This window comes from Fringilla coelebs (assembly GCF_963513975.1).
Source record: "Fringilla coelebs genome assembly, chromosome: 8".
Lineage (NCBI taxonomy): Eukaryota > Metazoa > Chordata > Aves > Passeriformes > Fringillidae > Fringilla > Fringilla coelebs.
The window spans coordinates 20,387,452-20,501,145 of NC_140066.1; the positions used below are offsets into that span (position 1 = coordinate 20,387,452).

Sequence of the window (113,694 nt, forward strand, 5' to 3'; positions counted from 1 at the left end):
CATACCTAAAATAAAATCCAGAGACAATATGTCTTTCTCTGGGATTTAGACACCATAAAAATTGAGAAGAGAGGGGATTTTCAGTGATTTGCTCATTATAAACCGGGCAATCAGAAGAGAGGGAGGAGCCAGAAAGGAAAAATCAGCCCTGTGAGCAGAACCAGCGAGAGCACAACTGGCACATGGCCAGACACAGGAAGGGGTCACAGGCAGTATTGACATACCCATGCATAAAATTAGCACTATGAAAAATCAAATTTTGAAAGCACTGTATTTCTTCTGCATGGATTTGCAGCCATAGACTCTTCATGTTTTATTAAAAAATTCTCACATAGTGGGAGAATTTTCATGCATTGGATAAACAAAAATATCTTGGTAACTGTTCTGATTAGAAGTATAAAAACAGTCTGCCAAATTCTCCATTCTTATCCCTTGGTTCAAAATATTTTCTATGTTTGCCAAGAAAATATACTACTACTCAAACACCTGATAAGTAAATCATTCCCTGACCCACTTTGAAAATAAATATGTATGTATATGTACTGCCTGATGATAATTTAAGGTTTCAATAGCTGTTCAGACTGCTCACGTGTGCTTTTACAGTAGTTTTACAAATAATGCAGGATTAAAAACTGCTAGATCAGTGCTGTCTGCAAGGAAGTTTATAAAGAAGATTACTGTGTTCTCAGGGATGGTACCATCAGGTATATGCAGAGGGAATAAAAAATGTATAAAATATGTTAATGCTATGGGGCAGCAAAAAAACCTGAATTTATACTGTGCCTTTTATTATGTGCTAAAAATAGAATTTTTGTAAATACATGCATGCTGTGTCATCCTAAGTATTTGGTAGTGGACAGGTTGATCTTTGTAGACTAGAAAAGCTCCCTCTTACATAGAAACTCTTCAATTCATCAGTGCTCTATTGTGTCTTGTCTGCTTATTTTTAAAGAAATTCAAGGAAGATCTCTGAACTGTGGAATGGATTTGTCACACAAATCTTTCTCTTCCCTCTTCTCTGTGTACTGTTGCATCCCATTGTAAAGAAAAATCTCCAGCATCCATAGCTCTAGTCACCTACATCCAGACCTCAACCACATTGCCCCAAATATATAAACCCCTTAAAAATTGTTTTCAACAACTAGAGACTAGACTGAAAAGAAATACTGTGTAAGAGGAACTTTTTTTTCCTCTCTACCTTTTGAAAATCTTTACTCGTACATTCTAGTTGACGTGTAAATAAAAACTTAGAAAAAAACTTTAAAACTTAAAACACCTTTAAGTACAAAGGCGTTCAGATGCCCCAGCAAGGACTGTGACAAAGTACACCACATGAAACACTTGTCACCTAAAGGACTCTGAATTCTAATTTAGAAATTGGTGTAATACAAGAACTTGACTGGGTTATAATTTATTCTATTTGTTCAAGTTGCCAGCAAGAACCACTGCAGGTGTTTTAGTTGAAACACTAGAAACTTGGAAAAACTCTGAATTCTAGGGATCTTTTAAAAAAAGAAGTGTCATCTTCCTTTCTTTCACTTCAACAGTGGCTCAAATCAACATTAACAAAAGGAAATAGATTGAATTCAGGAAATATTTTCCTTAAGGATGATCGATAAATGATTACATGGTAGGGTATACATAGAATCTAAATTTAGATATCTAGGTTCACCTCCTCCTCATGAGCAGCTACCTTTCTAAATTGCCTTGTGAGCTGTTCTGCACACCACAGGCAGGGGTAGTGCAGAAGACTAGTCATGTCATCATCTATAAACAAAGAGCAAAAGTCTCCCTGGAGACTTTGCTATTCCATCCTGCTTTCCTGCATTCATTCCATTTGGCAGTGTAAAAGTGATTGTCTAGTGTGTTCTCTGGGCTGTGAAAAGACACCATTCAGTAATTATGCTCTCAATTCCTTGGTAAGGGATTGTTTCCTTACTGGCAGGAGGGAAACTTTCTCAGAAAGAGCTGCTGTGATTACTGAGCACAGGTATCAGCCTTGTCCTGCCACCCCTCTCAAATAGTGTTAGTGGTTAGTCTGTTAAAACCTTGTAATTGTGAGCAGAACTCCTTACTGTGAAACAGAGCTCATTACTCTGAGACCACCTCTCTGTGCCCTCCTTTATTTCGGAGGAAGATTGACCGTAGTCAGTGACAGATGTTTTAGCCTGCCTGTGAAATGATATCTTGTAATAGTTTCTTATATAGTGTAATTATACCTTAGTTCATATTCCGTAAAAGGATGAACATCAAACTGGGAAACACCTTTCTCCGATATTACAACCAGAATGCTTCATAATAATACTCTATAATACAATGTAGAGCATGGTTGAGTTAAAAAGTAGTGAAATGGAAGGAAGTAGAGAAAGTTTCTGGAATAGCGCAACTGGAGATGAGAGATGACCTGCCTGAAAGCACAGGAGCAGGTCGGTGGAGACTCCTGATGTCTTTGCAGGAGTAGAGAACTCCCTGCTGAGGGTCTCACCCTGATGTTGCTGTAGCTGTGCTCCAACACTGAAGTTATTTTTCTTTTATGTGCATATTTATAATGCACCAAGAAATGATTAAATGTGCTGTTTACCCAAGGATCTCAACAGCCTCTGTCATGAGGAGAAAGTAAACTCTTAGATTTTCTTGTGGTAGGCTCTATACCAACTTTGTAAATTGGTAAATTTACTGTAATATCTTTGTAAAGCTATTCCAGCTGACAGTAGATATCTGGAAATTCTTACTCCTGCTGGAGCTGAAGCCAGGCTGAGCAGGTGTTTTACAGCTCTTCCCCTCTGCAACTGAAAGAAAACCCCTAGTCTAGTCCAAAGGTAAGAGAGCACTCTCTTCTGCTTCATAATTCATATGTCAGGGGGTTTCATTATTTATAGAATAGAAATAAAACCATGCTCAAGTTGAAAATATCCACCAAAAAGCAGATTCACAATTTAGTCTCCCTGTTGGTATGAGATATGCTGTAATTATAGAAACACTAAGCTGTGCTCAGTAAAACCCAAGAGTGCCTTTTGCTGACCAGTAAACAATTGATAACCTTGCTTGGAGAGCAAGTTAATTAGTAACACAAACAGAATGAAAAATCATAGTGTAAAATGGTATTTAAAATAGCATCATGACTCTAAATAGGGAGTTACGAGTGATACCCTCTTTTCAAATGGAAGTAGTTTTAGAGTGCCCTAGTACTCTGCTAAAGTAGTCAAATTCTGGATGAAAGGGAGAGAGGAATTTATCACTCACTGGCAAGAAGTCATAAGAAAGCTGCATAATTAATGCTAGACATTTTAAAGCCATAATTTTCAATTTCTATGTAATCTTTGAAAAAGGAAAAATGTAACTTGGCAATATTTCTGAGAAGGTAGGGAGGGCACCCACTGAGACTTATGTATATTAGGTCAGAAATCAAGAGCCAGGGGTCCTAAAGATCCCTGATATACCAAAAGGTTGTGGCTTGCCCTTCACTGGAAATTTTGTGAGCTTATTTGACAGGCAAAATCTACTAATGAATTGAAAGTTAACCCACAGCCTACATGTAGCAACTGCTGAAAACCAATTAAACAAATATAATTTTGCTTATTTTTAGTTTTAGAAAATATTTCTCGACCACATATTTTACACTTGAGTACAATTTTCATGCCAGTTCTCCAAAGATGCATTAGCAGAAGAGGAGTTCCAGATGTGGCTGTTGCTCTAATCCCAATTAACTGACAGCTTATAAAAGCCATCATCTTAAGGGAACATCTACATTTTACAAAGCTTGGGATCAAGAAGGAAGCCCCAGGGAGCAGTTTAAGGCTTCTCACTCTACTAGAAATAAAATCAGCAGAGGAAGTGAAAGAAAGATAATTAGAGAACTGAGTCTTGAACCAGGCAAACCATTTTCTCCTGTATGCCAAATCTACCATGAAACTGCAAAATCTGTTTACACTGAAAATTCAGTATCGTGTAAGATATAAAATAAAAATAGAATCTATAGTTCAGGTTTTCACAGCCACTTCATGGCCTTAGACCTTTACATTGCTACATGCAAAATTAGTAGTGCCAACTCCTGTGCTTCAATTATTAGTCTCTCGCTATTTGGTGTCTCCTAGGAGCCAAGAAAACAAGTGAGAAGTTGATAAACTTTCATCTAAACTTACAGTTACATATGTATATACTTATATTTAAACAGATGGCCCTCTTGGCTGTGAAGAAACCCTTGAAAAGGGAAATCTGTATCTATCATTTAGGTAGACTCAGAACATTTGGTGAGAGAACTGTCAGTACTGATGTTTGGCATTGGGGGCTTTATGTGCCTTCCTTGCTCTCTTGATAAAGAAAGTTAATCTGCTCTGAGCTCTGTCCTGCCATGTCTAGACAATCACTGGTAGCTGTATTTCCACCTTGTAACAATACTTTGAATAATTTTATCTTCTGGTATGTTTTTTTCTGTGTCTTTAGTGTCAGCATCAGTTGTTCCAGTAAAATCAATGAGTGCTCAAGTACTTTGATGTACAGGAAGGAATTTGTTCTCTTTCTGACCTTTCTTTTCAGATAAAGAACTACTGTCTCTCTCTGAAACTGTTCTTTCATGATTCAGAATGTCTCTTTTTTTTTTTTTAACAAATAAAAACTTATAATCGAACCCCCCAAAACAAAACCCTACAAAAGTCCCCAAAACTTTTAATGATAGGAACCAGGTTTCAGTTTTCAGTGAGCTTGATGTGATAGTCTGAAGAATAGACAGTCTAGTTTCTTTTCAGTGAAGATTCTTTTCATCTCTAAAAATACTCTACAGTATGTGACACCCATTGACTATAAACTCTATGGAGTTCAATGCATTGCTCTGATAAAACCAATCTGGCTTATTATCAAAAATACAATTATAACCAACAGCTGACCTGACAGTCAAGATCAACACTAGTCTGACCTGGAAAGTCTCAAAACATGTACTTACTGACAGGGTTCACTGCTGTCTAAATAAATGTGGTATAGTGACCTGATTCAGACGATGTTAAAGAATCTTTAATTCAGATATCCTGGTAATTTTTCCCAGGAATGATTAAAAGGGAGAAGTTCTAAATAAGGACGCACAAGAGAACTCTTCTCTAAATATTTTTTAATGCAATGCTACTTGGAAAGCAGCATGGATATATTAAAATTAATCTTTCAAAACTGCACTCCTGCTTTTCATCTAAGAATGAAAGTTAAGGTCAGGAAAGCTGCTAACTTGCAGGTGAATGCTCAGGTCTAAGTTATTAGCAGCAGTCCTGACTGCCGGCTGACCACTCTAGTGCTTGCAAGGAAATGGTTCTAGCCAGGGCCCTTATCCCAAACTTTGTGCAAGAGGCAACATGGAACAGCTTACAGGGACTATTGATTCTGTTATCAGTATGAGGAAGTTGAGTGCTTTACCATCTAATGCCAGGAAAACTTGATTGAGAAGCTTACTCATCTGAAAATGAGTCAGGGAAGTTCCCGTGGCGCAATACTGAGAGCGCATAGTGGGGATTCCTATTGCAAAGAGCTCTCATGGCTTATATTTTGTTATTATATTTATTGTCATTTGCTGACTGTGGGGTGGGAGTAAAAGGAGCATTAAGGAGCTGCTTATTTAGAAATAATGAGTATATGAGTAATGTCATAGAATTGTGTTATGTCCTGATTATTTCCTTGGTTTAAAACTGTTTATTTCAATGGAATTTACCCAAGGATATGAGTCGCACCCACCCCAGCAGAAATAAATCAAGGAGACCCATTGCTGGGATGGCCTTTTGCCTAACCCGAGGGAACAGCGCGGTGTTTCTGAGCAGCTGCTGCCCACACGCAGCAGCTCTCGCTGCCTGCGGCTCTTCGCTCCGCACCGAGGCGCGGACACCGCGTGCTGCCCAAACTTTGAAGTTTTCAGGATGGGATGCGCTAAGAGCAGGTGAAGGACAAGGGTTTGACTGGTGCTCTGCTCTTGCCCGTCCCCGGGCTGGGGCCGCACCTGTCCGGGGAAGGGGCAGAAGAGGGCAGCGGCCGCTGCCGCTACTCCAGAAACGCAGCCACGGGAGCACCGAGCAGCAGCCCCTCCTCCCGAGACGCTACCGCTGACAGGGGCGGTGGCGCGGGGCCGCCAGAGACACCCCCGGTTACATAACCAGCGCCCGTGGGGGCAGCTCCGCCGGTCCCGCCCCCGCCCTGCCGGAGGACAACGCGGAGCGCCCCGGCCGCGGTCCCGCTGGCACCGACCGGGCAGCGCCTCCGCGCCGGCCCCTCCGCCTCAGCGGGCACGCGCAGGACGCATGCGCATCCCGGGCCCGCCGCCGCGCCGGGCATGCGCGGGGGCGGCGGCCGGGCAGCGTCCGAGGGCGGGCGGGCGGCGGGTGCCGGCGGAGCCCGCGGGGCACCGGCGGCCCCGAGCCCCGCAGCCCGGCGGGGGCTCCACCGGCGGCCGAGAGGCGCCGGGGGGCCCTGGGGCGGCAGCGCCCGAGCCGGGCTGTGCCCCAGTTTGTGTCCAATCAGAGAGTGCAGCGCCTGCACCGGGCGGGCGGCAATGCGTAAACAAGCCCCGGGAACTCCTCCGCCCCCCGCGCTCCCCTCCGCGCCGCTCCCCGCGCCGCCCCGCAGCCGCCCCCGCCCGCTGACAAGTCCGGCGAGGCGCGTTCCCGCCGCTCCGCCGCCCTCCCCTCCCCCGCCCGCCCGCCCAGCCGGCGCCGCCCGCGCTGCCACACGCACCCACTCCCGCACACGCCCGCGGGTGCCCGTGGCCTCTGCAGGGGAAGGTAAGGGGCCCGCCGGGGGCCGCCGGGCAGGCGGCGGCGAGGTGCGGATCCGTGCGGGGGGGATCATGTGTCATAACAAGTTGTTGAACGTGACATTGCTCTTGAACTGCGGCGGCGGCGGACGCCGGGCCGCCGCCGAGTAACTTTCTCCTCCAATTCGGCGCTGAGGAGGGAGCCGGCGGCGGCCGGGCGGGGCGGCGGGGCTGGAGCCGGCGGGGCTGGGAGCGCGGAACGCGCTCGGGAGAGGCTGATGCCGTTCGCGATGCTGGCGGCTTCCTGGGGAGACGGCGCGCAGCGCGGCGGGGGACGAGCGAGAGCTCCGCGTCTGGCGCCTGCTGCGGGAGCCGCTGCCGCCCCGGCGAGGATTTTTCTAGCAAGGCGCCAGGGCGGGCAGTGAGCGAGGAGCGGGTGCCGGTACGAGCATCTCCTCTCGCGGGTAGCTATCCCCGCTGATGCTCCGTGGCGGTTTGGCTCGCTTCCGGCGTGATTAGCTTGGCTTATTATGTAAGATGTCATCGGAGGAGGAGAGGCACAAGCTCTCGGTGTGGCGGAGGGGGGGAACGTACCGGTCCGCCGCGCCTTGCCCGCTCCAGGTACCGGAGCAGAGCGAGCAGCCCCGGCCGGGAGGGGACGGGAGCTCCCCTCCCCTCGCAGTCCGCCGCTGGAATACGGCTGCTCGGTTTACACGTGGGTTGGGTGTGTTCCCCAAACCTTGCCTTTGAGCAGAAACGTAACCTGTCCTGGTTCGTCTCCCATGTTTAATTGCTTCTATTCTCTCTCAAAGAAAAAAATAAACGTGTGAGCATAAAAAAGTTTAAGAACTTGATTTGTGCTTCCTTTACGTGCATATTTAGTAGATTAATATGATCTGGAGACGATTGAATGAATCATCAGTTCCCTGAAATAAAAGCAAGTGAATCATCTCACATACACAACTGGGAGGGAGCATAGTTGGTACCGTAGATAGTGAAAGGTTGGTGTCAGTTTCTGACGCGCAATGGGATGTCAGAGGTACAGACAATGCTCAGAAACCCAGCAGCTTCCTGCGGTTGGTTTGCGAACTCTGAAAGTTTTGCGCCATTCAATTGCAGTTTTTCTGGCTCAGTGGTTAAGTGGTAGCCTCTTTCAGTTAGCAACTTGTTGCCCATAATTTTAGCCAAATAGTTAAAAGGGGGGGTGTAAATGGTAAGAATTAAGTAACTGTGTTATTCAAAGTGTATTAATTTAAAATAAAATGTAAACAATAGTACCTAAAAGTAGCATCACACTATGTCCGTACCCTGAAGCCAGACGCAGATCCCAGATGCTTTTAATCTGGGTTTTGTTTTGCTCAGTTTTTTTAAGCAGAAATAGTCTCTGTTGAAGTAAAAAAAAAAACGTAAATCTGTATTTTTAAAAGCCAAGCCAGTTGATTTAATAAACATGTTGGAGTTGTACCTAGATAGACTTCTGTTCCTGGTCCTTTTGCCTGTTGGTGTTTAAAATGGGATAGAGTCTGGATCCTATATATAGTTGTCCTTTCAACTGCAGCTTGCTTCCAAAGTGGATTTTTCATCCTCCACAGTTTTGGGACGCATTCTTCTCTTCCTGTACAGAGGCAGAACTATGAATTTTACAAGATTAATTTTTCTTTTTTTTTCTCGGCATACCTGCCACTGTGAAGAAGCAAAGTCACCGTTTCTATCGGGGAGGTAGTGCTTCACACATCCAACCATGTGGATTTACAGTATAAAGTATGTGAAGGTCTTTGTATGTCCTGCTAGTAAACGATTCTGTTTCCTGTGGCATCAGGTGTCCCTTATCACACTGCCTGTGTTTTGTACCTCTCACCATTCTCCGCTTGGGAACAGAAAGGATTGCTTTGGGTGTTTGTCACTGCTGGGGCAAAAGGACATATTACCATTTTTGTTTGTCTAGAACTATGCACTGCCACCTCATAGTATTAATTAGAGGATTAGAGCAGTAAAGTGTGGGAAAATTGTATTACTTCGGGGTTCATTGCATGGATATCAGAAATTCTGAAGTGTTAACCCAGTGAAGACTGCACATGACAGTGAAAGCACTGTAACAGAGAATCTCTTAGGTATGCTGGGTGGTCAAGTTAACAAACAGGAAAAATACTGTTTTAGTTGTGCATTTCATTCAGCAATCAAATAGCATTCATCCTTATTTATTCAATTTCTTTAAAAAGAAGATAAAAACATACAGTGTGTGTGGCATTCTATGTGCCCAGACCTCAGCTGAAAGCAGTAAAGGAGATAATACTGAAAGTGGACTTACCACTCTGCTCTAGCTCGTTTTCCCTGCTCTATGAACAGTCTAGGATTTAAAGTGGAAATGAAAAATTCTAGGTTTCACTTCTAAGCCTGCAGAATATGCAAAATAAAGTGAGATTAAAATGTATTGGTTTCAAATTGCTCCTGTGCAGCTCCATTTTTAGACTGATAAGCAAGTTACTGTGGAATGCACAGAAGAAGAGAAAAGTGGAGAGCAGTGCAGATAAAGTGAACTGTCTGAACTTTGCATCTTGATTTTTGCCAAGTTGGGGATACACAGGAATTATTCTTATCATGACCTATTGATGTGTGTGTGTGTGTGTGTGTGTATGTGTGTATGTGTATATAAATTTACACTACCTTTTTTAGAAAAAGATATCAAGTTATAAAGATATCAAGTTATAATCTTTCTGTACTTTGAAAGACTGGTGCCAACAGCATCTTCATATGTTCTTCCAGCTATCTGAATTAGAACATCCCAGTGAGGAAAAAAAAACAACCCAAGAGATTAGTTCCTTTTTGCAGTTTTGGCTGTAAAGACCCTTTTTAAACCAGTACAATAGTCCCAGGCAAAGTTTTGATCATTTCCCTGGTGTTGAAAAGGGGAATCCTTTCTTCAACTGTTGAAAACTTTGCACCAAGTGCACCTTAGCTTGGGGTTGTTTGGTCCCCAAATCCTCAGTTAAAAAACATTTGTTGCAGTTGTCTGGGAAAAAGTTTTATTTCTATTATTAGACTAAATATTTAAAAGATTAAGAAACAAAGTTGATTCTGTATCAGTGTTGTAGCTATCTCTTTTAAGTGATGGTGGGTCGTACCTTTAACACTTCTTACAAGGAAGCTTATTTTCCTAATTATTGTGGTTTTATCTTGAAACTTTTCCAGTACATGTAGTGCCATGAAAAGGAACAGCTTGACAGGCTTTGAGACTGAAGCCTGTAATGAGCAGAGCAGGTGTAGCACTGGCAGCCAGTTCCATCAGGCTGTGACAAGACAGTGTCTGTCTCAATGTGTGCCCATGGGAAATATAAGTGTGCTGTCCTTATCTGGATTATTGCTTATAAACCAAAAATTGTTCACTGTCAAGTGTGGGCCACTTCTGGAATAAAAGATATGTAGTGTTACTTGAGCACTACGGTCTCAATAGCTGTCACTATTAGTTCTTACTTGTGAAACAAGTAATTTTGACTGGTTACCTAAAACTGAAACCATTTATTAATTATTAATAGTGAAATTCATGCATAGCTTTCCTAACAGCTAACCAAATTGTTCATTTACTGCTGTGCATTGGTCATTTTTTCCTTGTAATAAAATAATTTTGTTGGCCATTGGTGTATGTATGTTTTGAGATTTGAAAGGATTTAAGAAAGTAGCCTGCTGATTTGCCATAATACTCCTATTTTCATGAAAGATCTAACCGGAAAAAGACAAGTAAACTTACTTTCTCAGAAGAGGTCAAAGATGAGAATAACAGTTATTGGGAGGATCTTCACTTCCTTGAGATACTGTTGTGTCAGTGACTGGTGCATCACAGAGAGCTTCAAGTTGCTGCAGTCTGTAGTAGTTCAAGAGCTGCCTTCCCACACCGAGTCTTCACTGGCACTTGAGTTGTGCTCATTGTTTTAGAGAGGGCACACATGGAGATGGAGCAATGAGTGCTGGAGAACAGGTATCCACACTGCAAACAGGGGATGCCTTTGGTGGCTCCTTTGCTCAGCTTCAGCACAGGTTCTTCTACAAGGAGGAAAACCACTTAATGGCAATTCTTATCAGAAAGAACCCTTCTCACACACAACATACCAGTGGAGATGTAGCAATGAACAGCAGTGAGACCTAAATGGTGAGCAGTGATATTTTCCTGATTCAAGGCTATGATTTTCATTACATGCATGAAGTTGATGGCAGTGTTACAGAATTACTTTCTGTCAGCTGAATCTGTAAGTACAATCTGATAGCAGCAGGCAGAGTCCTAGTTCATAATTGCTGTAAAATGGCTCACATCTGGTTCGTTATTCCCATCTTTCAAACTCCACCCTACACACTTGTTTTGCTCACCTGTTGTTGCAGCTTAGTTTTTGAAATACAAGCTCTTGGGGAACCCCTTGTAATTCAGTCTGACTTTTTGCATTGTGTTATATCTATTAAAGTCTTTGTGTATAAACAAAGTACCTTAAAGTTGGGGAATCCACATTTTAAGTATTCTGGAGATACATTTCAGTGCCGGTTACTACTAATCAGAGCAGACAGAGAAATTCTCTATGCGACAAAAAAAGTAGTAAATCTTGAGATAAAAGTCTTGAGTGATTTTTAGAGAAGTGTCAACACTAATTAAAGCAAATGTAATTATATTTATTTCCTTCCTTAAGAAGAAGAATGGAATATGCAAGAAACCAGACTCTTGATTAATTTCATAATGAAAGCACAGTTCTTCTTTCAGATGAAAGATCATCTCTTAAATAGCCAATATGTGTATTGAATGAAGTTAAAGATGTTTCTTTCTTTCATGGTTTTATAAATTGTTGTTTACTTTTTTGAAGAATCATCAGTACTAGCGGCAGAGACAAAAGAGCCTTTATATGATATAAATGATATTTTGAGTAAGTATTCTTGGTTGATTCTGGCTGTAGAATTTCCCTGCATACAAAGTGATTTTGAAGAGCTGCTTAATCAAACCAATATTTTTCAGCTTTCCATCTTAACTCTTTTGATATATCATAGATAAAGTCAATTTTAATGCTTTCATCCCAAATACATATTTACTAAAAGTACAAGTGGGGGTTTTTTTGTGTGGATAGTGATCAGAGAATGCAAATAGATTTATTTGAAATGATGTACTCAGTGACATTTGGTGCCTTACACAGGCTAGTGTGTAAAATCTACTATTGATGTGTAACTCTTGCATATTTATTGCTGAAAATTTAAAATGTAAATTTACATAGGATTAATGTCCAATTGGAAATTACCATTAATTGCAGAGAAGCTCTTTCAGTTTATTTATTGTGAAGCTGAGTGAAACCAGTGAGACTTGTAACAGAGGAGCTTTACTTTAACATCTGGCTTCTCCAGGTGTAACAGCTTTAGGGATATCCACTAGTACAATAGGGAAAACCACACAAACTCTTGGGCATACAAGCCCTTCTTCAGATTTTGAGCAATAGGAGCAAACAATGAACTAGGGCTTCAGTTCCAGAAGACATCTACAGCCAATGCTTAGAGCAAGGGAAGTGCTGCTGCTAAGGCTTATGCACCCTGAGCTCTGGCAGTCATTAAACCCCCAAATAAATTAGGTTTAACTAAACCACCAGGAAACTAGGGAAAAGTTTTCTGCTGCTCTAGAGTATTAAATGGACTTACAGACGGATCAACAAGCTCCAGAGTGTTGCTTCCCTTGTTTTTGGTACAGCTGGTTGGTTAGATCAGCTGTGCTGTTCATCTAACCATAGGTTTAGGCCAAATTTCGAACAGTTGCTGTAAGTTTCTTTCAGTTGTGGCAATGAAATAGCTCATTTGATGAAAAGTGTGGTTATCACCTATATAAAAAAGGTGATATTAGTGTGGTTAGAAATTCTGAGGTAGTGCTCTGTCCTGGGCAGAAAGAAAACAGATCATTCTCACCAGAACACTGAAGGCCTTAGCTGGAGTGTCACCACACACTAGAGACAGTATCTCCAGTTAAGTTTATTATTTTTGATATCTAGAAGATCTGTGAACTCTCATTTCCACATTTGACTTGGTGATCAGGACTAAGAAGTTTCATTCTGCCACCAGAAGTCTTTGCTAATATGTGTGTGACATTGAGAGAATAGCATAAATAGAACAGCATACATGAAGAAAACAGCTCTCTAATATTTACTGAGGGTAATGTCTTGTCTTCCTTTCTTGGATGCTTGCTAGGCTGCTGCACTAGCTGTGTGTTTGGGTCACATGGACCAGAGCTGCTGGAGCAAGTTTGGTGTTTTGTGGTTCTGGACTATGAGATACAAACTCTGTATCTGACTTCTTTCTTGGCAGAAGAGAACCCTCCCCACTCCTCCCATCCAGCTGTTTTACACCTAGATTTCTCAAGCATATCTGATAAATAAAGAACATTTGCAAACATCTGCCAAACATTGGACTTTTGGATTTACAGTTTCCATCTTTTGGAGTGGGTGGGTAATACGAGAGAACACGGGCAGGTAATATGGTGACTGAAATTTCTTACAAGGGATGACAGTTACTTACCATGTGATTTTTACTGGATGTTTTCAATGGAAGTGTCTCGACTCCCATGAATCAAAGGAGAAATCCATAAAAACACAAATAGTTTGAAACATTACCTTTAGCTGATGGAAACTGCTGTAACTCTAGCTTCAATTTATCCACTTGACTTTATGCCAGTACTGAATATGCCTGTAGACAGAGTAACCACAAGTACTGCTTGTACTTACTTTAGTTAAGTTACCATAGACCTTGCCTCAAATTGCTTATAAAATTGTCAGTTATTAAGTAATTCCAAGAACAAGATTAGGGAGTAGTGGTCATTTTGCCGAGTGTAAAAATGGTTTTGGTAACCTTGTCGTTAAGCCAGGACCTCAAATTTGATTTAATTATTGTCCTTGTATTATAAATGTATTTTTTCCTGTTCTTGTGAAAATAGAAGTGTTTGATCTAAGCATAAGCCTTTGAAAAAAATAATCTGTGTTTATAAATGTTCTTAGATGAGGTTGGTGGGAGTTTACCCATGACATTTTCCAAAGACAGTATCTGCAGCCAAGTCATTGAGTAGAACTTTCCCTTTCTTTGTTCCTCCTAGAACAGCAGAGAGAACAAGCAAAGAACCTCTCTTCACTTCAGTGCTTTCTGGCTTGGTATTGATTCTGTTTATTCACAAAGGTGAAGTCTGTTTGACAGGTGCAGAAGTCAAACAGCTGACATGGAGCCATAGTAACTCAGCAGGAGAATTCCTGTATTTTGGGAATGATTAAGTATAACAATTAAACTGTCCTAATATAGCTAAAGGGCCAAAATGTTAGGATATTTCTTATTTTAGGTTGTTGGTGTGACTGTAATTTATCCATTGTAGTGCTTCTCACTTCTGTTCTTAAAGGGCTTTTTCCCCAGCTCCCCCTTCTCACCTGCAGGCGAGTGTAGAATGAGCACAAGAGGAATGTTGCAGGATGACAAAGGATAGTCAGCTCAGGGAAGTTGAATACTGCCTTGGAGGACTAGTATTTGCCTGTCTTGGATACTAAATTACTATTTTTTGCTGGGTGGGTAATATAGGTCAGGGGTTCACAGATGGCCTTTCATTTTTAACAGCTGTGAGACACATGCAGCCAAATTTGCCCTTGTTTCAACATCACCAGTACAATCAAAGTTGTGTGAAACAGAGCTATACTCAGTCCTGAGTGTCATGAAAAGTTGAACCTTGGAACATCAGGTGTATGGAAATAAAGAGTACTTGAAACAGTTTGGACCTAGACTTCTATGTCTCCCTTTTCTGTACCTGTAAATTACGGCTTACAGAGTTGTCTTGTTGAATAGGCTGTGGAGAAGATGCTTTTATTACTATTTGGGGAGCACTGAAATACTGGAGGAATGAGTGGGTATAACTGTGTGTGATATCAAACACTAGGGAGTAAAATACTAAAGAGGGGCATAACTGTCTTTTATTTGTTTGGTAGTAAATATAGTATTAAAAGCAATGCTGCAGTTCACATATGTGCAAAGGCACAGATTTTTTTTCTCTGCAATTCTTTTGAAATCTGTAATTTTTACTGAAGTTATAATGATCTCAGTGGGCCAATTTAGGCATGGAATTCTGTTGAGTTCGGCCTCGTGGATGTATATAAGAGATTGGTTTTGTCTAAATGTTGAGTATTTAAACAAAGAAATATAATGGCCAAATTGAGTTCTGGGAGAGACATTAGTCATTCAGGTTTTCTGAATTTTTTTTCTGTATATTTTTCTGAATATTTTTCTGTAACATGCTTGGGTGTGCTGCTTGGAAGTACAAAGGTGCTATTTTATTTCTTAAAGGAATTATGCATTGAGGTGCATCTGTGTAATTTTTAAACATATGTAAGCTCCTGCTGCCTGAGCTTGAAGAAACTGAGAAGATATCCACTTATGTTTAGTGTAATATAAAGACAGAGTATATTAGCTGTGGCTCAGTGCTATGGTAACACCATTAGGTTTTACCCTGAACAGAACCCTGACTAGAAGATGGTTTCTAGTCAGCTTCCAGCACAGATGCATCTTGCTGCTGGCAGAACCATCTTGCGACTTTTCTTGTCTTTAAAACAAACAAGATTCATTAAAAATACTTTATTAAAGAAAGCGTTGCTTTGGTAGGGATCCTGTGGATGAGTTCTGAATATGGAATTTGCCTGAAGAAAGGCAGAGTTTAGGGAAGAACTAGTGTAAGTTTAGGACAATAGAAAGAAGCCCACAGTACTTGAACCTGGACAATGAAGAGCCTTCTCTTATGCATCAGTGAGTGTGATGTTATTGATTGTGCTTATTGGAGTAGGTGAAATTTATTTTGTTCACAGCAATAAACCCTCACATTCCTTGAAAGTTGCAATTGACAGTTAAGTGTTGATTCCTGTACTTTTCTGCCAGTAAGAAAAGCATAAACATTGCTGGCATCCTGTACTGAGTGAAGCCTCAGAAGTTGGTTTTGCAGGAGCTCTTTGTAGGTTAGAATAGATCTGACAGCTCAGTGTGGTGTTGCTGTTAGCGTGGTAGAACATTGTCATTACTCACTGCGACCATTATTTCTGATACTGGACAGTGGTGTTGCATGAAGTGTATCTCAGAAGCTAATTGAACTGCTAAACTACAGTCACTTCTTTCTGACCACTTTTTTTCTAAGTATTTTGTGGGCCGCACAGGTTTTAAATAGTGACTAAAAAACTTGATGCTCCATTGTTGTTCATTTTATCATGGTACCATGAGCAACATTCCCTTGGAAGTCACCAGCTCTGCAGGCCTCAGTCTCTGGACCTACACCAAGTACAAGGAAAGCAGTGATTCCATTTAAGTTAAACAGGGCATGGAAATCCAACTGCTGACTGTGCAGTTGCTGCTCTTGTCCTATGTACCAAAATTAATCAGTGTAATATGACCAGGAACTCCAGAGCTTTTTTGAGTGGTACTAACACAGGAAAAAAACCTTTGAAAAAAATCTCTTTTACAACTTGTGCTTTTATTTGTTCAGAACATGCATAGGTGGAGGAGGAGATGTTTAGGCTGTATTCCTTCTCTAGAGGAAAGGCAGTCGATCAGATCTTTGCAGTACCTTCATAGTTAGGATGTCCCTGCAGGTGTGAACTGCATTGCAATTACCTGCACCAGACATTACTGGACTTATTAAGAGTCTTCTTCAGAGTTGTATTCCTGTAAGCAAGTAGGTGCTAAATACTTTCATTTGAGGGGGGGAAGGTGGGCAGGGCTGGAGTTGCTGTCTATGTAAGCAAATGCTTAGAGTCATTTGTTTTTTGGGTCTCATGCTTGTGCTTTGCTCTGCAACACTTCTGAGTTAGCAAGGCTTCATATTCAGAGGTGTGTTTTTTCATTGTCTTTTTTTTCTTTTCTTTGCATGTTCCTTCTTGTTTCACAAACACAAGGAACTGATCAAAATCCAAGTAGAAGACAAATTTTGGAATAAGAAGAAACCTGTGTATGCTGAAATCACTGAAGGATTGTTGAGAAGAATCTAGAGTTCAAGTTCTGGTATGAAATTCTAAATATTTTCCTTGGAATTCAGGTCACTGTCTGCTCTGCAAGACAAACCTCGCTTAGCATAGATTATAGCATGTAAAATAGTTCATTGAGCTAGCAAAGATCACTTTTTACTAGAAAAATTATGTTTAAATGGATTCTGACTAGCATAGCTCTTACTCTGTTGTACGTGGTATCCACTAAGATATGTTTCATCCTTTAACCAAATTAAGTATCTTATATGTAAGGAAACTTTTTTTAAAAGGAAACTAGCCAAAAAGTCAGGTCAACTGTCTCGTGCTAGATTTTTTGCCACTATTAAAATTGTTTTGAGTATGATTTTTTTTCGTCCTTAAGATGTAGGAAGGAAAACCATTTTTAAATACTACTTGAGATGCATTCTTCAATCTCCCCGATATAAAATCAAAAGACAATTCATTTTAACACTGAAAATTTTGAAATATTGCACACATTTAAATAAAGCTGTATCATTATTCACCTAGAAAATACCTTGGTCTATTTCTGACTCTGTTTTCACTGAAGGCACTAGCAAGCATTCCTGCTAATTTAAGGGCCCACAATTTGAATCTGTTATACTTATTGCAGAACTGCTAAATTTAAATCTGCAAATTTGCACAAAGCAAGAAAAAGGGTCTTTCATTTAAAATCAGATGGGTAAAACCCAATACATTTTATTTAAATTTAGAAAACCTTAATTGCTCTTTTTTCACTTCCACTAAAATTACATAATTTTTTTACTTTTAATTATTTCCAGAATTGTGCTGTGTAAAGACTTGTCAGACCAAAAGTTTACTGAGTTCAATCAGTCACCTAATCCCAGAGAAATGGCTAGATTATTTTTAATCTTATGTAGATGAACTTTCTGGTACAATTTCAAAACCTTTGTCTTTGAAATTGCGAGACAGAAGACTGGAAGGTCTCTGTGTATGTTTTCCAGGGCTATATCCTAGGTGCTCTTTCATAAAAAACACCTGTTCAGTATCCACTGCGCTGCAATTCAAGCCATGATCTCACTGTTTCTAAGCGGTGTAAAGTGCTGCTACCAGAAGTTTGTTGGTTCTGTGTTCAGTGCAGCCAGAAAAAAGAACAGCAAGCAGGGAGAGGAAAAAGCTCATGAAAAACTTAGTTTAACAAGATGACACAGACCCTTGAGTAATGAACCGTGCTTTAGTAAAAATGAAATGGAGACGTAATGTGGCACTTTTCTTGCAATAATATAATCATGATTTCTCTACAACAGACATTTGATTCAAATGTTAGAGTCAGCTTAATTATGAATCAAAAAAGCATCATAAAGGAGGTGGAAGCAAAACAATGAGAATAGGGAAGGCTAAGCATTCATGTCCCACCAGCTCCTTCCACACTTAAAACTGCAGAAATAAGTCTGCAGTGTTCAGTTTTTCATGAGGGAAACAGAAGAAAATATCACAAGGGAGTAATTCTAAAATTGATATATTCCATATAAATGTAATTAAGCTCCCTGACATCAGATGGGTTCAAATAGAAGTCTGAGAGACTTCCATGTGCATATTCCAGAGCTAAGATCTAAGAGAATAAAATAGAAGAATAGGACAGATAGCAAAAGAGAAATCACTATGTAGAAACTATTTGTAGGCTCTGTTTACAGAGTGCCTCATTCTTCCCTCACAAAGCACAGACTTCTAAAGGAGTTTTGAAGGGTCATGGTATAATCAGCTGCCAGTGTCAAGGGGACACAAAAGAATGAAGGTAGTCTTAGATGAATGGACAAGGGGAATATCAAGCAGTTGTTGAATTACATTGATTCAGTGGTTTTTAATGCTGTGATCATCACTCATTCTGAACTTGATTCTGGCAATTGCACATCAAGAAGGATGCAGAAATCTTGAAAGTTGTATGGAGAAAGCCTAAAATAATGATAGAGTTCTTGGCGCACATGCTTTATCATGGATGGCTGGGGGCACAGCTTAGTAAAAGTAAAGCTAAGGTGGCACTTCCAGACAGTAATCAAGCCATCTCTTGATATTATCTTGCATAAACTAAATGAAAACATTTGAGATAAAGTAAGTTGTATTCAAAACCAGATTATTCAGTCTAGCTGATTAAAAGAAAATCAAACTACTGTATATTAGCAAATGAGGTAATAAAAACCAGAGTAATTCAGACTACTATTAAGTATTTTTAATTTTTTTTGACATTTGAAACTAGTAATGACTTCTGTAAATCACTCTTTATAATATAAAATTAAGAAGGATGCTTTAATCAAAATAATCTGTTGAACTTCAGGAGAAAATTAATATTTTTAGTGCAACTCAGATTAGATGATTTGCCTTTTTTTACTTGATACGTATTACAGTAAAGGTTCTGCAGTCAGTCTTTGCTGTAACTTTTGGAAGTTTAATTGCACACAGTCCTGGCAGAGAGTTCTTTGTACAATTACCTGAAATTGTCCAGAATTCAGATTGCTATTTCAGAAAAAGCAGAACAGAGACATCTCTAACAGAAAGACAGCAGGATGACATTAATCAGGTGAGACATTTTCAAAGTGCAACACATCCAGTGTGATTTGTCAGCACTTTATAAAGGCATGATAGGGTCCCTTGTAAAATACCTGACTACCTAAGTTTTAAATGGTCTTTTATCTTCTTTTTCAATGAGTAGTATTCAAAAAGTATGTGGAAAGTAAAGCAACAGCTGGTCTGCAAAAGATAGCCCTAGGATACAAGGGAGAGCTGTGTACTGTATTTGCATAACATGTTGGTCTCAAAGTAGGTTAGACATCTGCTTAGCCATGAAGTTCTCTGTGAAAATACTGTTCCTTGTTTGTTCTGTATTAAATCCTTCTCCATTTATATTTTTATGCTATTTAAAAATAAACCTAGAAAAGATGTGTTGTTTTAACCATTAATAAAAACAAACCAGCTAAGGTGCAGAATGGTCCAAGATCAGCGTTCCAGATTCTTTCAGAAAGAAGAAAATCAGACTTAATTGAATGGCTCATATTTATTTTTAAAATAAGGTTAGAGGAAATAAATATTGTATGGAATTGTATGCCCAGCTTCCCTAAAGTAACACAGGGGTGTATGTTGTGTAAATAAAACTAGCATATGCTTAGGAACCATAAGAAGTCAGGATTCCTATCTTTAAGACTCCTTCTCTTCATTGTGGAAAATTTTTTCAGATCACTGACAGAAAATAAATATTTTGTTAGGATCAATAAATATCCCTGTTAATAAGAACATTCTTTAAGCCATCTTTTTACAGTATTTCAGTGGTATGCAAGATAGAGCTTTACTTCAGGTGTAGAGTAATCTTTAAGCCCCTTTAGGAGATTCTCAGTGTGCTCCAAGAAGTAGATTAAACTATTTCTTCACTATTCATAATATTTTTCATATGTGACGGTAATGCAGTGTGTATTTTAAGAGTCAAAAGCCACAGGTTCAAATCCCTTTCAAATCAATAGGGAAAATTGCTTGCAATGACTTCTAACTTAGACTCTACATTTGATTTCTATTTTACCCATAAAATTTATGTATGAAAATTTAATGCAAAGTGGTTTTTATTTTTGATGTAATACATCGTTTTAGGGCTCAATGAGAGGACACTAAGAATATTCAGTAATACAAATGGTACCTTTCTATGAATTGCAGTAAAAGCAACAAGTATTTAGTGGGATGACACCCAAAAATACTATCATTTGAATCTAGCATATTCCCAGTCTTAAAAATATTTAATAACTTGATATAAATATATGTCTGAGATTATGCCATAAATCTGTATGGCTTCTTGTAAAACATTTATTACCATAGAAATGAAACATCTTCCTGCAGCATAGTAAACAATGTCCCTAACATCTGTCACAACCTTTTCACACATCCTCTCCCCTGGGTGAGAAGCATGTGCAGTTCATGGCTGTGTTTTGGTAGAATTTTTGTGTTTAGTTTGGGGCAAGTCCGTTGACAGCATTTATGTTGACAACTCATAATCAATGTATAGTGTTACACAAAATTATTCTGATTATGTTAATTGACCTATAGGCAAACTAGAAACTGAGCTGGATGCTGCCTAGGTAAGTATTTCATCTGGCACCCAGCCCACTCCTGCATTCTTCCCATCCCTCAGAGATGTTGGTCATGTCATACCATGCCCATCTGCAGTTACTGTCCACATCCTGCTGAGCAGCCAGTTCCAAGGACAGCTAACATCCCTAAGACCCCTGTTATTCATGACTGAATGTGGTGTTACATGGCATGGAATATCTCCTTGCTTAGTTCAGATCATCTGGTCGTATCCTCTACCAATGTATTGCACCCCCACAGTCTTCCCTGTGGTGGGAGTGAGAAAGGGACAAGGCCTGGGTGCTGGCCAAGCACTGCTCAGCAATAGGTAGAACCTTAGTGTGCTGTCAGCACTGTTTTGGGCAGGTAACTAAAAGACCATATGAGCTGCTGGGAAGAAAGTTAATTCTGTCCTAGCCAGGCCCAGTACAGTTATTTAGCAGGAGGACTTAGGAAGCATTTGAGACTTAAGCTATAAAAAGCCATAGAGAGCATCTGAATAACAAAACATTTTTCAGGAAGGAGGGACACAGTGTTTATAGATAAAACCTTAGTGCTTTTGAACACATTTCATAGGCCACATGGTGCAGGAGATGAATATTTCTAACGCAGACTGAGAAGGAAATCAGCACATAAAAGATATTCAAGGTACATATTGTGTTCCATCCCATGGAAGTTGCTCAAGAGTTGAAAAATAAGAATTTATGTTTGTCTTGGACAAAAGTTTGTATTTAGGTCAGTAGGTACTTTGTTTCATTCCTCTCACTGCAGAAAACAGACTACTTATGCAGCTGTGTGCATTACATAATCCTCACCTTTCTCTACTAGAGTATCAATTTGCTTGTGCAGGAGCCTTTTGGATGTTTTGACTAAATGTCTTATGTTTGTGCCTACTCCTGTCTAACGTTAATGCATCCCTTTTTTTGAGAAATGAGATCTGAAAGATCATATTTGGCATTAGTCTGGTGGAACTGAATTTTTTGCTGGAATCTACCGAGTTTTGCAGGTTTACTCTCAGTGCTGTTTTGGGAATAGAGAGAAAAAAAGGTACTGTTATTTTTGTTGACACAGAGTCCGTAGGGAGGTAAGCAGTCTGGTGTTCCTCATGTGAGTAGTTTTCTTTACGTAACAATGATTGAATATTGTGTGAAAATTTTATTCTTTATTCTTTCCTGATCTCTGCTCACATGCTAGTGAAGTGAGTCCCTGACTCCATTGTGAAGTAGAGAGTTTGCTTGAGGGCTTATGAAGTATTGGAAGTACTTTCGACAGAATAGAAGATACTTACAGTGTCTAACCATCCAGAGTTTGGGAGGTCTGAGGAAGGGACTAGAAAAAGAACACAAATTTGGCAGTCTCAAATGAGCAGTTTCTGCTTGTGCAGTGGTCACAACCTAAGCAAACATAACAAAATACCCTTGGGACTATAATGGCATCTTTGTGGCTTTAGGACTGAGAAGTGCAACAGAGCAGTAGACCAGAGGACCACTTTAATTCTGAATAGTCCACAGGCTTCCAGCACACTTGTATTAGATAATGCCCTGGAATTTTCTCACATAAGAATGACAGGAGTTAGAAGGAGTGACACTTTGTTCTCCCAGTTATCATGCACTGAGGGCACTGGTGGTATCCTTTATTTGATGTCTTCACCCCTGGTTATTGGGAGATTGTGGTACTGGTGTGTGTGTGGAATGGGAATAAGTTACAAGCACATTTCTAACCACACTGCAAACAGTGCAATGATGGAGATATTATATTTAAACCTCACTGCAGAGTGAGTCTGTAACAGTACTCTTCTATTTCCAACCAAAAATATTTTCAGTTAATTACAAACATAAAATGAGACATTATTTCTGTTTCAGTAATTATTGATATTAACTGCTGCTTTGTAAATGAGTGTAACTGTGCATTTTTATTTCCTTTTTAGTAAGTCATGTATAGCTGTAAAACACTCTATCAGCTCTAGATGTGTATTAACAAACAATCTCTTCATCACAGCAGAGGTAAAAGTACATTTAAATTCATCATAGACACATAAAGAAAAGTTGTTTCAGGAACTCATGATAGTATTTGTGGGATTAGGCTGTGTAAATAGCAATATTCATGTTCATGAGATGTTTGTTAATAGGAAAAAGATGAGTTGGGTCTGAATCTTAGCCATCTTAAGTGATCATTTGCTCTTGCTTAAAACCAAATTCAAAAATGCAATTAAAACATAAAGTTCTGTTTCAGTCATAAGTATATAAAATTTTGTATCTATAAATACACAGACACACACTATATAAGGCATGAAGTTCTGAAGAATCCAGCTTTTTATCTTCAAATATTGCATCTTGCAAAATGTTTTACTTGCCTCCATATGCTGAAAATTTGAGACTTAACTCTTAATTTTTTACCAATCCTGTTCTAAAACTATCTGCCAATATCTTGACTATTTTCAGGAGCTGCTATCAATAGCAGTATGAGGGAAAATGTAGGCTCCATGTTCACTATGGCTATTTTTTTAAATAAAATATCTCACCTCAGAGATTAGCTGTCTGGTTTAAAGGCATGTCAAATTAACATTCAGATGAAGACTAATGTTGTGATTAACACATTGTATTGGAATTTGAGAGGTGGAGGTTTAATTCCTAGGCAGTCATGTCTTCCTGTGTTGCTGACATCAAAAATTTATTAGGAAACAGCTAGAAATTTTAGTCTTTATGTAAAACAGTCTCAGTAATGCATCCTTTTCTTAACACAATTTATATTGTAGACATTTTTGAGCAGATGGACTCTCAAAAGGTTATGTTTCCACTGTAGCTGAAGGTATTAGCTAAATGGCTATATTTGGATATATTTGCCCTAAATGTAATCTGGCCAGTTTTGTTAAATACCAATAAAAATACTGTCAGGTGTTTCAGTAAATGGGACCCAGCTTGCCCTGGAGCTTGTGTGACTAGATTATGATGGTATTTCTGTTCACTTCTGTTATTAATGGAGTTAGTTAGTTCAAAGAATGGATCTGCTTTTCCCTTTCAAAAAACAAATTGTTTTCTTTTTAACAGCTTTTGTCTCACTCCTTTACTAAATACTGCTGACAAGCTTTAGATCTTCTTCTGATTCATCTGATTTATTTTCTTGTAGAGGCAAAAATTTTCCTCTGTCTTCCCTTGGTCCTCTCTGTCCCCAAATACACAGGCTCTTCCTTTGTGCTCAGAAGACCAAAAGGCACACACACCTCTGTGGCTCTTTTGCTCAACAGAGCTCTTACTGGGGACTACTAGTTGACAGTTGCCCCAGAATTCCCAAGGTGTCTGATTTCCTTGCTTTCAGTAAAGCAGAAAACAGACCTAATTAAAGCTTGAGTCCATGGAGTTTTGCCCAGATTTCCCTAGAGCTGGATTGTGATAATACATAGCCTGGACCCTAAATTTGGCTACTCTCATTCTCATCCTGAACCACACCTTACAGAGAGCCCATTTCCAGCCTGAATTACTCACTTCTGGAATGGCAGTCTCCTCTAGGACAGTTGGGTTGTAGGTGTTCTAAAGTCAAGTAGTGACCTGAATATGAAACTTGGTTGTTTGAGTAGAATTCTGTGCTGTGAAAGGACATCTTCTGCAATTTGAGATTATTGAGTTTTCCTCTTCAGGAATTTAGACTCCTGTTACATACATAACATGGAATAACATCTCTACCCCAAAGCTATACTATTTTGAAAGCACAATTATTTCTCAGGAACCTACATTTGTTCATCAGATTTTGAGTTAAAATTTAGTGCCTCTAAGAAATGGAGCAACCCACAGAAGCAGGAGAATGCAGAAAGGAGATGAGAAATAGAAAAACTTGATGAAGGGAAAAAAGAGGGAAGTTGAGCCATGCAAAGTAGCCATTAACCCAGTTTAACAGGACTGTGTATTTGCTGCTATGCACTATTCCAGGAAGCTTACTGTAATGGTAGTTTTGTCCTTAAATTAGTAGCTTTTTCATAATTAAAATTTTTAGACATGGCATGGAGCAAATGGGAATGGACACAAAGCTGCTGTGCAATCTGATGCCAATTTGTACTGATCTTCAGGAGAACCCAGTGGGTTTGTTTAGCTGACATTATGATGCTCAGCATAGTGGATGCCAATGGGTAATGTAGACAAGGAGGTGACAGAGCCAGTGCAGGCTTGGGTGTGTCCCAGGTAACCACTGGTCTCAGGAGAGACCAATGCCATGGTGTGAGACCAGATCCCAGCACTCACCATGGCATTCACCTCTGATACAGGTCAGACTCAGCTGGGGTCACTAACACCTTATACACTTCATATCTGCAGGTGGCCTGAAACTGCATGAAGTGAACATATTCCGGACCTATTGAGTAATTCTGGTTAGTATTTCACAGAATCTCTGAATCACTGAGGTTGGAAAGGATCTCTGGAGCTCATCTGTTACACATCCCCCACTGAAAGTGGGATCAACAGATGAGATTGCTCATGACCTTATCCAGTTTGGTTTTGAAATTTTTCAGTGGTGGAGGCTCCACTTACCTTTAATGTTTCCCACAGTTACAAGTTTATTGTTCTTTGGCCCCTAAATGCCATTTAACTTGGCTCCTGTGTACATCAGTGACAGTGGTTTGGAAAATAACGCTATTGAGAAGTCATGTTCATAGCAAGGATGTTTGCTCTAACAAACATAGTAAAATTGACTTTTTTACTGAATAAAAATTGTATGTAAAGATTTGGACAGGTGTTCCTAAAATCCAGACAAACTATGGAGTAACTTTTTCCATCTTTAAAAAAGTGACTGGATGCAATCTGTCTTCAACAAACCAGTATGCTTTCCATTTCTCTTTGTTATGGCTATCTTTGTTTGGTGGTTTTGTTAGCACCACATTAATTTCACCAAAAGCATTAGTTTTCAAGAGTATTTTTGAGTCTCTCTACTGAAATTCATTAGCATTTCCTTATTGACTGAGGGACATTAACATAAAATAGGATTATAAAAAAGCAGTTTCAGTACCTCAGCTTACAGTTTTCAACTGTTCCTGAGTGTTTTATGCTATTAACTGATATGTAAAGAAAAAGGCAGGGTAAAGGTATTGCCTCACTGGTACAAATGTTAAGAAAAACAGATGCAATTAAGAAAATTGTACAATAGATTTTAAATATATCAGGTAAAACTGTGAATTGTTATTCTATATTTGAAATTATCTGTTTTGTAACAATGGCTTCTGTTGGGAATTTGGTAAGTTGATGCATAATAGAAGATATAGCCCCCAAATGCATATTTTAGTTCCTGATTGATAGAGGGTTATGATGGTACCAGTGTTTCTGACAAGTTTAAAAGACACAGGATAAAACATCAGACAGAATTCCATATTTCTCAGCAGGAAAAATGTAAATCGCCTTAATTTTATTCCTACTGAGCTGTGGCAACTGAGGTCTTGTATTTAACTGTGAATTATTAAATAGACAGCATGATGATGATAGGAGCAGACTATGTGTTACATGTATCAACAAGTTCTCATAAGCCAAATTCCTTGTCAAAATTTCATATTCCCATCTATGCATTTGTGATAAAGGGAAATAATTTTAAGAGTATTACGCCTTTTACTCTTAAAAGCTTCCCAAGGATATTAGATGGGGGAATGGAGTGAGATTTGCCATATAAATTGAAGGTAAAACCTTCTAGCTTCATGCCTCTAGAACCTAAAGTTCTTATAGCACTGGAGAAAATAGTCACATCTAAAAAAACTCAGTAAAATGCATACAGATTGTAGTAATGTAAAAAGGTCAAAAATTGGATATCTTTAGCATAGTTTGTCATTTGCTTTGGAAGACCATTCTTGAAATGTATTTAACATTTATGGGAGCTCAGTTCATTACAAAATGTGAAAAATTTTGCAAGTAAAAATGTTTAGGGTATGTTTGTGCTTTTTCAAGTGTGTTGATACAGTGAAAAGTCAGCTGGCAATCTGAAGATGAGCTGTTATATCTGTGATAAATCTCATCTCAGAATCTCTTCATGTTTGACAGTCACTATAGAATTTGGACCTCTTGCAATGCAGATTAGAAATAGCAGTGAGGTATGAAACAAAAGAATGATGCATTCTCTCTCCTGACTTGCACACCTTTTTAAAATTTTAGGAGGTGACTGTTACATATATCTGTACATGCCTGCATGAACTTCCAGACTAAAGCTTAATGAAACCTGATAGTCACGATTTTAATGAGCACTGTAGGCTTGCATGGACTCTGGACATGCATAGTGAAGCAAGATAGCAATGTTTATACAATCCAGGCCTAAAGATGTAACATAAATATAGTTAACCTGCCATGTAAGTATAGATATCCCTGCAGGGGAATTTAGTGATTTCAGTAAGATTGTGATTCTTTGTGAGGAGGAAATTAGGATCTGTTTCTCTATATACAAAACAAGATTCTAAATACAATGATGCAATTTGTACATTTGTTAGATGTTTTCATTAAGTGCCATTATATATTTAAGGACCAAAACAGGTATTACTTTGTTGTATTCAAACATCTTGATTTCTAGAAGGGCTTTGCCTGTACTGGTATGCATTTTAGACTCAAAAGCATGTGATCTCCTGAAGTATTAGCTACATTTCTCATCAACATTTTGTTTCTTCAGAATTTTGTAGCAAAGTAGTCCACAATCATGTCTAGTTGATGAGACTGGACAAGTTCAAAATGTGAGAATGAGCGTCTACAATTTTATAAAAGGATCATGTATATTCTTTGTATTCTGAGAAAGACTCAGCCCTGCTCTGTCAAGAACCCTAAAAACAGGGAGTCCAAACTGCCACAGCCTAGTCAGCTAAAAGCCATATGATCTCATTAGCACTGCACTAAATCCAGACTTCCAAGTACTACAAGAGGAAGTTCAAGATGCAGGGATGGTAAACGTGGTCTCACAGTTTTTGGTTGATTTTGTGTTCATTCTAATTAAATGCATATTTACCAAGAATATGCTGTTTCCATGCAGGCATGCAGAATCTGAAGGCCAGGATTTTGTAATTGCAAAAACAGTATCAAGCATATTTTGCATACTTGAGAATTGTTTTATACATCTTTTCTTTAGAAAACTCCCTTATGATAATGTCACATGCTGACACCATTTATACAAACTTCTTTAATTTCTTGCAGTCATGGAACTAAGGTTGGGCAAACCAGCAGTCAACTTCCTAAGCAAATGTCACTGAAGAACTGGCAAATGATGCCAAGTTATGGGTTGATTGCTCACTTGAGAATAGGTTCTGGCTAGAATCCTGAGTTTGTCTCTCCTCAAATCGAGCACATTATTCACATGAAGAATCAACTACATGTATCACTTTTACTTAATTGTTACCATTAGTATAGAGGATAAAAATTATTAGAATTTCAAGATTATGCTTTCTGTGAAATATTACCTGCAGTGACTCTCATTTGTTAATGCAAACTGTTAAAAACATCTAAAATACCTAAAGAGCTTTTATTTTTGCTTTTTCTTATGGAAGGTTTTTTATCTAACTCAGTAGGCCAAATTCCACAGTGACTTTAGTCATATGATTAGATGGACAGGATCACATGAAACATGTTGCTGCGCAGTCCTTGACTCTCTATATACATATATATGTTAAATTCCTGTCAAAAAAGATCGTAGGAGGATGTGAAACTTGGTATCTTGGTCTGCTCTCTATTTTCTCTTAGTTTATCCAGAAGAAGCATTCTCTGTTTTACAATTTAAATGCACAGGTGTCTGTGTTAGGTTTTCTCGGACAATGCTGACTGTTTCAATGGGCTGACAAAGTGGCAGTTCCTATGAATGAGTCCCATGCAGTTCAAATGAAATGGAGTCCACCCAGCATTGTGTTACTAATTTAAAGGTTTTATTCTTGAGAGAGCTGCAAACAGAACTCCTGTTGAAAATCAATTGACATAGAGTAAACTCCCTAAGACATTGTGAATATCCTTAATTTGTCTTGTAAAAGATGAAGCAATTTGGTTGCTACTTTTCTATCTCCCTTCAAGCCTGTTTGTTTTCTGGTTCTGCCATCATAAGAGTCATGAGTATATTTTGTTGAGCATTGCTTTTGCTGAGCTTATTGACGTTTTAAATTTGTTTTGACTTAAGATCTAGTAGTAAGTCTTGTTTTTAATTTGCAGTGCAAGTTGATTGCATAATTGTGAAGCTGTTTGACACGTGTGATACAATTTGATTTGCATTCCTGCCAGTTTTCAACTGTAAGAAACAAAATCTGTTAGTAACAGTTTTAGTAGGAGTCACTGGAGGCTTCTTACAGTTTGCTTTCATTGTTTTCATTTGTCTTTAAATTTCATGGAAATTGAGAGATGAAACTCTATAAAACTATTTGAAAACTTCAGGTTATTGTTTAGCTGAGCTGTGTTGATGTAAGTGACTTTGATAATTTGAGAGGAAAAAAAAGATACCTATTATCTCTAATAGGTATTTTTATATAATATATGTGTACAATTTGGTATAGAATGAAAGAGGATATATATTACTTACAGAAACAATGATTTTTTAAAAAGTAATAGAATTATAGCAAGCAGCTGTTAGGATGTCCTGTGAAAAAGCATAGACTATGTTGTGACTTCATGAGCAAACTTGAAACCTATGTTCATACTGTTATAGAAATACATTTCCCCTGGAAGGATGCATATCTCAAACTGGCAAAGTGTTTGCTCTGTGACCTACAGATCCTGGAAGTCTATGGAGGAGACATAGTCTTGCCCATGCAGACAACAGCTGTATCAGGCTGCTCTGTGCATGAGTACACCACTGGAATTTTTCTGATAATGTAGCTCTGAGTATCACTGATTGATTTATTTTTTTCCATTGTGGAGTAGCAGGGAGACTTGAAGTAGCATTAATTGCAGAGCAGATTTTTTCTGGAGAAGCCTCAGAATAAGCAGGTGATACTATTGTAGGGAGGAGCATAAAAGGAAACTGAACTGGCAGAAGTAAATAATCAGATAGCAATAGGTAAAGTAGTTAAGAAGTATTGGAGATTATATAATAATAGAAATGGCAACACAAGTGGGATTTCCATTAATTCAGAGACAGTCTAATAAACTCTTCAGTAGAAGTGAAGTAAATGGCTGGAGACCAAAAATGTGATTCTGATGATGCAAGATGTTCATGGTGCAAGGACAACACCTGATTAAGAACCAAGGTAATTGTTTCAAATTACCTTGGTTCTTGATCTTCTTTAAGATGTTACCAGAACACACCACCATTACTTGCTCTACTTACACAGACTTGCTAGATTCTGTGCTTATACAGAACTGCTAGAAATTTATATAAAGCATAGGACTGTAAAAGACTGCTTTGGTCATGCCCTGTGGGTCTCCACAATCAGGCAACCCTGAAATAATGCCTGCTCTATTGCAGCCTACAGAACATGCTATGAACCACAAAACATTTGCTTCCAATACCCTATAAAAAGTGAAGGAGATGTAGGACAGCAGAGCGAAGTGCATGGAAGTTAGCATGCCATGAGATAAATCCAGGAGAGGTTGAGGATTCCACCAGTATTTTAGTTGCACAGAGATCCTAACTCCACCACAGATCACTGGTTTTTAACCAAGCGCATAGACAAATGGAGGCACAGAAGCATCTTGGTTTTTTTGTAAAACTCCTGAAACTGTAGCACCCCCTGTGAGCAGTCTCTGATGCTTCAAAGGCTAACCCCACTTCACCAAAAGTCAATTACCTATGGGAAAAAAAGAACCCCAAACCAATGTGCCACTTGTGTTGTGGCACAATACGACGATTTATACTATAACAAAGAATTTTTGCCTTTAAAGCCAAAATAGTGTCAGTTAGGTGACTTGCACATGAAGAATCATCTTGGCTATACCATCTATACCTGCACTGTGCTTTAAAATACCCAAACAAACCAGAAAGCAACAGCTGATCACAGTTCACACATTGGACACTGGGGTAACTGAACAGACCATTTGGTCTTTAAAATATTTTAAGTTTGTCTCACTTCCTATGGGAAGTTTCTGAATATGTTTGTATCTGATACATGTAATCATGTCTATTCAAAATATTCTTCAAAATAAAAATCGAGAATAGTGACAAAATAATCAAGGAAACAGAAGGAAAATAAATACCTTTTTAAAATATGCCCATCACACTTAAATCTACAGCTGCTTTTAGCTGGAAAGTTTGGATTCTGCTGAGATAGATTGTTGTTTTTATACTTGCAATACCTCTGAAGACTATAATCACAGTTCTTGAATTTGCTGTTTCCAGGGAGGTATGTAAAACTGGTCACAAGATCTCCCCTCAATATGTTTAATGGTCAGCTAATAATATGTTCTAAACCAGATATTTTTTCCCTTCAACCTCTGCATACAAGTGACTGAAGTTAAATTGTCTCCTTCATGCTTGTGACAATTTCTAGTCAATTTTTGTTTCAGAGTTATGATTTTGTGTCCTTGCACTGGCAATCTCCCTCCCCCACTGCTACGACCTTGTTTCTTGTTTTCTGGTTCCCTAGCTGGGAAGAGACAGTGTGTGTGCATTGGCTGACCAGTATTTCAGTGTGCTAAGGAGATGTTTAACAATACAAATCTGCTCATCTTTCCCTTGCTGGAGTCACTCGTTTGATTCACTCTTCTTTACTAGGAGCCAGTTATTATGAAGTCTGTAGTAACTTATTTTACAATTTCTCTTACTTTTTAAAAGTTCCTGGAATTTAGTTCAACACAATTGGAACACTGCATGACACTATTTTACCTTTCACTTGAAGTATTTCTTGAATGCATTTTTCTTGTTTATGTATTTGTCAATGGCCTAATAATACAGATGTTGGCATTTTGCAACCTGCTTTGCTACTTTACTTCAGGCTATAAAAGAAGAGTAAGCATTAAGAAATGCTATATATATCCCAGAAGTGCTATTATGTGCTAATATATGGCTTCTTATAGAGAGCTTAGTGAGGATGAAGAAGAACCCTATTGGTAGAAATGCAAAACCTCATTGCTGATCATTTTCATGAGTTACTGATGGGGATGAGTAGCCTGATTCCTATTGTTTCCTTTCAAATCAAAGGCAGTTTTCGCACTGAACATACTAGTATTTTTATATTATAAACAATGTTACTACTCTTTGCCTAAAAAGCAAAGAAATGGGTCACATCATCCCAAGATTATGGCAAAGACTTGGATAATGGCAGTAAGAGTTACTTGCTGCTAGTAAATTACTCATATATATGAGAAAGTATACAAGAGGGAGCAAAATTCCAACTGGACCTAAATAAATTAATTTACAATGAGGATAGTCAGGGGTTGAGACAAGTTGCCTAGAGAGGTTGTATAATTGCCATCCTTACATATACTCAGACTTTTTTTGGATGAAGCTGTTAGCAATCTGAATTAACTTTAACATTAGACCTGGTTTGAGCAAAGGCATTAGACCAGATAATGTCCAAAGGTCCTGCCAAACCCATTTAGAGTTCTATTCTACATAGTGTTCTGCATGATTGGGAATTTAACACTGGAAATAAGAGATCCCAGGTGGTTATATGTGAACTCTTCTTCCTACCTGAGTAAGTATGCAGTAATTTTAAGTAGGTTGCCTGGAGTTTGAGGGAGGCTGATTTTCCTGTCTGTGGTGCTGAATGACACTGATGAAGTGACATGAGGAGTGCTGTGTCCAGTTCTTAGAACAAGAAGAACATGCAGAAAGTCTCAGAGCCCCAAAGGGCCCACAGGGCTCCAAAGATTGTTTAAGGTATTGGGCACTGTTCATATAAGGAGAGGTGGAGAGTTTGGGTAACTCAGCTGGGGGGAAAAACTCTCAAGGGGATCTTTTCAGCATATATAATTCCTTGATGGGAGGGAATAAAGATGAAGAAGTCAAACTGTCCTCAGTAGTGCCCACTGGAAAAGAGGTAATAGGTACAAATTGAAACTGATTAAATTCTATCTGAAAACAAGAAAACATTCTTTTTCCGCTGTGAAGTTGATCAAAACTGGGACAAATTGCCCAGAGAGTGTGTACAGCCCCATCTATAGACATAGTCAAAACCCAGCTTGATACAGTCCTGGACAACCTGCTGTAGCTGGCCCTGCTTGAGCAGATAGGTTGGATTAGATGATCTCAAGAGGTGTCTTCCAACCTAAGGAATTCTGTGGTTTCAAATTTTTAGGAGCTGTAGAATGGCATTTCCATCAGATGTCTAGAGAATCAGTATCCAGTGGATGTGAATGTTGTGGTTCTCTCTAAATGCCATTCAGATTGCTTCACAATTTCTATCAAGAAAACTAAGGCATTTTTGTTTTGTTAGTTTCCTAGTTCAGATGGATTTCAGTAATTCTTTATCTACAAAATACAAGTAACTCTTAGGATAACTGGAGAGTAGTTGGAGACTTGCCTAGAAACAGACTCCAGAGTAGCTTGATAAGGATGTAACATTGTACCAATGTGGATCTTCTTGCAAAGTTAGAATTATTCACTCATTTCAAATTTAGCTGAGAATTTGGCTTTATTGATCAATGTTTATTTTGTCTCTGAAATTAATTTGGGAGCTGACATTGAACATGGGTATATTTCAAAAAGTATTAGAACTGCTTTAATGGAATGCTTGGAGTTCACAAGTTCTTGTGTGTCCTGGCTGTTCCTTTCAAAAGATACATTTTATTGATATTAAATGTTAGTAATTCTGTTTCACATCAGGATGATACAGTAGTTCTTTAGGGATTTCAAGAAACTACTCAAGGATGCTAATGCTTAGAAAGCAGCATTTATTTCTATGTGTTAGGAAAGTCATAAGCCAGGTCACAAAAGGACCTGGCTTTTTAAAAAAAGTAAGCACTGTGTTAGAGAACACTGAGGACTGCTGAGTGAAAGTCAGTTGATGAGAAAGTCAAAAGTTGAAGAAACACAGAAAAATGAGAGCAGCTATATTTTCATCACTCATTTGAGGGCTATAGTTACCAGCTCTGTCATACCATGTGTCCTAGGGTGACTTTATGATACTGTATTGTATCTCCCACCATCTGCTGATGCTGGATGTTGAGTTCTGTGCCTTAAGACTAGATCCAAGAGCCAAGGGAGGGAGAAGCAGCGGCGTGCAGTTTTGTCTGCAGAAGCTTCACTTCCTCCCCCAGATGCCTTTTGCTTGGTGTGTTTTCTGCTGCACAGATAGAGGGAGGGCAGCTTTCCTTTGCTTTTTAAGCTGGTTTCTCATCTGTGAGCTGAGTCAAGAAAGTTTTTCCTGGGACAGTGTCTTTTTGCTGGAAATGCTCAGCTTTTCTCAGGTCTGGAACACCAGGACAATTGCTCAGCCCCCCCCAAGTGGCCCTGCAGCTGCTCAGCTTTTCTCAGGTCTGGAACACCAGGACAATTGCTCAGCCCCCCCCCCCCCAAGTGGCCCTGCAGGCTGGACGCCAGGCCTGAGCCCAGGAGAGACTGAGCAAGGGCCAAGCCACACGCACAGAGGACCCTCTGAACCACAGAAGGACTCTCTGAATTTGCCATCCCTTCAGAACAGCAAGAAGTTTTATTGTTTAACATTATCCATTTTTCCAGGCTTGTGAATACTTTGCTTGTTAAAGAAATAGCTTTTTTCCATTTTCTTCAAGGAGATTTTCTCCTGGACTGGTTGTAAGAAGGGCTGCTGGGATCTGCCTTTTCAGAGGAGACACCACTTGGGTGTTTCCTCCCAAATTTGTCTCAAACCAGGACAAATATTTTGGCACCTAATGTGGGGCTTGAGGAAGTAGAAAAAAAATAGTTCTGACTGCATTTTGGTTTTACTTACCCTGTATTGGGATAAATCAGTCAGTAGCCATGCTGCTTGAATGTATAAGGTCTCTCTGGCTTGAGGCACTGATGTCTTTCTGGTCCCTAGGCCTGTTTTCTTACCCACAGATAGCTCCAGTACTGTCCCTAACACGTAGCTTTTACTGAAGAAGGGCACTGATTAGCATTGCTATTTTGCCGGGTGTGATGATTATGATTTATGGAGAGTTAACAAAAGTACTGGGGTTTGTCCAAAATATGTATGGTCTGTTGTTTATTTGTCCTAGCTTCTGTAGGCTGTTTTGGGGATTTATTGCTAACTGCACCCAGTTTGCTAGAGGAGTAGAGGATGAGCTTTCCCAGCCCTTCCTCTTCTTCTTCTCCTTTAAATCTGTTATGTCACCTTTTGAGAACATTTACTTTCCCCTGAATGTGAAAATACCACTTTCCTGGTATTTTATCTGGTAAGCTTCCTCTATACAGTCTGCAGCTTGTCTAGAGTGAGGGCTGAGATGTCCAGAGGGGTTGAGGAGGCACCTGACCCAGGCATGGAAAATCCTGAGTGGTGTGAGGAATGGGAGAAAATGGGCCAGACCCTGAAGGAATTTTCTGATCAATAGCCTGGGACTTTCCCTGTGAACAAATTCAGAACCCAGATGAGCTGGGGAAATATTTGCAAGAGAACCAAGTTTCCTGTCACTAATGACACATATCTACTCTGATGAGCTCAGTTCATTTCTTAATTCTGTTTCTTTCATAATATGAAATAGATACCTTGTTCGATTCAAACACTGTTGTTACCTTTGAACTGCTATAAGTAGATCAAAATGCTCACATCACATATATGGACCTGTATGTTTAAATAAACCTGTTGCATGCAGTGCTAAGAGTTAGCTATCTTTGAATTTATAATTAATTCATAAGCATTTATTAACATAATTTGCTTCCTGGTGATATAAAGCATTTAAGTATATATATAGTATTTAAGGATCTACTTTGCTCTGATAATGAAATGAGAGCTTCTTCTGTGCTGCTTCTCATTTGCTCTTCATGTTGTGGTCTGAAAAGGTGCTGAAAGCCTCAGCTTTCATCACCTTCAGTCAGCATCAACTTGGTACCAACAAGACTGAGTTCCTGCAGTGTGGAGAGGTGAGGCAAGAATTTGTCATGTAATCTATCACGTACCTGGCAGGGGACTGCTTGTCCTTAAAAGAGGAACTTCAGCATGACTTATGGGGATCAATACCAGTTATATACGTCCACAAGTATCCCAACTGCTGTGTGAGCATTACTGCATGGCCTACACAGTATAATGAATGACATAACTGAGTTTTTAATGTGCTTGAATAGAATACTGTGCATCCATTAACGTGTAAACATGAGCCCAGCTGATAAATTCATTTAGAAAATGTTGGGTTCTTTATTTTTTCAAATGGGACACTTGATAAGCTATGCTATGAAATCTCACTTAGAATATAGTTTAGTTTAAAAAAAAGTCTTACCAGATGGAGTGGTTTGGAAACAGCCAGGATAGCATCGGCAGCTGCATGTTTTAAATGCATGTATATAAGTTTAATAATGCTGTATCAAACTACATTTGAGCAGGGCCACTCTTATGCACATTCTGAAATAAGTCAAATTCTATTCAACCAACTGAATGTGACTAATGAAAACATTCCCATGATATCTATATAGTTTTGTTGTCTCTTTCTCTATTTAGTGTTCTTCAGCCTGTGACTTGTCAGTGTGTGTTTTGTGTTATAAAACTAAAAATAACAGTTAACAGTAGAAGGGTTAAACACAACACTGTTAAGCTACACTGAATCCTGGGGTGCATCAGGCACAGCATCACCTGCCAGTCTGGGCAGGTGGCTAGCCCCTTCTCCTCTGCACTGGTGCAGCCTCCCCTTGAGTGCTGGGGCACTTTGGGCCACCTCAATGTAAGAAAGATCTAAAGCTGCTAGCGAGTGCCCGAGGAGGGCTGGGAAGTTGGTGGGGGGCCTAGAGGGGAAACCTTGTGAGGAGCAGGTGGCTCAGCTCACTTGGCTTGTTCTGCCTGGGGGAAGCAGGGGGGCAGACACTGATCTCTCCTCTGTGGTGACCGGTGACAGGACCCGAGGAAATGGCCTGAAGCTGAGTCAGGGGAGGTTTAGGATGGATATTAGGAAAAGGTTCTTCACCCAAGAGGGTGTTTGGGCACTGCAACAGGGTCGGTCCCCAGGGAAGTGGTTACAGCACGAAGCCTGACAGAGTTGAAGGAGCAGTTAGACAATGCTTTCTGGCACATGGTGTGGCTCAGGGATGTTCCTGTGCACGAACAGGAGTTGGACTTCGATGATCCTTGTGGGTTCCTTCCAACTCAGGATGATCTGTGATTCTATGCTGCTTCAAAAGATTTTTAGCTACATAAACCTCATACAAGATGAACATTTTACCAGGAAAAATCATTCAGATTCTGTTGAATTGCTCTGTCTCGTTTATCATGCATTTATCATTGCATTGTAACTTTATTTGTAACAGTTTTTGATGCACCTGATTCAGACTAGCCATTGAATTGATGCTAATGGAGATCTATTGCCTGGTAAATATTAGAGCAGTAGGACTGGATGGCAGAAACAGGCCAAAGTTATTAAAGCCTTCAGCTGTTGCAGCACTTACGCAAGGATGAAAGGGAAGAGTGCACTGGAGGGCCACTGCAAAATGAGCATTTATTTCAAAACGCAGAACAGAAGAACAAAAACCTAAAACAGTTGCAGGTAATGTGGTGGCATTGTGGCTGACACAGGAAATGTCTCCTTATGTTTCTGTCATTATTGTTGAATGCAGTATAAAAGAAATTTTCTAGAAACAGTACCATTGGAAAATTAAGGCATCATTAGTTTTATGGGTAATTAACTGGTAATATGATGGATTTCTGTGACCAGGGGGGGGCAAAAGCAGATGCACTGAACCACGGAGACAGCTTTTACTCGTGCTAAGCCCTTGGCTAGTTGCTCCCGCTTCGAGGAAAGCACACGTATGTTCTCGGGATTCGAGCTAACTTAGTGCAGTGTTTAGTGTTAGCGTTAGCGGGCCGGAGAAATGGGTCTAACTTCCACCTTTCCACGGGCAGAAGCTGAAGTTATTTTTAAGAAACGGCGCCGGTGCCCCGGCGGCTGTGTGCCGAGCGGAGGGCGCGGGCCGGCGCCGCCGCCGCGCTTACCTGGGGCCGGCAGCGCCGCCGCCCCGCTGCCGTCCGGGCGCCGTGCGCGGGCAGCCCGCCGCGCTCCGGCCGCCGCCGCCCCGAGCGGCGCTGCGGGCTGTGGCGCAGCGGGGCTCGGCCGGGAGCAGCGCCTGCGCGCCCGTCCCGCCCGCCCCGGGACCGGCCGCGGCAGCCCGGCGGGGAGGAGGGAGCGCTCCGAGCGGGGGAGGCGCGCGGCGTTTCCCTTTCTCTTTCGCCGGGCGCCCGCCCGAGGCCGCGGGGCTGCGCCAGGTACGGCCGGGGCCGCGGCGGGGGCGGGAGGCGCCGCAGGTGCGGGAGGGGAGGGACGGGCGAGCGGGGCAGAGCCGGGCGGCCGCCGCCCTCTCCGGCCGCGGTCCCGCGGGGCCGGGGCGGAGGGGGAGCCGCTCCCCGCGGGCCCGGCGCGGCCTGCGGGCCCGGCCCGGCGAGGCGGAGCGGAGCGGGGCGGGCTGTGCCGGGCGGGCTGTGCCGGCGGGGCGGCCGCGGCCCCTGCACCTGTCACCGCGGGCCCCGGCCCGTCCCGCCGGCGGCCGGAGCGCGGCGGGGCGGGGGCACGGCCTCGGACATCGGCTGCCGGCGCACGGCGGCTGCTGTTATGTAAATTACAGCCCCGGCCGCTGCCAAGTTCATGGCGACATTGGCCCGCCGGGGGCATCGCCGCTGTCCGGCCCGGTTCACGTCGCTCTCTTTTTCCACGTGTGTTACAGGTAGGAAAATGACTCGCCCGGCGCAGGAGCGGGAGTTATGAGCCATGTCTCAGTGAGAGCTGCGGAGTTAAGATCAAATGCCTGGAGAAGTCCAGCTGCACAGAGCAGCGCCGCAGCTCTTGTGAACTGTGGACATCAGCGCCTCTCAGACTTGCTTCTCTGGCCCCAAGCACTCTGCCAGTGTTTCCTGCTCCACGAATGGCTACTCAGAGGAAGCACTTGGTGAAAGATTTCAATCCTCATATCACCTGCTACATCTGTAAAGGCTATCTCATCAAGCCAACTACAGTAACGGAGTGCCTCCATACCTGTAAGTAATACTTTGCAAAATAGTCCCTCCTTTATAAGTTTGTTGGGTTTTTTTAAGTGTTAATGTGTTTAATATGGCCACTGTGCTTGTTTTTGTTTACTGAATTTTTACGTTAATATTTTTAATTAATCCAGTCTCTTCTGAAGTTTCCTAAACACTGGTCTGCAGTCTGGGTTATCTTCAACTGTGTGCAGCTCTGTGCTCCACAGTACAAGAAAGATATGGAGCTCCTGGAGCAGGTCCAGCAGAGAGTAGTAAGGTGATCAAGGATCTGGAGTGTCTTACAAGGAAAGGCTGAGGGAGCTGGGCCTGTTCAGGCTCAGGAAGAGGTGACTGAGAGGGGGGCCTCATTAAGATGTGTAAATATCTGTGGTGGACATCCAGAGGATGGAGCCAGGCTCTGCTTGGTAGTGCCAACAATAGAACAAAAGACAATGGGCAGAAAGTTCCACCTGAACATGAGGAAGAGCTTCTTTACTGTATGGGTGGCCAAGCGCTGGAACAGATTGCCCAGAGAGGGTGTGGAGGCTCCGTCATTGGAGGTATTCAAGAGCAGTCTGGATGCAATTCTGTGCCATGTGCTCTGGGATGACCCTGCTTGAGCAGAGAGGTTGGACCAGATGACCCAGTGGGCTCCCTTCCAACCTGACCCATTCTGTGAGGCTATGTCAGCTCTGCTGGACCTGGCAGAGTACAGAGATCCTTTTGTTTGCCTTACGCTAGTAGTGATAGTGCTGGCTCTAACACCTAACATCACTGTGGCCTGTCTGATCACAGGTGAGATCATTAGGTCAGGTGTGCTCTTTTGGTGGTATAACCATGCCTGAGGCTTAAACTAATGTATCTGTTAGCAGTATGTGTGATGGATACGCTAGTTTGGTCAGTAGTGGCCCACATCTCTCTAATGTGTTCTGTGGCACAATGCAGAGAAACATTTGAAGGTGGCAAAATATTTACTTAGGGAATAGATCTCTTTCAATGAAACTGTCTCAGGAAAAGTTGTTTAGGTTGTCTTCTGCTCCTACTATATCATCATACATTGTCGTGTATGAATTATATTAAACGTATGAATGGTCCTGTCAAACTCTCTCATCTTACTTTCACAAGCTTATTTACATGCTTGCTTTTTTTCCATTTATTTCTGAATAGCCAGTAGTTTCACTGGACCTCCTTTAGAATTTGACATCATTCCTAATAGCATTTGAACTATTCTAAGAGAAGAGTTAGGGGAATTGTATGTCTTTTGGTAGATTTCCCATTTTTAAACCTTTAATAAATATCAGTTAAAAGTCTTGTTTTGGCATTTCCTGTAGTTGCTGTGCAGTGTTTTTTTGCAGTTGTTAATGTCTTCACTGTTAATTTTTACAATTTGGTGTTGCATCTCTACTGTATGAAACACACAGAGGATTAAAACAATGGAAGCCACTGTTCAGCAGGAAAATTACAGCACAGGGGCCATCACAGAAACATGGCAGGATAACTCACACAACTGGAGGGATGCAGTGGATGGCTATAAACCTCTCCAGAAGGGACAGGCAAGGAAGGAGACCTGGTGGGGTAGCACAGTGTGTTAGGGAGTGTTTTGAGTGTCTAGAATTCAGTGATGGTGATGATAGAGTGTTCATGGGTAAGAGCTGGGGGAATGGCCAACAAGGCAGGTACCACAGTGGGAGTCTGTTTGGAATCACTAACCAGAATGAAGAGGTAGATGAAACATTTGAGAAGCAGCTGAGGGAAGTCTCACAGTCACTAGCACTTGTTCTAGAGGAATGCTTCAGTTTAACAGATGCCTACTGGAAATAGCAGAGAGAACACAGTCTAGGAGGTTCCTGGAGTGGGTGGAGGATAACTTCTTGACATAGTTGGTGAGGGAGGCCCTGCTGGACCTGCTGTTTGTGAACAGAGAGGAACTGGTGGGTGATGTGAAAGTTGGAGGATGTCTTTGGGCACAGCAATCACAAAAAGATAGTTTTCAATTCTTGGAAAAGTAAGGAGGGCATTTAGCAGAACCACTTCCCTGAACTTCTGGAGGGCAGATTTTGTAGCCTGGTTGATGGAGTCCCTTGAGAGGCAGTCCTGAAAGGCAGAAGAGTGCAGGAGGGCTGTATGTGCTTTAAGAAGGAAATGCTAAAGGCACCAGGAGCAGCTTGTCCCCCTGTGCAGAAAGATGAGCTGGCAGGGAAGGTGACCAGCCTGGCTGTACAGAAAGTGTTCTCTGGATCTTAGTAAGAAAAGTAGAGTCTCTGAGTTTGGAAGAAGGGGCAGTCAACCCAGAAGGACTGCATGGACACCATGAAGTTATGAAGAGAGAAAATTAGAAGGGCCAAAGTCCAACCAGAATTTAATCTGGCTACTGCCATAATGGACAATTAAAAATGCTTATATAAATACATTATCAAGAAAAGGAGTGCTAAGGAAGATCTTCATCCCTTATTGGGTACAGGGGGAAAATAGTGACATAGAATCAGGAAAAGACTGAGGTACTTAACAGAGGTAAATTTATTAGAGACAGATAAATACCTTATTAAATTCTCTTTCCCTTTAAAGAAACTGGAAAAATTCCAGTATTAGCTACTTTTTATGGTTGAAGTTTAATGAACATTGACAACTTATAAAAGGTTGGGGTTAGGGGAAAATGGTTACATCAGAAATCAGATTTAAGAAAAAAATGTTCTTATTGTGCTATCTTTTTGTTTACATAATTCATTTTTTATTTACATTTTGTCCTGTTACAAAACAATAATGGCAGAAGGAGCATTCTCTTCTCAGCAGCATCTGCTTCTTTTGCTCTTTTGTAGTTTGTGAGCTCTTCACTGAGCCAGCTCTGTCACTGCCTAGTTCCCAGGCCAGAGCACATGAATTTTACTGAGCTGCCATATAGTTACACAGGTCTTCTCACCACAAAACTGCCCCAAATTTGGGTCCTTAAGTAGAAATGCAGGAAAGAAGGAGGTGTTTCTTTAAAGCAAAGTCTAGTTTCAGTTACCAAAATAGAAAGATTACAGTGATGGAAAGGAAAATTTAAAACTTAAAAACAGTGGTGATATGCAAATCTTATGTCTGCAAAGGAAAAGGTGATGGAAGAATTCAGGGAGGTACTCTGCTAAGTTATCTTGTAGAAAATATTTATTATTTTTAATTTTATTTTATATACAGGCATGGTACCATACAGTTATGATTCTTAAGTATTGTCCAAATAGATACCACAGTATATACAGTGATTTTAAATGTCCTTTGGTATTTACTAATTGCCATGATTGAAAGCAGTGTTGTACAAATTATCAAAATCTGCAGATATTAATGATTGAAGAAGCAGTGTAAATTCATTAGATACTGGGAGTACAGTGTATGACTTTGGACAAGATGAAAGGCATATATTGACATAGATGTTCTCCAGTGATCATAGGGGAACTAATGTGATCACTAGTAACCACAGCAGGGAATTAGCAGTTGATTTGCATATTCTGTATTTCTGGAAAATATTAAGTCCTGCTCTGAGAAATTAGTGTCTTTTCAATTAGAGATGTTTCTGCTGGGGATTTTGAAAATGTTGGACAGAAAACTCCACTATTTGCTGGGAAACCTAAGTGAAACTTGGGTACCAGAAGTGGAAGCTTTCCTATCTCTGTTGGAAAGGAAACAGTTGTGTTAATGCAAAATTACTTATTCTGCAAACTCAGTACTTCATTTCTTTTTTGCTACTTTCAACAGAATGGTTTTGTCTTATGGACTGAAACCTTTTTTTCTAGTCTGTTACACAGTTGTCAAGGATGTTTAAGAACCACTGATGGAAGCAGTCTGGATGTGAGCTAAAGGGCATGTCCCATCATCTGTCTCCTGAGTCACTCCATTGTTTAGTACAGTGTGCACTTACAAAATTGGAAAATAAACTTTCCTTGAGAACATTCTTTAGTATCTTAAAAAATAACAGACTGTTTACACAATCGTAGAAATGTTGGTTGAAAACATCAACAAACATCTGGAGGTTGTCTATGCTAACTTCATGCAGGAGGCAGGTTAGTTGCCAGCACTCTACCAGGTCAAGCCATGTCTTTGGGTAGTTGACATTTGAATTTCTAAGTGTGGAGCCTCCACAGCTTCTCCTAATAACCATTTCCAGTGCTACACTCTTTATCTAGTTTTTCTGAATGTCCTGCCAAATGTCAACATGTGAGCATTGCTCCTTGTGATAGTATTTGCCACTCCCCAGAAGATGGGCTCTGTCACTCCTGTAACTGCTGTTCAGATGGTACAAGATATTAGTACATCACCTGCCAGCCTACAGCATGATTTGCTTTTGGCAAATGGCTGCTTCCACTTTCTGATTACATTTTTGTCCCTCACATAGCTGGAAATTGACCCCGAGGGACATGATGTAATCTGCCATCTTCCCAGTGAGCTAGAGGAGGCTGTTTAGCTGTACTTGCCTGGGCCATCCTTCCCCTCTTTATTACAGGTGACCATAACACACCACTCTTTTCTAGTCATCAGGTACTTCTCATAATCACCCTGATTATGGTGATGAGCTTTCATCTTAGTGAATCCTACCTGGCCTGTAGATTTAAGTACATCCAGTCTTTCTCAGTAAGCTTTAACCTGCTGCTCCTTGGTGTTGGTCATCCCTCTCCTTCCCAAATCAAGCTGGTATGCAGGGAGGATCAAGCACTGCCTGTGAAGACCAAGACAAAAAGATGCTGAAGACTTAAAACTTTTCTGTAGAAGCTATTCCTGAGTTGTTTCCCTCATTCATTAACAGGCATATTTTGTCTAAGCTTCCTTCAGCTACTGCCATACTTACACCATTCCCTTATTCTCTCATCAGTTTTAGCTATGGCTGGGCCTTGGCTTTCTTGCCTTTGTCTCTAAGTGCCAGAGTAGTGATTTTATATCCTTTTGTTTCCCATTCTTGTTTCCACTTCTAATATGATCTAATTTTTGCATATTAATTAGGAAGAATGTACACTAAGCAATTCTTGTGCACTAGGCAGTTCTTCTGACATAATTCCCTGTACAGTGGACTGTATAGCTTAGCCAGCTCTCTCAAGTCTCTTTCCAATGATAGTCTCCTTGGGAAATCTGATGAGCAGCTGATTAAACAAGCTGAAGTCCCATCTCCTGAAGTTCAGAGTCCTAAATGTGCTGTTTAAGTGTGTATCCTTTCCAAGATCCTCAACTCACCTCAAGGCAAGCTGCTCTCTGTGGCTGTATTCATCACCAACTTTTCCCTGTTTATGAACAGAAGATCAAAAGGTGCTTTACTCCTAGTTGGTCTCTCTAATATTTGTGTTAAGAAGTTGCCAACCAAGACAGTCTAGGAACTTTCAGAAATGTCCTTCCCTGCAGGAAATTTACCAGAGATATAATTTTCAATATCAAATAATCTTTCAACCAGAGTGGTTTTCAGGTTTTGCTAAAAACCTATGCTGTCAACACAAGATCCCAAAAAAACTTCACTGCAGCAAAATTTCTCACCCTCAGACAAGCAAGCTAAGCTGCCTTCAGACTCCTTCTCCTGCAGAAACTTTAGTCAATGGCATGTAGCAGGGCCTAAATGTTATTTTTAAATAGCTTTCAACACAAAAAGTCTTTCTTGGTTATCACATACTGAAAATCTCTCTCCCTTGTAACAAAAGAAAATCTCATGTGACTGTGTCTGGTAGTAGTAATTAAAAGAGGAGTAGTCCCACTTGTATAGTTTCTGAAAAGAGTGGTTAAGTGACGTTTTCTGTCTTGTTTTTAAGCAAACACCTTCCCTAAAAGTAAGTGCTTTTAAAGCAGGCTTAAGGCAGATAATTAAATACTTCAGTAAACATACCAAATGCCTTGTTGCACCTCTGTGCCGTCTGTGAGATGGGTTTGATGTTCCACTAGCTGTGCCCATACTGTGCCTTTCCTTTGCTCACTGAATCAGAGTGATCAACTTTGAGAGAGGAGATCCTTGGAAGAATTCAAAGGATGAGTTCTGACAAAGAATTTGTACCACAATTAACTAATTACATGTTATCTTGTAGAATACTTTATTTTAAAAATGCAATATGAAGTTTTATTTAGGTACCTCATTAATCAACATTTAAACAGTAACCTGGATGGATACATATGTATGTAGATATTCATAAGATATATCCTTTTTTTGTTTGTTTGTGACATACAGCACAGTCTTGGCACTTGTATCTGTGTTTTTCATCTGATTATGAATATCTGAAAGAATGTGTGAACCAGATATCTCTGTATTGGAAAACAGCATTGTTATGCAGCCAACCAATTAGCATATGTCATACAAATACTTTTATCAGCCATAGAAAGTCATCTTACATGAGTTTAACTTTTATTGGGTCTCATCTGAAATGTCATTGTACGACTATGCAATTGAAGTTCTCATTTCACTGACATGTGTAGCCTATACCTCAAAATTCTGCAAACGGTACATTTAGGTTAAGCAGTTTTCTTTTGCCTGTTTGCTGCCCTACCATGATCTAAAGCAAATGAAAAAGCAAAATGAAACCATGTTATTTTGCTCATTTGTACTGGAAGGGTTTTGGTTAAAGAGTTAAGGGTTTTGGTTCGTAGTTTGGTTTTTGCCCTAAGGTGGTGAATTAACGATATTTGTCAGTTACTTGTGTTCCAAGGATTCCCTTTTTGCCTACCTTTTTCAGTCAATATTTAGATTTCATCCCATTTTCTGAAACTGCAAAGAGATAGGCTTTGAAAAATGTTCAGTGTTTTATATTGAGAATAATAGAGGACAATTATGCCTAGGAAAATATTTGGTTGATGATCCCACTAGGAGTGTCATGCATCAGTTCATTATTCTTCCATGCTAGAATTTATATGCATTTTCTACCCTTATATTCCTGTTGGTAAATCACATTTAGCTGTGGTCAGCAAATCCTCATAGCACCATAGCTCTACATGAGAAAAGGCAAAAGTCAGTTTAGATTACTTCAGTACTGATTTACAGTTTCAAGGGGGTTTTATGGTATTGAGCTGGCTGTACAAATGCATGATCCAGATCTGTGTGTTTATTGGCATAGGGAAACATCCATATAGGACTGGAATAAGGTTCTTGGTTCCTTATGATGTTGTCTCTGTATATGTTCTGCCTTTCCTACACTGGAAAGGAAGCTCTTCATTAATCATTAGGTCCTTTCTTCAACCATGCATGCCTTCCAAGGGTATCTCCTCTGAAAAACAAAAGGTATAAAGAGAGCACAAAAATATATTCAGACTGAGGAATTCAGTTTCTTTCCATAGATTGGTTTATATTATAAATATTTCTTCCAGTTACATTATTGAGTTATCTTTAAGCTCAGTTTCTATGAAGTTAAGTCAGAAGAGGTCTAGAGTAAGCCAAACTCTTCTGTTACTTACCTCAGTGACTTTTAGCTGAATTTCCAGATGACAGTAATTTACGCCTGTGTTGGACTTCACAATTTCATCATCATACTTGCTCCTCAGCCCTTTTCCCCCACACTTCAAACTGAGGTTTCCAGCTAATGGCATTTCTGAGACAGCTGGTGACTCTTAACCTCACTGGTATTGTCCTTACCCACCACTAACCCATACACCTCCTGAATTCAGCACAATATAGATACCAGGGTTAGGAGCTATCAGGTGCTGCAGCTGAAAAGCTTAAGTGACAGAAGAGTTATTTTACAATTCCTTGACAATCTTGGGCTGTGAAGTTAATGTCTTTAAGTTAGTGATTTAAAGCAGTTGGAAGAAACACCTACATGGAGGTTTACTGTGTGTGCATTGTCAGCATCAGCTGATTTGATATAACTCTTCTGAGCATTCTAAGGCAAAGACAAATACAGGCTTTGTTTGTTAAAGAAAGTTCAAGATTCCTAGAGTTGTCTTATAATTAGGATTTACCAACTTGTTTAGAGATGTTCATATTTCTTTAAGTAATTGATGTAAAAATTACATTGTTTCAGCAGAAAGCATATTGCAGTCAGAGCAGTCCATTTATTTTTTCAGTCATTTACTGATGAATTTGCAGTTCTTATTTCAGTGTAGGTGAATTAATAATAAGAAGAGGCTAGAGTTTATCTCCGTCCAAAACATTGTTGTGCAGTAATAATAGCAGGTATATTTGTTCTCATCAACTTGGCTTCCATAATTAATGACATTAAAATCTACAGTCTGTAATTGATCATTTAGAAGCAACAGTGGTGTAGCACCTTGTTTAGTTTACTTTCAGTTGATTGGTTTTTAAATTCACATTGTTGTTGGTGTGGTTTTATTGATACTTACCATTGTCCTGATCCTGATTTTTCAGTATAAAGTTCAAATATTAAATGTTGAGTGTACATTCTGTCATTGCTTTGGAAAGACCTGTGTCAAAAAGGAAACACTTTGAACCTGTGTACAATTTCAGTGACCTTTTCTCTTACAATAAGTATTTAAACCAGTATTTTCAGCTGCAAGCAGCACCATTGAGTAAGTTATATTGAGTGTAAGTTATTTCCCATCAGCTGAGGTGATGGTGGGCTGTGCTGGCTGAAGTTCCCCAGCACCCACCTGAGAGCCTGTTCTTTAAGGTGGTACAGGCTATGGGCTCCGTGTGTTATGATGCTGGGAGAATTCCAAGAAGCAGAAATATCTCATCATTTGAAGTGCTTGTCCAGCCTGTGCTGCTGACCTTGGTGTCCCAGCAGAGCAGAACTAACTATGGTTTTGAGGAGCAAGAAGGGGAAAAGATACATTGTAATTGTTTACTTTAAGACAATACTCTTTTATTTCTGATGTGTGAGGTAGCTCCCAGGTCAAATCATTAGGTCATACTTGAGCAATATTATTTAGATTTTTTCTAAGTGGGTTTTTTTCTTTTTTTTTTTCCTTCTCTTAGTTTGTAAGACTTGTATTGTTCAACACTTTGAAGACAGCAATGACTGTCCCAGGTGTGGCAACCAAGTGCATGAGACCAATCCACTAGAAATGTTAAGGTAAGAATCTATTTCACAGCATTTGATGAAATGGAAGAAGAAGAACAACAAAAAAATCTTAATGTTTTTATCCTAAAAGGGCAATAATTGTTTTGGTTATTTGTATGATGCACACATTAACTGTTCTAAGCCATACAGGTTTTCATTTTCTCAGCTCCCACTACATTCTAAATTGAATTTTTCAGCTATAGTAAAAGGAGGAAACATAAGGGAAAGACACAGAAATAGTGCTTCTGTTGTACAAGTTTTTAAAAAAAAATAGTATCTCTATTAAACAAATAAATGAACCAAATATTTTTTATTCTTTACATGAAATTAAATTCTAGAGGGTTGCTTTTTCAATTATTTAGGGCATTCCAAACCTCATGGCAACTTTTTCTTTTTAGAGCAACATATAGAAAGTGAATCATGTTAAAAGCAATGCTTTTCAGGGCATAAGTCCACCAATATGAATTGAAATCTGTTGTAAGATTAATGAAAAGACACCCATGAAAAGATGCTTTTACATCAAAAATACCCTTTTTTGAGATTTTTTATATTGTATTAACACACCTTTTTAAAAAATTATTTTTCATAAAATTCTGTATTCATTTTTAGTGATGTTATGTTGAAAAAAAGATGATAGGCATCCAGTAAGATAGAAAAATTTGCAAATGTCATCATAAGTGGAAGAGTTTCATGTTTTCTTGGAGTGATGAAGGCACTCTGTGCCCTCACTCCCAACACTATCTCCACCCCATCCCCCACTATTACTGTTTTGTAATGCTGTTGTGAACTTAGAAGGACTTATTCTTACATTAATGTAAAAATAAAAATTTACATCTGGAATTTACTAGGCTTGGTATAATTTTCTGATGTCATTGGTTTTGTTACAATTTGTCATACATTGCTTTGATTTCTGACTGATCCATGTGTGCACAAGCATTCCCAGTTATGTACAAGAGCATAACTGAGAGAGGTTGAATTCAGCAACTGTAAAGGGTGTTATTGTCCTAAGATTTTTTCATCTGAATAGTTTTGGAAGGGTGGGGCTGACCAGGTTCATGTAGATTATTTTTCTGATTTCCTGTCAGTTTCTGAGGTGCTGTGTGAGTCATAACAGAATATGCTGTAGGCAAATAATAAGCTGAAAACAAAGGCATTTAGAAATATTTCTTTTATTTTGATAGGACCACTTCAAATGAGATGAAAAATGCATTTTCTGAAACATATAGTAGATGTTTAGTAAACAAATATTGTCCTTTGAGCAGGAAATTATAGATGGGTGAGGAAAGTTGAGAGCACAAGCCAGAAATGTGGGAAGATCTATTTTCTCTGCAATTACTTACTGAAATTCCTTTTAGAGTCATTTGGTCTCTTTGCCAAGAACCTGCATATAGTTAGTAGTTTCCTGGTTGTATTTTATGAACCAGCTTTAAACATTTGCTAAACTAATAATCAGAAGAGCACACGAGCCATGCAATGGAATTATCTTTCCTGGATGTTGCCTGCATAACTTAATACAAGAGTTAGACTCTGACCATGGAGATCAGCCCTATCATTGCTAAAGAATGCAGTCATTTTCTGAGAAATGGTGTTGAACACCACTTTAACTAAGATCTCTCAGATAAGCTTTATAAACTACTTCTAAACTCAGTTCTGAGTAACTTCATAACTATGTGAATTTTTTACATGTATCTCTTAGTTGGCAGCACTTAGGGTCTCTTGTAACTACAAGACCAAATCTGAAATTCAACATTGAGCTCTAAAATGAAAATGTAGGAAGAGTGTTAAATTTCAAGAATTCCCTTTACTGATTTAGCAGAATTCTGCATCATCAGTATCAATAGGGTCTGTGTTGATAATGCCATGAGGGCAGACTTCTTTTTTCTCTTGCTGCCATACTCCTGTGTATGCAAGTTTCCCTGAGCAATAGTCTTAGTTTGGTTCACTTTTGCTGATGATTATCAGAGAGTGTTGATCTTCTAACTCATTCCGCATTATAGAAGAGGTGAAAAAAGGAGCTGTACTAAACTGGCAGAAATGCTTGGTTCTACTTTCTATATATTCTGGTTTGGAGATTTGGAAGATGTGGGATGGAAAGAGGTGTCTCTGAAATATCAATGTTCTTTTTTCAGCATTAACAGGAAGGATCATAGTAAATGACTGAGACCATCTCTTTCAAGTATTTTCGTTTTGGAATGAGTTTGATGTGAGACACAAAAATACAAATCTTTATGTCAGAGTGCTTACATGTGTGGATTATGGGAACACTGAAAGATGCATCTGAAATTGAGAATCTTGTAATAATTCATGTTTCCCTTCATTTAAAGATCAGATTGGACTTTTTTTCCTGCTCCTTGTCAGAGTATTGATTACTATTTATCTTCTGTAAAGAAAGAAGATTTTTTTGCTTAGTTTTTGTAAAAAAAAATAAGTTATTGACTAGAGTGGGAAGCCACTTCTTGCTTCTAGCGTTGTGGATTTGCAAAGAATACTGGATTTTTTTGCTATTTAAGCATTACCGGTGACTTTTGTTTTGAGCCATTGAAAGTAAATTAGAAAGTGCTAAATGGGAATTTTCAAAAATAAATGAAAGAAGACCAGCATGTATTATACTATCCTCAAGAACAGAGGGATTTTTAATTAAGGTACTGGTGTTCTCTTTTGAAGTCTTTATTTCATTTCTTTTAATGAGTAAATTATGAAGGTTGGAGCTTTCTTACAGTGTGAAATGAATTCCATTTCTAAAGCATGTTCCCAAGTTCCCAGTGCTCTGCTGTGGGTACCTCACAGACAGCAGCACCATGCAGTTCCCTCAGATACTGACAGAGGAGGCTGCGAGTTACACCACCTGGGAAGGCAGACCTACATTGTCATCTATCAGAAATCCAGCACTCAGACATCCTACAATTTTTATTTCCTTCTTATCTGTGAGAAAGTGCTCTCTCTGTGCTGCTTTGTTTTATGGGAAGGATGTTTCACTTGCTGAATTTTTGTTGGTTTTGTCCCCTTAAGAAGAAGCAATTAAAAATGGATTGTGGTTGTAGCTGAAACATGAATACTTCTATGGTATGACTGAATCTACTGATGGATACCACAGGGATCTAGTCTCAGAACTTGATGGTTGGGTAATGGGTCTGATTGTAAAGCACAAGTTCAAATTCTGTAAGGAGAACCTTGAATACTCATGTATTTATTTTAAGATAGTTGTTATCAATTTATATGGATTGTAGACTTTCCTCAACAATAAAAACATTCATTCTTACTCCTACTTTGCAACTGTTGGTGAGCAAATGCCAGAACAGCCAAACACACTATGTTTTTTTTACAGGCCTATAGTGTATTATTAATACCATGTATGCAGGTGTATTTGCAAATATGTATATATAAAAAAATATATTGTTATTGAGATGAAAAAATAAGGCAATTTAAAATATGCCAGATTCTGACTGAATGTCAAGATACTTAATTCCTCTGCATTATTTAGTGTTTTATTTTGTCATGAGTTTTTGTTTAGGCTGTGGGCAATGGGAGTTTCTGTTGACAAGAGAGAACATAAAGGGCAAAACAGAGGAAGGAAAAGGAAAGAGAATGAAAGCCAGAGGAAATTGAAGGATAAGAGACCAGGAGAGGAAGTAGAACTAGAAAGCAGATGATAAACTAAATGGATAGAAGAGTTGGTTAAATTCAGAGAAAAGGAAAGAAAAGTATTTTAGCTTCAGCAACAAGGGTAACTGCAGTGTGTACACTGGAAGGGACTCTAACTAGTTTTGGCACTGATATCAGGGTATCAGAGGACATGCCTGTGCTGTGTACTCTCTTCTGGTGTACAACACATGGCAGATTTAAATAGTTCAAATTAACTGTGCTGGATACTGAGAACTATCAAGTCAAAGCAGCATGGATGCACTGTGGTCTCTTTATGCTGCCAAGACTGCTTTGCTGTGGCGTGGTAAGTAGGGAATAGTCTATTCAGGTTTTTGTAACAGGCTTATTACCAAAGCTCTTCAACACTTAGTATGATAATGGAGTTTATCATTTTCATGCTTACTACTCATGAGTTGGACCTTAAAATTGGATACTACTTTTCCAGTCTGTTCCTTCTAGTAAAACTACTGTCTGCATGTAATACAAATTCAAAAATTAAAATTTCAGAGTATAATGTTTTTATCTTTTGCTTCATTCTTATCTTTATACATTAAAAAAGTAATTCCTTAGTTATTTCTGAGATACCATTTAGGAGATGGTTGAGATAAGCTTTAATGCATGTTGTCTCTCAAACTAAAATCAGTTGGCTTTGACAGGATTTGTTATTTACCAGAAAAATGCAACTCATTATTCAAAAGCTTTTGTTATTTAAACACTAAAAATACTTAAAATGCTAGTATCCATTTAATGTGAAATGTATTTTTTCCCTCTGAAAGGCTGGATAACACCTTAGAGGAAATTATATTTAAGTTGGTGCCTGGACTTCGAGAACGTAAGTTTCTCATTTGGTTTTGGGAACTGTTTGGGTTGGTGGGGGAATATGGCTCTTTCTAATACCTGGTATTGATTTAAAAATTCACATTACTGTTCTTTTATGTTAACTAGAGGAACTGCAGCGAGAGATCGAATTTTGGAAGAAAAACAAACCTCAAGAAAATGGACAAGGTGATGATTTTTTCCCTCTCATCTGTGTGTTAAGTAACACTGCTTATTAAGACTAGTTTCTTCACTGACACAACTTCATTTTCTGTTTTTCCTCAATTCAAAGATACTACAGAAATTTGTAGTCAATCTGTGCAGATGTATGGGCCTTCACATACTACTGCTTATCTATCAACCAGTTGGTTAACAAACTCTTGCTGTTTTACCATTATTTTCATTTGCATTACCCTAGGCACTCACTTGCAACACTCTCACAATTGTCCAGCTGAATTCTTAATTTTCTTAATAGAGCAAGACAGGATTTTTTAGAGTTTTTACAAATTATTTTCTGTTACCAAATTTCACCATCTGTTAAGTAGGAGGTTGTCAAGAATTAGTTATGACAAGCAGTAAAACAGTTTTCCACACATGCCAAATAATTGTTTTCTATAGATCCCACAATGCTTTTTTGGTTGGGTTTTTTGAGGTTTTTTTTTTTGCTTTGTTTCATTTCATTTTTTTGTAGTTGACCCGTGAACTTTGAAACTCAGTACTGAGGTGCTAAGCAAGGACTGGATCCAGCTGATTTTATGCCCCTTTAATTTGACATCAAGTTTTTAATACCATAGCCTATTTGATTTGACTTTAGAGAACTCTTGAAAGACTCTGCTAAGTTAAAAAATGGCTATTTTCAGTAAAGGGTAACTGTCAAGTAAAGATTCTTCTGCATTCATTTCTTTATAATGTCGTCTTTTCAACTTTGTAATATTTAATTTTCTTTCTCACAAGTTTTGTTGACTTGGATTTGGCCTCCATTGTGAGGGACAATATTACTTTCTCTATTATATAAATAAATTATGAACTGAAGAACAGTTTAGATGAAATTATCTTAGTTTACTACAGTATACTATGTAGTGTATACCTGTTCAGTTTTAAAAAAAATTAGAAAATATTTTTGTGATAGAGACATTTCTTGACTGTTTGGAAAATGCTCTTCTGCTATATACATAGAAAGAATCAACAGATAATTTGCAGATTTCTAGAATGTGACTTACTTTTGACCAACTACTTCTTCTGGTTCTTATCTTCCTCTCCTAATTTAGTGCTAAACCCAATGGAGATGAGTTAGTAAGTGTAGTGAGAGCTTGGATTGTTTTTGTGAATGAGAGGAAGGCTCTAACTGGCAAATTATACTTTTGAGTACCTATAGATGTATCCAGATCTTTTAGAGACTGTAGCCTGGGGCTATGGAACTTTGTCTCTGCAAAGTATTTGAAAGCCATGACAACTCATTGATACAAATTTTGAGCACTTAAGCTATTTTCTGCCACAAAGAAGCATTTACAATCTTGCCTGGGAAGAAATTATTTGCTGAGGATAATTTCATTTAGAAGAGACTGTTTCCGTTGTCAATACCATGCCCTGCAATCAGATTGTCACTGTAGTTTAAGAGTCTGTCAGTTATGTCCTGTGCCACAGGTTGTAGCACAGTTCCTAACCTAAGCATCTAAGAGCTGTTAAAAAATCCCAGGACTTAAAATTTTCACATATCAGAAGGAAAAAACCCCAAACAATAAAGCATATCTCAGCCATTTGTGACTCCTGTAGGAGAGTGGTTACCAGAAAGAATTGATGAATGATGAAAGACTGTGGTACAGAGAGAAAATATTCATTGGTACTGTCCAGCCTGAAGTGAGCAAATGCTTGTGACAGGTGGACTGCACCTACTCAATTGATAGAGTTTGTTTCCTGGACTTTCCGAGAAAAAGGAAAAAAATCTGTAGTTTGATACAGTAAATTCTGCTCATGGAGGATGATAGGAACAAAATGTGTGTATTATACACATTCAACTAAATGTGTCAGTTGCTAATAGGGACTTGGGGATGAATCTTGCATAATTAGTGAAAACTTAATTCTGAGAGAAAAGTAATGAATATAGCTTAAAGCTCATCTTGGATATGGAAATTGAACAAAGGCAACTAATTACTCTGTCAAGAAACTTGGTCATGGCTTGGTGTTTATTAAAGTTTGCATTCCATTTTCTCATCTGAACTCTTCTAAACTCCTTTAGAATCTGGCAAGTGTAGGAAAGCAGAACTTGATCTGAAAGGTTTTTCAAAAACATGAAAGCAGCTTATTCAAGTTAATTGTGATAATGTTTTATTCCAATAGAGAGCAGCCTTTGTTTTAAATCAAAATAAGTAAGTTGGGGATACAGAAAAAAATCCAAATGTATACAATAAGATGATAGTATACTATACTCTAAATCTGTAAAACTTACTCCAAGATGTACTTGCTAGTCTTAGCATTTGAGTGCTCAACTTTGTTAAACCTTTCTAAACTATACAAGATGGTACTTTTCCAAAGAGTTAGAATTTTAACCAGGAACCAATAGAACATGTTAACAGCAGAGGGAACAACATTTGCTATGCAATTACATAGTTTGTATAAGCTCTGCGAAAAGATACACAGACCTTTCCTCTTTTCTTTTATTTTTTCTTTTTAAAAGAGAGTAAGTAAATATATGGCTATTTAGTTGTAAAATCCTTCTGGAGAGAAACACCTGGAGTTCTTACAGTGACCTATTTAGATTTGGTCAGAAGTGGATGAAGTCTAAGGTTTAGTTTACCTTGTGATTGCATTACAGGGACTTGTGTTCACTGGATTATTGTGACAGTTAATATGACTTGATTAGCTGTGTTACTTTGATATAAAAGTGTTGGGATTAGTCATTCTATTGTTTATTTAAAATCATTATTTTTGTCGCTGAACTGCCACAGTATACAGTAGGTTTACATGTCTGAGTGATTGTGATGCATGCATAGTTGCAGGGTTTTAATTATTGAACATATCAGAAGTAGACAGCCATACCCAATCTAGTCCATCAACTAATTATTTTCTGTTCCATAGAAATCTCTTTGCATATTGCATTAAAATTTCAATAGTAAAAATGTGCTTCCAGAGATCTTAAAGTTGGTCAGTTTAAGAATGCACTGAGTTAAAACTGTGTGAAGTTAACGTGAAGAAAAATTATGGCTCATAAAAATGCCTTATTTCCTCAAATATATGATTCTTAATTACTTTATACTTAAATAATATGATCTTCATATTTTACAGATGAAAGTCCAAAAGCTGATAAACCTAAAGTCGATGAGGAGTGTGATGAAGATCAAGAAGATAAAGACTATCACAGGAGTGACCCACAGATTGCCATCTGCCTTGACTGTTTACGCAACAATGGGCAGTCAGGAGATAATGTTGTCAAAGTGAGTAGCAAACAAGCTGTGCTGCATTTATTGATGACAGAACAGCATCTTATAGGAACCAAATCATTTTATAACCACTAAAAATAAACCTCAATGTAGTGACCTGTTCCCATTTCCACACTTCTTTAGTCCTTCCCTTTAAGGCATTTCAGCACATCTTTGGAATTTTGTGAAAAATACTGTTCTGTACAGAAAGCCATCTGTGACAGTGGAATTTTTGTTTGTGTGTGGATTATAGTTTTGTGGTCTACAGCCTTTATGGTATATAACTGCACTACACCACAGATTACAGCACACCACAGAGGTATTTATACAGCTAGCTGTAGGTGAGCTGCCTTGTACCTTCAGGATTACTGTCTTAACATGCCAGAAGGCACCTGCTTATCAAATATGTGGTGCCCTGAATGACTGGGATCAGAGCTGTAAACCTGATTCTGACCCTGATGTGTTGTCTGTGGCCTTGGGGAGATCACTTCAGTCTGCAAAATGTGTGGAGTAATACATGCCAATTGCTGTTTTAAGAATTAGGGATATTTGGTTTCTATTCCTGAAGGGGATTACCTAACGCTGAGTCCAGAAGTCTTTAGAAATCACCTTAGATTTTAACAATGTTTTATTAAATTAAAAATAGAAGAATAAAAGGAAAAATATATTTAAGAACTTTTCTAATAAAACTGCTTGTATTTTCTGAGTGTTATCTTACATGTGTAACTTTGGAGGTTCTTGACATTTCTAAGAAATGCAACATTTGTTTGACCCCCAGTGTTCTGATTATTTAAGTTCTTCTGGGGGTTTTGATGGGTTTGGTGGTAGCTGGGCTTTGGTTTTTTTCTTTCCTCCCTTCTGTATCTATTAGAAATATCTTTAGAACCAGAGATGGGTCAAATGAAGTTGTCTGTCATCTTTTAAATTTTGAAAACAAATGAACAAAACTGAACCTATGGTGTCATTATGAATTAGAAGAGAATTGATTACTGGTTGAAAAGATTATCAGTTAAAGGTGTTCTTGCACTAAAGATTGCTCACATGTTTTTAAATTTTTAAATTTCTAACATGTTTTTTCTGATTTGTTGCTGTTGCTTTAGGGCTTAATGAAGAAATTTATCCGCTGTTCTACTCGAGTGACCGTGGGAACTATCAAAAAGTTTCTCAGCTTAAAATTAAAACTTCCGAGTTCCTATGAGGTACATTTGAAAGAAAGGTGTTTGTATTTTTGTTTCCCTGCAGCATAATATATTTCTATGAAATTTAATCATGTTTGAACCCGCTTTCCCTCTTTCCAGGGATACAGGAATTTAGACTGAAGGACAGACTATTTCTTCAGCCAGTTCTTGTACAGGAGCCAAAGGCTCCATGCGGGGCAGGCTGTCTTTAGCACCAGCAGCAGCCTCCCAGCTTTGGTCAGGGTGGGGCTGAGTTAGGTTTGGTGCTATAGGTTATAACTGTACACAGGAGTTTGTCATGGTGTCATGACATGTTGACCAGCCTTTTTGGTGTCATTTGGTTTTTAATCTGTCTGGTACCTTCATGGCTTGTGTTACTAAGAATCTGCTGACTTCAAATTTTTGCCTTTTTAGAAAATATTATAGGTCTAAAAATGAAAATACTGTCAAACATTTGCAGTGGCAGACAGCACTAAGATGCTATAATACAGTTTAAAGTAGACATTTTTCATACTTGAGATCATTGTTTTTCTTTGTCTTTTGCTTTCAGTTAAGGAATGTCTGTGTACTTTGAAGTGCATTTTTCTTATAATTTATAGTTATTTTTAAACTAATTTTTTAAAGTTTCTTTACAATCTACTTTTTAAATGAAAATTACTGTACTTCTGGTTTATGTCTTTGGGTTTGAAAGAGTACAGGCATGCCAAGGTGGCCTTCAAAATACAGCACAAGGCTTTCTCTTCAAATGGATACTGTGCAGTGTAACTAAATATAGGGAATGTTTGTCTACTGGTGATTTCATACCTTGGTAGCAGACTTCCTTCTGTCCACACTTCTAATAAAAACACTAAAGTGAATACCAGGGTACAAAATAACATATTGTCTGCATGCTGTATTCATCCAGCTTTGATATACATGTCTGATGGAATTGTTGTATAATGATAGGATTGGAAGGATTAACTCTGGAGATTGACTTAGCAGTTAATTTAGACATAAAATTTCTGCATCCCTTTGTCTTATTGTTTGTTCTGTTGTATTTTAAGCTGGATGTACTATGCAACGGAGAAATCATGGGGAAGGATCACACTATGGAATTCATCTATATGACAAGATGGAGACTAAGAGGCGAAAACGTAAATGCTGTTACATTATTGATAAATGATGTTTTGGTATATTTATTAGAGAGACCATACATACTTTCACATCTTAGGCCTGAATATAATCTATGACCCTTCAAAAAAACCCTATTTAAAAATGCCTTCTGCATGTTTTCTTAATTTCTTATGTAAAACCCTATGGGTGAAACCCTTCAGCACATATATTGTATAGATTCTGAAACTTCAGAATAGTGGATGTATGATATATGTACATGCAAGTTCTGCTCAGAGTTTTAAGTCAAGTAACTGAAAACCCAAGCCCTTGTTCTTTTTCAGCAAATTTGCTTTTGGTGACCTTTTGAGTTAGAATAGCTGGGGAATTTGCATTGAACAGTTCTTCAGGAAGAACCTGTTTTATTCAGTCAATAAACTGAAAGTGACACTAGTGAAATCTAATTATTTTATTACTGTTTCTGTTAATACTACATCTATTCTTTTTGGCTATGCTGTATAATAACATTCAGATAACAGCCAGATGGGTTTTCCTTGCTGCATGTGTATGTTTTAGAATTGCAGTATTCAACTTTTTAAAAGAACTTTTTTTCAGAAATGATATTCAGTTTGGTTTAGTATTGCCTTGTATATTTTTTTAATTAGAAGTTATATCCCCTTTTCTTCTCTTTCTTTTATGCATTTGTTTGTGTGTGCCTGTTGATTGGTCTTCACTCTTTATTGCTTTGTAGTACATGCAAGTTTGTCTGTCATTGCTAGTGGAGGCTAAATTGGAGTGCAGCTAAGGTTAAGTAGTTAACATACCTTAATATACTGATCTGAAGAAAATTCCATACTTCTTCTATTCTTTTTTTTGTTTTAAGCTTCCTAGTGCTTAGAGTAATGAGTGCTGGGACACGGACAGAGAAGACAGAGGATTAACTCACTGTAAAGTTAGCAATTCACAAGTCTCCTAAAGTTTTACCTTAATCTGAAGCTGGAGGGGGAACGATAGATTTTGATAGGAATTAGGGAGATCAATGTATTTAGGCAAGTATTTGATAAATTTGAAAGTAATATTGCATTGAAATTTGTGGATTGCTGAAACCCCCAAGAGAGCTTTAACCAGAATTTTTTCCAATACTGCCTTGAAACCAGTGGATGTCTGTTCAGTTTGCTGTCTTGTATTTTTGTTAGCATTGGCTGTCCTATTAGGAAGTGTTGAGGCAACAATTTCAGTGATGATGGAATTTTTTCATGGCATTTTATCCTGCAGCCCTTGCCTACTGCATGAAATTGGAGGCAACAGTAGCTATCATCTTGCTAAAAAAAATTTACACTAAAAATTTTCAAAAATCTCAGAACTATAGTTTTTAACATTAAGTGAATGCAAGAGTTCACAACTCCTGGTTAAGTTTGTAAGTGTATTTATATACACACAGCATAGCCAGGTATGTGTGTTCATCTTTTCTTTCATGTAGTTTTAAATCACTGCTGTGAAGTCAAAGATGATTAACACCTCTAAAAATTTAATTTTGCTGGTAATAAATCTAGTAATATTTAGGCTTCTATGATTTTGTTTTCCTCAATGAAGTTGCAATGGTAATTAATTAACAGTATCTTCTTCTGAATTAAGATCAAATGAATCCATTTTCCTTGTCTCTGGTACTATTGACCATGAGCTTTTACTGCATAGCTGTGGACCTTTCATGAGCTAGACAAGAAAAGGGAAAAATATCCATTTATTCATTAAACAATTCTTTCCTGTTTTAAAATGAGTAAATTGATTGTAACCTTTACATTTAAATTTTTTTTTAAAAATCAATAAATGGTAAATGTGTATGTCCAGCTGTGGATGCCTCTTATCTGATCAGAAAATCATCTCCTCCGCAGTTTCGGTGTCAGAACTGCTCATCTTCGCACGTCTGCTCACAGGATGGCACTTTCTATCAGGTAAGAGGCACTCAGGACTGTACATACTACAGTCATTAAGGTCCTGTCAGCACTCCATTGTAATTCAGCTTGTGGAGTTTTTATAATTCCTCACTATAAAGTGCTAAAACTCTGTGAGCAAGGTCTGAGCATTTTCATTCCTGCAGCACAAACTTTATTCAAAGGATTTAGGAGTTTGTCTTCTGTGTCGTAGGCCAGTTTTTGTTTGTGATTTTTTTGAGAGATACCATTCTATAGGTTGATATCCATAGCAGCCTCAAAGGATTATCTACCTCTTGCTATCTCATTCCTCTAACTAAGCAGCATTGGGCAGTCACTGGCAAGGGATCAAAAATTAAGTGTGAATTAAGAGACTACACTGGTTTCATCTCCTTGTGAGAATTCATATGTCCTTTTTGATGGAGTAAAAAACTGTTAGATTTTTCTAAACTCCTTTTCACATTTTTAAAATTAGAAACTGAATAATCTCTAGAAGCCAAACCTCCAGAACCTGCAAACTGAAGCTGATTTCTAAATTTCAGTGACCGGTCTGGTTTCCAACACTATTTGAAACAGTATTTCAGTTTCCTCATTGAGAATTTTGATTTGAACTGATTTCTAAAAGTTACTTTGGAACTTTGGAATACTATTTTTGTCTTGAGGAAAAATTAGAGCTAGTGGTAGAGGGTCACTCCCCACTAGTGATGGAAGTGAACTATTGCACTCATGCCTCCTTCAATAATTAGAATTGTCCCAGCATAGTGCATTTGATTTGTACAGTTTTGTGACTTTGTTTGCTAAAACACCGAGCCTCACTGGTTTACTTGGCAATTTCAGTGTGGTGATTGTTCTGTCTCTGCCTGTGTGCACTTCCAATTAGACCTGCACACTTTTAGAGGCAATTTATATACTCAAAGTCAAAATGTAAAACAGCATTTAAATGAAATGGTATTCATGTCCTGTGTAAAGAAAAAATTAATCAGAGACCAAGTAATTTATGATACCACAGATACATGTTAGTTAATTGCTCATGCAGTCTACACGTGGTGCTTCCTGTCTTCTCTTCTAAATACTCCTGGTACTGTTAATACCTCTGGATTTACCTTGTGATTTCTCTGAATTGCAGTTTGTAAATCCCCTGCAAGTGTGATCACATTTAGTTCTGGTGATATTTCACTACCATGCCATGGAAAGTTTATTAACCCTGTAGGTCTCTGGAGCTATATCTTTGTTTCTTCATCTCTGTTGCATTTGAAGGATGAAACAAAATGTTTCTGGTTTTAATGATAGCTTCTGTAATAATTCTTTTTTTTTTTCCCAAATTTGGAATTTAAAAAAAACTTATATTAGCTTTATTTCTGTTGTATAGCAGAGAGGTTTTTAAGGCCATACAGCTGCTGAGACAATGAGATTTGCCAGGGTTTTATGCTATACAAATATCCAGTCTGCTAATGAAGTTAAGAGGAAAACTTGAGACAAATGAAATGCTGGCAGGCTGAAAACTAAGAGGAGCAGCAAGTGCCCAGATGTTCTAGAGCCCTTTTGGGAAACCCATCCACTCTTGCCTTCCATTCCACAAGTTCTATCCACTTTAGGGACCCAAGAACCTGATTTGCTTTTTTTTTTTTTTTTTTGTTTGGTTTGTTGTTTTTTTTTCAGTAGGAATCAAGAAAAACTTATCACTAGATCTGAGGTTAAGGAGTTTGGTTTTGGGGAGAAGGTCATCTCTCAGAAAACCAGCTGACAGCAATTTGACTTATTTTTAAAATTTAGCTATGGAACCTCTGTATATAAATTTCCAAGTACATCACCTGTAAATATGCTTTGTTTTAGAAAGTATAAAATGTCAAGATTGGCTTTTATCAAACACAGCAATGCAGAAATAAGATTTGTTTGAGCACTCCCAAGTATAAATGTAATACAATATAAATATTGAAATATATAAAAGCAGATACAGAAACTGTATATCAGTGACAAATAGCTAATAGATTTGAAGTACAGGGATGGATTTAACATCGTCATATACATCTGTCTTAGAGATAAGATCTGGCTATTCTAAAGGTAGTCTTTAATTGCATTTTCTTTGTATTGTTTATGAATCATGTCTTCATGCTTTCTTGTCTGTTTTTGTTGTTGTTTTTCCCTTGCTTGTTTTCAGTCTTACCCTATGGTACTTCAGTATCGACCTAGAATTGACTTCGGTTAGACCAAAGGGCCAGATCCCACTGAGATGAATCCTGCACTATTTGTTTACCCATCGACAGATTGCACAATGAATGGATGTGCCTGGATTGGGGGGACACAGCCAGAATTTCAGCATGCAAATAAGGACATTGTCTTTCTTAAAATTGTCAGTTGCATCTCTGTTGTTTCTATTAGAGCAAGCCAAGTGCCATTCTGCTACTGAAATGTGCATAAGATATTTGTGTATCTTAAGAGTGTGCTGCAAATCATAGCCAAAATCATGAAGTGTACAGTCAAGACTCCAAACCTATGGAATATTTTTGCTTGCGTGTTAGAAAATTTTTCTGGTCCTAATATTGATTACACTAGCAAAATGGCAGAGTGCTCATTCATGTGGTGTTGCAGTTTCACACACTTACTACTTTACTGAATATTGTTGTTTAAATCATAGAGTACTGTAAAAATAACTAAGGATTATACCTTGACAATATTTTGTATAGAAAATATATTTAGAAAAGTGGTGATTAGGCCACTACCTTTTCCTTGATAAGGTTCTCATGGGTCCAGGTATAGCTCACTCATGAGTGTGCAACAGTCCTTTTGCAGTGAATGAAGATTAATTACACTGAACAAGAGATGTAGAACATTATCATTCAAAATAGTAATTTTAAATCTTAAAATTGCTAATATTGCTTGAAAGCATTGTAGCCTTTGTGATTGCACTTTCCATGGTTTCCCTGAAGTTTAGAATTTGGGATACTAGCTATTTTTGGAAAAATGGCTTCTGGTCAGATTACATTTCTTCTAATAACGCCTCCATAAAATGAAGGTAAAATAATACAAATGTCTATGGAACAACTAAATTCCGCTACAAAATTATGACCAAGGCAAAATTTTTCATAATTATTACTTTTCATAATAAATATTTCCTTTTAAGATTGAATAGAGGTCTATAATATACTAAGACAAAAAAATATATAGCTTTAATTACATACTGTATCTCTTGTGACTATCTGGAGTTTAGAATTCATTACAGAAATTTTCATTAGTTAAAGTCACATCATAAAACTATTTCCATAAAATTAGAAGTGATGCAATAGTGAAGATTAGCAGTCTGACCAAAATAATTCTTCAGGTCATCTTTTTTTCCTAAGACCTGGTTGTGCTGGATAAAAAGTGATTGTTGCCTTAGGTATTATGAGCATAAAGGTTCTAGTATGGGATGTTCCTTGGGGTTTTTGTTAATGTTGCAGGGAGCATAGCAATGTGTATGTTTTCTGTCTTCCGTTGTCTTTGCTTAAAAGTCAGTTGAGTTTTTCTGATCAGATTCTCTGGAGATACTTATAGTTCAGTCATGTTATGTAATTTCTACTTAGTACATGCCTGCTAGTGTTGTAGATAGCTATTTACTTTCTTTATGCCTTTTGCATACAGCAAAAAGGAACCAAATCAATTTTTCACAAACTACTGTAGAGTGAACTGATCATTCTTAGATAGACAAAGTGAAAAATCTTTCTTGGGATCAAATACAAAAGATAGATGTAAGGCTGTAATTCCTTTGTAAGAATGTTCATGTACAGTAGTATGTTCTTTAGGAGAAATAACCATGTTGTGGAATAGGTCTGGCCCCTTTAATGTTTTTAAGCATTCTAACATAGGTGACTCGAGGAATCCTATGAAGTTGGGTTGAATCCTAGCACTGCACTCCAAAGCCCATATGACATGCAGAAATCAAAATGCTGTCAATAGCAGTCTGTTAAGGAATGCTGCCATTACAGGTCAAGGTTGCACATATTGTGGAATGCCAGTGGAACTGGGGAAGGAAAATGGCTAAGAAGAAGCTGCTGCCCCTTTCTGCAGTGTGCTGGCCAGCACAGGCACTGCTTTGCCCAGAAACAGGCAGGGGGGACACGCTGGCTGCAGGGAGCAGACATCCTGCTCCCCACCCAGTCTGTGATGCACTACTTGACAGAAAGAAGATGCTCCTTGTAGGGAGGGTCCTTCTCTGCAGAGTCTCTAGGGAAAAATAGATTCTTCTTGTACATAGAAGTCCACATCATGGAGCAGCTTGGAAGAGCAGAGCATGCTTTCTGAGTGAAAATCATTCTTCTCTTTAGTATATACAGTTGTTTTACAGTTGATGTACAGTAGAAATAGGATATTATTTGTAAATATTTACATGCACATACCAATTACACCTTACAATTTTTATATCTTTCGTGTCTTTTTATACCAGAATTTTCACTGTAAATTTGCTTGTCATAAAACACCTGTTTCAGTTTATCACAAAACTAATGCTAGGATGCTTAAGCATAATTTCTTGGTTGGTTCGCAGCACAATTTTTTCTCAACAATTGCATTTGCTGTTTTGAAAAAATTTGAACAGACTTGTTTTAAAAAGACAGGAACATACAAGTTTTAATCCATCCGCCTAACAGGACCTTTGGAATAGCACTATTTTGCCTTGGCTTTGGAATGGCAACTAATAGAAGCTTTTTTTGACTGTTTGATAACTTCCTGTATTCATAATTCAGAGAACCATGAATTTTCTCAATCAGAGATGGACATTGGTTTTGATTCCTGGTATTTTCTTGATGCAAGTTAAAGCCAGATTACAGAAGGCAAATCTTCATTTTAAGCATGGCAAATACTGACAGATCTGAACCGACGTTCCCAGCTGCGAATGGCGGCATTAAATGCATATGAACTAACCACCTACACTTTCTGCATTTCTGGTTTGATGGCATGGTGCCTGAGTGCTGCTATAGTTTAATCGTTTCTGTAAAAGTAAAGTGCCAGTGAAATACATATCTTAACTGGGCAGCTTGTGCAACAGAGGCACTGCCTTCTTTACAGGAAATTTTCACTCATATAGTACATATGTGCCATGTCTCTACAGATACACTGCTTTAATTCATTTGTGCCAATTAAGAGTATCTGAGCACCATAGGAATATGGGAATGCTTGTGCAGATTCCTGTGTGCCAAAGATGGGGTAAAGTGAATTGAGTACCTAGGCATTCCCTTTAGACTGCACCATATGCCGTGCTAGAACTGATGCCGGAATAAAGTCACACTTTCTGAGCATTTCCATGACAAGGTGTCACCACTGCATCCTTGTAAAACATAGGAATATAAAATAAGTGTTGCTGCCGCTGTGTTTCTATGACTTTTCCATATTATCAGTATCTAACTGCAGAGGGACCTAAAAAATTCTGCACTACTACCTAACCTTGTTGTCCCTTCTTTAGCACATTTGGTGCTGCTTGGATTTTTTCCCTGGAAGTGAAAAACTCATTAATGAAAATCATGAACAACTTTTTTTTTTAGCATAGCTGGTTGCTGCGTTTATCTAGTAACAAGCCGTCAGCTAGAATTTAGAAACAAGATCCTGTAATATCTCAAACAATATGGAATTACGTGATTAATCAAGAAATGTATCTTCCATGAGGCATTACTACACTCCTGGTAGCTAAGGGCCTAGTCCTGTGAAGGAATTTTTTCATGAAATACCAAATAAGATTGCTACAATAACTGAAGTGACTCATCACTATAGTTGGTATTGTTCACATGAAAGCTTTGGGGATTTGGGTCCTAGGAGTCTGCAGTGCAAGAAGTATATTGTGCATACTCAGCTAGCTTGCAGTTATGTAAAAAAAAGTTACACAAGTATTATCTTGGCTTTACTGAAAATGGTACACAAAGTGAAGTGCCTGATTACTAATACAGAATACCTTTTAAGACCATTATTTTCATTTGACAGGGTAATATTTGCTTCTGAAATTTATCTATGGTCTTAATATTTTCAGCAAGAATATATCATAAGCATACTGTATTGAGATGCTTTCATGGGAAAAAGGGTAAAAAGAAATGTGTTCTTTTAGATAGCTTAAATTAAAACCAGCCTATCTCAATAGAAATTATATTAAAATAAGTACTTTTATGTTGAAAATATTCCATTTTCTGCATGAGGAACCCTTTCATTCTGGATCTTGGTCTTTTTGTCTCCGTAGGTTTCAGCAGCTTGACTTGACTTTCTGCTCTTATCACAAACAGTTCTAGTGTATCTGCAGGAGAAAAGAGACTGATCCCATCCCATTCCATATAGATATAAGCTAGGCCCTTACTTCAGACAAAATATTGGTCCAGAGTTCCATCTCATCTCATCTCTCCCATGAATAACTGGTGTGCATGACTTAGTGAGAGAAGTAAGCAATTTTTTCTTCTCTGCTGTTTAAAAAAAATAGGCCATGGCTTAGTCCTTTAATTGAACCAATCACTGAGTTGTGTTGTTTGTTGTTTTTTTACTTTTTTCATATAACTGCAGACAAGAGGTTTTATTCACTCCCCAGAAAAAAATCATTCTTGAGAGGACTTGCAAAAAAAGGCATAGCATCCAGCTCAGCCAGATCCTATGTCTGGTAGAAAGACTAGAGAACAGGTCTCAAAATAAATAGAGTGAGTCTTGTGTATAGAGGGGCTACATAAAATACTGGTTAATAGCATTCACTGATCAAACTCATTTTTGTCCTGCAAAAGTGCAAAGGCAGTTAAGACTTACATCCTTATCCAAGAGTTTGGTCCAGTTACTTCACTTAATCTGGCAGATTGAAGGCATCTCTTTTCTTTGCTTCCTACAAAAATGCATATATCATGCTGCATATTCTCTTCTCATTTTACTTCATGCTTTGTTGACTTATTATTTTTCTCAGTTAAAATGTATAAACAGGCACCCTCTCTCCAGTAATTCTAGGTTCTTACACATCTTTTGGCCATTCCCATGCTGCATCCCATTTCCTACCCAAAAGTCAAAATGTTAAGGACTTATAAAGGTGAAATTGCACATGAGGTGTCAGCTCACAGGTTGCATTTATCAGGCAGCTCTCATGAATTTCAGCAAAGCTTTCACAGCTCTGCATTTTCAATCCTTCTCAGTCAATTTGAGCAAGGTCATGCTTCCATGCAGGTTTCAGCTAGAGACACCTCTTTGAGGAGGGATTGTAGCCTAGTGGAGTGTGCTCCAGGATGAGTTCCAAACCACGAGGGGATTGATTCACCTGAAGGAAATGTGAAAACTTCCAACTGCACATTTACCTCTAATTTTGTCACATAGGGCTTGTCTGACCTTCAGACCTCAGCTGCATCATCCCTTGCAGGAATGTCCTTCAAAAGATGATCTTGCAAATTTTATCTTTTTTTTCATAAAGAGATCTACCTATTGATCTTCTTTTCTACCTTCTGTCTGCGCTGTCTGTAGGTCAGATTAAAACCTTAGGTTCCAGAATAGGAAATTAATTAATTCATGAATTCCCAACAGATCCTTCCATCCAAGGTATGTGCCATAAATCTTTTGCATTCAGGTACCTTTTTTAACTTAGGTCTCTGTGGTCCTGGAGTGGGGCAGTGAAGCAGAGGAGCTCTGTACAGGGGTAGGGATGTCCAGGCTATCTTTTGTATTTGCAGAAGGAGACAAAGTTTGCTAAGCTCAGGATGGAGGAGAAATTCTGGAATGAGAGATGTCTGTAGAGAGTAGTTTTTGCTGTTACATTAATTTTAACCAAAGATAGGCATTGGTTTGACTTTGCTTGCTTTTCTGAACCATTAGGTCCTCTTCTTTGAAGTAACTTGTACATGTATTTTTAGGACATGCTTCTAACATGGCTGACAGTTGACAGGATGAGGTGAACAGAAGTAGCTACTGTGCATTTTCCTTTTTCCTTATGACAGTCAATGTAAAGCAAAGAGTTGAGAGAAGGTTACTCTACAATATAAAAAATGGCTGCACAGTAAAATGATTTTGCTGCTAGCTACATGCTGAGGGTCTTATTGTAATGAAGATGGTTATTGTCAAAGTGCAAGGCACATATTTTATAATGGTATTCTACTCTTAAAATTCAGTTTTGTATTATATTGAGTATGGTAGATATTGTTCTTGTTGTCTCCTGAATTTTGTTGTGGTAAAATGAAACATGCTCCATTTTTACTGAAAAAATATCACCTACCTATTGATTTAAAATTAGTCTTTGTTGTCAGATACTTAGTTTGTTCTTAAAAACTAGGGTTTTTAAAAAATAAACTATTTTTATGGATAATCTGATTGCCTGATAGTTTTAAGGGACCTATTTAATACCAAAGGTAATGCCACCCAGAAATGAACTTGGAATATGACATTGACACTTTCCTGGAGTGCCTGAATGGTCAAGAGGTACCTGGAGTCAATCAAGCAGAACTGAACCAGTGGTACTTGTCTGTGTCACCAAGCTGAAGGGTTAGGCACACCTAGCAGTTTCCAAACCAAATTAGAAAAGGAAAGGAAAGAAACAACAGGAATAGCATTAAGGTTTAGTCAACAGACGTAGAGTAGCTCTAAATCCTAGCTCATATTCCTGAAGAAAAGCACAAAGGCTTGCATTTACTGATGTGTCTGCTATACCTGGCCTGTGAACTAACAAAAAACTCAGTGTGCTGTCAATCCTGTAAACCTTCCAAAGCACAAAATAGTCACCAAGCTACTTTTGGCGTTTCTAGTCATAGTTCAGTGATATTTTGGAGGGTGGAAAGGACAGATCTGGAGGATAATGAGAAGATATTAAGTATGTTTTACAGATTTTTATAGCTATTTTTTTAGCAAATGGCATTGCTGTCCTTGATGTGAGACCATTGATTAGTAAGAAGTGATCATTTTACTTGTGAAGTATAAAACAGAGAGAATAAAAAAATCCAAATTATCTTGATTTCCCTTTCCAGGATAGTGGCTAACTAAACTGGAAAGTAATAGGTCAATATAATTATTTAGCTGGCTGAAAGAATTCATTCTTATACTTACTGATCATAATTTTTTCTCAAACAGAAGCTTCTTAGCACAAACATGAAGCAATGCATCATTTTTCCCTTATTGCAGACTTAACTATTGAAAGGAAAGTATTTTGCATTTTTTAAAAATTAATGCAAAGCCTGAATTGTTGGATGTTCCAGGCTACTGAATAGATGATATAGAGTTACTCTCAATGGATTTTTTGGGGGTGGGGGCCTAAGTGTCCTTATATAAGCTGTGATCCAAGTTAAAAGAAAGGAGCCTATGGTGAGCAGTAATAATGTTCTAATGCTTCCTTGCATTTGATCAGTAGTTACCAGTTTTTAATAAAGCAGCCCTCACAGTACTTAGGAGCTCATAGAACATATTGTGATCTTACGTTGCTAATTTGTTTTAAAATATAAAATGTTTTAAGCTTTTTGTCAAAAGTGATAACATCCTATTACAAATAAACCTTTTTGTGGTTGTAAAATCTAGCTTATAAATCATTCAAATTGAAGTGAAAAAAACACAGGTCATTGTTAATGACAGTCTATCCTACTCTTACGAATATATGTATTTTTGTAAAGGAAAAGCACTTGTAGATATTTAATCAGTCCAATATCTATCTATGTTAATGTTTTGGAAAAAAAAAAGAAAACAAAATGCTGCTTAGAGAATCACTTACATATTTTTTATTTTTTGTGCTCAAATGCAATTTCTGTTGATTTATGGAATGTTTATTCTGTGTGAAGCTGTATAGTTAGTACAGCTGGGCTAAATGCATTTCTCACATTAATCAATTGTATCTGACTATGATAATATATTGTGTCCAATCAGAAAGCAATTGCAAAACACAGGCTTGTGGTGCTGTTTTTCATCTTTGATATTAGCTTCATCCTGCCTTATAACTTTTCTACTCCATAATAAGTATAAAAAATGCTAACCATTTTTTGTGCTGCATGTGTTTCAATGGACATTTCAGGGTATATCTGGTTTTTTAGTTGAATCTTACTATGTCACTAACATTTTTATAAGATGGCAGAATTTTACATACAGTATTTAATAAACAGTCCCCTGGATGAAAAAGTGTGCAAGATTCATCAAATTTCATACTTACCTTCCTTCAAAGGAAACTACTGCTGGGTACATGCAGGGAATGTGAGTGCATCGCTAAAGATCCTGAGAATTTGGGCTAAGACTATTTTTTTAAATTCAGAATAATTCACTTCTTGTAATATTTTGCAGCTATTTGAAACCTCGCTTTCAACTGTGTTTTCATTCATCATAATGCATTAACACAGTTTCAGGGCAGAAAAAATACAGTAAAGAATTTTTTTAAGTATAGTAAAGACTGGCAACCGTAATTGTTTGTGTACATATTAGTGTACAATCCAAAATCTCTTTACTTATTTCAGTGGGATTCTACAGGGGTCTGCTTCATGGGTCTGATGCTCAGTTAAGTTCTTCAGCTTGACCTCAGTGGAGTGACTTTCTATAATTATCCTTGTAGCTGAGACTTGAAATGAGCCAGGCTTCCCACTTCCTCACCTAATTTCCTTTCATGGGTGACTAATATTGCTTAAATTTACTCTTATTATATTAACCTTCTCATGAGTAAGTTTTGCAATAATGAGTGTGTACACTAGCAGTAGAATTCATTGGTAGGAACTCATCTGAGTAAATACTTGTGTCCTTGACAAACTGGGGGAGAATTTGACTCAGATTATAAACATTTGAAATGGCATTTTCTCATTTATGTTCATGCTTTGCAAAGATCTGCAGTTGATCAGGATTGGATATGTTTTATTGTATGAACATTGCCCATCTTGTAATTTTTGTTAAGAGCTAATTCTGTAGTAATTCATTAGGGTCAACATCTCAGGGTCCACAAAGTAGCAGTTTAAAATCCATTTGATGTGAGTGCAATACCAGTACTGCAAGCTTGTATCTTTTGAAGAACCAAATATGTTGTGTTTTGAAGTACTTTTAAAAAGCACTGTAAATTTCACCCAGTTCTACCAAAGGAATGTGAGGAGTTTTTTTAATCTGGAATCTGAGTGTGGCCCTGGAAAAAGTGAGACACTTATAACTGAGTCAGCACTAGTGATCAATTTTCCATTTAGGGACAGGAAGTGCTGCTCTTGGGGGTTTTTGGCAAAACCTCGTGGTCATGCCTCTTGATGCAGAGTGAAACCTGTTCAAATCTGCGTCAACATTTGTAAGCAAGATTTATTTTGAAACAACAGCTTATGCAAAGCCTGTGAGTAGGCCTCTAGGACTTGTGTATAAATGTATCAGATGTGTAATGATATTTCTAATAGTGAACTACCTGTATGGCTCAGTACTGGTGATGTTCAATTGTGTGTTCCATGCTAATGTCAAGAAGGTTTACAGCACCTTTATAATGGTTGATAACAAATGACAATTTGGCCTGACCTGTATGCTGCAAGATGCCTCTAGCCCAGTTGGATTAATTTTATGAAAAATCTAGATGAGCAAGAAGTATAACTAATCTGCTTACTAGCACTGAATTGCTCCTTTCTCAAAGCAATAAATATATTCATGTTGTAACATCTGTTGTGCAGCCTACAATACGAGTTGTTTTGTTGCATTGTTTCTATATAATTTATTTTGTGCAATAAAAAAATCTCTGGTTTTATCTGACTTCTTTCTAGTTTGTAATAATATTTGAATTAAAACATTTGCTAGCTTTATATCTTAATCATGCAAGCATACTGTCAACTCACAGAGGTGTGAGTAGAAAATAGAATGCACTAATATTGTTCATTATAGAAAAAACAGAAGGTTTTTTTCATGGCCTGATTTTATTCTAGTTAATGTCATAGAGTGCTACCATTCATTTTCATGGGTGCAGAGTTCTGCCTAACATTAAAGTTGTCTAGAATTGGGAGTCAATTGTAAAATATAACCAGGTGGATTACGGTGTGACTGTGTGCTTTAGGCTTTTTTTAAAAAAGAAAAGAAAGAAAAGAAACAACAAAAGCAGTCCCATAGAGACTCTGCAACTTTTTTTAACCTAATTTCACTGCTTTTTGTTCTCTCCCTTTTTGATGTTTGTCTGAGTTAATCTGGTTTCAGTAGTATTTATTATTCTGTGCACTTACCTTTATTATGTTGTTGAGTTGTTTTAACTCTAAGGTAGTGTAAAATAAATGTGCATGCAAATTGGAAGATAGGGGATATCCTTACAAGTGAGCCCTTGGTGTGAAGTAGCATTACTCACACTATATACTGAATTACTGCAAAGAAAAACAATGGAGGCAGCCCTGTTATTCAAGAGAACTTGTACCTTTTGTCTGAGATGCTCCTGTGAAACCTGCAATACCACCTCTGAGTTGTGAGATGTGGCTCAGATTTGGAAATAATAGAAAGGATTGCTGATGGAAGTAAAGTGATCTGAGACAAAGTACATTTTGTATCTTCTTGTAAAATCCTTCTACATATTAGCAAGAAAAAAACAATTGCTTGTGAGCACAAAATGTGAAATGCAGCACATTGCAATACATGCATATGATTAAATAGGATTTGTTAGTTATTTTGCAATTGGCTGTTAACAGGCTGAGAGCAACTGTGGCACCACTGGCTGCTCTGTAACCTGTGCAGATGAAGCAGTGCCTTTCTTTAGACCTTTTCCACAGGGGATATTTCACCTCCAGACTTGTCAAAGGTCACAAACTAATAACTTCCCTTTCCCTTCTTCTAAAAGTGTTCCTGAGATTTAAGATCACTCAGTGAAATAACCCCCAAACTTTACATAATGCTTCTATCTAATGTCATTACATTATTTATTAAAGAGAAATTGAATTGTATATAAGTGCAAAATTCTGCTTCTAAATAGGGAACTTTTCCTCAAGCAAGATTTCCATTTAAAACGCAGTCATTAAATTATTCTAAATAATTACTTTGTTTCAGGTAGCTAAAAAGAGAACCATTGTGGGGAAGAAAGCCCCCATGCATAAGAATAGTAACAAATGCCTGATAAGTCATAAAGCTGTATTATGTTTTATAGGAGGAAGTTAAGTGGGACACAAACAGCTGTTTACATCAAGGGTGTAGCACATGAATTTCCCTGTTGGAACTGTGATTCACATTGCTTTCTCCCCTAATTATTTTTTCCTCTTTTATTCCAGAGGAGAATATGCAATGCAGTGTCATTATAGGCAAGAGTAATGTTTTTCAGAAGAAAAGTGCTTTCATAATTTAGGTTTCATTAAAGCAACAGAAATTTGCTGGCAATATGTAATATGAGCACCTTGTTCCAGTGGCACGCTTCCAACATCTTCATTTGGAAAGAAGACTGCTGCATTCACAATTCATAAAAGCATTGGCATCTATCCCATTAGCTCACACAGGAAAATAAAACATTCTTATATGCAAAAACACCCTATCTTTTCTAAACTATTTATAGGTAATGGTCTGTCCTTTCCTGTAGTACACAAATGATGACAGTAAGTGCACTTTCAGATATGGAAAATAATTACAAAAAGGAACTTAAGAAAAGCTGTGCTTAAAAGCAATTTTGGAGACACTTTAAATGCCTTGGATTTAATGTCATCCTTTTGCACATGTTTATATGTGTCCCATGCCCCAAAGACTTCCAGTCCTGCTGCCTACAGACCCCCTCTACAGATTTGTGTACATCTCCAGAACCAGCAGAACTTGTTACTAGCCAGCATTCCTCCTTTAATTTCTCTGTCCATGTCCTTCTCAAAGTGGTGTGATTTTGTTTTGACTAGTTTCTAAAATGGGTTTTATTCCCATGTTCCTCCCTACAACCTGCTAGAAGTGGCTGTGGGCTTTGAATCCTTGTAGTCCACACTTCACTGTAGACTAGGTGTCTGCCCATGGGTTATACAGAATGTACTGCAGGGGACCTTTCACCAATAAACATTTTTAATACCACCCAGATTCTTAACTGCTGCCAGGTTAAAGTACATAGCCAGCAGATAAACTGTGTTTTCTAAATGTCCTCACATTTTGCTACTAGAAAGTGTAGACTCAGTTTCAGCTGCTGTTTGCAGCCTGACATTAAGAGCTGGAAATCAGCAGAAGAGCATCCCTGAGCCTTCCTGTAGGACTGCAGGCAGAAGGTCTGACAGAAAACAGAAGACTTGTTGGTGGGGCCATCAGCTTGAGACTGAGGCTGTGGATTCACAGATTTCTTGCTGCTGAACTCTTTGAGAGCAAAGGTCATGGGGAAGGAAAATCACCTGTCGTGAAGCAGCTGTACCATCTAGTCTGCTTTTATTTGCCCACAGGCAACCCCTGGAATAGGAATAGTGGTAAGGAATATACTGTGGTAAGGAGTGCACAGTTGTGAACATAAATCAAAGGTTCCTGTAGGAAAGTAAGCCCTAGACAGTGCTTCATACTATTAACAGCTTCTAAGAAAAGATAGAATGTCCCAAAAGCAAAAGCATCATGGGTTGTCACCTGCTGCTCAGAGAGCTCATCCAAATGTAGTCCTCAGAGATTATTGTTTCCATTGACTCTGTTAGTCAAATGTGTTTTCTTCAACTTCTTCATCTTCAGCACAGGATCAATCACAGGATAATCATCTCTAAAAGCCTACAGGTACAAGCACCTCTAGTGCAGCAGACCACAAGGCACATATACATCTTTAATCTGAGGACTCAAAGCTGAACTGAATCCCTCTCTCTTCATGCATCAGTAAAATTTAGAATGATGATCAATGAATGCTGCATTAAGAATTCTTAAAATGTCACTGATCCCTTCCAAGCAACACTTGAAGAGGCTCCACTTGTGTCTCTACAAAACTCACAAAGGGAGGTGCTTAGATTTTTCTGACTTCCATAAATACCTGAGCAAGACAGCAACACCCATGTGCTGAAGCAATACTGAGTAAGAATGGGGAGCAGCAACCCAGCACACAGCTGACTGCTCTCAGCAAAGCCCTGTGGATGTATGCAAGACCCAGGTTTCAGGGTGGGATACAAAGCCCAGACAGGTTCAAGGAATGGAAGGAAAAGTTCCTCAGGTGTTCTTCAGAATCAGTTGGATCAAGGCTTTCACCCACAGCCTGATCTTTCATCAAGGGTGGAATGCATGTCGTGTTTGTGCTTTGCATTCAAAGAAAAAGTACTTTTTGACAATTTTCCAAAAGGCCCATTAGGCATTTTATTTTTCTAAATTTAATGATAAAGCCCAATACTGGAAGATCAAAAGGCAAAGCTCCCCCCTTACACTGGGAGAACTTCAGTGGCATGGAGAGACTACAAATATGGCAAATACAACAACTGCAAAAAAAATGGAAAAGGTCTTATTAAATAGAAAATACTGCAAAAGATTTTTTTTTAAATAGCTGAAGTATATCAAAGTAAAAGCCAAGGAAATAAATAAGAAAAAAAAAAAAGAGGAAAGACCAAAAGCTTGTTAATGTTTTTATAGATGTTCTTCATATTCATTAGTATCTAGCATTTTTTTCCTGTTGAGCCCTAAGCAGCTGGCATATAATATACTGCTATTAATTATCAGTGCAGAGCAGCCTTTCCCTGGGCTCAGATGTGTCCTAGTCAAGATTTTGAACTGTAAAGGTAACCACTTTTACAGTGGTTGGGTGAAAACTGAGCTTAAATGCATGAGACAGCTGCTGCAGATCAGATGTGATGGCTGGGGAGGAGGTGTAGAGAGTTATCTTCAGGTCTGGAAACTCCATCTGTGGGCAGTCTGTCATCAGCCCTGATCTTCAGGAGCTTGGTGTTAGTAAAACAGTGAGTCCATGCCCAGGCAGGATGACACACCAAACACTGCTCTGCAGCTGTAGTCCCTTATGTGCAAAATATTTCTAGCAATATCCTTAATCTTTGTTCTTTTCAATACGTGACTCAGCTGGAGCTGGACTCTTCTGATTTTTATATATATTGCATTTATAATATATGCTAATATTATGGCATTTATAAGAGGTGGCTATGTAGAAAAACAAAGGTAAATTGACCTGGTGCTTTGCTGCCCAGCAATAAGCAGAAGAGTTACTCATATTCTGGAGCTTTGGGTATGAATGTGCTGGACCTCCACGTTTTAAGTTCATTATACATGGTAGATGTCACAGATGTCTGTTTAAATCACAGAAAGATTTTGCCCACCATCTATTACTATCAATTCAGTTGAAGCAGCCCATGGGCTGCTGAAGGCATAAGCTTTGCCATTGGTTTCCCAGCAGCAGTGAGTGTTGTGCTTGCTCTCCCCACCAGAAGTCCCAGGTAAGAAGCCAGCTGCATTGGGTTAAACTGCTTCCATCCTTTCACCTTGGATCTCCCATCAAATCAGGTACTGACTTACCAGATTTTCTTGGAGAAGATCTCCCTCTGTTTGTCATTACTCTGCCTTTGTCCTTTTAACAGCAACAGCTCTGCTTGAAATTACAGTGGTTAATTTCTTTGCAAGCAGCTCTCTCAGTGCCCGTTGTGCCAGCAGGATGGAAATTGCTGCTAAACCAGCAGCCACAGGTACGTGCAGTTGCTAAGGTCTGAATGCAAAGTTCTCTTAGTTCCCAACCCCTTCCTTAATAACAAACACAACATCAAAGCATGGGACATCCTCCCCCAGTAGCCCATTCTTTGGAAAATCCCCATCCCACCTGCATGGGGTGGCACAAACTCACAGGAAGTTTCCTGGGACATCTGCAGCATCCCCACCCAGCCCTACACTGGATCATGGGGTAAGTTGATTTGCTTTCCCCCTAGAAGATTCCTGGGAGATAAACTCTGGGTAATGGGCTAATTTTGTCTCTTAACTGGTGCCACCTGTAATATAAATAGTGCCATGCTGGGCCCATGGTAGTGAGAGCCTTGGTGCTGCAGAGACAGGAGGACTGGGCTAAGTGAGCAGACCTGTTCTGGAAGTGCCCTGTGTGGCAATACTCAGTTAAGGATGCATTGTATTAATATAAAACCCTGCTAAATAGCAGGTAGTTAAATTGGTTTCTCCTTTCATTCTCTCTCCAGTAATTATTCACAGTGTTTCTCTCTTGGTTTTAGTTCACTTGATGGTCCCAGTTCCTTCATGCCTTTCACGCATTACGATTTACATATTGCAAGGAGAAATGTTCTACATTGATAGTGCATTTCTGACTGATTTCTGATTAATGTTTCTCCTATGAAATCCTCATCTCCTTAACTGGGTGCTCTTTTATTTTTGCCCTCCCTGAGCCTTCTGCCTCTGTGGAGACCTGACTTGCTTCAGCCGTTAATAAATTGGCTTGATATTATTCCTGAGAACACCTGCCTTTTTTGGTTTTTTTCTTAAACATTAAATTGAAGCCTTAATTTTCTATTTTCTTCCAAATTTTATCTAAGACCAGCTAATGCACTCACTAAATCTCTGCCCCTTCTACCCAAGTGTGATTTACACAGTCAATTTAAACTGGGGCCAACTTCTGCACTGCCCTTGCCAACCTGTTCAAATCAGGGAGATTGCACATCCTTGCATACAAGAACCTAAGCCTGAACTTCCTCAGTTAAACTCTGGACTTTCTGTGAACATCAAGCTCCTGTAAAGCAGAGCAGATTAGATCCCAAGGTCCCCTTTTTAGTAAATACAATGCTGAATTTCCTTTTCCTTATTCAAACCAGAAGAGAACCAAAGCAGGCGCTGTTGTGTGTTCCATTCCTGCGATCACTGCTGTTGTTTATCACTTCCCACAGGTCTGCACAAACAGACCCTACTCAAGTGCTTTTGGGGGGCTCCCCAGGAATATCCACCTGCTGCAGGGTCTCCTCAAGCTCTCCAGGTGAGTCTCTGTTTCCAGTGCACACCTCCTGCTGGGATGAAGGCGTGGGACTGGTTCCTTCTGTGCCACTGGGCAGTTTTAGAATGGTGATGATCATTGCTGTGCACATCATTGGGCTTTATCATTAATTGAACCTAATGTCAACTCTGCATTTGGTTCAGCATGCAAATGGTATTTATCATGGAAATGGGTTGAGCCTAAACATAGCAAGAATGGACCAGAGCTCATCACTGCTCTTTATTAATCTTTCAGTCAGCTAATTAAAGAAGCAGAACAGATTCTTGCTCTTTGCAGTGTTTCCTAGTATAGACAAAGTATTCATTTCAACCTTAGCTGCAGGAGGATATTGGAAAGAGATGTTTGGATCTGAGCAGGTTTCCAGTTTTGTTTTAGTCTGTTTCTTAACATCTGGTGAGGTGGGTGGCTGCTTCAGGGGGGAGGGAAAATTAACTTTATTGATTGAGTAATTTCCTTTATGAAGGCTCTGAAGGGGATGGCTGCCTGCAGAAATAATATTTGTTAAATGGCCATATTTGGAAAATGAGTCAGTGAGAAAATAGCATGCAAATCCACCAGCTTATCTCCAGCAGGGAAGGAACAGAAATGTGCTAAGAAAGGAAGATAGATGCTGACTTGGAGATGACAAGATAAAATGACCCTAATAGGATTTTTTTTTTTGTTATTAACTAAAAAAAAAATACATTAAGAAAATGTTGGAACTGGCCCTTCCAAATGCTAAAACTTTTTAAATGAGAAAATTTGCACAGAAATAATTGCCACCTGCAAAATATGTTAATTAATTAATATGTTATTAATGCTGCATGTGCAGGGTTTTGCAGCTCTATCCTTTACCTACCTTCGCCTGCTTTTTCTAAAAAAAACAAAACCTGAAAGAGGACACAATGATGCGTTCAAGACATTAACAATAAAGAAAGGGAAAAGAAACATCTTTTTGTTGTATGTTTGTACTTCAGCATACTAAGGAAGAGTGACAAGACCCTGAAAAGTTAAAATACCTCCCAGACAAATCCTTAGGTTTCAGAGACCCAGGCAGCAGCCCATCTAACTAGCTACAGTTACTGTCTCTTTTGTCACTGCTGACCTCTCTCATTTACTCTGAGTCTTTATAAGAGGACATTTTCCACCGTCTTTTGTCCTGGCAGCTTACTCTTCAGACCCAGGAGCAGGCTGAAATAGTTTCTACTTTCTACCAGTACGTGGGTGTCTTGGGTCTCATTTCCTCTTGAGTTCCTGAAGAGATGCCGTGGCCTCACTTGGCTTTTATGGTGCTGTGGGCTTGGAGTGCCTGCTAGGGAAATGGTAATGCTTGTTATTTGGAAATCTTGGGGAAGGGGAAAGGAGACCAGCAGCAAATTGTTGGAAGTTAAATTATTGCTTTTGTCCTTAGCCTTGAGACTGGGGTGGGAAGCGGCAGATGAAACAACATGAAATCTGATATTTACTAAGTAAGCTTTTAAAACTCACACATTAGCCTGGGAGGCTGCCTGTGGAACAGAATAACTCTGCACTGATGCAACTGAAATGCTCCCTGCCAGAGCTGAGCCCAAAGCAGCCCAGCCCCAGAGGTGTGTGCAGGGCAACGCTGGGGCTGAGCAGCCGTGCGGGAGCCCCTGTGCTCAGAGTGACACCCCAGCGGCCACCAAGGGCACCCCAGCGGCCACCAAGGGCACCCCAGCGGCTGGGAAACGCTCTGGGGGCCTGCCTTGGAAGGGATAAAAGGTTCACAGCAGGTACTTGTTCTCGCTGCAAATCCCTCCCCAGCACTCCTCCAACAGGGGTAATGAGGCGTGCAGCAAGGAAAGCAGCGCTGAGCGTCTGGGGCTTTGCAGAGCAGGCACACAGCCCCAGCAGGGACTGATGGCAGCACCTGCCCTGCCCTGCCCTGCCCTCTGCATGGGCACTGCCTCAAGCCTGTGCTCCTGACCATGAAATTCCCCAGTCCCATCAGTGACAATGAGTGTTTCCTAGCCCACCTGAAAATTCTTCTCTCTGTGTGATTTTTCAGACATAAGTTCCTGTACTCAGCACTGGTGAGTCTGCACCTCGAATCCTGTATTCAGTTTGGGGCCCCTCACTGCAAGAAAGGTTTTGAGGTGTTGGAGCGTGTCCAAAGGAGTGCAACAAAGCTGGGGAAGGGTCTTGAGCAGCTGAGAGAGCTGGGTGTGTTTAGCCTGGAGAAGAGGAGGCTCAGGGGAACCTTACTGCTCTCTACAACTGCTTGAAAGGAGATTATGGCAAGATATGGATCAGCCTCTTCTCCCAGGCAGCTAGTGATAGGATTCAAGTTACACCAGGGATGTTTAGATTGGATATAAGGAAACTTTTCTCCATGGAAAGCATTAGCAGGCATTGGAACAGACTGACCAGGGAAGCATTTGAGTCACTGTCCCTGGAGGTATTTGAGAAGTGTAGATGTGGCACTTGGGGACACAGTTTAGTGGTAGACTTGGCAGTGTTAGGGTAACTGCTGGATTTGATGATCTTAAAGGTGTTTTCCAACCAAAACAACTCCATTATTCTGATTCCAAATGTTCTTATAGGGAATTAGTTGATCAGTGCAGTACTGCAATATAGTGCTGTAAATACAACCAACAAAGGGCAGTGTGAAACAAGCACAGAACGAGGTGTGTGATGGCCCTTCCTAAGGTCATCACAAAGACAAAACATTTTAAAAAATACAGCTTCCTACAAGTCAGAAGGCATCACCTCTGGCCAATGAACACTTCAGCAATTCTTTAAAAGATAATATTTAATGTTATATAAACCCTCTGTTTACAGTGAGGGTTGTTTTCCCACCCTAGATTACAGAGTGGTTTTATCCTTATTCTGCTTGCTTTAATAAAGATGGATGTATCATTCTCATGTCCCAGACAAATATGAATTAGGTTATTTCCCTCTAACTGAAGTGTCCTCTATATCTTAATTGGATGTACTCTAATTTGCCCTGTGAGGTTGGGGAAGAGGAACATTCTATGCAGAAAATCCTGCCCAGTCCAGATCATACAGGAGGTCTAATGAATGGGCTGCTGAGCTTGTTCCATCAGCTCCCTTGATCTGCCCCAGAGCCTCCATCAGCTTGCAGAAGAGAAAATAATTTAGTATTTGATTGCAGTGCTTATACTATTTTCATAGTATTTACAGGCAGATGAAGGTCTGCTCTCCTGAATGTAGTGTAACTCAGTTTAAATGGGGCAACAGCTCCCAGTCTTCCACTGACTTTTCCCAGAGGCACTACATCCAGAAATGAGTGTTGCTGGTGCCCCTTTTCATGCCAGCCACGCTACCTTGAGCTGCACCCTTTCCACTGGACTCCAGTTATATGTTAGGAAGCTCTTCCACTGGGAGTGTGTCAGGGAAGCACAGCAAGGTCAGTTCTGATCTCCATACCAAAATGGCAAACACTGATCTGCTGTGTGTTGGATTTGGTGCAAAGGATGGAGTTATACCTGTTTGAAGGGCAACATGAACAGTGCTGGCATGGCTGCATTTTCTGTAGCAGATTTACTCAGCTGGTCTTCAACAGGGACACAAATGACTCTTGTAGAGTGGACCACAACTGATTCCATGGGTGAGAAGCAAAATCCCATATTTTTGGAAAAAACACAAGGCTTTAATGTCTTTCATCTGCGTTCTGGTGTATTTGGGCTTACTCCCAGTAGGAAGACTATTAACATATATTTCTTCTTAATCAAGTGCTGTTATTGAAAACTAAATTCAATGGCAAGCCATTAAAATGGGGGTCTGAGGAGGAGGCTGAGCATATGACAGAGGAGAAGAGAGGCAGAGGAGGGTGGGTTTGTGTGTCCCAGGACAGAGGGGATTGGGAGGATCCAGCTGCATTCTTCTGCTACCGAAGGGGATGCTGGAGAGTTAAAAGGTAATTTCAGTAAACAGAAACTTTGTTAAATAGCAAAATGCTTCATAGGCAGAAGAACAGGGACTGCCACTGAGGTTACACAGTACTGAGAATTAGGATATAGCTCTGGACTGGTAATACCTGTTCACTGCTAGAAGCAAGCCAGATTAAGCAATGTTCCTCATATATTCACTTCTCAAAATTTAGGGGAGTTTAAGTGTTCTTGCGATTTCTGAACATGTACTGCACCCTTGGAGCTGCTGTCCTGACAGGGGTGGGGAGAAATAAAAAGCCTCAAGTTAGAAGCCTGAGTTTCATGGGAATTGTAAATGTCTCAATGAATTTCAGTGGTCCTTTAAGCAAGCAAAATGAGAGACTGCTCCAATGCCTCTGTGTAATCAATTTCAACATTTATGACTCAGACTATGAAACATGCAGTGCTGAATTATTCACTCTGGGCCAAGAAGAAAAATAAGACAACATCTCTTGCTCCACTGTGAAATATTATTACAGGATAGCAGTGGTATGTTGAACTCCTAAAAATCCTCTTAGTGTAAACTAACTGAAAGTAGCAAAACATAACAGTCTTGGCTTTTGGACATACACAGTTTAATTTCATAGTCTTTTGGGGTTTGTTTTTAAAACTGCACTTTTCTTCAAGCACAGAAAAGCTGAAGTGAAAAGACACACATTTGTTTATTGGAACAGCACGATGTAACATGATAGTTGTTATTTCTGTTGCCTTTGATCCTGGGCACACAAGACAGTATGGCTTAAAGGTTGGGCAGGGTCACAGTCTCTCTGGCCCCTGGGCCTTTGCTATGGATGCCTGAAGTGGTCTTCATTCGACACCTTCACAGTAGCCTAAAACACTCAGCAAGTGAACTGTGTCCAGCTTATGAACCTCTTGGCATTTTTTCAGGGAGATCCTGTCCTGAGACAGACTTTTTGCACTTTGACCAGCTGAAAATAACCCAGACCTAATGTTAACATTGCTGGAAAAGAAGCTATGGGGGAAAGAACTTTTCAGGAAAAAAAACAAAAGCAACAAACCAACTAAATCAGGTATGAGACCATTTTACTTACACCTACTGGCTCAATCCAGAAAGCCTCATTATTACCATACCAATTTTTAGGCAAAATTGCTGGGTTTTTTCTTTCCTCCCTGATGTATTTTATTAGCAGTCAGAAAGCCTGAGGAAAGAATCATGAAAAGTCTATATGCTCAGCAAGAAGTTGCTTGGATGATTACATGAGTAAAATGTCCTGCTACAGCTCCAGGGAAAAGCCTTCCTGCAGGAGCCTGCTCCTGGCTCTGTCCTGAGGACACTTCCATGGTCCATTTCTGCAGCTTGCTGTATGTGTCAGATGTGCCCCTTTCCCATGGCAGTGGGTGATTTCTGCCCTTGCAGATGAAGCAGAGCCTTTACATTTGGTTCTCTTCTCTACTAGAGAGAATTCAAATCCACATTTCCAAGGCAACCATTTATCTTGAAAGAAAACCCTTCTCTCCTGTTGAATGTGTTCTTCCAAACCACAAATAATTAAATGGGGAGCAAGTATGGATACAGAGAAACAAGAAGGCTGCAGGGCTATGGGCACTCCCGAGGAAGAGGGGGGTTCTGAGCCACGGTGCCTGCCCCCAGCAGGAGCTGTGTTTGGTGCTGGAACAGTAATGTATGGCAGCACTTCTGGCAGCAGGGAGAGAGCAGAGAGAGCAGAAGCCCTGCTCACCCTGGAGTGCCCTGAGCAGGGTGAGTGCTGCCCTGGGAGCGCCGTGGCTTCAGCGGTGAGAGGAGGAGTGCTGCCTCACTGAGGATGATGTCACCCAGGGACAGAGGCACCCTGCTCAGAACCACGGCTTTCTTGCCCACAGGCAGAAGCAGCCGAGCATCAGATTAAGTAACTCAGAGCACCCCAGCTCATTCTCTGTTCTACAGGGAGACAGGAGATGCCATGACATCCATCTGCATCTCTGAGACTTGGAACCCACTGCCCAATGGCTGTTTGCTGCCACTGGGCTGGACCAAAGCCCTGCTTCTGGGTGTGGAGGGGGTTAAAGCAGAGCAGGATGCTGAGCATCTCTGCTAACCCTCAGCTGAGGCAGTTCTGGCTGTATAAAGTGGTGCAACTCAGGGCACCTAGATGGGGAAGGGGAAAAAGGAGGTATCTGTGAAATTGGGTTTTCTCTGGTGCTAGGAGGCGATCAGGCAAAGAGAGTCTGGGATGGAATATCTGAGTCCTGCACAACTGTGTTTTGATGGCCTTGTATGCCTTTTTTATCTCCCTCTCTCAATCTCATTTTTTTGTTTGGTTTGGTTTGGTTTGGTTTTTGGGGTTTTTTTAATTATCCCAGGTCTCTTGGTCTGAATTCCCTAATTTCAAGAACCCTAACTGTTTTCTGAAAGGATAAGAATTTAAAGACATTAGGTACTTCTAGTGCAACTAAACATAAGTGTCCTCCAGTACATGGAAAAGATAGCCTAAAACCTGCTTCCAGTTCCTCCATTTAATCTAAAGGCGTCTGTTCCAGAAGCTTGTGAGGTGTCCTGTTCATACTAGTACCCAGTGCTACAAAGTAATACTGCTTTTGGCTATGTGCAAATTTGGCTGCAATGATGTTTTAGCCTGGACATGCTCAGCCAGGACATGTTACAGGGAGAGGGATCAGCACTGGCTCCCTCCTGCTGCACTGCAGGCATTCCCTGTCACTGATGTCTCTGTGCTGGTGGAGCCAGGGAGAGGAGGCTGAAATGAAAGTTAGGATAGACAAGGAAAGAGTGACATGTAAAATCATGAATCTCAGCATTCTAATCACAGCCATGGTTATAATTAGTGATATGGCAAAGATAAAATACACAACATGCCTGAGGGACCTATATATCTGCTGCTCCTGGATTGCAATCTGACAAGCTTATTAACCACAGCAATGCTGGAATCCATGCTCAGAATGGTTGCTTGGGACTGGGCTGACTGTTCTTTCATTATATATGGAGAGGGCAAAGTGAAACTTAAGAGTGAAGGAAGTAGTGAAAGGAAGGATCTATTTTCTCAATCCAAATGAAGGAGTTCAGGCTAGCAAACCTGCATTACAATGATGTGGGAGATGAGTGATCTTCCTCCCTTGGAGATATTGCTCTTCTTGTGCTTACATTTTGGAGTGTCTTCCATTTTCTTTTGCCCAAATGTGGGCACTTCTGAGCCACCAGGCTTTGTGTGGATGCAGCACAAGAGCACATGCAGAGTGCTGGGTGTGGATGTTGGAGCATTTCTTCAGGGTAGGCAGAATGAGGTTCCAAATTTGGCTTACTGGATGAACAGCTTTCTCAGCTTGGGTGTATAGTGCTGAGTAACTACACTTAAATACATCATCATTGTTTGGTGTGTGCTGACAGATTCTGGTGCAGGAGAAATCCTTTAGATAAAGAAGAAAAATGCAGAGGTGGTCATAAACTACGATTTCTCTCTCCTGTGCAATGCTGATGTGTCAGTGTGTGTTCTTGTCCTGCTGCTTGCGACAGAGGGGTGAGATGATGAACATTCTTTTGGTTTTGACCTGTAGAAGATGTCAGTCATGTGGAAAGTGCACTCTGGAAAATTTCAGATGGGTTCCTGTACTGACCTCACCTACAACTGCTTGGCAGGGCACCCTGACAATGCTATTGTGGCACTGCCTCACGCTTGCTCACACTTCTGCTCTCTTTGCTGGGTGTACTTCAATCCCCTTCTCTGTTACCCCAAAAGAATGGACTGGTCCAAGGCCTGTGAATTCAAGTCCCTTGTTCTGCCCCTTGATTCAGATGTGGCAATTTGAAGTGGAAGCCATAGCTCATGCAGGGAAGTTGCACACTGTTGAAACCATATGTCTAGAAACTTGAAACTATGAAAGAATTGCAAGTGAAATAGGAACCTTGTGAGAGAATTGCAGATCTCAGTCAGACCCAGTCTGACTCCTGCCACAGGTGGAGTCTGAGGTGGCAGAGAACAGACGTGTCTGTAGGAGATGGCGTGTCACAGGAGTCTGTCACCATTTCCATTGGTGATGTGTATGTACCTGAGTTAGAAGGGCTTTGGGGAGTGCCTTTCACACTTTCAACTTCTTTTCTGATTAGCAGAAATATATAGAAGTGTATTTATGCTTGCTCTGATGCACCTCTTGAGCACCTTATGCTTTTGCAGAAGCTGACTATTAAAGGAGCTGCTTACAGTAACTGGGGGTTTGTGGTGGAAGCTGCTCTCTGTATGGGAATGTTTGGGTTACCTTCATTTCCTGAGCAATTGATGAGCAAGGAGAGCACCTCCTCCAAACTGAAAATTAATTGTAGTCGAAGTTTAGGGAGCCTCAGTGATGATCAAACAAACCAAACTATCTCATAAATTGAGAGTTGAATAAGTTCATACTTTGTTCTGCTCAAACATCCGTGCTTAAACAAAATCTTTTCAATTGCACTGTTTATTCACCCAAGAGCACCTCAGCACATTCTCTGTCCCTCACCACAATTTCTCACTCTCTTTTTAGCCACTCATACCCCATTGTAGTACAAAGCCTGGAAGGAGGGCGTGGAGGGGGATTAAGAGGCCGGTAGAGCCATACTTGATTATTGTTGCTGGTAAGAAAAGGTCACCACTCGCTTTAATTTTCCTGCTTTGCAAAAGTATGAAATGTCAACATGCCACCATATTTTGGGTCAATATTTAAAATTATTGAAAGAAAAGAGTAAGGTGGAATAGCGGCAGCTGAGTGCTGTATTTCATTTTAATGCATTGGATATTTATGACTGAATGACAAAGGGCCACAATGCCAATAGACCAGAAGGAGATTTGGCCCAAAAGCCACACCTTGCAGCACTTAATCAAGCAAATACCCTAAAAAGTCAGATGGAAATCTTGCTGCAGGATCATTTTTTGGCTATGAAGTATAAGAACAGCAACTACATTAATAATTTTCAACACGATACACTTACCCTCCTCTTTGTAAATGACTTGTTTCTTATTTGTGCTTATAACGCTAAATCTCCTTCTTCCTGCACAACCACAGAGATTGCTTTAAAGTCCAAAACTTATTATTGGCCTGTTTTCAGCTGATTCTCTTGACATCAGTAGGGAGATCTGCCTCTCCCTGGAATGTGTTAGTGAAGATGAATGTTATAAACACACCAAGAAAAAAAGACATTTCTTCAAAATAAGTGAGCAGCAGCTCCTACCTCAGCAAACACCTTGCCACCCCCACTCAGCAGCAGGCAGAAACACAGCTGTTTGCATAGATGCCCATCTTCTGAGCTGTTGCCTTCCATTTTAAATCCATTATTTCTAAAAGATTCAGTCATATCAAATTGAATCTAAACAAAGGAAGGTCTCGACCAGCCAAGCAAAGAAGCAATATCGTTTTACTACAGAGTCAAAAAAATAAATAAAATACTTGCTATAATTTTATATCCCCGGGCAGAAAAAAATGCTTGCTAGTCAGTCATGATGACTGTTTTCATTTTCCTGGGTTTTCATGTTGGGGGAGGTGCAGAGGGTAACCTGGGACAGCAGTAAGTGGCTTTTCTTGTAACATGAGATTTTCCTGCAGCGCACAAGCCAGCCCAGCGTTTGTGTGCAACTCAGCACAAGTAATCCTGCAGAGGTGATCACACTCAGTTATTGATGGAAGGATGACAGGGCTCCTGAGCCACGCAGAAGTGGCTCCTCCATGGCTTGCACTCGTTCATACAGAAGGCATCCAGACTATGTCACTGCCAGACAGCTCTGCCTTATTAGGATGAGGCGGTTTTCTTCTGAGCCTGCGCCTCCCTGCCTCGCTCCGAGCCTGATGGATGGGTGGAGACCAATCTGACTCTCACATTTTTCACGCCAAGCTGGTTATCCTGTTTTAACATAAACTAGAGCCCCTTTCTCTAAGCTGTGTGTTGGCATTTCTTTGAGCCTAAATCTCCAGTCTTCTATCTTGGGAAGGCACAGACTGTATTCCTCGCTGTCTGTGGGTGAAAGCTATATTCCTCAATGTTTAGGTTCACAGCACATCCTGTAGTGCTGGTGCAGAAGGGAGAATTTCTACCTGAACCTCTTCCCTTCTCAATCTGTCAGCAGTGTTTTTTTCATGTGGGAATTTCCTGAGGAACTACTTTAGTATTAACAAGCAATCATTATTAAGATTACTTGGACCAGGGCTTGAATGGTGCTATGAAGTAAGCACAGATATAAAACATGGGCACTGGCATTTGGCATTATTTTGCAATTAAGAATGTGACTGGTTTTTTACACCAATAAATTCTTTACTTTAAAAAGCTGCTGCAGCAGAAAAAAATGTTTCAAGGAGGTTAATTCTATTCACCCATTTCCCTAAAGAATCACAGCATGCTTAAACATGCTTTTTTCCACCCCTGAGCATAGCCTGTGCATTATGTAAGTGAAGGCATTGGTCTCTATTTGCAGATACTGATGCTACAGTTTAACATGTGTATCTGCAGGTCTGTGGGTGAAAGTGCTGCAGTCTGGCAATGGGACAGCTCAGCAAGGAGTCAGTTTGTTACTGGGAATGGGCAAGATAGCATTGTTGAACTTGACTCTGATTTCCACCACTTGATGTAGTCTGGCCCAAAACGTTCAGGCAACAAGGTATCCTGATATTTGATATTTGAAGCCTCCAGCTTCAAATAGATGGTTTTGCTGAAGCTGACAGTTTACTCTTGTTTGTTCTCTGCTCTAATTTTGAAAGCAAAACAGGACTTTCTTATTACTCAGAAAACAACTGACAGTATTGTTCCAGAATAGACTTAATGAGGGTAACTTCTGCTTTTAGGAGTCTCATGACTCCTTCAAACATTTTCTGAGACCCCATTTGTCAGGAATGGCTTTTTCCAGTAGTAAATGTAGGCTTCTACAGCACCACTACCTCAGAGCAGCTCTGAGGTCGGTGAAGAGGACAAGATTTGGGGCCCCACTGCATTGAGTCCCACTTATTTTGTATGAATCACAAAAAGTTAACAAGTTCCCCAAGGGGTTTGGAATCTTTTTCAGCTGTCTATATTCCTGTTACAGCCATAACTAATAAAATAGAACAAAAAAAAAAGAAAATTCCTCTCATTTCTTCTCCAAGTGTGAAGTCCCAGTGACCACGCTGGGGGAATGTCTTATTGCTATAGCATTTCATTCATTTTTCTGCAATAAACTGTGAATTGCAGGAGAATGATATTACTCTTCTAGACTCTCAGTCCAATAGGAAATTCATTTGTCCCAAGGATTTGTATTAGTTCTCTTATCTAAATTTCCCTGTTACTTTAGAGCTGTTGTTTCTGTAAGTTTTGCCAGGGCCATCCCACAACACTTCCTGCTCTAGACTTTCACCAAAGCCAAAGAGCACAGCAGCTACACCCATCACTTCCTTAGACAGATTCCTGAGAGAATGCATCATCTCCCTTTTCTTGGCTTGCTGTAACATGCTCAACTTTTATAGGCACTAGACCTTTTAACACTTTCTAAATTTATGCTAGCAAAGGCATGAGCGGTGTAGAACCCTGAACTGCACCCATCACATTGCTCTGTGTTAAATATACCTGAGAGTGCAATGCCTCTGGCCTCTCAGAGATCCTACTTTGTATCAAAGACACACACTCTTAATTAATGAAAGCTGAAAGAAGGCCTCAAGCAGAGGTGTTCTGGAAATCATTGCATTCTCAGGGCTTAATCTGCAGGAAAAAAGCAACGAGTTTAGACTATTACACTTGTGCAGAGCATGACTGCCTCCTCTTCAAGGATTATAGTTTTTGGTGAGGAAGAAGCATGCAGGGGGTATGAAAAAAAGGAAATCAGAAGTGAAATATAATGCTGACCGTTTCTTTAAATATATATGTTTTTATTCACCGCAGAAAGCTTATTTCTCCATTGTAAAATATTTGCAGTTGCAGCTTTATTACTGTAACAGAATTCTACTTCCAGCTACACTTGTAACACCAACAAAAGCTTTTATAGCTGCTTTTACAATGATACCTGCATAGGATAAGCTTGAAAACTCTCTAATATTCCATCCTTCTTAAAGACCATTCCTTGGCTATTCGTTATACTTGCTTCCCCACTCCTGTTTTCTTGAAAATTCTGTATAAAAGCAGCATATTGGTTTTCAGTAACTTGTTGTGGGCTTTCCCTTAACTTTGTAGGGGAGAAGGGGCTTTGGGTTTGTTTTTTTTTTTTTTTAATCCTTTTTGATGTTGATTAGAAAAACATTTTGACTTGAGAATTCTCATGTTTGCTCTGTAAAGAAGAGACTATAGTCAGAAAACCAGATCTCTCAAACAGCTGCTGAAGTTTGAATGACATAGAGCAGATCCACTGTAAAGTGTCCTCCATCTGATATTTGCCTTCTTTGGCCTCACAGAGGAATTAATATATTCCCTTGTGGTTCCCATAGAGCCGGACATGAGCTGCATCAGAGAAAGTGCTTTAAAAGTTACAAGTTTTGAGGTTTGCTTGGGTTAGTGGGCTTTGCTATAAATGGGTTTGCATCTAATCTTGTTTCCATTGGGTTTATTCAAAGTAATGGCTGCTAGCTGACCAAATTACAGTAGTGTAATTCCTGCCAGAATGGAATTCAAGCATTAGAAAATACAATCATTAAAATCCAAGGGTCCCTGAATAATACAGAGGGGCATCTAGCATAAGATAGATTTAGGATCCTGTCTGTTCATTTTTGTACTAAGTATCCAAACTCTAAATTCTATTTTAGGTAACCTTATTGTCACCTGAAAACTTTGCTGTTTTCCCTAAACAATCACTTTAAAATTTGGAAGCACCCCCAGAATGGCAGTTAAAAACAGTTTTGGTGGTGTTGATCTCTGATGTGATTTCCACATTATCAGACACCTGGCTTCATAGCTTTACAGATTTTATGTCTTAGAGAAAGGGACAGATTTGCTGGTGATAATAACTTTCTTACTGTATGAAGAACAGACTTAATGCCTTCTAGGTAGTGAGATAAATGTTTCTGTCCTTCCATTGCTGCAGCTCTTGGCATGGGCATTGCTGTGATGGAGGGTCTGTCTCAGGAGCAGCTCCCCAGGCTCCATCGCTGACTCGTAACACTTTGGTTACTGTCTGCTCCCATCTAGACTGTGCAGCACATGGGGGCTGGATCCAGCTGCCAAAGCCCCTCTAAGTGCCCCGTGGCTGCACAGGGACAGATGGCTGCTCTGCAAAGCCTGGCTGTGCAAAAGCAGCCTGATCTCTGCCGTGGGACACCGCGCTTCTGCTCCCACCTGCCAGAGCCGCTGCCTGGGCTTGCCGTGAAACCTCAGTGCAGGGCTGGGCTGTCCACCTAATCCTCTGCAGGTGGCTGGTAAAGCCCTGAGCTGGCTCGTGGCTTAGCTGGGCAGGCAGCAAAGATGGGAACACGAAAGCAAAGACAGCCAGGTGAGCCCTTTGGGGCTGCAGGGGCACAAGCTGCAAGGCTGATGGATCTGATGGATCTCTGCTCCAGCACAGTCCTGGGCAAGAATAAAGGCATGGCAGCAATAGTGGCACTGCAGGAATAAAGGCATGGCAGCAATAGTGCTACTACAGGAATAAAGGCAAGGCAGCAATAGTGCCCCTGCAGGAATAAAGGCAAGGCAGCAATAGTGCTCCTACAGGAATAAAGGCATGGCAGCAATAGTGGCACTACAGGAATAAAGGCAAGGCAGCAATAGTGGCACTACAGGAATAAAGGCATGGCAGCAATAGTGGCACTGCAGGAATAAAGGCAAGGCAGCAATAGTGGCACTACAGGAATAAAGGCAAGGCAGCAATAGTGGCACTACAGGAATAAAGGCATGGCAGCAATAGTGGCACTGCAGGAATAAAGGCATGGCAGCAATAGTGGCACTGCTGCCAGCACCAGGAACCCACTGACTGAGGCTCTGCTCACCTCTGTCTGCCTCCAACACGGGTGCTGGGCTGGTAAAGAAAATTTACAAGGCAGTAAAATTGCTGTCACCAGTTAGGGGCCACAAACACAGAGGCAGAGCAGAAATGCTTCTATCATTATTCCAAAAAAATAAATGCCTCATCCATTTATTTGGCCTTAGAGTAAAAAAAAAAAAAAAAAAAAAAAAAAAAAAAAAAAAAAGAGAGCCTGTTAAAAGAATTTATCTGAAATTTTCTGCTACTCTGAACAGGTAGCTCATATAAAATATAAAAAGATCACTGCTGTCTAACAAAACAGGGCAGGGCTGGCTTTTATAATTTCAAGAAAACAATATTTGGCCTTGTAGAATGAAATGAAACACTGAGAGGCATGGGGGTGCCAGCTTTGTTGAGTCCTTTGCCCCAAGCCTTCTGATCCCTCCTTAACTGATTATTTTGCTATTTAGTGTGGTCATTTTTGTGTGGGTAGGACTAGAGGACTAATTAGATGGTGTCTTTCTCCCCCTACTGCATTTTTAAGACCCTTTGGAGAGTTTTCAGAACATACTTTCATTTCATGTAATTTAAACAGAATTTTTCCTAATAAGATTTATAAAGTTCTTGATTTTAACCCCCTTTTTTCAAGGTTCTTAAAAGTGGCATTAGAATCAGCACCAAGTACAAAAATAATCTGAGGTTTTCTGTAACATAAGATAGGGATAAAAGGTTTCCCATGTTAGTGGCCTTCTCAAGGCAGCTGAAGATTTGTATGGCATTCTGATGTAACCTTATCCCAGGCCTTGTTTGAAAATGAGGTCTTGCAACCCCCTCAATGCAGCCTGAAGTGCAGTACTTGGAGCTAACCCATCACCTGGCCATCTCTGTCTCTGATGTGCTGGAAGGAGGGACAGGACTGATGGAGCTCCTTCTCAGTGGGACTCCTTCATACCATAAAGGTGCAAAGTTTTGGTTGAAGTAAAGTTTGAACTGTGGCACTTCTGTACCTGGGGAGTTGCTGTCTGAGAATCTTAGCTGAAGCCAGGGTTCCTTTATCTTCTGCACTTGACATTTCAAGTTCACATCTTTCTAAGTCATATTACTGTGAGCTACCAATACTAGAGTCAATTAGATAAGGAGATAATTTTGTGCTCTTGTTCATATCTATTGCAATACTTCATTGGTTTTCTAGGCTGCATGACAGGAAGGAGAGGTTAGGTCTTTTTCATGCTTGTGTGTTATCTATGCCAGGATGGGACTAACAGCACCCAAGTCTAATAATGTCTGCAAAATTCTTTCTCATTTATTGGACATGTTGGAAATTATAATGGGCTTGAAGCAAAGATTTTGGGCCTGGGTTTCCTCTTTTTTTCCCTACAGCTGTTGCACAAAGTTCTGGTATTGGGAGAGTGAAGATTCACCTCTAATCTCTGCAGACATGCTCCTACTTACTGTGTGGGTCCTTCTAATGTCAGAGCCCAGTATTGGACTAGTGCCAGGGCTAACATTAACATGCATTTCCTTAGCATGGAGAAGTGGGACAGCACATGAATATTATCTTTGAAATGCCCCTGGCAGGTTTTGCCAGCCATCTGTCCAAACTGTGCACATTTAGACCGACTGTGGTGCTCTGGTTGAGATCTGTATCACTTTCCATGTGATCTAACTTGCCCCTCTCCACTGTAACCAGTGCATCCCAGCACAGAGCTCTCTCAGAGCATGTGGAGTTAAATCATGTTTTGTGGTATGTCAGAGAAGTCTCTCACTCTGAGAGAGGCTTCTACAGAATGGCCAGCAGCCCAGTGCTCAGGGCTTAGTACACCAGCCAGGCAGCAGAGCCAGGGCAAAACAAGGGCTCTGCCTGATAGGGAACAAGAACTTGGCCTGGACATGCCATGAGTGCCTTGAATGCCAGGCTGCTGTATTCAAAAAGGTTTCTATCTTTATTTTTATCAAGAGGAGAAGCTTTTTCTTTCAAAGCTACAAAAAAAAAAAAAAAAAAAAAAAAAAACCAAAAAAACCCCAAAAAACCCCCCAAAAACAAACAAACAAACAAACAAAAAAACAAACCAACCAAACAACAAAAAAAACACTGAAAAAAAATCTACCTTTCTTTGCCTTTCTTTGGCAACTACTGCCTAAGAGTCTAGCAGCTTCAGTTCCCCTAATAACATCTATATGAAGTAGAGAAGGTCTGTTTTGCCACATTTTACAAACGAGGACATGAGAACAACCACCCTGCAATGTGAAATAACCCCAACAAAACAGAGCACTGACACAGCTCTTCTCCCAGCTGAACGAGGCAATGCCTCTCTTGGTGTCATACCCTGAGTGACACAGGCTACAGGCAAACTGAACATTTACAGCAGCCACTGAAACATTGACACCCAATCCCCCTCTGCAGCGTATCCCAGCTGCCTGGAAGTCCTTCCTAACTTCCACCTCAGCCCATGGAACTGAGGAATCTGGATCTGCCCTCTCATGTCTGAGCATGGATTCAGAAATCAGGCTGATATATGCATTTTGAAAAGATGCTTCTTAAAATGTTCTAGTAAGGCAAGCTCAAAAAGCTACAATACAGGAAAAAACCACATGATGTATGTCTTTCAAAGGCATAACTATAGTGAAGTGTGATAATTGCCAACATGTGTATCTTATTTTCAAAATGTAATCCAGCCAATCTCAGTTAATAAAGTGGATCATGGATTTGTTTACAGCGTTCTTTGTTGAAAAGTCCCATTTATGATAATCTCATACACATGGAAGTAATTTTATTCATGTCTTATCTGTTGGTCATGCTTTTAGAATAGTCTTTATTCCAGTTGCACAAAAGCAAGGAATATTTTAGTTACAAATCTGATTAAAGAAAAATTAGTGAAACTTGTTTGCTAAGCCCTGCAGACAAAATAAGAATTATTTTTGCATTTTCTGTTGTTCCAGACAATATACTCTTATAGAGTGCAATATACTCTGAGCCTGCAACCCTCTATATATTGTTGTATACTCTGAGCCTGCCCAAAAACTCTGCCACATGCCAGGTCAGGCCAATATCACCTTATTTTCCTCTTTTATTCCAGTCTTTCCCACACTGAACACACATTTCAGGCATTTGCCAGATGGAAATGCTGCTGTCACCCAGCACAACCTTGCAAACAATGTCTTTCAAATGCTGCTCTCCATGTTGTCCAGATTGCATAATTCCCAGGGAAACTAAGCCAAGTTAATGACTTCTTTAATTCCCCACTCCAAAAGAGTAGAAAGCCTGTACACAGGAGTTCAAAGGAGCAAGGACTTGCTGACAAAACCTGTGGTGAACTTTACATCACATTCAGTTGTTTTTAACAGTTGCAGAACAGAATATTCACATTTCCAGTTCAGTCTTACATCAGATTTTGACTAAGCTATGATTGTATTAATAGAGAGAAGTAAAGTGATGGGGTTTTTGCTGGAATATATACTTTTTCATCATTGTGCTTCAGCTTTTATGTGCAGAACCTTTTTCATTGCTCCGGTTTTTGTTGGATTAAAATATCTATGTCCCCTATTTTCCTGTATTTTACAATCCCGAAACAAGTATTAAACCACACAAAAGGGCTTTTTAATATTTCTGCCTGGTTTTGCTGCCATTACTTTCATATTCCTAGCAAGCAGATCAACTGTGAGATACCCATATTCCCTCTGAGCAGTCTTGCTTCCCAAATAGCTTCCTGGACATCAGTGGATGTCCTTGTTGTGTCTGGCAGCAGCTACCAAACTGTGATTTACCAGCCCAGTGAGATTCTGGCAGTTCCAACACTGCGACTGGCCTGACAGAAATACAATTGTTCCTTTAATTTATATGGTTACAAGCCCAACAGAAGCAGGGTAAAATGAAGGGAAATTTGGGAAGGGAATCTAGGATAAAAGATAAATAGCTGTGAACACAAATATCACAGTCTGGCTCTTGATCATAAACAGTGCTGTTGAATGCTGTAGGACTGTTGCAGATGTTTTGTGATGCAAAAGAGAGAGGAAATCCTTGGCATTTGAAGATCACCTGTGCATGCCAGGATGCTTCATGCATAAAAACATTAACTTTGCACCCCAGTCACCATCTGCAGATACCATTTCAGCTCTGTTGCAGAAATCGTGCCAGTAGCTTGTCTGGACAAATGGAAATTATTATGCCTTGGCTTAATTCAGCTACAATGTCATGAAGGATTTTTCTTTATAAGACTTCATCCTACTTACACCATGTGTCCCCAAATCATCTTATTGTTTGGCTGTTCCAAAAGAACCACTTTACAAACTTATCCTTTTGGTTGCTAAAGTATACAATAAAAGTGCAATTCAAATGCAGAGCTAATTCCACAACATTTAATTTCATCTAGTTTATTGTTTCATGATGTTTATTAAATGTTGAAGAGGCCAAAGTCTCGTAATACCCAGAGAATGGAAGTTAGTTAAGATCCACATCCAAAACAAATGAACTTGTCAAAACCTATAGAGTCTGACAATAAACATCAGGCTCTTTTATGCTAATAACTCCTTTACAGGAATCTGCACTTCATAAAACTGGAATTGCTTTGTCAGATTCATGCATCTGATTACTGTGAACGAGAATGCTGGGTACTCAGGAGACTGGCTGTGGGAATGGGTGAGGGCGTGCAAAGCCACCCAGCCCTCCATCAGAAAATGTAGTGTGGCTGACAAAAGGCCATATGGAGGTATTGAGGGAAAAGCTGCCCAGAGTATTTAGAGCAGTGAAGTGCCACACTTGTGAATACCAGTTTTAGAAAGTCAAATTTTCTAGGTCATTCAGTTCAGAAGCTGCAGGATGAGAAGTGGAAGTCTGAGACTTTGGTTCTTTCCTCATTTGGGCTGCTCAATGATACAGAGTAGGCTAGAGAAATTATTGCCACATGCTCAAAACTATTCACTCTCTTTGGCTGCCATGGTCTTGCCTTATGCTGCTCTGGCATCACAGAGCAGCTCTCAGTGCCCTCACCTGGAGATTTCACCAGCAAGGGGCAGACAGAAGCCAACCATGAGCCCCCATATCTTGTATCTTTGTTATTTGAGCTCTCAGTGTGAGGGTCCACCTGGATGCTCAGCCAGACTTCAAGAGTCAGGCAGAAACCAGAACAGAGGAAGACCATCATTGCAAATTGCACCTTGTGAGAGATGGGCTGCTGAAGGTTGAGTATGAGTTATGGAACAGGAGGGAACTTCAAAGGGTGAAGAGCCTGGACTTGCAGGTTGTTTTCTTCAGCGTGGATGTTGCATGAAAGAACTGCGGTAGGAGCCTCTGAAAGCACATCTGAAATGCTGACACCCCAGGCAACAGGTCATACACAGACCTGTCCTGACCTTGGCTAAGGTACATGGAAAAGATTTCCAGCTTTGTACTGCATGTCCTCCTCCCATTTGATCAAATGACATAAGTTTGTGGTTTTGGAGGATATTTTGTTTCGTTTGTGCCCATCAGAATGCAAAAGGAATGCAGATGGAAGGTTGATTTATTTTGGGGTTTGGTTTTGGGGTTATTTTACCACAAGAGCAGTGAGGTCTAGTGGAAACTATTTACTCCAAAGTGGAAACTTCCTTAGCTCCAAACATGTAGGTGCCTAAGCAGACCTTGCTTCCTTGCTCAGGCAATGGATACTATATCAAACTGGCCTGGAGGATTAAACAGTACTTTGTTTAGGGGTACTGCTATGAGAATTTCCAGTATGGAAATTGAAGGTGGCTTTGGCTTGAAGAGAAAGAAAAACCAAGGATTAAGTGCTAGCAGTCTTGCATTTGTTTTACTAATGAGGACATAATTGGTTGACTGCAGGGTTAACCCCATGACTGTTCAAACTGTGTCACTTTTTGTGGGATACACTAAAAAGTAAACATGAGGAAATACAGAAATGAGAACTTTAACTGTCAAATGAAGATAGCTTTATAGTGTTAATGCAGACAATACAGAAAAGTGGCCTTTGCCTTTTGTGTACGTCCTGTTGAAATAATTAACACTAAAGAGATGAAGCTTTGGAGAGTCCTGTAATGTCATGAAATATTCATTTCTAGTAAATCATTTAAATTAGAAGCATTGAAAAGAGAAATCATTCTGAGACTTCTCACAAAGTCTGTTGAACTGTTAGATGGGAATAAGGAGGGGGAGTGGGGAAGGAAAAGTGGTTTTGGTTTTATTTTCTTTTTTCTGAGCTCTACTTTACCACTATTATTGATGAATCCCTTGCTATTTCACTCATAAAGTCACAAGATGCTCACCAAAACTAGGAAGGAAATGTTTGAAATGTGTACCTAAGGCCCTTCTCCTGTTTCAGCGATTTGTAATGTGGGATCTAGAGTAGTATCAACCAGAAAAGCTGCCCAAGGTGTTGGTTAACACTTTGTGGAAGATTTATTACCATACAAAACATGAAAAATTCTTCTCAGTTGGCTGGCATTATAGTAGTGAGATCTCAATAGAAAAAAAAACCTATACTATGGCAATGTTTGAAAAGATTCCTATTGTACTACTCTGTTGTCAGCCAATGTCATCCACATTTGCTTGGCAGCAAAAAGATTTCAGCATTTCTTCTTACTAAAATGAAACATTATATATATGTATTTCATTTTAAATTGAATCACATACATTTAGTTCTACTTTGAAAAGTAAAACAAAGTTCACACCACTTACAGTTTGGCTTCACTTCCTATCACTCAGTTCTCTCTTTTTTCAATCATCTTTAGGCAGAAATTCCACTGCCAACCAGTTTTAAGCACGATGCCTTTGATTAAATGGGCCCAAGCTTATGCAGCAGAGAATAAAGGGCACAGTGCTACAGCTTTAAAGGAAATGCCATCAAGGGAGTTCCACCCACAGACTGGGAGTCTGCAGTCTGACTTACCATGTGAGCTGAGCTCACATGAACCCCCAGTGCATCGCAGTTAGTGCTCTGCCCACGAGACTACAACTAGCCAGGAGAGCAGTCAGGTGGTCACTTTGCATCATGAGCAAATGGAAAACTACTGAGGCAGGCACCTCTTCTGTCCTTGACCTGTGTTTCCAGCTGTCTGTTACCATTAATAATTCTTACTTGTTTGGGTTGGGACTGTGTTATCCTTGGTGCAGTACCAAGAGTTAAGTGATTTTTTTTCCACCTGAAATGTGTTTGCCATGACCTGTGGACACTTACAGCATCCTGCTCTCCCTTTTATTCTCTTAATAAATCTACATAAGAGCCAGAGGTGCTGATTTCTGTCTGCTGAGCATCACTGAAATGCTGAACTCTGATGGGACCAGTTTTGACCATAGGACAGATCCTTCAGGTTAGGGGGACCCTCCTTAAACCCAGAGATCACAACTTCGTAGCCATCCAACAAAGTTCGACAATCATTCATCAAAAACCCTAAAAGTTTAAGAGGAAATACTTTAAACTCACTAGATACCCATCAGTGCTAAGATGAATCTTCAAGTAGACTGGAAAAAGACACTGGGCAGTCCTTCTATTTGGAAACAATATTTTTTTCTAGAAAACAGTGAGTTTCTACCCTCTCTCACTTTCCCTGTATACCAATTCTTCAAAAGGCTGAACAGCCCATAGCAGACTTATTTCCCTATTTCCATCTATTAGCACTCATTGATCTGCTGTATCACACACAGATTGCCAGCTGTCTTTGGGCCTGTCCTTCTGTCCCAGTTCAGAACAGCACTGAGCATGACAGATTCAGGGGCTTCAGAAACAAGGATGAATAATGTCTGTGTAGAACTCCACTAGCTTCTGAAGTGTAGCTCTTGAAAGTGTGGACAAAAATCTAAATTCATATTATTTTACCTCCGTTTTCTCCATTTGCAGGGGCAGTGAGATCTCTCCCTCCAGAGCTGTCGCAGTGTTGAGCCCATTGCCCTCTCAGTAATGCTCCTGAGAAGAATGGGCACAGTGACCCTCTTGCACTGTCACTTCTCATGGGCAGAATAAAAAACTGCCAACAGATGCCTAAATGTACCATTGCTCAGGAAAGGGATGTTAGCAACAGCTCCACGCAAAGTCTGCCAATTTGTTTTTGGAGACTAAGTATTGTACATGTGGATATTAAACATCATGATTCTCCTGACTAGCCTTAAGTAATTCCTGAATAATATAAAAGAACAAACAATGCTTTTAAAGCAATCTTGGTGCTCTGTCACCCCTTTTTCCTCATAGTATGCATTCATTATAAACATTAAAATGTGACAAAGTAAAACATATTTTAAAACCCATAACCTAGATGTCACTCAGTACTTTATTAAAATTGCTACTTATAGCATGAGAAAATGGAGAACAACTTTTTCAAATAAATTATAAAGGTGATGAAACCTTTATCTTCATACAGGTTTTGGATTGTTAATTTTGGTAGTGCACCTTTTAGATGCAATTACAGGGCACATCTGTTTTTATAGCGAATAAATGATTACTGTGTGCAAATCTGACCCCAGTGGTGTTTGCGTGGTGTTATGTTCCGCTGGACACGCAGTTCTGTGCACTCAGTGGCCCTCTTGCACATATCAGATGTTGTCAACATTTTGGCATGGAATTCACTCAGTGCCACTTTCTGGATCCATGCTCATGGCCCCGAGGTGCCACGTTGCTCCTGTGGGCAGAGTGAGCAGACAGTTGCATCATCCTGCTCTTGCACCTGTTCTGGAGGTTTTTATTTTCCTCTGCCTCTTCTATGGCTACACAGATGCTCAGACAGAAAAGGGAGATGGAGTGGTTTAACAGTAATGCAAGAGTGTTTTACAACATTAGAGTATAAAAGCACCAGTTTTAATGAGTACGTCTGGAATTATTAAAATGCATAGCAGCAGAGAAACAAAAGAACAAGTTATTTGTTTTTATTATAACTGGCAATTTACTAAGAAGCAGATTGTTGTTAATGAAACTACTCATACGGGTAAAATAGGCAGGACTTGTCTCTACAGCTCTCTAAGGCTGAAATTCAATCACTTTGGTTAATTAGTTATTTATCCAGAATGTTTTGTTTATTATCTTATTGTCCTTCACAAGTAAATAAGTGTATAAATTTCTCTCCTCCCCACCTTTCTTATTCTATGGTTATAGAACTTGAAGGTATCAATTTAAATAATTCAGCAGATGCTGCTGTCTGTAACCATAATTTCAGACAGGATCTTGGATACTTTTTCTAAAAAGATTGTCAGAACAAGTCTTCTCTCCTGGATGCTCTCTTAAACCGCAGTCATGGTGTGCCACCCAGAGTTGGGATAGTAGAGCCTGGGCACAAAGTGGCTTTGGAGAGTAGATGAGGTCCTTTCCTGTCAAGTATCCCCTCCATGTTTCCCTAGAGATGAGTGACTTTAAATACAGCTTAAAAATAAATGCATCTTCCCATGAAAATACACAGGGAAGAAAACAACATCTCCAGTAGCTACATAGATACAATGTGTGATGGAAAATTGATGCCTAATATGGTGCAAATTATTACCTATGCTGGTTTTATTTAGCTATGACTCACTTCTAAACAGATCATTCCTCATCCTGCAAGGGACAGAGTGGAGAGAGGGATAAAGAATATCAACCCAGCCCCAGCTTATCTTGCTGGCAACACAAGAACGCTTCCTTAAAATGTCCATTTTCCGTCTTCTGTGGTGGCTTCTACTGGGATCGACATTCCATGTCCCACTCTACACGAGATAACAGTCTGCATTTCCATGTGCCAAACAGTATTTTTAGCACATATTACAACTCCCTAGATGGAAAGCAAAACCACAATGCTGTATGTCAGTCCAATGGTATCACTTCAGGCTACAGCTGGTACTTAAGTCATACATCCTTAATTATATCAGATACAGAGTGGGATCACATTCTGTGCCCTGGAAGGTTGCTGTGGCATGTCATGTGTCAAATCACACCACAAGCAAAAAATATTCACTGTACCTTTTTTGGGCAGTTCTTGCAAAATACAACCTGCATGCACGTTCCCCTCTGTGCATGTGTAGGCAGACAGGCACCAGAAGTGAACTTGGGCTCTGAATCCCAGGGGTGCCCTGTCTGAGTCTCTCCCAGGGGTTGGTTTAGTCACCCTTTCCTGCACAGCACCAACATCAGTGGGGTGAGTTCCAGCCTTGGAGCTGGTGCCTGACCTTCAGGTACCGCATTGAGCCCAGTGACTGCTGGGCCCAGCCACTGCTCCTGGCCCTCACCATCTTTTCAAGGATGCTGTACCAACCTTTCTGAGTTTTTCCCTGGCTTAAGCACAACCAGAGCTCCACGTGACCACACAAAATGTTCCTGCAAACACAGCGGAAAGGAGGATGACAGCACGTAGCTGTGGGAGAGGATGGAGGATTCTTTCTTACAAAAACAGAACTGAACACACCAGCACTGAAAGCATTCATAAAACTCCAGGCACTGCTGACTATCAACAGCATGAGCAACCTACCAAAAATACCCACCTTGTACTTGTCTTGCTTGAAGACAGGTACAGATGAAACTCCTGGGAGATAGAAATCTCTGGCATAAACCATGATGTTTCCTGAGGGGAAACATTGCAATGAGACCTGGTGTTCATGGAGGCTTAAGAGACACCAAAAGTATCTAGACAAGGTGTGCTCCATGCATTCTTCTGCCTGTATATTTCTGGGCTGTCTCATTTTTATGCTCACTAGGGAAAAATACAATCTCTAATTTTTTATATATATTTTTTCAAAACCAAAGGATTGATAAAGAAGATCCCTTGTGGGTTTGGGGATTTTTAATTTTTTATCTGTAAAATTATTTTAACATCTTGAAAATATTTTACAAATTCAGAATTGTACCACACTGAGAGTTAAGGGATTTTTAAAAAACAAAATTTGGTCAAACCTCCATGTTTTTAGAGTTAAGAAAATGGACCCTGACTTTTCTATGAATAACCTTTTAGAGAAATGATTCACAGAGAACACAATGACCAGAAAACATGTTTGCTATTTCACAGGGACAGCTGTAGCAGGAAGGGAAGACACTTCTGACCAGGTACCCATCAAATAATGACATGAGATATGTGACCCTCCTTATAAAATTCTGGAGCATCTGTTTAAGAGTAAGCTGCTGCTGGCATGATTTCAAATCCTGACCAGAAATTAGCTCTCATCCACAGCTGTCTAAAGCCCAAATAAATTAGCTCAGGTTTTTCACATTGCTTCATTCTGACAGGAAAGACTAAAATGTTTGCATGCCATGAGCATTGTAGGTGTGCAAATCTTGGCCACTAAATTGAGCTTGATATGGTCTCGTCTATTGTTTTGATACAGCTGAGCATTTTATGGAGTAGATTTTAGAAGATAAATTACTGCTGAAGACCTCCAAAAAGAGGTATAGCCAGTGAGTGCTGAAATTCTACCATTCCTCAGAAAATATAAAATTATTGAGACTATAAAATACATATGAGCAAATACTTCAAGCTTATAATCTTGTTATTGGTCTTTATTTGTCGTATTTGGACCTAGTTTGGTTCAGTAGAATGAAAGGGTCTTAACTTAAAAATATTTTTATGCTACCATTGTGACAACTTCTCTTTGTTTCATAAACAGATGGGGGATGCCTCCCCAAGAAGAGCAGAATAAAGAAGTCATGCACGCTGACTTGTACTGGCACAAGTGCTTTTACAAAGAGTAAATTTCTCCCTGGAAAAAATTACAGCTGTGAATTGGAAGGTTGTGTTAAATGACTAAGTTCAGCTGAAACCTCATCACAGTCCTTGCCACCTGTAAGTATTCTTAAAACTGACAAAATTAACAAAAACCTACATATCATTTATATCTATATCAACATTATTGCAAATAATTGGATGTTGCCTCCACTTGTTACAGATAGAAACTTGAGCTGCAGACAGATCTCTGACTAGGCAGGCCCTCCCTGGCTTTACCTTCCTCCTCCTGTCTTTCAGGGCTCTTAGAAAGGAAAGAGGACAGGGTGTATGTCATGTTTACATTGACCTGCCCTCTCCTGCAGCAGTTGGCAGGACACTCTGCAAGGAAGCTCGTGCCTTTTACAATCTCCTAGTTTTGTTTTCTAGTCAACCAGAGCTTATGGCAGAGGGCATTTCTTTGGCTGCACAGATGGTTATATATATGTGGTTATATATATTTGGATTGATTTATTCTATGAGAGGCAGTTTGTTACCCTCAAACTGCGCTGTAGATCACTGAACATAAGTGATCCATACTACTACAAATTTTCTGAGTCATTATGCCTTAGACTTTAATACACATAATAAATACCATGGTGGAGGTAGAGCTGTACCCAGCAATGATTCCTGGAGGAGGAGGTTTCAGTGATCCCTGAAAGAAGGTCCCTCCTTTCCTAAATGGGAGTGTTAGGAAACTTTCACAGTGCTGGGGATTTTGCCTGTCCTTTCATTGTACTATCAAGCAGTATGTCAGCATTTTGGGCAGCATTTCAGATGTTTTCTCAGTTACTTTTGTTTATGGTAACTCTGTGAAGGTAGTTCTGTTTCACCAAAAATTACCATTATTCACACCCGTTTCCAGGGCATGCCATCCTTGGATTATCACTCTAGTGTGATCACTTATCTTCTAATTCCCCACTGCTCAGGACTGTAATGCTGGAGAATGCAGTAATGCTGGAGGAAGGTTACAGAGCAAGCTTCTGTAGAGTTGAAAGAGACAGAAAACTAAAGGATCTGCAACCACTGCATAAATAAGCCACTTGACACCTTTAAAAGCTTCAACTTACTCTATTTTTGGAATAAAACTAGCATCTGTGCTGACAGCTTACATGCCAAGTTTCAGCTTGATGCAAATTTGAGAAATCCTGAATAAAAACTGCTAAATCGCAAGAGCACATAAACACTACCTGATCCTAACTGACATTCCAAACAGACAGTAGCTAAGCTCCAGTATTTATATAGTACACTACTTCATACTCTGAAAGATAGAAACTAATCTTCTTTAGACATGCTTTACCAAGTGCACAATTGGGTCACCTGAAAGGTTATTATAAATAGAACTACTTGGATAAATACAAATGACATTATAATTTGGTATCACTGTCTTGGGAAGGAGCCTGTACTCCTGCAATGCTCTCCAGCAAACCAGACACCTTTATACTCAATAACAGTAAATCCTGCAATATCAGCTGAAAATGTGGGAGACTGTGTATTGGGTGGAACCTGGCTGGATGCCAGACACCCACCAAAGCCTCTCTATCACTCTCCTCCACAGCTGGACAGGGGAGAGAAAATATAAAAAAGGGTTCGTGAGTTGAGGATAAGAACAGAGGGAGATCACTCATCAAATGCTGTCATGGGCAAAACAGATGCAAATTAGAGATATTAATTGAATTTATTACTAACAGAATCACAGCAGGACAATGAGAAATAAAATAAGACCTTCCAAATACCCTCCCCCACCCCTCCCTCCTTCCCAGCTGCACCCCCTCCCCAGGAGTGGAGCAGGGGAGTCAGGGTATGGGAGTTATGGTCAGTTCATCACACATTGTTTCTGCTGCTTCTCAGAGAGAGGGGGTCCTGCTCCTGCTCCAGTGTATTTTCAACAAGTATTATAACTTAAACAGGGAACTGGTACAGCTGTTTATTATCTCTTGTTTATATTTTTTATTTTGTAACTCCAGGATTCTCTACTGCCTTACTGTGTGTGCTCAGGAACTCCACTGAAGGTGGAGGCTTTTGCAAGAAATATCAAAATATTTATGCTTTAAGGAGAATAAGTGCAGGAAAATTTTTAAGGGAAAAGATTTCTTGAAAGATTGAAGGAGAAATTCACATATATTAACCCCATGATCTAGACCAATTCTTTACTTTTATAATGTTTCTACAGTAAAGCACTGTGGTGGAGTTTTCTTAACACAGGTATACTTTGTGGGGCAAGGACAGAGGATGGATTATGAACCACTTGGTGCACATTTCCTCTGCAGGTGAGAGAAGCAAAACAGCATTATTTGTTCATTCATTAGGTAAATTTAGTCACCATTACATTAGTTGTGTTTGCATTGCTCCTTTTATCCCACACAAACCATGGAGAGTTTTTTGTGCTTTTTGGCAGACAAGGAGGTTTTACTAGAATAGATGCTGTTTAAGAAGAAGCAAGTTTTGAGTGAGTACAAGTATTTATGTGAAACAAGCGAGACAGTATCCATAAAACACATCTTGATCTTATTTATTTACATTTGTGGGTTTTTTTACAGGCCCTTGGTGAATGCACTCATGCAACATCCACTGAGTGCTGCCTGTAGCCACGTGCCAGTGGTGCAGGGTGTTTGAGTGGCATCCACATCACACAGCACAGGGATGCCCTTGGCACCCACCTGTGAGCACTTCTGGTGCTTCTGGAAAATCATGAGTTGTGTCAATTGCTGCCTCTTGCTGGCACACAGGGAGCTTCTGGTGTCTGGGCCCACACTGCCTGAAGAAATGTCCTAAAGCTGCTGCTTCTGCCCAAACCTGCTGTGAAACCTCAGGTGTGCTCGTCAGAGGTATGAACATTTCAGTCTCTATGTGTGACGGGCCTGTAGTGACACTACAGAACAGTGAGGGGTCTTGTTGGGAGTTTTTCTCTCCCTTCTGTGATTTTGTGGCCGTGGCATAGCACTGCAGGGTGTTCCTTGTCTCTACTCTAGGGAAATCGCTGGAAAGCAGCCACTGGGTCTATAGCAGTGCCTAATGGGAAATTTGCAACTAATAGCAGTGGGGGAAAGTTAAGAAAATCTTGGGAAGGTGAAAGATTTGGGTTTGAAACTGATGGTGTTTACAGGAGACAGGGGAGAGAGCCCTCTTACACTTTTAGAAAAAAACTGGCTTTCTCAAGCAACTTGCCCTGAGTAGGGAAGATGGGAAAGTGAAGCAGGGAAGAGAGCAGTCTGAGCCTAGGAAAGCCAGGCTGGCATAGCACCCAACAGGCTCTGCTTGGCCAGGTGCTGAGCTGGGGCACATCAGTGCCTGTGCTACAATTCTGCCTGTGCTACAATTCTGCGGCTGGATCCAAAACAGACTTCCTCCTGCACATGAGGAACCAGATTTTGGGACAGCTGTCCTCAAGGCTTGCTCTGCTGCAGGAAAAGCACCACTAACACTTGTAGAGGCTCACCCTCTACTTTGGATTCCCCTAGGGTTGTAGCCAGAGATGAAAAGCAGAGGTGATTTATCTCACAGACCAGCCTGAGAAGTGTGGCAGGAAGGCTGCAGATTCATCAGCAAGGACTGCACCATTCAGTGGTAGGGCAGCATCTTCCCCAGCCCTCTGATTCTAGCTAGCATCATAAAATGTGTGCCAGAGGCCCTTCTTCCTTGGGAGTCTCAAGACCTCCACAAATTCAGACATCCCTTCTATTTGTGGAAGTTAGCCATTAATAGGAAAGGCAATTTAGAGTTAGCTAACCAAGACACTGGAAGAAGCAGGCACTGTACCCATTCCATTTAGACATCTCAAAGGAAATACCACAGGCATTAAAAATGTGGAAGTCTTGACAGTCTGCAAGCATGCAGCTCTCAATCCTGCCTAAACCAACACATCGGGTTAATACTGTCTATGCCATTTGCCCATACAATTTCAAGGATACTCACGCAAATCACTGTATACATGATCTTATCCCATATTTGTTACCTTTAAAGCTCGAAATCTAGGTACTTCCACCCTGTCAGACATGTCTGCGAGCTAATAAGTAATTTCCAAGCGCCAGGAACCCCGGGTGCGATGGTTTCCCACGAGGCCCCTCCCCAGGAAGAGCCGCTGAGCGGGCGCTGGAGGGAGCTGCAGCCCCGCTGCCGCCGCCTCTGCCGGCAGCCTCCGCTCGCTCCCCTGCGCCCTCTGCTCCTCCAGCTCCTCCCAGGCAAAGAGGATGAGCGTATTGAAATTATTTCAGTTGTATCTCTCGCTGTCACTTCAGTTCAAGAACGCTGTCTTTTTCAAGAAATCAGACTCGTTTGTTAACCACTAAGTAAGAGGAGATTTACAAAGCCATGCTAAACAAATGTTAATTCTAACCGCGCTTTACAATTTTATAGGTCACATGACAAAAGCACAGAAGCTACATTCTGAATTAAACATTATTACTGCCACCTCATTTGAACCTTCTTTAGCATGGCATATTTGTTTCTTATTTCCAGTTTGAATAGAAGTTGGGCAAAATTCTGTGCCTAGCATCTACCTCTATCTCATTTAAAAATAAATTCCAGATCAGATGTGACAAAAGTAGTAGGCTATCTCCCAGCCTTAATGGCTGTCCCTTGCTATACCTTGGAGAAGACCATGCTACTGCTACATTCTGTACAAGTGAAATTAACTGAAATTTAGATTGAATAACCACCACAGGCTTTCTAGAGAGAAGAAATGGAAACCTGTGTAAAGCTGAGAGGTCACTAAGTGAATGCTCATCACTTGGTGAGTTTTTCTCTTGCCATATCTTTCTTCCAATGTTTGCATAAACTGCATCATCACAGATAAGCTCCCTCTGAAAAAGTCATTGCATTTCTAAAAGAGAGGCTAATGATTTCTTTTGACCCAAAGGCCCTGTTCCATGGCAAGAGGTAATGTAATATTCGCCTTATTCAGGCAGACAAAAGTGAGCTAATCACTTACCTAGAAGATAATATATAGCTTAGGCACCAGAGTCCATAAGCCTTTTTCATTTGGCTGGAACAGCTGTTATACTTCACCAGTCAGTGATGACAAGGAACTCAAAGTGAAAATATAATGATGCCAATAAGACAGAATTTCTGATTACCTCTTCCTTCTCTGTACGAGGAATGCCCAAGCTGGATGCATCCCAGCTGATGATGTACCTTCAATCAAACATTTACCGTATGCCAAAAAGAGATAATTGTCTGCCAAGATAACCCAAGCATTTAAGAGCTTCAGATGATTATCCAAGTTCCTTGCACCATTTTTTTATAAACGTTTATAATTTTATTTTTTAAATGAGACTGTTCAAGTACTGGGGGATAGCCAAAGGGTAAATGAGAGCAATAGATTCATCTAATGTTAGTCATAAGGGAAATAACATGGACTTAGCTTAGGAGGGTTTGAGTGCACCTTGCTTATGTGCTTTCAGAATAAAAGGAGCTTTTCTCTCTTGCAAATGAAGGCATGTGATACAGGAACGAAAACAGTAAGCCAAGCTCAAGGTTGTCATATTTTCAAATTTGGAGCAAGAATAACAAATATAAATGGACTAGCTTGTTAGCAATGGCAGATGGATTCACAATCATTTGGACTCTTTTGGGCAAAATTTCTCAAATTTCTCTTGAAGTCCAACTTCAAGAGAAACAGGTGGCTGCAAAAAGGGGAGGCTGGGCAAGACTGGGATCGTCCCTCACAAGCTCTGAGGATGTGCAGTCTCAGAACAGTCACATGCACTTCCATCTCCCCTAAAGGACGATATGGGCAGGTGGCACAGGAGGGTACCACAGCTTGGGAGCTAGCAGGCCAGGGAGTCCAGAAGCTACAGGGTCTCCAATTTTTGCGATTCACATGGCAAGTGTGGTGAGCTCTCTAACTGCAGTTGGCAGAGTAACAGGTGGATTTCAGTGGCATCTTGCCTGAGCTCTGCTAACGGGTCACTGAGAAAGATGCTTCTTTGTAAAACATTTCCATTTCAATGAATCAGATCTTTCTGTTGAAACAGAATGTTTTGCTGAAAACCTGTTGTGTTGGAAAACTCCCAGCCATGTCTTTCTCTCCTACTCCCATGGAGAGGAAATGCGCTGTCTCCAGCCTTTGCTTCCTCTTTTGATGTTTCAGACATCCTGTGCTTCCCCTTGTGCCCACTCAGGGTCCATCTTACAAAGGACACATCTCTTAAATAGCCCAAATATTTTGTACTGGGAAGTGTATGAGATCTTCAAAAGGTATAAAGAGAAGCAAATAGTACTATTCCAGAAGAGAGACACAGTACAGTGTGATGGGAGTACATCAGCAAATGAAGAGGAAAATTCAGCCCACCTTTTCTGAAGGACACACGTCATTTCAATTCCTGAAATACCAGTTTGCACAGAGATGTTTGACGCCATTTGATGGCAAACACTAGTAAACCATTTGAGGAACAGGGAAAATCCTGTAACAGCCCAAACCTATCCCCTAATGTTCCTGAATTAAACCAGGGGCTATTTTGACTATAGCTGAATTTGTCTTCCAACTGCAGAGAAAAAAGTGAGATCCAATCAGTATTTGGCATGATGATACTAGGTAATTTAGGGAATTTAGCTCTTTTTAACTTTCATATTTGTGTCTCACTCCCAAATGCCAGTCTCTGTGAGTGTATCTATTACTTGTAAGCATTTAGTAATCATTTGTGAACAAATGTTAGCATTTGGTCTGGTTCCATCTGTCATTCCTAGTGGCGGTCTGTGCCTGGCCACGTCATTGCACAGAGATGTGCCAGTGGCTTTTCCCCCTTCCTGACAACTCAAACTCATTGGATAGAAGAGATATATTTGTGAATATATATTTTAAAATAAGGTATCAAGAAGGTCTTATTCCAGTTTAAAAGGTCAAGATCCTGCTAAGGCAGGACTGTTCTTCCAGAAGTACAAGAAAATCTGTTCAGGGTCACACGCTGACTGTGTCCCCCCACAGCTATTCAGGGGTGATACTGCAATGTGCATATGTTTATCTGAGCCAGCAGCATGGTGTGCCAGCATGGGGTCGAGTGAGACTGCAAACTCCTCCAGGAACAGAAAGAACTGTAGACACAGCCAACGTGTACTTGGGCATGAGCAACAGTATTCAGTTGAACTTTACCTTGGCCCCTTTCACCAAAAAATTCAGTGAAGTAGCTGGCACCGTGTGATTTAAGATTTTTAAGCAGCTTACAAGAGATGTAAAAAATCAAGGAAAGTGTCCTTTGAAATACAGGCATTGAGTGTACTTGGCCCTTTGTCAAGGCTCCCAGGCCACCTGGCCAACAAATTCATGACGTCTGTAGAATGGCAGTTGCATACTTCTATTTCGTTTTGAAAATTGTGTATGTGGTATATCCCACAAATCTTACTGCTAGAATGTCTTTATAATGTTTCCTTACTGTTCCATTGCCCACTACCCCAGTTCATCACTCTGCCAACAAATTACTGCAGGGTCTACATGCATCACCTCATTACATGCAGCACTGCTGCTCCCAGCTAGCATCCATCCATGCTAGAAAACTGAGAGCCTGTTTAGATATGTCTTTCCCAGCTGTGGTTATATCTTTGACTCCCTTGCGGATCTGTGAATGATATTGAAATACTTTTAGTTTCAAACCCTGGGCACCAGATGTATGCTACATTAGTTAAAAGCAAGAAAATGTGTTGGCCAGTTCAGTATATGGTCATTTCGCACTCTTACAAAAATAGGAAGAAATTTTTGTGCCTTCATAATTGTCATGAGTCAAAATATTCACCTGAATTAGTTTAGTTCAATAGAGCACTTGAGCTTCAAATAGCACAGGAGAGCATGGACAATAGAAGTTAATGTCTTTTGATGTCTTACATTAGCTTTTTCGTGAGATAATCTTGATAGAAAACTATTTCAGTGTTTTTGACACTGTCAAAAATCAGGCCTTTATAGCTCAATGGAACTGAAAAATATATTAATTTGTTTCTATACTTGCCTTTCTACATATATTGTTTTCTTTATTTCGCTTTCTTTGTAGGCTCAATGGAGCAAGTCCTTCCATGTTTCAAGCTGGCACAGCTCCACAAAACAGTTGTGCCATTTATTTCTAGCTGGGGACTGCCACTGGGTGCAAAGCTACTTGTACTGAAGCTGTTGAAATTACTATCATTATGTTGTTTCTTGGCATGGAAAGGAAAAAGATGAGTGAGTGTTTGGGGGGCTTTGTTTTAAGTGCAACAGGCCGCTTATTCATGCAAACTGCTGAAAGTCACTGGGAAGTAAACACAGTGAGGAGAATTAAGTTCTTGGAAATCCAGATCTCATATTTAACTTGGTAAGGAGACAAAGCCATTTCTTAATGAAACCTAAAAAAACTCCAGGTCTGGCAGTTCCTTCAGAAAGGAAAAGCATTTTTCAATGTGTTAGATTAACACTGCAGTACCTATTGTGCCATTGCTTTTATGACTCTTACAGAAATATTTCCCACAGCTCCTGCAGGAGCTGCTTATGTAGTGCCAATGCTCAGAAAAACCATCACATGGTGTTCCTCCACCTGAAAAACAATTTTGAAGATTTGTTTCACGTGGTCTGTAATGCTATTCACACTCTGTTCCTGAAGCTGGGAGAAAAACTCTTCTTCAGACACAAAATTAGAGTGGTCTGAAGGAAACTTGTTTCGTCTGGCAACTAGTGGTTTGAAGAGCTTAATCTGGATGTAGGTCGGTGTACAAAACTTTGGCCCCCTCTCACGCAGCAGGGCTCCTGCAGCTTCACAAACCAAGCCAAGTGGCAGGTCAGTACCAGTAGGTGTGACATCTGGTCTAGATGTTGTCTTGCAAGCAGTTCAACACGGCACCTCTTCTGAAAATGGCATTTCTTCACACACTTACGGCAAGGCTCCAGCACAGCCAGGGAGCTGCCCTGAGGCTCCGACAGCGGTACCGCCTCCGGCTGCCCGAGCCCTGTCCGAAGGGAGGGCCAGGAGCCGCCGCTGCACAGCCCTGTCTGAAGGGAGGGCCAGGAGCCACCGCTGCACAGCCCTGTCCGAAGGGAGGGCCAGGAGCCACCGCTGCACAGCCCGGTCCGAAGGGAGGGCCAGGAGCCACCGCTGCACAGCCCGGTCCGAAGGGAGGGCCAGGAGCCGCCGCTGCACAGCCCTGTCCGAAGGGAGGGCCAGGAGCCGCCGCTGCACAGCCCTGTCCGAAGGGAGGGCCAGGAGCCGCCGCTGCACAGCCCTGTCCGAAGGGAGGGCCAGGACCCACCGCTGCACAGCCCTGTCCGAAGGGAGGGCCAGGAGCCACCGCTGCACAGCCCTGTCTGAAGGGAGGGCCAGGAGCCACCGCTGCCCGAGCCCTGTCCGAAGGGAGGGCCAGGAGCCACCGCTGCCCGAGTCCTGTCCGAAGGGACAGCAGGACCCACCGCTGCCCGAGCCCTGTCCGAAGGGACAGCAGGACCCACCGCTGCACAGCCCTGTCCGAAGGGAGGGCCAGGAGCCGCCGCTGCACAGCCCTGTCCGAAGGGAGGGCCAGGACCCGCCGCTGCACAGCCCTGGCGCCGCTCTGGCTTCGCCATCAGAGACGGGACCGCGCTCACACGCTGGTTACACGTTCATTCCTCATGATACGGTGCAGTCCTTCGCAATAAGGCTTCGACTCCGCGATAGGGTATAGTGGGCGTTATCTGGTCGAAGGTTGGACTTGATCATCTCGAAGGGCTTTTTCAACTTTAATGATTCGACGATTTGTGTATTTTCTCGTTGGAGCGTAACCCGAAGCGGCGAGGAACGTGCCTTGGGACGATAGCGCCGTGTGAGAGGTGCCACTGCCAGCACGGCCCCCGGACAGTGTGAGAGGTGCCACTGCGTGCATGGCTCCAGGACAGTGTGAGAGGTGCCACTGCCAGCATGGCCCCCAGGACAGTGTGAGAGGTGCCACTGCCAGCATGGCCCCCAGGACAGTGTGAGAGGTGCCACTGCCAGCATGGCCCCCAGGACAGTGTGAGAGGTGCCACTGCCAGCATGGCCCCCAGGACAGTGTGAGAGGTGCCACTGCCAGCATGGCCCCCAGGACAGTGTGAGAGGTGCCACTGCCAGCATGGCCCCCAGGACAGTGTGAGAGGTGCCACTGCCAGCATGGCCCCCAGGACAGTGTGAGAGGTGCCACTGCGTGCATGGCCCCCAGGACAGTGTGAGAGGTGCCACTGCGTGCATGGCTCCAGGACAGTGTGAGAGGTGCCACTGCGTGCATGGCTCCAGGACGGTGTGAGAGGTGCCACTGCCAGTATGGCCCCCAGGACAGTGTGAGAGGTGCCACTGCGTGCATGGCTCCAGGACAGTGTGAGAGGTGCCACTGCCAGCATGGGCCCAGGACAGTGTGAGAGGTGCCACTGCCAGCATGGCCCCCAGGACAGTGTGAGAGGTGCCACTGCGTGCATGGCTCCAGGACAGTGTGAGAGGTGCCACTGCCAGCATGGCCCCAGGGGGGTGTGAGAGGTGCCACTGCCAGCACGGCCTGTGCCGGCAGAGCAGCACCCGGCACCACCTGGCGTGATGGAGGCGCGGCGGTGCCTAGCGGGATCCGCCCCGAGGGCCCTTCTGTATATTTATATACATATTATATATTTATGTTTATGTTTGTTTATTATTCGTCTATTTCCTCGTCGCCACTCCCGGGTCCCGTCAGCGCCCCATACCCGGCCCGGCCCTTGCCAGGGCGGCTGCGCCGGGGCCAGCCGCAGCCTCGCGCCGGTTCCTGCGCCGCGGAGTTTCCGCCGCCGTGTCCTCCGCCTCCCCCGCGCCGCGCCCCGGCCGCCAGGCGCGTTTCCACGAGCCGC

At 40.2% G+C, this 113,694-nt stretch overlaps 1 protein-coding gene across 3 annotated transcripts; it reads left to right on the forward strand.

The window, feature by feature from the left end:
- The first annotated feature begins 6,698 nt into the window (after positions 1–6,698).
- On the forward strand, positions 6,699–71,418 carry PCGF5 (polycomb group ring finger 5). 3 transcript variants are annotated; one of them, XM_084210903.1, is made up of 11 exons: positions 6,699–6,749; positions 16,636–16,741; positions 38,467–38,776; positions 47,625–47,721; positions 52,128–52,183; positions 52,297–52,356; positions 55,450–55,598; positions 56,684–56,782; positions 57,805–57,894; positions 59,743–59,802; positions 61,940–71,418. In XM_084210903.1, exons 3-11 carry the CDS (start codon positions 38,665–38,667, stop codon positions 61,985–61,987), a joined length of 771 nt encoding a protein of 256 aa, XP_084067029.1. In that variant the 5' UTR covers positions 6,699–6,749; positions 16,636–16,741; positions 38,467–38,664; the 3' UTR covers positions 61,988–71,418. The 3 variants fall into 3 exon arrangements, with proteins under 3 accessions (XP_084067029.1, XP_084067031.1, XP_084067030.1); XM_084210905.1 differs by lacking the exon at positions 59,743–59,802; XM_084210904.1 differs by lacking the exons at positions 6,699–6,749; positions 16,636–16,741 and adding an exon at positions 37,887–38,011.
- Positions 71,419–113,694: the final 42,276 nt, after the last annotated feature.

Bases quoted from the DNA above. Each gene is read 5' to 3' on its own strand.
- PCGF5 (XM_084210903.1), top strand. From the start codon at position 38,665: ATGGCTACTCAGAGGAAGCACTTGGTGAAAGATTTCAATCCTCATATC. The intron at 52,357-55,449 runs GTGATGATTTTT...CATATTTTACAG, and splicing joins ACCTCAAGAAAATGGACAAG to ATGAAAGTCCAAAAGCTGAT. The intron at 57,895-59,742 runs GTAAATGCTGTT...TCTCCTCCGCAG, and splicing joins GGAGACTAAGAGGCGAAAAC to TTTCGGTGTCAGAACTGCTC.